Below are 121,015 nucleotides of genomic sequence, written 5' to 3'. Positions count from 1 at the left end.
CTCCCTCGGAAGGTGGTGGCCTCTCCTTCTTGGATGCCTTGAAGCAGAGGCCATCTGTCAGAGATGCTTTAGGGTTGAGCTAGAGAACCTTTGGGGGTCCCTTCCAACTCTACAGTTCTAGGGACCTCTTTCTAAACTGTATTTTAAATTTCCCCCCTCTCTCTTTTCCCCCTATAATTTTTTTACTGTGATTTTATTGGTGTTAGCTGCCCTGAGCCCGACTCTGGCCGGGGAGGGCAGGGTATAAATAAATATTATTATTATTATTATTTTCTCCCCTAAGCCTCAGAAAAGTTGTGGCAGATTAAGCCGCAGCAGCTTCTCATTTCTATCTGCCAGGAGTGCAGGGGATGGGGCGGCCTGGAGAGGACAGAAATTCAAGAAAGCAACAAGGAGGATTGCCAAAGGGCCCTTCAGGTATCACCAATGCACAGGTGCCATCTCCATCTCACAGCCAAGATTGTGGGTAGACCTTCTAATTCTCCTAACACCAGGAATTGACCAGATGGTGCAGAATCCCCCCCCCCCCCAAGTATCTGTTGGAAGCAGATTTAGGAGTGGGGGGTGGAAGCACCTACTGGTGGGGAGCACACTTCTTCTGGGGATGCTTCCTCCTCCTCCTCCTCCTCTTCCCACTTCTCGCTGGGGCCTCAAGATGAGAAGTCAGGCTGGAAGTCTCCTCGGAGAAGACAAAGGAGCAAGCATGGCTGCCTTTCCTCTTCTCCAGACCACTTAGTTGGACTAGAAACCTTTCCCATCCCAGTTCTGCAGTGGTTTTCAAGCAGTGTGCTGTGGCAGCTGGGGTGCCTTGAATGATTTTCAGGGGTGCCGCGGGAGACACTGGCCTCTGTCCCTCTTTCCTTCCCTCCCTCCTCGGATGCCATCTCTGCCTCCCCAAGGCTTGCCCAGCTGTTCTCCCCCAGAGAATGGTGCCTCTGGGGCTGGCCAGGGGGTGTGGGCTGCCAGGAGCTGAGGCGGCCTCAGAGGAAGCAAGCCAACTGGCGAGGGGCCCTTGCTGTTGGGAATGGACAGGCAAGTCCCAGGCCCCTGGGGGGCAGCGGGGGCAGCTCAGAGACCAAGAGGAGGACTCCTAAGGAGAGGGGAGAGGAGAGGAGGCTGAGAGAGCACTCCGCAAGGGAGGCTGTTCAAGAAAGGGGGAGAGGAGGCAAGCAAGGGGGGGGGACCTAACTGGTCTCCTGAGCCCCACAGGGGTGCTGCAGAAAGATGGGAGTTGGTCCAGGGAGCTGTGGACCCAAAAAGGTTGAAAACCTCTGTAACTTTTCTTTCCTCCAGTAAATTACTGTGCTATTATAGCAAGGCCACTGGGCCCAAGAAGCCAGTAGAATATTCATCTTCTCTCTTTGTGTCTCAATCAAAGCTGAGTTTTCCCTTTTCTTGTCAGGGAGAGATCCGTCGCCGCCTGGAGATTCGGAGGAAAGAGAGAGGGGAAATTCTGACCTATCAAGCAGACCTGGACAAGGAAAGCAAAGACCTCCTTGGAAGTGTCCCTATTGTTACTAGTGAGGGAACAAGCACTTCAAGAAGCAAGTCCGGACTGAGGAGGGATGGGGAATTCTGCCCATTTCAACTTCTCCCCATTTCTCCTTTTTCCATATCAGTTTGTTATTTATTTATTATTCTGAAAATGAATCAAATGCTAGGGTGGCTACCTTCTCGTATAAAGATGTTGATACGTGCTTTGCCCTCATAAATACATTTTTTGTGAACATTAGAAGAAGAAGAAGAAGAAGAGTTTGGATTTGATATCCCGCCTTTCACTCCCTTTCAGGAGTCTCAAAGCGGCTAACATTCTCCTTTCCCTTCCTCCCCCACAACAAACACTCTGTGAGGTGAGTGGGGCTGAGAGACTTCAGAGAAGTGTGACTGGCCCAAGGTCACCCAGCAGCTGCATGTGGAGGAGCGGAGACGCGAACCCGGTTTCCCAGATTACAAGACTACCGCTCTTAACCACTACACCACGCTGGCTGGGTCAACCTTGAGAAATTCAGAGGTGTGAATTTCAAAAGATTGCTGTTTTGGTCTCCATATTTTTCCAAGAATTGCAAATTAGGTAAGTTCACCTTTGAATGCAGCTAAATAGAGTTTATTTCTCATTGTTGTTTATTATGTGAAAAGCAGTCAAGGAGAAGCCTGAGGACTTGTGAGCTGAGAGGGTGGAAGCAGTTCAATTCAAATCCTAATTCTCTTGCTGATGTTTTGAAGGCTGACCATCTTCCTCACTCAGACCTCCTCAGAACCGGAGAGGCTGAAGACTGTGGAGAAGTTCAGACAACTGCGCCAGTTCCTGGAAGAAGAAGAAGAAAAGCGCCTGCTGAATCATGTGGAAGAGGTGGAGAAGGAGATTGCAGGGAGAAGGGATGAGCAGCTGGCCAGACTCTGCAGGAAACTCTCCTCTCTTGAGAGGATCATCCAGGTGATGGAGGAAAAGGGTCAGCAGCCAGCGAGTGAACTGCTGCAGGTAAGACGGCTCCAGGAAAAGGCTGCCTCCCATCCTTTCTGTGCCCCTTTCATGTACGCAAGGAGTGTAGGGGCTCAGTTGACGGAGCCTCGAGTCAGCTTTGTAATGGACAGGAACACCCCAGAGACCTGGGATGCTGAACTCACCTGAGTGCCGACTAGAGATTCTTCAGTCTTCTTGAGGGAAGGGGAGGGGATTTCCTGCTCCTTGCTGATGATTTGCCTCCGAATGCCTTCCCGCTGGGCAATGCTGCCTTCCTGCCCTGCCCTGGGCTTCGCCAAGGATGCAGTCAGGCCTCCTTCTGACATGAGCCAGTCTCTTGACCAAGCTTCTCTTCCCGTTCCCTCCACAACTTCTGGGTGGATCCCCTTCCCCATAGATCCTGATAGGCCCCAAATGGTGCTCGGTCACAGTGACCAAAGAGCAAGACAGAGGGACTCATCCAGACTGCGCCACCTTCTCCACTCACAATCCCATATGGCCAGACGTACAAGTGCTTCTGAACGCCCTCTTTAATGAGGCTGAGAAGGCTGACATACTGGCAAAGGCAGGAGAAGCCCTATTACGGAATGATTGCCAGATGTCCCCGTCTCCCGGGGACAGTCCCCGGATTTACAAATCTGTCCCCAACAGATTGTAGATTTGTAGATTTATTAGTAGGGAAGGAATGTTGTGTGATTGGTTCAACGGCACAAGACACATCATTTGGGGACTTCCGGCGAGGCAAAATGGCGGGTGCCACGGCAATGAGCAGCTCCTGAAGCCAGCCAGAGCCAAGTGCACTACCAGGCTGGCTTCAGGCTGCTGAGACTGCCGCCTGCGCTGCCACTGCCGAGGGGGAGCCAGGGATGCCCGGCGCGTCAACTGGGGGAACCGCTGACACCCCCCCCCAGGACCCAAATCGAGGTGGGAGCAAGAGCGCCCGGCCACGTGGCCGACTGCCCAGCGGCGCTCCAGGGGCAGTAAAAACCCCGGAGCCAACCCAGGGAGAAGGAGGAAAGGAGAAGGAGAAGGAAGAGAGAGAAAGAGGAAGGAGAAAAAAGAGGGGAGCCCCGACCTTGCGGCCGCTGAGGAAGAGAGGTAGAATCATAGAATCATAGAGTTGGAAGAGACCACAAGGGCCATCGAGTCCAACCCCCTGCCAAGCAGGAAACACCATCAGAGCACTCCTGACATATGGTTGTCAAGCCTCTGCTTAAAGACCTCCAAAGAAGGAGACTCCACCACACTCCTTGGCAGCAAATTCCACTGTCGAACAGCTCTTCCTAAGTTCTTCCTAATGTTTAGATGGAATCTTCTTTCTTGTAGTCTGGATCCATTGCTCCGTGTCCGCTTCTCTGGAGCAGCAGAAAACAACCTTTCTCCCTCCTCCATGTGACATCCTTTTATATATTTGAACATGGCTATCATATCACCCCTTAACCTTCTCTTCTCCAGGCTAAACATGCCCAGCTCCCTTAGCCGTTCCTCATAAGGCATCGTTTCCAGGCCTTTGACCATTTTGGTTGCCCTCCTCTGGACACGTTCCAGTTTGTCAGTGTCCTTCTTGAGCTGTGGTGCCCAAACTGGACACAGTACTCCAGGTCAGGTCTGACCAGAGCAGAATACAGTGGCACTATTACTTCCCTTGATCTAGATGCTATACTCCAATTGATGCAGCCCAGAATTGCATTGGCTTTTTTAGCTGCCGCGTCACACTGTTGGCTCATGTCAAGTTTGTGGTCAACCAAGACTCCTAGATCCTTTTCACATGTACTGCTCTCAAGCCAGGTGTCCCCCATCTTGTATTTGTGCCTCTCATTTTTTTTGCCCAAGTGCAATACTTTACATTTCTCCCTGTTAAAATTCATCTGGTTTGTTTTGGCCCAGTTCTCTAATCTGTCAAGGTCGTTTTGAAGTGTGATCCTGTCCTCTGGGGTGTTAGCCACCCCTCCCAGTTTGGTGTCATCTGCAAATTTGATCAGGATGCCCTTGAGTCCATCATCCAAGTCGTTGATAAAGATGTTGAATAAGACCGGGCCCAAGACAGAACCCTGTGGCACCCCACTAGTCACTCTTCTCCAGGATGAAGAGGAACCATTGATGAGCACCCTTTGGGTTCGGTCAGTCAGCCAGTTAGAAATCCACTGAGTGGTAGCATAGTCAAGACCACATTTTACCAGCTTCTTTACAAGAATATCATGGGGCACCTTGTCAAATGCCTTGCTGAAATTAAAGTAGGCTACATCCACTGCGTTCCCTTCATCTACCAGGCTTGTAATTCTGTCAAAAAATGAGATCAGGTTAGTCTGACATGACTTATTTTTCAGAAATCCATGCTGACTATTGGTGATCACAGCATTCCTTTCTAGGTGCTCACAGACTGTTTGCTTAATGATCTGCTCCAGAATCTTCCCTGGTATTGATGTCAGACTGACTGGGCGGTAATTATTTGGGTCCTCTCTTTCCCCCTTTTTGAAAATAGGGACAACATTTGCCCTCCTCCAGTCTGCCGGGACTTCGCCTGTTCTCCAGGAATTCTCAAAGATGACTGCCAGTGGTTCTGAGATCACATCTGCCAGTTCTTTTAATACTCTTGGATGCAGTTCATCTGGCCCTGGAGACTTGAATACATCTAGGCTAGCCAAGTATTCTTGTACTATCTCCTTAGTTATTCTGGGCTGTGTTTCCTCTGCTGAATCATTTGCTCCAAATTCTTCAGGTCGGGCATTGTTTTCTTTATCGGAGAAGACTGAGGCAAAGAAGGCATTGAGGAGTTCAGCCCTTTCTGTGTCCCCTGTTTGCATTTCACCATCTTCTCCTCTGAGTGACCCCACTGTTTCTTTGTTCTTCCTTTTGCTACGAACATACCCATAAAAGCCTTTTTTGTTGCTTTTAACCTCTCTAGCAAGCCTGAGTTCATTCTGTGCTTTAGCTTTTCTGACTTTGTGTCTACACGTGCTGGCTATTTGTTTGAATTCCTCTTTGGTGGTTTCCCCCCCTTTTCCATTTTTTGTACACATCCTTTTTTAATCTTAACTCAGTTAAAAGTTCTTTAGATAGCCACCCTGGCTTCTTTCGGCACCTTCCATGTTTCCTTTTTTTTTTTTTAAATGATATTTATTGAAGTTTCACATGAAAAGAGACGTCTTAATAAAAAAAAAAGAAATTTAAAAATAGAAAGAAAAATACACCATACAAAATACAAAAAGAAAAAAGAAAAAACAGTTTAAAAACAATTCCATCTTTTCGTCACAACTTTTACATTTACTTATTTCCCGGACCTCCTCATACCTCCCTCTTTTGTATTCCAATTCAATTTGTTTGTCCAGCAATTCCTTTCCCTCCTTTTTAATCCCAATCATTAATCTAAATATAATATAACATTAAATTTTAACCTATATATAACTTTAAAGCCTGTACAGCTAGAAGCCACTTAATTTCAATCCAACATCACTCTAACATTCTTTAATTTTGCAATATTTCTGTAAGTAATCTTTGAATTTCTTCCAATCTTCTTCCACCGACTCTTCTCCCTGGTCACGGATTCTGCCAGTCATTTCCGCCAATTCCATATAGTCCATCAATTTCATCTGCCATTCCTCCAGTGTGGGTAGCTCTTGTGTCTTCCAATACTTTGCGATAAGTATTCTTGCTGCTGTTGTAGCATACATAAAGAAAGTTCTATCCTTTTTTAACACCAATTGGCCGACTATGCCCAGGAGAAAAGCCTCTGGTTTCTTCAAGAAGGTATACTTAAATGCCTTTTTTAATTCATTATATATCATTTCCCAGAAAGCCTTAATCTTTGGGCACGTCCACCAAAGGTGAAAGAAAGTACCTTCATTTTCTTTACATTTCCAACATTTATTATCGGGCGCATGATAAATTTTTGCAAGTTTGACTGGTTTCCGTCTCATTGGTATTGCCTGAAGTTGTGCTTTTACTATCTCCCTCTTAACAAACTCCCAGCCATCATGAACTCCCTTTCCTTTTAGTATTACTGTCCATGGGATCTCACCCAGCACTTCCCTAAGTTTTATGAAGTCGGCTTTCTTAAAGTCAAGAAATTGAGTCCTAGTATGCTTGGCTGCTCCTTTCTGCTCTATAGTAAACTTCAGAAGAGCATGATCACTCGCGCCTAATGATCCTTCCACTTCTACCCCACTAACCAGGTCATCAACATTGGTTAGGACCAGATCTAAAATGGCTGTTTCTCTTGTTGCTTCTCCCACTTTCTGGACAATGAAGTTGTCTGCAAGGCCAGTGAGGAATCTGTTTGACCTTATGCTCTTGGCTGAGTTTGACATCCAACAAATATCCGGGTAGTTGAAGTCCCCCATTACTACTATCTCCCTTCCTTTTGCATGCTTGGCCATCTGTTCCAGGAAGGCATCATCTATGTCCTCCGTTTGGCTTGGGGATCTATAGTAAACTCCCACAATGAGGTCACTGTTATTCTTCTCTCCCTTAATTTTGACCCAAATGCTCTCACTTTGGCTTTGAGATTCTAAATCTTGGATCTCTTCACAGGTATACACATCCCTGACATATAACGCCACTCCTCCTCCTTTCTTGTCTGGTCTGTTTCTCTGAAATAGATTGTATCCCTCCATTATTACATTCCAATCGTGGGACTTATCCCACCAGGTTTCAGTGATGCTTATTATGTCATATTTAGTTTGCTGTACCAAGAGCTCAAGCTCATCTTGTTTATTTCCCATGCTTTGCGCATTAGTGTACAGACATTGAAGTCCATTAATCATTCCCCTGTGACTCTTATTTAAGGATTTTTTCCTCCCACCACTAGGTCTGTGTGCTGTTTGCTCCATTTGGTCTATGACATTTGGATGATCATCTTCATCAATTGATAGACTCCTACCTTCAGGAGCACTGTCTCCCTCCCCCACATTAGTCAGTTTAAAGCCCTCCTGATGAGGTTTCTGAGATTTTTGGCAAAAACATTCCTCCCAACCGTTGTGAGGTGCAGCCCATCGCTTGCCAGAAGTCCATCTTCAAGAAACTGCAGTCCGTGATCTAAGAATCCAAACCGTTCCTGTTTACACCATTTGCGAAGCCAGCTGTTCACTTCCACTATTTTTCCCTCTCTCCCTGGGCCACGTCGTTCAACTGGGAGGACAGATGAGATGACAATTTGTGCATTTAATTGCTTCAATTTCCTGCCCAGAGCCTCGTAGTCTCTTTTGATCTTCTGGAGGCTATTGCTTGCAGTGTCATTGGTTCCCACATGAACCAAGAGGAAGGGGTATTTGTCAGTGGGTTTTATGATTCCTTGCAGTCGTTCAGTTACATCTTGGATCTTAGCCCCGGGGAGACAGCACACTTCCCGAGACATCTTGTCAGGCCCACAGATCACTGCTTCTGTTCCCCTCAGTAGGGAATCCCCTATCACCACTACACGCCTCCTCTTAGGTTTGGTCGGGGTTCTTCCGTGAGCTGTCCATTCCAAGGTCGCCTGCACATTCCCTGAGGGCTGACTTTGCTGCTCGTCTTCATATACCTGATCGACTGTAATGAGGGAGAGATCCTCAAATGGAATCTGCTCTTCGTCTTTTTTTTTTTTTTTTTTTTTTTATAAGAATTTTTATTGGTTTTACAGAATAATTTTAAACAATACAAACAAATAAAAAAAGACATACAAACATGTAAAATTTCATAACCTTTTTTTCATGTCCCTCTCTTCTCGGACTCCCCCAAACCTCCCCTTCCTACATCCCAATTTCCAAAATTTATTTCAGCAAATTCTAATTAATTTTATCAAATATATTTTTTCTTATTCTTTTCTTCAACTTAATCTTATGTCACTGTAATCTCCTTTTCTTTCTCCAAACCTCGACATTTTAACATTCCTCAATTTTATAATAGTTCTTAAGGTAAATTTTAAATTTCTTCCAATCTTCTTCCGCCGTCTCTTTCCCCTGCTCACGGATTCTGCCAGTCATCTCAGCCAGTGTCATATAGTCTATTACCTTCATCTGCCACTCTTCCAAGGTGGGTAATTCTTCTGTCTTCCAATACTTTGCGATGAGTATTCTTGCTGCTGTCGTAGCATACATAAAGAAATTTCTATCTTTCTTTGACACCAATTGGCCGACAATGCCCAAGAGAAAGGCCTCTGGTTTCTTAGGAAAAGTACATTTAAGTACCTTTTTCATTTCATTATATATCATTTCCCAGAAAGCCTTAATCTTCGGGCACGTCCACCAAAGATGATAAAAAGTACCTTCCGTTTCTTTACACTTCCAACACTTATTATCAGGCAAATGATAAATTTTTGCTAGCTTGACTGGGGTCATGTACCACCTATAGATCATTTTCATAATATTTTCCTTTAAGGCATTACATGCCGTAAATTTTATACCAGTGTTCCACAACCATTCCCAGTCAGCAAACATAATGTTATGACCAACGTCCTGTGCCCACTTAATCATAGCTGATTTAACTATTTCATCTTGTGTATTCCATTTCAGCAGCAGATTATACATTTTTGACAAATTCTTAGTATTGGATTCTAACAGTTCAATTTCTAATTTTGATTTCTCCACCTGGAATCCAATTTTCCTGTCTTGTTTATGTACCTCCATTATTTGATAATAATGGAGCCAATCTCGAACCTTGGGTTTCAATTTCTCATAGCTCTGTAACTTCAATTTATCTCCATCTTGTTCCAAAATTTCCCAATACTTTAGCCATTCAGCTTCCATATTAAGCTTTTTCAGCGCTGTAGCCTCTAAAGGTGACAACCATCTAGGGGTTTTACTTTCCAACAAATCTTTATATCTTATCCAAACGTTATATAATGCTTTCCTGACAATATGGTTTTTAAAGGCCCTATGCACCTTAATTTTATCATACCATAGATATGCATGCCAACCAAATGTATTATTAAAACCTTCTAAGTCCAAGATATCTGTATTCTCGAGGAGCATCCATTCTTTCAGCCAGCAAAATGCTGCTGCTTCATAATACAGTTTTAAGTCCGGCAGGGCAAACCCCCCTCTTTCTTTTGCATCCGTCAGTATTTTAAATTTTATTCTGGGCTTTTTGCCCTGCCAGACAAATTTCGAGATATCCTTCTGCCACCTCTTGAAACAATCTATCTTGTCCAGAATTTGTAATGTTTGGAACAAAAATAACATTCTAGGCAATACATTCATCTTAATAGCTGCAATTCGGCCTAACATTGACAATCTCAAATTTGACCATATTTCTAGATCTTTTTTAATTTCCGACCAACATTTTTCATAATTGTCTTTATACAAGTTCGAATTCTTAGATGTCAAATAGACCCCTAGGTATTTCACCTTCTTTACCACTGTCAAACCTGTTTCATTCTGAAACTTCTCCCTTTCCATGACTGTCAAATTTTTTTCCAAAACTTTAGTCTTTTGTTTATTCAATTTAAATCCGGCCACCTGACCAAATTCTTGAATTAGCTCCAACACCCTTTTTGTACTAGTGTCTGGCTCTTGTAAAGTAAGTACTAAATCATCTGCAAAGGCCCTTAACTTGTAATGTTTGGCTCCGACCTGTACACCTTTAACCTGCTGGTCATCTCTATGGAATCTGCTCTTCGTCTTCCATGCTAGCGGAGAGGACCTCAAAGCGATTGTGTATTTCTAAACAATCAGAGCGAACCCTGGGTCTCCTACTTCTTTGAGTCACGTTTCTCCATATATCTGGCTCCTGTGTTGGTGAACTAGCCTCCTTCTCAGGGGAGTCCCCTGTCTCCTCCTTGGTGGAGACGGTGTGCTCTGCTGCTTCCAAGAAGAGCTCCAGCTCTCTAATTCTTTGGAGCGTAGCTACACGTTCCTCCAGTTGCTGGACTTTGTCTTCTAAGAGGGCAATCAACATGCAATTGCTGCAGGTAAAGCTGCCTGCAACCTTTGGCAAGATGGCAAACATTGCGCAGGAACCGCAGGCGACTGCAGCTGTTTCCTCCCCCTCCATCTTGAGAACGTGTCTTGGGGGTGGCTACAGCGGTCCTCCATCATAAAAAGCGTGAAGACAGGACAAATAACTCCCCCCCAAAAAAAACCTAGGTCTCCCCCAACAAACATTTGAGACTAGCTACCCTAAATCTAAAAGATGGATCAAACTGCGCGCGCCGCTAGGGAGAGCAGCTAATCAGCCACAAAGAAACACACACACAAGAAAACCCTTTTTGCACCTTCTTCAGCTGCTGCCCTGCAAGCTCTGATAAGCTCCTCCCACAGCTAATCACCTGCCTCAACAGAAACCCTGCCCTCTCTGACCTTTGCGCAGGGAGAGCAGCTAATCAGCCACAAAGAAACACACACACAAGAAAACCCTTTTTGCTCCTTCTTCAGCTGCTGCCCTGCAAGCTCTGATGGTAGGAGAGCACCAGGAGGGCAAGGACACGGGGCCGAGCCCAGGCCCGACCCGAGCCTACTCCACGGCAGATAGCACTCCAAGAGATCAGGCTGGGGCCCAGAGGAAGGCCAGGCAACAGAGGAGACCCAGAAGAGAAGGTATTACTTCTTATTTTTTTAAAAAAAAGATTTAAAAATACTAACATTTTTTTCTCTTTTGAAAAAAAAAAGTGTCCCCAGACTGTTTGAAAAAAATCTGGTAACCTTACCTTAAATCCTAACCTTCTGATTCCAAGTCTCTTCTTTCTCAATATCGCCATTCCGTTAACCGCACCAAGCAACAAGCTGTAAAATACAAGTTTAAAAAGCAAGCTTTCCTTTGCATCTCACAGAACTTTAAATGTAATTCGTGGTTTTTTTCACCTGTCCTCCAAACTTAGGTCGTTTTCCCTTCCTTTAAATGGGAAATCAGTAGTCAAGCCATACTTTTTGGTAAAACGTTCGTCTGGATCCCGGAAGTCCTACCTGAGAAGAACAATGGGAGTTTCCGCTAGCGCCAGCCGCTTCTCCTTCTGCAAGCAGCGCCACCCGAATTCCCACCTGGGATGAGCCGCTTGGCGCACTAAACTGAGCCGCCGGAGAAAGACTGGGGCGGGCGGCAAGTGGGAAGTCGTGCACTTCTGTCCCGTCAGAAAAGTGCTGGGCTCTGTCTCTCCAGTTGCGCTTCTTCGGTTCAGAGGTGGACTATAGCAGCTGGGCTGGGCTGCCACAAAGCCCATCAAGGCCACAGGCTGCTAGCATGACTCATCCCGGCTTTCTCATCTGAGGATGTGCGGTCTTAAATGCTGGCCTTGGCAACTTGGCTGAGCTACCTTGGGCCAGTCCTTCGGCCAGCTTAGCCTCCTTCAAAGAGGGTTGTTCTGAAGATACACTCAGGAAAACACCCGAGGCATGAAGAAGAAGAACGAGGAGAGTGGGGTCTGGAAAGGGGGATGGGGAGCGCTCCCACCCCAGCCGCTCCAGGATGGGAAGTGAGTCCCAGGGGAAGCGGGATTCAGGCGGAGGAGGACATCGGGTTGGGTGGGGGTTGCCAGGAGCAGCACGATGTCCCTCCAACCCCCGGCTTCCACTCTCCAGGCAGGCACCCAACGTGCCAGCACGCAAGGGCTCTTTCTTACTCCAGCCTTGGCGTGCAGATCCCGGGTTCAGCCCCAGATCTCTGGAGCGGAAAGGCTCTTGGGCGTTTGGCGTGAATATGAAAGGCAGCATCTGTAAGAATAGGTCATACAGAACCAGTACAGATGAACGTGACTATTGGTTCGCTTCCTCGGCATCCCAGAACTGTGAAGATTGCCTCAAATGTTGAGCAGCACAGCTAAGGAAGAAGGAGTGGAGTGTCTCTGGGGGGAGCATAGCTCCCATTCCCTTCCAAACACACAGACAGGACAGTGTGGTGGCACCCAGGGAATAGTTGCAGCAGCCGGCTGGCTGGCTGAAACACACACCATTGCACTCTTTTTGAATGGGATTCACTCTGAATCAGCCAGTTAGTGAACTTGGTGCTCCTGTGCAACAAAGCCACTACAAAATTGCTCTTCCCCGCACACTTCCAGGTCCCTCCAGCTGGGCTTTTTGAGTGTGATGGGTTTTTCTCACTCCAGAGCAGTTTGTGTTTAAGCTGAAGGTCAGCAGGAAAGCAAGGGAGACTAAAAAAATTGCATTTGTTAATATAGTAAGGTTTTAATAACTCTAATAATGACTAACTGTGTGGAAATGATTGGAAAAAGGGAAAAAAGGAAAATCAAGGTTTGTGACTCTTGGTTTCCTGGAAGATGATCAAAAGACTCCCCTGGACTAGAAGAGACATCTCATTAACAACTGGAGAAATGCCAAAGAACTTTGGATATCTGCTTGGGAGGTTTCTGATGCAGTATTAATTTAACAAGGAGCCAGGAGTGAAACCGAAAGTAGACTGACCGGCTAGCTGAATCAAATTATATTGCTATGGGGTGGGGGGAAACCTCTAACATTTTACTTTTTGATACTTGTACTTCCAGGGTGAATTGAATGGTGGGGGGGGGGGTGGAGGAGAGGCAGAAAGAAGAGCTAACTTGTCCGTGGCTAAGGGGCGCAATCTGGATGGTTCTGCCGGGGCGCAAGATCACCTAACTACTGCTCTGCGCCTCTGGACCAGGGGTGGATGGTGCTCATTGGGACTGGGAGGGTGGAAGGCAAGGAGGCCAACAGTAGCTGGTGCCCGAGCCAAGGAGTGGCAGAGCAAATGCGTTCTGTATCTGAGATGGAGTGGGAAGGGGCTGGCGGCCACCGCAGCCATCCCCTGTCTGCCCTCATGGAGCGGCCAGAATCCACTGGGCAAATGCTCATCTTGCCAGAGTCTGGGTCTTCTGCTGTTGCTCTCTCAGAAACCGTGCCCAGGTGGGATGTTTCGTTTTTCGTAGCTGCTTCATCCCTGAGGAAGTTGGAGGTGACGCAACTCCTGCATCTCTGACCTGGGAAGGTTTGGGGGTATAACAAATTCCAACCTCCTTCCTTGGCTCCCTGGAAAGAAGGCATCTTGACATTTTGAGCGCATTTCACAGGCCAGGAGCCAAGCACCCCTTCCTGAGGGGGAGAAGAGGCCCAGAAAAGATGAGCCCTTCCCAGCCCAAAGGCGTTCTCCTGAGATTCAGCTTCCGGGCTATGGCTAACCAGGTTAGGAGCAGGAATACTGGGAGCGGGAAGGAACTGATGTCATCTGCCAGAGCAGCTGGCTAATTGAAGGGAATGAGGTGATAACAAGGCTTTCAAATCTGAACTCTTGTTTGTGGCTGGTTAGGATAGAAGGAGGTGTAGAACAAGGGCAATCGGAAGCAGACTCTGGGTAGTTGGTTCCTTTTCTTTGTTCGGGTTCCTACGTCATACCAGCAGTTTAAATGGCAACACTCCTTTGCAAGATTGGCCGCCTTTTTAATTGTTATGGAAAATCAATCAAATGATAAGTTGCCCCTGCCAAAGGGTTGCATGACATCTGGCTGAAGACTTTTTCTGCTAAACGTTGAAGCTATGCTGGTGTGTGTGTGTGTGTGTGTGTGTGTGTGTGTGTGTGTGTTGCAGAATGGTTCAATTAGCTCATTCTCCTCCTAGCACATCGTCTTCATTCAACTCTGGCTGTTGAATGAATGCTTTCTTATAATCATTCTTATGTTTAAGTGGGCTTTGGCCTCCTTCCAGACAGCAGCTTGAAAGGGAAGCAGAGGAAAGCTCAAATGATGACAGAAGGCAGGGGCATCCAACAACCCAGAGTTTTGGTTTGGATGTGACACTTTTAGACTTCCCCAAGCCATCCCGAAGCCCCCATTTCACTCTGGTCCATCTGAGTATCTCCTTTCCACCCATGCCTCCCCTCCCCCCCCAAATATTCACAATTAAGAAATCAGAAAACAACCCCCACCTCTCTTTCGACAGAACTAGATGGAATGATCAGGCATAGCAACTCCTGCAGAGAGGATAAAACCAAAATGTTTCCAAGGGACACATTTATCAAACAAGATATCTGCCCATAGCTCAGTCAGTAGAGTGTGAGACTCTGCATCTCAGGGTCGTGGGTTCGAGCCCCACGTTGGGCAAAATATTCCCTGCATTGCAGGGGGGTGGACTAGATGACTCTTGTGGTCCCTTCCAACTCTACAATTCCATGATATCCTGTGAGGAGTAGTCAACTGAGTTTTACTCAGAAGAGATTCGTCAAAATCAACACAGCCACGTAATTTGTGCCCATCAATTTAAATAGGTCTGCTGTGGAAAGGACTGATGTTGACGACAACCCTGATGTTTTCTGATTATTTTATAGAGTGTTTCCCTCAATACCAAAAAATGGAGGCAGAGACAATTTACTGAATTTCAAAACCACCGAAGCTTTATTGAATGAACGAATCAATTTATTACAGTCACAAACCAGAATATGGACTTCTACAGAGATAGAGAACATGTAGAAGAAGAAGAAGAAGAGTTTGGATTTGATATCCCGCTTTATCACTACCCTAAGGAGTCTCAAAGCGGCTAACATGAATGAACTTTATTACGGTCACAGACCAGGATTAAGAAAAGCATATAGATAAAGTAGCAGTTGGGATTTTTGACCGATAATTGTTAGGGCAAATGAGGACAAGGAAACAGGCATAAAACATCCGAATAAAATACAAGATTAAACACAGATAATGGATAAATAAAAAGCTAATAATTAAAACCAATAAGAGCTAAAAACCAACAAAGACACCCAGTTAAAACAGCTGTAAGAGCATAAAAACTAAAAAACTCGCAGATAAAACAACTATAAGAGGCTGCAGAGTAGAAGCCTCTTAAATAGAGGACACTCACAACATTAAAAACTGCTGTACAAATATGGTTAAGACAGACAATTAAAACAATATACAACACTAAATTTAGAAAACCATGTGCAACAATAAACTGTCTCAGAATCACCCATATAGCCGTGTTTGGGGCTTTTCATGCCGGACTATTTTGGGTTGGGCGATGGTCTGCGCCTACAGATCTGTAGACAGAATCTGGCGACCATCCAGGTCATCTTCTGATCTTTGCCCAACAACAAAAGGTCAAATTTTTGCTTTTGCGGGAGATCGGCGAGCCTCACCAGTAGGGGATCCATGATCTTACTACGTACCTCTTTATCAAAGGGACAGCTAAAGAACAAGTGTTCTGGGCTTCCTATCTCTCCCAATGGACAGGTGCAAAGTCTCTGAGCATACGGGACCCTTCTGAGGGCTCCATCCAGGACCGGCGAGGGAAGAGCCGAGCTTCTGGCGAGTGTAAAGGCACTTCTTGCATCCCTAAGGAATCTCAAAGCGGCTAACATTCTCCTTTTTCTCCCCCCCCCCCCAACAAACACTCTGTGAGGTGAGTGGGGCTGAGAGACTTCAGAGAAGTCACCCAGCAGCTGCATGTGGAGGAGCGGAGACGCGAACCCAGTTCCCCAGATTACGAGACTACCGCTCTTAACCACTACACCACACTGGCTCTCATATATATGTAGGTGAAATATACTCAGAGTCGCAAAGTGATTTCATGCTCTTTATTCAGCTCATAGTGGTGAGGAGGAATGAATAAATGTCCCCTCACAGTATCTGCTTTATATACATTATTTACACAATGGGCTGCACATGATTGGCTAATTCTGGAATTCTACTGTAAGCCAATCAGGTTGTGGATTCACTTCTATCTGGAGCAGGATTGGGTGGTTCCTGCCAACCAATCATACTGCTGCATTGTTCTAGGACCAATCAGACTGCTGCATTCTGAATCCTATTGTTCTAGGACCAATCAGACTGCTGCCTTTTGGATCCTATTGTTCTAGGACCAATCAGACTGCTACAGTTTGGATCCTATTCAACTCAGTACATAACACCCCTCCCCTCTAAGTTCCAGTCCTGCCCGGGAGGTCGCATTCATAGTCCTCAAGGTATGCCGGCGGCCTACGTGTGCGTTGTGGCCTGGGGTGTTCCCTGGTCCGGGCTCCGGGTTCTGGCTCGTGTTCCAAGGATGCTGGCTGTGATGCGGCTGTTTGGTCTGGTGCAACCGGCTCGCTCAGTCGTGGTTCTGGTTCCGGTGTCCTTTCGGCCTCACGGGTCCTCTCTGTATTTACTGATTCTGCCTCTCCTGCTGGCCCCTCCTGCTCTATGGGCCTCACTGCCCCGCTGTTCCCTTGGGACTCCTCTGACCTGTCCTCCTCCTGGTTTTCTCCCGGGAATCGTCGCCGTATCTGGTCGCAGTGGCGGCGCCAGCATTGCCCCCCATCCGTTAGCACCTCGTACGACACGGGGCCAGTGACCCTGGTGATTGTGGCGGGTACCCATGCTGGGCCTGCCCCAAAATTCTTTGCGTACACTGGGTCCTGGGCCTCGAAGGTCCGGGGGTTCCTGCCTTCCCCCACCACTACCTCATCCTGAGCTCTATCGGGGTGAAGGCGGTCCAATCTGATTGCAAGGCGCCGACCCATTAGTAGTTCAGCGGGGCTCCGGCCAGTCGTTGAGCTGGGGGTGCTGTGCTGTGCTAGAAGGAATGTGGCAAGGCGGTACTCCCAGTCCCCTTGCGTCATGCGGCGAAGGGTGTCCTTGGTGGTCCGCACCATGCGTTCTGCTTGGCCATTGGTGGCAGGGTGGAACGGCGCCGAACGGATGTGGCGGATGGCGTTCTGCGCTGTGAAGGTTTGGAATTCTCCTGACGTAAATGCAGTCCCGTTGTCTGAGACGAGAGTGTCAGGGAGCCCGTGGGTTGCAAACAGCCTGCGTAGTACCCGGATGGCTGCGGACGTGGAAGTGGACGGTACCAGTGCGACTTCCAGCCATTTGGTGTAGGAGTCCACCACTATGAAGAATGTTTTCCCCTGAAAGGGGCCAGCGAAATCCACATGCAGGCGTGACCATGGTGCTCGGGCGGACTCCCAGGACTGGACTGGGGCCCTTGGGGGATCTGGGCGGGATTCTTGGCAGGCCTGGCAGTGTTTGACCCAGGCCTCTATCTCTCCATCGATCCCCGGCCACCACACATAACTCCTGGCAAGGGCCTTCATTCTTACTACCCCTGGATGTGTCTCGTGTAGGGCTGTGAGGACCCTTTTGCAGAGGGGCTGGGGAACAACGACTCTGCTTCCCCATAACAGGCACCCCTTGTGGGCCGACAGTTCATGTTTGCGGGTTGTGTAGCCGGCGAATTCTGGCCCGGGGCTGCTGCTGGGCCATCCCCTCCACACCCAGTCCAGGACCCGGGAGATGACCCTATCTTTCTTGGAATGGTGTGCAACTTCTTGTGCCTGAATGGGGCGGTCGGGAAGCAGCTCCAGGCTCATAACCTCTTGTGCAGGTGCTGGGTCAGGGCCTGTTTCCGGTAGTGGTAGCCTGCTGAGGGCGTCCGCATGGCCCATCGCCTTCCCAGGTCGGTGAATCAGTGCATACTGGTAGCTGGCAAGGAAAATTGACCACCTGAGGACGCGAGGAGACAGCACTTGGGGGGTCTGCTTTTCGGGGGCAAACAAGCCAAGCAACGGCTTGTGGTCAGTCACCACGGTGAAGGGCCGCCCGTACAAGAAATCATGGAATTTTTTTACTCCCTTTACGATTGCCAGACCCTCCTTGTCGATTTGCGAGTAGTTCCGCTCGGTTGTGTTGAGTGTCTGGGAAAAGTACGCCACCGGTACCTCTCTTCCATCCGGGAGTTGGTGCCCCAGGACAGCTCCAATGCCATAGGGTGAGGCGTCGCATGCTAGCACCACCGGCAGCCTCTCGTCGAAGTGTGCCAAGACCGAGTTTGAGACAAGCAAGTCCTTGACTGCCTGGAATGCGGCCTCCTGGCGCTGGCCCCACACCCAAGGGGCCCGCTTGTCCAGGAGTCTGTGTAGGGGCTCCGCTACCGCCGCCTTGTGGGGAAGGAAGGAATGGTAAAAGTTCAATAGTCCCAAGAAGGCCTGAAGTTCAGTCTTGCTCTTGGGCGCTGGGGCATCACAAATGGCCCGTACCTTGTCCCCAGTCGGGTGGACCCCTTCTGCGTCCACCATAAATCCCAGAAAGTCCACCTGAGGCACTCCTAGTAGACATTTTTCCCGCTTCACCTTGAGACCCGCCGTCTGGAAACGGTGCAGAACGGTGCGGAGGCGGTCCTCAAACTCCTCTGGTGTGGGGCCGGCAATCAACACATCATCGAAGAAGGGGGTGACGCCAGGAATCCCTTTAAGGAGAGAGTCCATTATATTCTGGAATATGCCTGGTGCCACGCTGACACCGAATTGCAGCCGCTTTACCCTGAACGCTCCTCTGTGCGTCACAATCGTCTGTGCCTCTGCTGTGGCCTCATCTACTGGCAGCTGTTGATATGCTTGGGCCAAGTCCAGCTTGCCAAAAATTTTCGACCCAGCCAGGGTGGCAAGGACATGGCTGACCACTGGCACTGGGTATGCGTGGGCCGTGAGGGCCTTGTTTATGGTACATTTGTAGTCTGCGCAGATGCGGACCGAACCATTAGGCTTGACGGGTGTGACGATTGGGGTTTCCCAGGGAGCATTAGGCACCGGCTCCAGCACTCCTTGCTCTACGAGTCGGTCCAATTCCTCGTCTATACGGGGTTTCAAGGCGAACGGGACCCGGCGGGCCTTGAGCCTGACCGGTCGTACTGCGGGGTCAAGCTGTAGCGCAATGGGGGGGCCCGTATACTGTCCCAATTTCCCATCGAAAACCCCTGGAAATTCCTTGCATATGGCGTCCACGTCCACTTGTAAGCTAGTGTGGTTCACCCCGGTGACAGCTAGCCCCAGTGGTCCAAACCATGCCAATCCCAGTAAGCTAATGTAGGGGCCCTTGACCACAAGCAAGTCCAGTTGCCGCGTCCGCCCTCGGTATTGCACCCTGAAGGTCCCCACCCCCATTGTGGGGACCTTACGTTTCTGGAAGTCCCGGAGGGTGAATGGGGCCGGCCTGAGTTTGGGACCCCCAGTGGGACACAGTTTCCTTAAGGTCCTTGCCGAGATTATGGATAGAGTTGAACCCGTGTCAAGCTCCATGCGGCATGGGGCCCCCTCTATCTGTACCTCTACATAAATTTTCTCTACGTTGGGGTGGGGCAACTGGTATACCTGGAAGTCCGTGAGCTCCGTCGAGTTGCCTTGGTGCGTTGGGCCCCGGGACCTGGGGCTCTTGGATTGGTCATCTGATGCCTGGTGTCGGGTGGGCCGAGCCCGACACACCCGGGCGATGTGTCCCGATTTTCTGCACTGCCTGCACTCTGCGTTGCGGAAACGGCAGGTCCTCCTCTCGTGACTCTCCCCGCAGCTTGCGCAGTTCCCTCCTTCTCGTCGAGGCAGCTGTGGTCTGTGCGCTGCTTGAGTGCGCTGCTGTACTCGGTGCACCTCCTCCCTGTCGGATCCTGAGTCGTCGGTGAGGTCTTCATGGTGGACCCTCGGTTGGGATGGCAGGCTCGGCCGTGCCTCTTGGGTCGACCTCTCGGCAGCTTCTGTTGCCAGGGCCTCCTCCAGAGCGACCTGGAACGTTAGGTCCTTCTTAGCGTAGAGGCGTCGTTGCAGCTTCTCATCCTTCAGGCCACCGACGAGGCGGTCACGAAGCATGTTCTCCAGCTCTGAGAAGTTGCAGAACCGGGCGGCTTGGCGGAGAGAGGTCACAAACCCAGTTATGGTTTCCCCAGGGGCTTGCCGCTTTGCGTAGAAGGCATTTCGACGAGCCACCACTGAGGGCTGCGGCGAAAAGTGCCCCTTCAGCTGTTCCATTATTGTTTTGTATGGAACAGTAGCGACGTCTTCAGGCGCAAGGAGAGCCCGGGCGATTTCAAACGTCTCCTCTCCGCAGACGCTGAAGAATATCGCCCTCTTCTTGGCGTCTTCTTCGTCGGTGACCCCTTTGGCTTCTAGGAGAAAGGTGAAACGGGAGGCGTACGCTTCCCAGTCTCCAGATGCTGGGTTGAATGGCGAGAAGCTGCTGTTGGCTGCCATTCTGAGTTCCTTGTGCCCCGGAGCTGAAGCCTGGATACACGGTGCGAGGCAGCGGTGCGGCAGTTGACGGTGCTGCGGTGCTGAGTGTGGCAGTCAGCTCAGCGGGATCCCATCCTCGTCGCCAGTGAAATATACTCAGAGTCGCAAAGTGATTTCATGCTCTTTATTCAGCTCATAGTGGTGAGGAGGAATGAATAAATGTCCCCTCACAGTATATGCTTTATATACATTATTTACACAATGGGCTGCACATGATTGGCTAATTCTGGAATTCTACTGTAAGCCAATCAGGTTGTGGATTCACTTCTATCTGGAGCAGGATTGGGTGGTTCCTGCCAACCAATCATACTGCTGCATTGTTCTAGGACCAATCAGACTGCTGCATTCTGAATCCTATTGTTCTAGGACCAATCAGACTGCTGCCTTTTGGATCCTATTGTTCTAGGACCAATCAGACTGCTACAGTTTGGATCCTATTCAACTCAGTACATAACAGTAGGTTAAAATCAAAATCTATAAGCTAGAACACAGTAAAGAATACAGATGTGAACTAATTAAAATGTGTAGTTTAAGACCTTAACCACTAATTTAAAATATGCATGTCAATGCTTTATTATAATTAAGGCAGGTAAAATAATTATTACTCTTAATAGTATTCATTGCTATGAGGCTTCTTGAAGCAATTCAGAATACAATCAACATTAGCAGAACACTTTCCTTTACAAGGACAATTTAAAAAGCAACAATTTAAAAGCAATAAAAAAGTAATATTGCATAGGAAAGAATTCTAAAACAACAGCAATGATCACAATTAGCAACAAGACACAATGAAACAGCAAGCAAAAATTTGCCACTCCATCATCGCTGAGCCTTGAAACTTGTGTCTTATCCCCATAATCGAAACTGACATCAAGTCTTACGTCATCTGGAAGAGAATGAAGGAGAAGAGAGATGAATTTCTGCCACATTTACTGATTCACCAAATTGACCTGGCCCCCATTCCACCCTATTTACAAGGAGGCTTTATGGATCCTGTCTTTGGTGGCAACGACTCCTTCCGAGCCTGGAGTTTGGCCATCTTTGTGCTGCGGCAGGATTTCACAGCCACATGACCCAGGAGGTCTGCATCAAGCAAGGATGCTGCAGCTACTGAGTGGGCTCTCCTTAGTCTGGAAAGTGTGTCCCATGTCCCCAGGCTGTGGGTGTTACCTTCTTTGGGGCAGAAGTGAGCCAGCTCCAGAGGGACGAGAGCATGCTGTAGGGAAAAGAAAAGACCGTACTGGATCAGATGACTGATCTGATCCTCAACCCTCCCCCCCAAAAAAATAATGGGTGCAAGAGAACATGGAAGCAGACCCAAGCCAGGGAAGACTTGCTTCCATCATGGGATGAGTGAGTTCTATTGCCTGGCCCCAAGGTGGAAGTGTAAGATCAAGGAAGAGGGCAGGAAATGTCTCCAGCCTGGTCCAGCATCCCAGGGACACACATTGTGTTGTGTGCCTGATACCAGACTGTGATTCCTCCTGTGGGAATCCTTTCACAAGCCACTCTGGGAGCCTCTTGGGGCTGTGAAGGTGCCAAAGGTGAGAGACTTACCTTCAGGCAACTGAGCCTTCTTGCACAGGACATCAGCCAGCTAATGCCACTGGCTGCCAGTTGCCTCTCCGCTGCAATCGCACTTGTTGTGTAACCTCTCAGTTCCTGTGGGAGGAAAGGGGACCTCAGAATCAGGAGGCTGCTCTGGGGGAGAGAGGCAGACCACTGTGAAGCCCTTTACACTCTCAGAGAGAGATCCGTTTCTGTTCTAAAATGGCAATGTCCTCCAGCCCCAAATTGTAGCTCTGCATCCAAGGCCCTCCTTTGGCTGTCTGGGCAAGTGGGCCTTTGCTGGCTCGTCCATGTGGCCAGCTTGCCTTACAAGAGGGGAAGGGCCCAAGAGGTGCACTGCTAGGTGGCGGCTTCTCCATGAAAGCTTTCTAGGTCAAACAGCCACTGAGGCCATCAAGATACTTACATTCATCAGCAAGTTCAGGATCTTAGTGCTTGGGGCCTCCCAGAGGAGGCCTCCCAGCATCAGAGTATAACGTTCCTCTAACTCCTGCAGGCAACGTCAATGAGGGAGAGGATGCGCCAAGCAGGGGAAAGAGAGATCAGATGTTGAGCAATGGGAGCAATGCTTAAAGCGTGTGAAGAAGAAACAACAACTATAGACGTCAAATTTCAAGGCTAACAACTTACCTGCTTGTCGGGCTCAGTTTTGACCTCAATGACCGCCACAAAGGCTGCATGCACAATCAGGCTGTGGAGCTTCAGTGGTAATTTGGGCTTCATGAGGCTGGGGAGAAGGAGGGAAAAGTTTTTAGGCTCTGTCTCATATTGGGGGGGGGGAGCATCAAATACATTTCATTCTCTTGAAGTTCTAGTGAATGCATGTGTTAGCTTAAACCACTTTTGACAATCAAGCAGCGTATAGATTTTACAGGGTAAAAATGAATAAAGGTAAAATTAAAATAAACACACGAGGGCACTGTTTATATGGCAGTCTACCTGGCACTTTGTTGCAAGCCTCTAGGTCTTAGTTAATCCCACCCCTAAAAGCTGAGCCATTTCGCAGTCATCTCTAAACAATATATCTCCTATTTTCTCTCTCACATCTCCACTCATCCTGTAAATAGTTGCTGCATAAAGAAAGCTTTTTGAACTCAAGAAACCCAATAAATTGTAAGCAATTCTTCCAATCAAATTCACTGAAGTGGCAAGGTCTGGTAACACCTTTCCACATTCTGTTCCCCTCCCCCGCCAGCTCCTCGTCAAGCTCAAAAAACCCAGTATACCTCAGTTGGTAAAGGGCTTCCAGTGCCATAGCAAGGGCCAATTCAGGCTGCGTAAAGCACGCAATCCGTCCCATGAGATCCTGATAGAGAACAGAGGGCGGAGGGGGAAAACGTCAATTCCCTACGGACATCAGGTGGATTCCTCCAACCCCAAACTCAGTGCAGGAATTGGCAATTTCATGCCAAATGCCTGCACAACCCTTCTCTTGGCCAGACCCCTCCAGGCCTTCCTTCTGCCCAGCATCCCCCCAATCCCAGCCCCAGCTCTCCTGCCCACCTCACCCCTGGATACCTCATGCAACCTCTCACTCACCGCAATTGCCTTGACGGCCATCTTTTTGGAGTACCTCAACCTGTCCTTTTCTCTCGCGCGGGCCTCCGAGCAAGTGGCCAGCACGCAGCAGAGCAACATCTCATCCTTCTCCAGTTGCTGAAATGGCAAGAGTCAGGCTGTCAGTTCATGGCAGGAGGGCTTCTCTGCATCTGAGACCGCCAAAATGGGGGTACAAACAGCACTGGTGGGTGGGGGGGGGGTGAGGGATTTCGTATGTACTGTGCTGTTTTCTCAAATACTAACCACAGGCGATGCCCAGACCCTGCCAGTCTCTGAACCATCTGCAACAAGAGAAGAAGGAAAGGACATGGGGGCAGGTTAGTTCATTTCTACTTATTTTCCACAGTTGAGTATTAGAGCATTAAGGCCACCCCTCCTTATGCTCCAAAATGAAAAGGAAGCATTTGCTCACGTGGGCCCACAGCAACCCTGGGCTTCTTGGGGACTTTGTGGGTCCCCTTCTTCTTGCGGGCTGCCATGTCCCTCAGTCGCCTAAACCTAGAAGAGAAGGAGAGGGGCAGACCTTGTTGTTGTTGTTGTTGTTGTTGTTGTTGTTGTTGTTGTTGTTGTTGTTGTTGTTGTTATACCGCCCTATACCCACAGGTCTCAGTTACAACCAGTGCTTTTTTCTGGGGGGATGCAGGGGTACGCACACCCCAAAACATTTTGTGAATCTTTGCACTTTTGTCCATTTACTGTACTGCATTTATTTTCCCCGATTTGAATTATAAAATGCTGATTTTCTTTAGTCAAAATGAGAGTACCCCAAACCTTTTTTTTTAATAGAAAAAAGCACTGGTTACAACATAAAAATTGCAATATAAAAACACAAAATGCATAATAAAGGTGAAAAACAACCCAGTAAAGCCCCCTCCCCAACACATTTCAAAACCTGAGACAGAAGCCTACAACCAAAATGGTGTGCGTGTGTGTAAGAGAAGGCAGGGAGTCTTTGCAGCATAGCCATAACACAAATACGGGTGGCCTAACAGTTGCAGGCAGACCCGTATCATTTCACACACTACTTCGGCTGCGGGACATCATATCAACAAGGAAAGGAGCATTTGGTTTTGTTGCATCTCCTCGGGTATTTGTTGATTTGTCACCACGAGGGGTTGTAGTTGTGGAGGTATAGTTTGAGGAGGTTTCTTGTTATTTCTACCCTAGGAGCCCACTCACACACAAAAACAAGGAAATGCAACAAGGGAATAGTAAGTGAACCCACACAAGTGATGCTAACACAAAACCCCACACATACAGGGGAAACTCGGGAAATTAGAATATCGTGGAAAAGTTCATTTATTTCAGTAATTCAACTTAAAAGGTGAAACGTCTACTTCTCAGAGGTCAATCTCTATTCTCTATTTGCAATCCTTGTTTTGCTGATTTCATTTCATATTCTAATTTTCTGAGATTGTTAATTTGGGGTTTTCATCAGCTGTACGCCATAATATCACAATCATAACAAATAAAGGCTTGACATATCTTGCTTTGCATGTCATGAGTCTATCTCATATATTAGTTTCACCTTTTAAGTTGAATTACTGAAATAAATGAACTTTTCCACAGTATTCTAATTTTCCGAGTTTCCCCTGTACACTAAGTAGAAGAGAAGCATTGCCACCCGACCCCACCCTCCCCCTCTTCCCCCCTCTGTTCTTCCTAACCCAACACTGCATGCAACACTAATGCCTCACAACAAATGAAACTGATCTGTAGAAAACACAACTGGAAAAAAGAGACAAGGCACTTTTTTTTGTAAACTAAGAAATCTTCAATCATTTCTTTATTTCTTTATTTATTATTTAAAACACCAACAAAGGAAAGGAGCAGGAAGGAGTTATCCAAGATGATCGTGGCCTTGGAGAGAAAGCAGATGGAGGGAGAGCTTTGAATCAACTCATTTGAGAATGCTGGTGGGACCTTCTTCACTTCATGTTTACTCCGTTGCTGAAATTTGCAGGCAGCCGATGCTACAAGGACAAGTAGCCTGCAGGGCTGGGAAGCAGATTACACCAATTGTTGGAGGAGAACAACAGCATCTCTTACTATTACTCAGCATAGCAATATAGAGCTTCCAGGAACAGAGGCACTCTACCTCTGAAGCCAACAGCTAGAGGAGAAGCAGCAGGAGTGGGCTACTGCTTGTGAGTTTGGACTAGACGGGCTTTTCCTCTGATCCAGCAAAGCCACTTCCGCCTACAAAAGAGGTGGAGTTGCAGGCGACTGAGGGAATCCCCGGCCGCGTCAGCCCCTGGACGTGGCCCTGTCCGAAGCCTATGGAGGTGAGGGCCTAAGGCACGCCCCTGAGCGATGACCCCCGGGGGGGGGGGGTTCCGAGTTGATGTGCATCAGCAGGACTCCCCCTTCTAGTGGTTAACCCTTCCCGGACTTCAAGCGGAGGGGCTGAAGCCGGATAGTCGGTTAGGACCAATGCCTAAGCCAATACCACTCATCACCTGTAACCAATAAAGTTGTGGCCATATTTAGCCCATTAACCTTAAATAATTATGTCATGTGTCTTTATTTCCACTTGGGGGGGGCGGGAACTTGCCACGCAATAGGGCTCTTTTTGTTTTTTTATGCACCCGCAGACCCCAAACAGCTCTCCACAGGAACACAGTGGTGCATCTCATGTATGTGGGGGGGGGGGGGCGGGATTCCAACACTCCCCCCACCCCCACCCCCAGCAAAGGAAAGATAAGGGAAGCATTTCCAGCATTTAAAAGAGCCCTCAGCATAATGCTGTTAGGACAGCAGCCCTGCCTGGAGAGCGAAGGGGGCTGCTAGGAAGGTCATCAAAGCATCAAGGCATAGATGAGCCGCAGAATGCAATGAAAACTCTCTTAGAGCCAGAGTGACTGACAGGAAGACTGACAGAACGCCTGTCTGTTGCAGTTGATGGCTGAAGAGTTGAGAAACGGAGAAGGGGTAGAGAGAGGGGGGTGTATAGTGGCTAGAATTCTGGACTAGGAGGACCTGGGAGATCCGAGTGCAAATCCCCACTCAGTCATGAAGTGCACTGTTTGATGTTGGGTCCAGTCACTCTCACCCTAGCCTGCCTAACAGGTTTGTTGTGAGGGGAAAAACAGGGGGAAAGGCAAGCCATCAATGCCACCTTGAACTGCTTGGATGAAAAGTGGGCTATGAATGTAATAAAAAGCATCCCCAAATAATGCTCATGGAAGGTACCCTGGGGATCATCTAATCCAATCCCCTGCAATGCAGGAATATGCAGCTGTACCTTATGGGAATCAGACCTGCAACCTTGGTGCTATCTGCAGCTCCCTCTAACCAGCTGAGCTGCAATGAGATTTGAGGGAGAATGGGAAGGCGGGGAAAGGGAGGGGGTGGGGGTGGGAAGAGAAGTTAAGCTGTTCAGGAAGGGGTTAAATTCCATGGGGATGCTGGCCGTGTGGGGGACCCCAAGCCAGAAGATTAAAAAAAAGAAGCAGAAGAAATCCTACTTACAGATTCACGATGATGGCCATCTCTTCAGGAGAAATCCGCTCCTGTTTAAACTCAACTGCTTTAAAATGCTCACACAACACTAACTCTGAACCTTGCCTCTAAACCTAGTGCTACTCCTCTCTGTCTAAAATAGACAGGAAAATATGTGCACAAAATATACAAATGAAAATGAAATGATAAAGTGAAAGCAAAGCAAAGCAAAGCAAAGTCTACACCTATCTCCCCTGTTGGTCCCTCGCTTGCTTGCTTGCTTCTCCGTCCCAGTTCTGTCTCAGCCAACTCCTCCCAACTATCCCACGACGGGGATGTGTAGCTTCTGTCTTTTCTACAAGCAGCACGAGATGTCACAAAGATAGGCAGGACACTGTTTCCTTGACAACCCATCCAGCTTGACCCTGAACTAATCCCCCCCCTCTTTCGTTGCCATGTTTTCTCCCTAACCTTGGGACACCTGCTGTTTGCAGCGTTACGAATCACTTTTTATCACAAACAGGTTCGTCCATTTTCTGGCAACGTTTCTCAAGAGAGGCCACCCAAGCAATTCACCACCCACAATTTGCGGACACCGCTATGCCATCATATTGGCATCAGGTGTTTTCCAGGCCAGTGAATGTCAGCAACCCCTTCTTCTAAAGCTGCTTCCCCAGTTTCATCCAAAATAGAAAGAAATGCCATTTGGTAGCCCATTGAGAAGCTTTGGGAAGTAATGAAATACATTTCTGAAAGTTTTTTATGGATGCACAAGGTCACCACATCTTTGCTTAAGGTGAATGGAAAGGAACATTTCCCCAGGCGGCACACCACTGTCCCCGAATCTCGTCCGCTGCTTGGTCATTTCAACAGATTGTCTTAGTAAGAGTTTGTACATTTCAGAAAGCTTTCCCTTGCCTACAAATGAAGTGCATGATTTTTCAAAAACTTTTACTTCTGGTGTGGTAAAAAATTGCAGAATCTGGCTATCATTTAAAGCAGTGTAAGATGCTGGTTTACGTTTCCCCTCACATTTGGTGACTAGGTAGGGATATGCAGTTTTGTGTTTTGTTTTTTGAAGAGTTCCTAAGGAGTCCTGCTGCTTCCGAGTTTTATTTTGGGGGTTGTTGTTGTTTTTGTTTACAAAAAGGTAATCCAGTTGTAACCTTTTTCTAGGTACAATTCTGTACATTCTGGTACTACCTGTTCACTCATGGTCCCTCCAAATCCCTTTGTTTCTTTTAGCAATGTGTCCTTGTGTATCTGCATAAGCTTTTCAAAGCCTGCTACCTTTGCTTACAGAATTTCTCCTTGGTCTGACTCTGTGGAAGGCACCATGCTATTCCCCTTTAAATTAGCCATTTCGACAGAAAACATGAGAACTGGAATTTTGCTCTTGAATGGATTTTTGGATCGCCTGCACGCCAATCACATACTTCTCCCACTGAGCCAGCACCCTTCCTCAGTGACTGAGCTCTCATTGCACACAGCCATCCAGCAAGCAAAAAAATGTTCTTGTTAGAAGGGCAGAGTGGGGAGCAAGAGATTCAGGGGCTGGTTTTAGACCCACAGTGCTCGGGTTTATTCTGTTGCCTGCTTGACATTGTGCCTCCTTCCCCCCCTACCTTTTATTCCTATGAATGTTTCACAATGTCGCTGCTTGGGATTCTGGATAATCTATGTGTTTTTCTTTTCAGTTTTTTAAATTAATTTTCCAAAAAAAAATTAAGACATACAAACAAACAAACATACATCCTAATTGCAATTAAACCAATCTTGATAACATTGTTAAGTGACTTCCTCAAATCCCCCTGGTTGAATTGCATTGTATTTAAAAAACAAACAAACAAACAAACAAACTTGATCACTTCACATCTTTCATTCTTTCTAATCTAGCTTGAAACATCTTAATTCCTATCCTTACATATTTAAATCCTAAGCCTATCTCGTATTTGCAAGCTTTTCCAATTAGGTTATCTTGACATATTTAGCTAAATAATCTTTGAATTTTGTCCATTCTTCCTGGTACTCCTCCTCCTTCTGGTCGCGGACTCTTCTCGTCAGGTCGGCTAGCCCCGGGATGTGACTAGATGCTTGTAATGTATGCCAGGCAATCTGGCACAAGTGGGTAGGGTTGCCATCCGCCCGGAATTGCCGGGATTTGGCCGTTGGAAACAAGTGTCCATGCGGGAAACGCTTGAATGTCCAGGAAAATCCAAACGTATAGCAATTCTACACGTGGGGAGTAGGGACGCAAGCGCAAATCAGAATAAAGCAAAGGCTACCACATTCAAGAGAAAGAGAAAGAGAGGAGGGGGGAGCAAGAGAGCTTTAGGAGCAAAGCAATGGCAAGCAGCCCATCACTAAAAGGAGTTGGCAAGGATGGAGAATTTGATCCCCTCATCCCCAGGGCAGCTGTTGATTAGGACCCAGTTCATCCTCCCTCCCCCCCCCCCCCGCCGCCAATACTCCCCCGCCCCTGTCTTGAGAGAGAGAGAGAGAGTGAGAGAGTGTGTGTGTATTGGTGTGGGGAATGACACATACTGTATGAGAGTCTTAGTGCAAGAGTAGCTGGTGCATGCTAAAGAACACAGGAGCCTTGCTGGGTTAGATCAGCATTTTGTTCCCACAATGGCCAACCACATGCCCTTGGGAGTCCATAGGGACACGGGGACAAGAGCACTCTGTCCATCATGTTCCCCAGAAACTGGTAATCAAAAGCATGTGGTTTGTGATAATAGTGGCAAGAAATAGCCCTGACCCGTAGCCACTGATAAACATATCCTCCATAGTTCTAAATGTCTATAGCTGTCCAAATTGACAGTCACCACTGTCTCCTTGTGGCTATGATAATACACCCAAGTAGATATGATTTCGAGAGGAGTGACATTTCCCCAAGCCACCGCAAAGCAGCCACTACTGCTTCCCAAATGCCAGTGCTCAGGTGGTAAGAGTAAGCCAGAGTGGTATAGCCTGTGCAGCAGTTGCTGAGCACAGAGACAAGGAGAAAACTGGCTCTTGGGGCCAGAGGGGGCTGGCGCCTGCATCATGAGACTGGGCTTTCTGCCTCCCGTGCTGCCAATCGCAAGCGGACCCAGAGTCAAGCAGCGCAAAATCAGTGACAAGCAGTGATGGCAAATTCTGGTTTCGTCTCCATTCTCCTCTGCCGAGTTCTACAAGGGCCACGTTGAGACTAGGGAAGAGACCAAAGCAGAGAGCTAGAGCCACCACCTGGACTGGATTTGAGTCAGAAGGCAGGCAGGTGCGGGTTGCCTGAGAGGAAAGTCAGGTTGGTGGGGTAGTGCCTGGTTTGCCGTAAGGGACCAGCTGCCACTGCATGGAGCAGCTGCTGATCGTTGACAAGGGCAACTCCATTTATGTGCCTTCGAGGCACATGCACACTGGAAGGGGCACTTGAAGGGGCAAAAATGTCCCCCCCCCAAGAGCACAAAAGCGGCAAAGCGGCATGGAAACAGCATCTCGACTCCCTCCCAGGAGCTTTGGCACCGACCTTTCAGGCCTGTGGAGAGTTGGAGCAAGGAGTTTTGCAGGGAGGCTGGCAAGTGCTGCTGGTTTTCAAAAGGCCTTTCTAAAGGGTTTCCGGAAGTTTAGAGGGTGTTTGCAGGCTTTTCCAATGCTGTCCCCAATATACGCAATTTCATTTAAACGCACGGTACCTCGGAACGCAACCCCCGTGTAAACGGGGCGTTGCCTGTACCTGATTTGAGCCCGCTACAAGAACATCTAGAGGATAGCAAACCAACTGTTACCTTTTCTAGGAAGCTGTCTTCTCCCCGAGATCAGAGGAGGAAGGCAAGAGCAAAAGACAACCAAGGGTGTTAATGGCACAGGCCCTGAGAAGAGAAAGAAACAGCCCGTTGGCTGAACAGTATCTGGGCAGATGGCAGGGAAATGCACACGGTTCAGTGGCCCTGCGAAAGGGCAGGTGGGAGGACCAGAACCTGGGATGACTCAGTCAAGGCAAACAAAGGGCATGAACAGCACACAGGAAGCGGGTGCACAGCTACAGAAGCTGAAGCTGAATGCAGCGGAGGACCCCCCAGCCCCCACATTGCTGAGTGGAAGAGCAGCTGTTTTTCAAGCAGGCAAGCAGAGTAGGAAGGGTAGACATCCAGCACATGAACCTGCCAGGTAAATCAACCCCTTTCCCTACCAGGTCAATAAGTCTGGTGACGGGAACTTTGCCAATCGGCTGCCTCATCCAGCACAAGGCTTCCAAGGAGGTCCCGAAGCAGCTTGGTAGGTAGCTCCCACTGATGGTGAGGAAATAGTCCTTGCCACGGTCAAGGTGAAGGACAAAGATAGCCTCAATCTTCTCTTCCTTGCTGACGTACACATCCAGGGAAATGTCCACCGTCTCACCTAAAACGGGAGGAGGTCAGGTAGATACACTCTTTGGCACGGCCAAGTTGGCTTGTCTGTAAATTAAAAGTTAAGACGGTGAATAATTGAACAGAAGGACACAATAGGAGCCTGCTGGATCAGGCCAATGGCCCATCTAGTACAGCCTCCTGTTCTCACAGGTGTATGGGGGAAACCTTAACTTCAAGAATTAGGAAAAGAAGCGACTCAGTTCCCACCCCCACCCCACTTTCCTCTCTAGTCCTCCAAAGCAGCAGCTGCACAGAAGATGGTGACAGGATACTGGGGGGTGAGAGAAAGTGACCCTAACAAAAGAATATAAAAAGGGAAAGCATTTATTTGTCTCCTAAAGGATTTTTGCTCCCCAATGTAACTTTCTTTTTTAGTTTACATTTCATTGAGTTTTTAAAAGTTTGGCTAGTTCTATATGTTCCCCAAGATATTTTTGTGCCTCCACAACATAAAAATACGCATTTTTTTTTTAAAGAAAAAAATGGACCCACTGCTCTCACTGGTTCCCTGCGATGCCAAAAGGTTTTTTGGGACCCTCCAGCATTGTTTTGCTTCAATTCATTTGTGTGTGTGTGTGTTTAAAGCTGGTCACACACACTTTTACACTTTGGGCTCAGCTGCTTTGACGTGTGGCCCTTGGAGGCTTGAGCATGGGGCAATGCAGCCCACAAATGTTTTTTTAAAAATAAGATATTTATTGAGATTTTCAAAATATTACAAAATAAAAATAAAAAAGAAGAAAATACAAAATAAAAATGGTTAAAAACAACTCAATCTTTCCATTACTTATTTTTCATTAGCTTGTTTCCCGGACCTCCTCACGCCTCCCTTTTTTGTATTCCAGTTCGGTTCGTTGGTTCAGCAAATCCTTACCCTCTTTGTTTATCCTAGTCTTTAATCTTAAAATATTGTAACATTCAATTTTTACCTATTAATAATCCATTTTTCATACTCCCTTATAGTATTACAGCTGAAAACCACTTAATTTCTATCCAACATCATTCTAACATTCATTAATTTTACAATATTTCTGTAGATAGTCTTTGAATTTCTTCCAATCTTCTTCCACCGACTCTTCTCCCTGGTCTCGGATTCTGCCAGTCATTTCCGCCAGTTCCATATAGTCCATCACCTTCATCTGCCATTCTTCCAGAGTGGGTAGATCTTGTGTCTTCCAATACTTTGCAATGAGTATTCTTGCTGCTGTTGTGGCATACATAAAAAAAGTTCTATCCTTCTTTGGCACCAATTGGCCGACTATGCCCAGGAGAAAGGCCTCTGGTTTCTCCAAGAAGGTATATTTAAATACCTTTTTCTTTTTCTTTTCTTTTTTTTTTTTAATGATATTTATTCAAAGTTTCATCAATACATAAAAAATCCCCAACCCTAACCCAAAAAAGAAAAAATAAAAAATAAGAAAATAAGAAAAAAAGAGAAGAAAAAATACAAATCTCAAATTTCGACTTTTCATTTACTTGATTCTTGAACCTCCTCACACCTCCCTTTTTGTATTCTAGTTTAATTCGTTATTTCAGCAAATTCTTCCCATATTTCTCAATTTTAATTTATAATTAATCTTCACAATCTATCTTATTTGTTAATCGACATAACCTTTCCCTCTTTTAATATAATCTGTTATTCAATTTACCTTAATCTTTAACCTTATCTTATCTTAAAAATCTTAAAATTTCGAAATCTCATCACATTCATACATTTCTCCTTAAAATCATTTCTACTAAAGCCAATTTGGTTCCTTTCCAGCATATTCCCTCAAATTTCATTGATATTAGACAAATTTCATTAATGTTAGACTAATTCCAAAATTATCATAAAAATTTCTATGATTTTCATCCAACGTCCCATCTTCCTGGTTTCAGTCATATCAGTCCTTTCTGTCCGTTACATAGTCCATCAATCTGGTGTTCTGATGTCCGAGGCCCTTAAATCACTTCTAGGCCCCTTCTGCAAATTTTTTTGTTCTTGTTTGTGTTTACGCAGTTCTTTGTCTATTGTTGGTTTCTGGGGGAGTGGGTCTCCGGAGGGTTCCATCCAGTGATAATTTCCATTTTCCTTCATTATATTGTCCCCTTCCCCCCAGTCCCACTCCCAATCTTCGTCTTTGTAGTCCAAAAAGTATGTATCCAGAAGATAGTTATTCACCTGTTTCACAGTCACACTGGAGTTAAAAGCTTCCTTAACTTCAAATGCTTCCCAGCACTCTCCAAAGTCCATCTTCCAACGCAGTAGCTTTTGTTCCTGGAAAACTTTGGGTCTTTCCATTTGTGTTGTGTAATAGATAGCTACTGCCTCTTCTTCCTCCATCTGCCCTTGGACTTGCTTTATCAAGCCAGGTTCATCCTTATTCCCTGTTAAATCATATTGGCTGGCCACAGCACTCATAAAATCCAGTTTTTCATTCATCAGACTCACTTTCTCGTGCAGCTGCTCCAGCAAAACATTAGTCCTACCAAGGGCAGACACCAAACCTTCCTGCCAATACATTTCTATTCGAAAACAAGGTCAAACGGCTGTTCCCACGATCCAAATCTCACAAATGCAAGCTGCGACTGCAAACTGACAGGCTCCCTCTAGGGGACACAATTTCTGTTTGTATCCATTATTATTATTATTATTTTTTAAAAGAAAGTATCCAACAAAGAAAGTTACTTTCAATTTCAGGTCCTTTCAATTTCAAATACTTTGTTTCTTTAAAGAGCAAAAATGCAGAAGGTAGCGTTGAAGTTAATTTGTTTCTTCTTCTTTTTTTTTTTTTTAAACTATCTGTCAAAAGTACTCCACTTTCAATCAATGGACGTCTCAAGCGATTTCTGTCCCGACACCCCGTCCCCAGGTTTGGGACGGTGGAAATTTAGATTCCTTTTCTCACTTCCTGCAGGATTAAGCTGTCAAATCCCCCCCCCCTTCTCCTGCTTCCAAGGGGGTTTTGTTGGTTATGGGTGCCGGAAATTTCCAACTTTAAAAGAACTTTTCAGGCTATTAGGTTGCAAGATCTTTGCTTCAAGCTGTATACAAGGACGGGAGGCGGACTTCCTGTTTACACCTTCCCGCTTCGTGCCTAATTTCATAAATTTAAACGTTCCTTAGTCCAATTCTCCGTTTTTACTCACGGGTACTTGGTTTAGAGTCCAAATGTCATCAGGAAAAAGTCAGCGCTCTCCGGCGATGGCTGCGCGGCTTCCCTCCATGGAAATAGCAATCAGTTCGCAGCACCGCGCTGCTCCACCCGCTTCACTCCGGAGCCCCGAAAATGGGTTTCCTCGTGAGTAGGGGAGGCGCTTTGGTGCTCTGCCGAACCCCACGTTCCCAGGCTTCTCCCGCCTGGGATTTCTAGTGGGCCCCCGCCTTCACCGCGGCGGGAAGCCCCAGTTTCCACAGAGACCGTTCCTCCAGTCGGAGGAACTCCGCCATTCACCGATGGCGCTGACCCGGAAGTCCTTATTTAAATACCTTTTTCAATTCATTATAGATCATCTCCCAGAAAGCCTTAATCCTTGGGCACGTCCACCAAAGGTGAAAGAATGTACCTTCAGTTTCTTTACATTTCCAACATTTATTATCGGGCAAATGACAGATTTTTGCAAGCTTGACTGGGGTCATGTACCACCTGCATATCATTTTCATAATATTCTCTCTTAAGGCATTGCATGCCGTAAACTTCATACCTGTGGTCCATAACTGTTCCCAGTCAGCCATCATTATGTTATGTCCAACATCTTGTGCCCATTTAATCATAGCAGATTTCACCGTTTCATCCTGAGTATTCCATTTCAACAGCAAGTTATACATCTTTGACAAAATCTTAGTTTTGGGTTCTAACAGTTCTGTTTCTAATTTTGATTTTTCCACCTGGAAACCAATTTTCTTGTCCGAATTATATGCCTCCATTATCCGATAATAATGAAGCCAATCTCGCACTTTGCTTTTTAGTTTCTCAAAACTCTGCAATTTCAGTCTATCTCCCTCTTGTTCCAGAATTTCCCAATATTTCGGCCACTTGGCCTCCATATTGAGCTTTTTCTGTGCTTTTGCTTCCATCGGTGACAACCACCTTGGGGTTTTGTTTTCCAATAAATCATTATATCTTATCCAGACATTAAACAATGCTTTCCTGACAATATGATTCTTAAATGCTTTATGTGCTTTGACCTTATCATACCACAGATATGCATGCCATCCAAATACGTTGTTAAAACCTTCTAAATCCAAAATGTCTGTATTTTCAAGAAGCAGCCATTCTTTCAACCAGCAGAAAGTTGCTGATTCATAATAAAGTTTAAAGTCTGGCAGGGCAAATCCACCCCTTTCCTTTGCATCAGTTAATATCTTAAATTTTATTCTGGGCTTCTTGCCCTGCCAGACAAATCTAGAAATGTCTCTCTGCCACTTCTTGAAGCAATCCATTTTGTCCACAATTTGCAATGTTTGAAACAAAAACAAAATTCTAGGCAATACATTCATTTTTATCGCAGCAATACGACCCAGCAGTGAAAGCTTCAAATTTGACCAAATTTCTAAATCTTTTTTCACTTCAGCCCAGCATTTTTCATAGTTGTCTTTAAATAGATTCCCATTTTTAGCTGTCATGTTAATCCCCAGGTATTTCACTTTCTTAACCACTGTTAAACCTGTCTCATTCTGAAACCTCTCTCTCTCAATCGGTGTTAAATTTTTCTCTAAAACCTTGGTTTTTAACTTATCCAGTTTAAATCCTGCAACCTGACCAAATTCTTGAATCAGTTCTAAAACCCTTTTGGTACTAGATTCTGGCTCCTGTAACGTCAATACTAAGTCATCTGCAAATGCTCTCAATTTGTACTGTTTGGCTCCGACTTGTATACCTTTAACTAACTGGTCCCGTCTAATCATATTCAGCAAAACCTCCAGGACCGATATAAAAAGCAATGGGGAAATTGGGCAACCTTGTCGTGTCCTTTTTTCTATCTTAAATTCTTCCGTCACCACATTATTTACAATTAGTTTAGCCTTTTGTTCTGAATAAATTGCACTTGTACCGTTTTCTAAGCCTTGGCCTACCCCCATCCCCTGTAGGTTCTTCTTCATAAAACTCCAAGAGATATTATCAAAAGCTTTCTCCGTGTCCACAAATATCAAAACTGCTTTAGTATTTACGTTCACTTCTAGTTTTTCCAAAATATCAATTATATTCCTCAAATTGTCAGACAAGTGTCTTCCCGGGAGAAAGCCCGCTTGGTCTTTATGAATCTCTTCCATCAACACTTTTTTCAATCTCTTGGCCAAAATGTCTGCAAAAATTTTGTAATCCACATTAAGTAATGATATGGGGCGGTAGTTCTTAAGCTGAGTCTTTTCAGTCTCTGTTTTCGGTATAAGTGTAATATACGCTTCTTTCCACGACTCTGGTGCCCTTTTCCCTTCCAATATTTCATTGCAGACTTCCTTTAAAGGTTGTACTAACCACTCTTTCAAGGATCTATAGTATCTAGAAGTCAGCCCATCCGGTCCTGGAGATTTGCCCAATTGCATATTTTGAATGGCACCTTCTACTTCCTGTTCAGATATTTTATATTTCAACATTAATTTACTTTCTTGAGAGATTTTTTGTAATCCATTTATCTTCAGAAATTGATCTATGTCCATTTCTTTCTGTGGCCCTTGTGTGTATAATTGTTTAAAGTACCTCTGGAAACAGTTTCTAGTCTCATTTGGGTTGTGTATGTTCTTTCCTTCCACTTCTAAATTTGTAATAATATTTAATTTTTGTCTTTTTTTCATTTGGCAAGCCAGCAATTTCCCACATTTATTAGCTGATTCAAATGTTTTTTGTCTCATTTGTTTAATTTTCCATTCTATTTCCTGATTCATCATTTCCATATATTGTACTTGATATAACTTTATTTCTCTCAAAATCTCCTGCGACTTTGGTTTTGCTCTCAATTTCTTCTCACTTTCTTTTATTTTCTCCAAAATTTTATCTTTCTTCTCATTTTGGCTTCTCTTCTTTATTGCATTCTGTTGTATCAGGAACCCTCTCATGACCGCTTTGCTTGCATCCCAGATTACTCTTTTTTCAACATTAGTGTTCATATTTATTTCAAAATAGTCTCTCAAGGTTTTTTGGGCCTTTTTATACACTTCTTCATCTCTGAATAAGGTGTCATTCATCCTCCATCTGAAGGAGCCAGTTGATATTAGTTTCATCTCCATCCTTACAGCATTGTGGTCGGAGCAGGTTTTTGGACAAATTTCCACTTTCTTTATCTTTGGTGCCATTCCTCTAGTTACCCATATTTGGTCAATTCTAGTCCATGTCATCTTGGCTTCAGAAAAGAAGGTTCCCTCTCTTCCCAACGGATTCTTTGTTCTCCAAGTATCGACTAAGTCCAAGTTGTCTGTCATCTCGAAAAATGTTTTCGGTAGTCTACCATCCTTGGTGACTACCTGTCTTTGTGCCTTATCCATATTTGTAGATACTACTCCATTCATATCCCCCATCAAGATCAGATTGTAATCCAAATAGTCCATTAAGGTCTCATGCAACTTTTGAAAGAATTCAGATTTCCCCTCATTCGGTGCATAAATTCCTACTATCAAAAATTTCTCTCCTTGAATTTGAATTTCAATTGCCACAAATCTTCCTTGATCGTCTTTAAAAATGAATTTCGGTGATAGTCTCTCCTTTGCATAAATCACTACTCCTCTTTTTTTAACTTTGTCAGATGAAATAAACTCCTGTCCCAATCTCTTGTTGATCAATACTTTCCTATGTAGCCTTATCACGTGTGTTTCCTGTAGGCAAATCAAGTCCAATTGTTCCTTTTTTAGTAAATGAAAAACACTTTTCCTTTTCCGAGGAGAGTTGAGGCCATTACAATTCCAACTTAATAGTTGCAGAGCCATGATGGGGTTACTTCTCTTTACCTCCAACTGCGCCAAGTGTTTGTTCTTGTTCTGTCGGTGGTGTCACTTTCTCTGAACCATGCAATCCAAAAGATAAGTTTGCTATATCTAGTATTCCTCTTTCCAGTGCTTTTGGCTCTTCTCCAGATTCCACTTCTTTCTGTAGGTCTTCTCCGTGGTCTTTCAAGAATCTATCTTTGTCATTGACTGATCTTATTTTTATCTTTCTTCCTTTATATTTAAAGGACAGGCCTTGAGGGAATTCCCACCTAAAGATGATTCTCTTACTTCTCAGCAGGGCAACCAGATCTCCGTAATTAAGCCTGAAGTCCAAAAGATGTTTTGGAATGTCCTTAAATATCTCCACACTTGACTCATATATTTCCAGAGTCTTTTGGTAATGCAGATTCAAGATTTTGTCTCTCTCCTCTTTTGTTCGAAGGGTAATCAAACAGTCTCTCACCTTGTTCTTCCTTCCTCCTCTTCCAAGTCTAAATGCGCTCACTATCTTAAATTCTTCCTTCCCCAAATCCTGTTGCCAGAAGTCTGCAAATTCCTGCGTAAGAAAGTCAGTCAAGTTATCTTTCTCAAGTTCTGGTACAGCCCTGATTCTCAAATTTCTTTGTTTCTCCTTCAATTCAATCATAGACAACGTCAAACCGTGGTCCTCGAGTTGCCTATATATCGGTGGTATCTTCTCTTGAGTAGCAGTTGCTATGTCTTTTGCTTCTTCGGCTGTCTTTTGGGTCAAAGCAGATTCCTGTAACAATTTCTCAATAGTCTCTGTATTGGTATTCACCTTCTGTCCCAAATTATTAATACTTGTAGTATTTTGGTCAATTTTAACTGATGCTTCGGCTACTTGTTTATTTGTTTCAGCTACTTGTTTAGTTAAATTTTCCAAAGATTCATTAATTTTTCCTAGTGCCAGGGCCAAAATGTCTTCAGACAACATTACTTTTGGTTTAACTTCTGGGGGTGCAGCCCCTGATAATCCAGATGGTCCAGAAGGACCAGATGTTGAAGCTCTTCGCTGCGACGCAGTATCTGTCCGATAGGGTCTGCCAGACCTAGTAGTTTCTTCCTGAATCAACTCTAACTTTCCTCTTCCATCTGCCATAACACTCTCATAGAAGTCCAAGGTCAATCCCACGGCTAGAATTTGTTTTGAAATGGAAAATTCCCCTAGCCCAGTTGTTATTGTAGCAATGTCAAACCTCCTCTAGGGGGACACAGTAACAGTCAAAGCTTGCAACTTTTTTTAAAAAAGTAGTCCTTATAAATCCCCCAATTCACAAGAAAACAACAGTTTCAATTGCACTTAATCAGTTACTTTAAAGCCAGGAGAAGTCCAGAAACACTGTATCTCTCTTGCAGAGTTAGCTGTCAAAAGTACTCTGTTTACCGATAGTGCTTTTCACAGAGCGGCATTCCTTGTCTCAGGGCAGTCCGTTCCCAGGTTCTAAGCGGTGGATTTTAGCTTCCTTTCCCTCTTTTTTTTTTTGCAGATAAATACAGTTCAAACCTTTCCCCCCTCCTCTCCTGCAATCCGGAGGGGAGATCGCTTTTCTGATGTTAGGATTTAAGTCTTTTTTCAAACGTCTTTCAAAGTTTCCGCTTACAGTCTCTTTGCTTTGATCTGTTTACAAGAAAGGAAGGCGGACTTCCTGTTTATACCTTCCCGCTTCGGTGCCGAATTAAGTTATTTTTCCCTTTAAATCCAATTTTATCCTACTCACGGGTAGTTGCTTTCGAAGTCAAATTGTCCCAGGAAAAAGTCAGCGCTCTCCGATAACGGCTGTGCGGCTTCACTCCGCGGAAGAAGCAGTCGACTCTCAGCACCGCGCCGCTCACCCCGTCTCGCTCCGGAGCCCATAAAAGGGTCCCTTCGCAGTTTGGGGGGGCGCAAAAGGTGCCCGCCAAGTCCCCACGTTCACAGGCTTCACCCGCCTGTGATTTTTGAAGGGTCCCCACTTCGCCGCAGCGGTCAGACCCGATCCCACCGAGCTGGTCCCTCAGAAACTCAGAGGGAATCCGCCATTACCGATGGCACCAACCCGGAAGTCTCTGCAGCCCACAAATGTTAAGCCTCCCCTGCTCTACCAAACTCCCAAGGTTTGAGGGAGGAGGGTTGGGAAGAGGAGGGGAAAAGGGGGGATGAAAAGGAAACCAAGGCCTTCCCTAGATGACCCTTGGGGTCCCTTTCCAACTCTACAGTTCTCTGATTCCAGAGAGAGACGCGCTGGGCTCCAAGTTTCCCTCGCAGGGCTCAGCGCGAAGCCATGGCTTACAATACTGTCTGTCACTGAGCTTGGGGATAAAGGAGAAGTGGAGGGTGACCTGCCCGTTGTTTGTGATCTGGAACTTCTCCTTCTGCAGCTGCCAGAACGTCACATTCTCAAACGGAAACTGCAGAGCAAAAAGGGGGGGGGGGGGAGGAAAGAGAGTGCTTGCCTTCAGCAGAGGCAAGGAAACGTGCTCCAGGGGGAAGTTTGTCCTTGGCCCCGGGCTCTCATTTAGGGGACTGCACATGCAACAGGTCCACGTGGGGCTCTCCAGATCTTGCTGCACTTGCCACTGGCCATGTTGGCTGGGGATGATGGGAGTTGTAGTCCAGCATCTGGAGGGCAACACGCTGGCTACCCCTGGAGTCTTTGCCTGCGAGGAAGAGGAAGAGGCTGCCGCTCAGTGGAAGGGCATCTGCCTTGCATGCAAAGGTCCCAGGTTCTATCCCCAGCATCTCCAGGTAGGGCTGGGAGAGATCCCCCGGAAATCCTGGGGAACCGCTCAAGACTGAGCTAGATGGGCCAAGGGCTTCTTTCCCCCCTGGTCTTTTTGCAGCAAACCCTCTTTAAGGGGTTGGAGAGGATCCTATTCGTCTTTACCTCCCTCCAGGGAGGGAAGGAATTCGTTCTCCATCCTGTCCATCAACTGAACAATATCTTCAAACACTTTCTGGTACCGTCGGTCAGCCACAACCTTCACCTATGGGGGGGGGGCAGAGCACATTTGTTGGGGCTATGGACTGAAGGGGGGGGCATGAGTTAAGAGCAGAAAGGCCTGATGCACCCCCCTGTTCCCAGCCCTGAAAGAGGCAAGTACTGTAACTCTGAGAGCTTCCCCAGGATGGCAGCGGCTGTGACTTCCAGACCCAATGGGCTGAAGCCAAATGCTCCAAGCCAAGTACCACAGAAGCTCCATTGCATGAATGGAGCCAATGGTTAAGGTATACAGTTCAGCCCATGTGGTCTGCCATGCCTGCAGGAGCAGCGTGTACTCAGAACAGTGGAGAATGGAAGCCTAGGGATTTAACAGAGCCAAAACCTGCCCACTCCTTGCACCGGAAGTCATTGGCCAAGGAGGAGCTCTGTGGAAAGGGGCCTGGTTGTTGGTCAGGGCCTGCCCAGATTCGAGGAGGTGCCACATAGCAGGCAACTAAAAACCCTGAATAGACGATAGCCCTGGCCAGGGCAGGTGTTACCCCTGTGAGGAAGAGGGAGCTGACGGGCTTGTGGTCGCTCCTTTTCAATTCCATGTGGCTTCGGTAGCTGAGCTGATTCACGCTGCCTCCTCTCCAGAGGATTGGCTCACACCATGCTGGCACACGGCACTTCCCACTGCAAGGAGACAGGAGAGACACCAGGACTGTTGGACTGGCTGAGGCAACACACAAGGCTCACGCAGTCAAACTTTGGCTTCACACACGGCGTGTGATCTTGACCACGGTCAAGAGCTGGAGATGATGGGGCTTGGGAGTCCAACTTCTGAAGGGGCGGACCTTGCAGGTGTGCAGGCATTTTGCCTCATGGAGAGAGTTGTTAGGAAATCAAAAGCTGCCTTCTACCAGGTCAGAATGAATTTCTGACCTCCCCCAGTTTGGATTCCTACATTGCAGGGGGTTGGACTAGATGACCCTCGTGATCCCTTCCAACCCCACAATTAATTAAGTCTACTCTGGCTGGCAGCAGCTCTCTGTGGCCCAATCCTTTTTCAGGTGGCGGTGCCTTTCAACTTGAGACTCTGCATACAAAGCATATGGCACACCACCAAATGATGATCCTTCCCCAAAGCAGGGGGCCCCGTTATTCTTGTTCAGACACTATTTTTTCAGTGATCCAAAAGACCCTTTCTGGCACCTGAAATGCTGCCCAAAGGAGCCTGCCCTTTTCCGGCTTCGTCACTACATGTTCCGCCTGTCCTTTTGATTTCCCCATTACCACAGCAAGAGCAATGAAACTAGCAGGCCTAGGTGGCTTCTGACAGTTGTCCAGAACCACAAGAATATGCCAAATCCTGGATGGTGAGGCTCAATGGCTACTAGCCATAATGGCCACAGAACATACTCCACCAAGAGAAGCAGTATGGCTTGGAGGAGGGGAGCGTGCTGTTGCACTCAGGTCCTGTTTGTGGGCTCCCCAAGAGGCATCTCATTGGCCAATGTGAGAACAGGATGCTGGGCCAGATGGACCAATGGCCTGATCCAGCAGGGCTGCTCTCATGCTCTTATGCCCTGGCAGACTCATCTTGAGAGAGCACCAAGTCTACTTCCCAGACTTCCTTGACACAAACAGGATTCTCTGCTTATACACGCCATGAAACAGAGGATGCTGGTTATCAGGACAAATGTGGGGGAAAGGCTGCTTGTGGAAAAGGAGCCAAAACATTTCCAGAGACTTTGAGCAGGGATGGCTTGAGGAAGACAACATATCACAGCCTTGCATTTCACAACTCGCCTAGCAGCCTTTGGCAACCAGGAATTCCATGCAAGCAAAGTGAGCAGGTGAAGGAGTGTAGCACCCTGCTTGTGGTTAACGCTTAGCTGGAATGAAATACTCAACGCAGCAATAGAGAAATTAAAATAATAATTTATTTGTCAGACAAATAAATGAGAGACAGTGGTATATGAATACCAAAGCTCTGCCCACTCCAGCCCTGATGGCCAGCACTTAAATTTCCTCAGCCCAGCCCCCTTGCTCCTCCTTTGGCTGCCTCTGTCCAATCAGCCTGGTTGAAATTCCTATTGGCTGTTTGCTAGAACCAATCATAAAAGATAGACCCATTTCCTATTACCTTTTATGGGAGACAAAGAGCTATATTTCCTTCTATCCATAAATGGCAGACAAGTAGCCATATATCTTACATTTGCCTCGACCAGGCACCTTAATTACCAGATCATCTTTGCCCTATTGCCCTATTGCCCTTTCACTCCAAAACAGATGGCTAAAACAGATGGCTCATGGTTTTAATTTTTGTCTTAAACAGAGATCTTGGGTTCACCTTCTCACACACCATCAATGAAATAAGAATCTAACATAAGAATCTAACATTTCTTACTTTCTAAATCCTTTGCATAATTACATTTAAGCCAATATATTTCATACATAACATATATAGATTTTTAGAAGAAAAGGCCTTTTCAAAGTAAAAAGGAACTTAGTAAAAACAGTTTCCAAAAGCAACCCCTTAAATTTACACCCCCCTTTCAAGCCAGCTGCTGTTTCTATTAGCTCTTGCCCTTTAACCTTAGGAAGATGTGGCTCGAGTCTGATGGGAGGCCCATGGTATTTTCTGTTAAACAATAAATTTCACTATTTACCAACTCTTAATTAGTGTTTTTGCAGCTTGATTGTATTCTGTAATTTGTATGGTCAATATGACCTTTTGCTCCCAGCCTGTAATTTCCTTTTACAACTATAAGAAACGTGTCTCCTGTTATAAATCGGGGGGGGGGGGCTGTTCAAGGAGATAAACATCTGCCAAAGTACTTAGCCAGCTGCTTTATGCCTGGCATGACAAGCCTTGATCAGATGCCTCAGGAGAGCTGGATCTCTCTCTTCCTCCGTGGCTTGGTGTCCATTCTGGCTGCAGAGGAAAGGAAGTCCATCCAGCCCTCAACTCTAGCCCTCTTCCAACAGCTTGCTTAGCAGAAAACCATTTTTAAAATATATGTTTTACTAGCCTGCTCAGGAGGATGGAAAGGCAGGACACTACTAGCATCTCAGCAGACTAGGAAAAACAAACAAGCCTTGCAGAAGAATGATTGAGAGGACTTACTTACAAAGGCTCAACTATCTTTTTTTTAAAAAAAATAATATTAATTGATTTTCCAACCGTTTACACACAATAAAACAGAAAAAAACAAAAAAGGAAAAGAAAAAGCAAAGAAGAAAAAGAGAAAAAACATTAGATTAACAAAACAAGACACAAACCATTTAAAGCACAAAACAATTTCAATGTCTTAACTTTCATTCCCGTATTTCCACGACCTCCTCACACCTCCCTTTTTGTATTCCACTTCTATTAATTGTTTCAGCAATTCCTTTCCATCTTCCTCTGTTTTCTATCCTGTAATTATCTTAACATATTCTAATCTTATTTTTCCCTTTAATACTCTATTAGCCTATTTATACTTAATTCCTTATAACATTTCTACTAAAACCATATAACTTCATTCCAACATTTTTCTAACATTCATTATTTTTGCAATATTTCTATACATAGTCTTAAACTTTTTCCAGTCTTCTTCCACCGACTCTTCTCCCTGGTCTCGGATTTCTGCCAGTCGTTTCCGCCAATTCCGTATAGTCCATCAACTTCATCTGCCATTCTTCCCGGATAGATAAATCTTGTGTCTTCCAGTACTTCACAATGAGTATTCTTGCTGCTATTGTTGCATACATGTGACAAATTCTATCCTTCTTTAACACCAATTGACCGACCATGCCCAGAAGAAAGGCCTCTGGTTTCTTCAAAAGGGTATATTTAAATACCTTTTTCATTTCGTTATGAATCATCTCCCAGAGTGTCTTAATCCTTGGGCATGTCCACCAAAGATGAACTCTAATCCTCAAATTCGTCTGTTTTTCCTTAAGTTCAGTCATAGCGAGCGTCAACTTATGTTCATCAAATTGCCTCTGTAGGGCTGGGGCTCTCTTTCTCTCCAGTTGTGTTTCTGTACCTTCAACAGCAACAGCTTTTTCCTTGACTTCCTCCACAGCTTGCCATATCAAAATAGGTTCTTGTATCAATTTCTGGGTGGTTTCTGTATTGGTATTATCCATACTCCCTGCATTCAAGTCAACCTCAACAATTGAAACGTCCACTTTCGCATTTATCATGTCCATTTTCCTGTGAAGCTGATCCAATGAATCATTTATCTTATATAATGCAGCCACCAAAGCCTCTTCTGTCGACATTCCTCTTAGTTTCAAATGTACTAGTACAGAGACAGCAACAAAAAGAACAGGAGGGCCTAATATTAGACCTCTCCTGGATTGTTACCAAGTCCTCCCAGACCTTAATGTTTTATCAACAGTTGACTGGTCTGTTTTTCCTCTTCCATTTACCATAACATTTGAAAGATTCAAGGTCAGTCCCAGAGTCTCACAGTTTTTAACTTGCAGCTGGAAATTCCCCTAGTCCAACTCTTGTAAATCAACCAGTTTCAAAGGCTTCCACTAGGGGGAAACAGTTTCTCTTTGTAACAGTCAATAGTATCCTCTTTTAAACAATCCAAAGTTAGTTTCAAATTAGTTTCAACTATCAAGCAGGTGCTTACCTGGAGTCCCAGCGATCTGTTTTAGAGTCGAATTTGTACGTCGGGATGAACTTGATCTCTCCCTCTGTGAAATCAGCAAAAGCTGTCTTTTGGGTACGCTGAATGTTCAGCTAAAGCCAAAAAGAAATCGCTGTCAGTGTTTGTAAAAAGCAAAAAAAAGAAGGAAAGGGTTCTGACCTCCCTTTGTCTCTTCAGCCTGGTCCTCGGACCCTTGTCTGCATAAAAGAGTCCACGAGAATATCCTTGCAGAGTTTTATTCTTAAAAGTCTTTGTGCAAAACACGACGGAAGAACTATACACACCAGCACCAACCAACCCAAACACCAGCCTCAGCACAAACTAACATTTCTCACTTTATATATACAACCTGCTGCAGGCCGCTGAGTCATGCTGACCCAGCTTTATTCGCATTAAAGAAACAGCGGCCATTTTAGCCGTGACACCCCTTCTGTTTCTTAAATGCGAAAAACCCCAACAGAAACAATACATACATACATTATATACATAAACCCAGTTTTGTCATCAATTCATTATGACATGTTGCTGGCAAAGGCTTGGTAAACAAATCAGCAATATTATCTTGTGACTGACAATACTCCAGTTTGATTACCCCATTCTGTACACAATCTCTAACATTCGCATGACGGATAGCAATATGTTTTGGTGCGGATTTCATTATTTCCGAGCCCGCTAATGCAATGCACGATTGGCTATCTTCATACACTTGGATAGGCAAATCTACTTTACAATCTAGATCTTTTAGTATCTGTATAAACCACATGATTTCATTGCATGCTAGCGACAGGCTCCCATATTCTGCCTCACAGGATGAGGTCGCAACAAATCCTTGTTTCTTTGACCTCCATCCAATTATGGAATTGGCAAACATCATAACCATTCCACTTGTAGATTTTCTGGTAGCTACACAGCTTCCCCAGTCCGCATCAACAAATACTTCTAGTTTTTCGTCTTGTGTACTAGATATCTTCAAACATACATTTAATGTCCCCTTTAGATATCTGATAAGCCTTTTCAAAGCACACCAATCAGCAGTACTGGGTTTAGATACACGTTGACTCAGAACATTTGTAGCGCATGCAATGTCTGGCCTTGACCACTGGCTTAAATACAACAGTGATCCTATTTTTGAGTGATACAACTCAGGCTGATCAAATTCATCATCACACACTGTCTTTGGGAAATCTGGTGTCATGGGAGTCTGAACTGGCTTACAGTTTTCCATGCCAAACTGCTCTATCAAATGAAGAATTTTCTCTTTCTGGCTCAATAGGAAGCTTCCATCAGCTTCCTGCCTTACTTCTACTTACAGGCCCTAAGGCTTTAAGCTTAAACCTTTTTCCCAGTTGACTTGTGAGCTTCTGGATCTCATCTGTGGAACTCCCTGCTACAAGCAAATCATCAACAAAGACTAAGAGCATTAGATATTTGTTGCCTGTCCCCTTGGTGTACAGGCATGGATCAGCCACACTCCTTTTAAAACCAATTTTTACAAGGGCTTCATTTAAACACTGGTTCCAACACCTTCCACTTTGTTTGAGACCATAAACAGCTTTTTTCAAACGCCAGACTGCACCATTCCCCTCTTCAAACCCAGGGGGTTGTCTCATTAACACTTCATGGTCTAAATTTGCATGCAGATATGCAGCATCAACATCAAAATGGTGCACTGCTAGTTGTCTTACAGCAGCAATGGAAAGCATTAAACGAAAAGTTTCACTCTTTACAGTGGGAGAAAACACTTCATCATAACTCTCCCCTTTAATTTGAGTGAACCCTCTGGCTACTAATCTGGCTCGAAAACATGGTTCCCCAGATGCAAGGGTTTTTCTTTTGTAAACCCACTTGCATGACACCACTCTGCCACCAGGTGGCGGCATTATAACCTCAAACACTTTGTTACGTTTAAAAGAGTCCATTTCTTCTTTCATGGCTTGTTGCCACAAAGCATGTTCTCCAGGGGGTAAGTCTAAGACTTCATTATAACTTTGTGGTTCCACACAACTCACATTGCATACTCTCACTCCTCCTAGGGCCAAACGCTGAGGAGGTACACCCTTGTTTAAACGCTGGGAGCGCCTAGGCACAAGTACTTCTTCTCCCCCCCTTATCTCTGGCTCTTCTTCCTCTTCCTCTAGAGAAGTATTATCTATTGCCACATCCTTTGGGGAAATCTGTGCCTCCTCCTCATCCTGCTCCTGTGTTGCCAATGGCGTAGAAGAAGCCTCTTCTCTTACCTGCAGGGGCAGTAGGCAATCTGGGTTGGCATGGATCGCAGTCCATCTGTCCTGGTCAGCAAAGTCTGCGCTTCGTGACAGAACCAAGCGTCCTGGGCGTAAATTCAAACGCCACCCTTTGCCATAGGACTGATATCCCACAAACCGCAGTTTCTGCGCTCTAGCGCCCCCTTTCTGGCGCTGAGCTTTGGGGGTATTTACATGTGCCCAAGCACCCCAGTTATGGAGCATTGTCCACTCTGGTTCTTTCCCAAACAACACACGATAAGGAATATCTTTTATAGAGCTAGACCAGGTTCTATTAATCAAAAAGTTCGCTGTCAGAAAAGCCTCCCCCCACAGCATATGGTTGTGACCCAATCCTGCATCCACTAGCAGGCAGTCCTTTCCTGACTGTATTACAGCCCCACGTCTTTCACACAGACCATTTTCAGCAGGGCTATAAGGGTTAGTCAAACGATGAGTGATCCCCTTACATCGCAACCATGCCCCAAACTGTTTGTTCAGAAATTCTCCGCCCCTATCTGTTTGCAGCTGCACAACAGGCCGAGCGAAGAGCTTTTCAGCTTGGGCAACCCATTCTCTGAATGTGGAGAAACACTCAGATTTCTGCTTTAACAAAAACAGCCAACTAAAACGTGATTTATCATCTATTACCAGAAAAGCATATCTGGCGCCCCCTTCAGTCTTCTGTGGAAAAGGGCCTATCACGTCACAATGGACAAGTTCTAAAACCTCTTTAGATACTCTGTCACTTTTAGAAGCCACAGGCTTCCTCTTAGATTTGGCCATTTTACATACATTGCAATCTAGGAAACAGTTACAGCTATTTACTTTTAGGTTCTTGCACACCTTTTGCATCTCTGAAAGCACATGGAAATTGGCGTGACCCAGTTTTCTGTGCAGTTCATGTACACACCCCTTATGAACTGGCAAATTTTCCTGAACCACCTGGGCTGCTTTAACAGGCTTGTCCTGCATTACATATAACCCATTTTCCAACTTTGCATGGCCACATACCCGAGTTCCATTCTTTATCAGACAACCATCCTGTGTGAAGTTAACACTATACCCTGCATTAATCAAACAGCTTACAGACAGCAAACTATAGTCCAAACTGCTGACAAACAGAGTCTCTGGTAGAGTAGTGTTCAAGCACTGCAGGAAACATGTTCCCTGGCCATCAATCTTGCTTCTACGACCATCAGCAAGATAGATTGAGTCTTTTCCATCGGCTGGCTTCTCCAGGGTCTTAAAGTCCTCCCGACTGTTGCAGATAATCCTGCTACTCCCAGAGTCCAGCAACCATGTTCCTCGAGGTATCTTTCTCTCCTCTCGAGAAAATGCAGACACAAACTGAGCAGAACGCGTGTTCTTCTTCCCTGAAGAGAACCCCTTCTGCTTATGTTTCTGCGTCGATTGCTGTCTCTGCTCCACGTCGTCTCCTGGAAGTCTTGCCCTGCATTGACGTTGGAGATGCCCGGCTTGGTTGCATCTATAGCACCTCCTCACCGCCATGGCCAAGTCCAAACCTTGGCGTTGCTCCATTGGCAGATTCTGCTGCTGGCCCCCTCGGCTGTAACTCCTCCGTTCTTGGGGTTCAGCCTGTCTATCTGATCTTCTTTCTGCTTCTTCGGTCAATCTTCCAACCACCTACTCAAGGGTCAGATCTCGGGGAGGCATACTCTCCGTGCTGTTAATCACAGGCAACCAGCTTTCAGGCAAACTTGAAAGGATAATGTAGGTTTGGTCAGTCTCATCATAATGCTTACCTCTCTGCTGTAGTTGAAGAAACAGAGATTTCAGCGTTTGAAGATGAGTTGCCAAACTCTCACCTTCTTTCATAACAGTCCTGAACAGCCTTCTGGTCAGAGAAATTATAGTTCCAGCAGTTTCTCTGACATGCATTGCCCTTAATAAATTCCATCACTCAAACGCTATGCTGGCATTTGCTACATGCAATAACTGAGAGTTGCTCAAACACAGCATAATTGGGGCACGAGCCCTTTCATCTAGCCGTTTTTTCTCAGCAGAGTCAGTCCTCAAAACCTCAGTTTCAACACATTCCCATAGTCCATCTCTTGGGAAGACTGGAAATCTGCCATCTCTGCTGGTGCTTGCTGAGCCCCTTCTGTGGGGTCTCCAGCAAGCTCTCCTGACTCTCTCTTTAGAGTCCGACTGGATGGTCCTGGCTGGCACTCACCGGCTTCTAGCTGCTGCCTCTGTTGACCCTCAGGTCCTGCCTGGCCCTGCAACTGGTGTAGCCGCTCTGTGAGTCGCCTACTGTGGTCCTCCAGTAGTTCAAACTGTTCCAGTAGCTGACGCTGAGTGCTTTCCAGATCCTCAGATCCTAGCCGCTCCAGCGTCGCTGCAGACAGTTACAGCTTGCCACCAACTGCTCCAACGCACAGCCACGGGCTTTGTACACCACCAGGACTCACCAGCTCCCTGCTGAGATGCTGTCAGTCGTTTTGCACTCTGCACATGCTCAGAAACACTGGGCCCATAATCTGTCAGTGTTTGTAAAAAGCAAAAAAAAGAAGGAAAGGGTTCTGACCTCCCTTTGTCTCTTCAGCCTGGTCCTCGGACCCTTGTCTGCATAAGAGAGTCCACGAGAATATGCTTGCAGAGTTTTATTCTTAAAAGTCTTTGTGCAAAACACGACTGAATAACTATACACACCAGCACCAACCAACCCAAACACCAGCCTAAGTCTCAGACTAACATTTCTCACTATATATATACAACCTGCTGCAAGCCGCTGAGTCGTGCTGACCCAGCTTTATTCGCATTAAAGAAACAGCGGCCATTTTAGCCGTGACAGAGAAGCAAAAGACCCCCTGTTGCCTGACAATGGAGTCTATTAACAGCCACTGTTGTGCTGGAAGACCAAGGTGAAGTACTAGTAGGTTAAAGGTAAAGGTAAAGGGACCCCTGGCCATTAGGTCCAGTCGTGACCGACTCTGGGGTTGCGGCGCTCATCTCGCGTTATTGGCTGAGGGAGCTGGCGTACAGCTTCCGGGTCATGTGGCCAGCATGACTAAGTCGTTTCTGGTGAACAAGAACAGCACACAGAAACAGTGTTTACCTTCCCGCCGGAGCGGTACCTATTTATCTACTTGCACTTTGACGTGCTTTCGAACTGCTAGGTTGGCAGGAGCAGGGACAGAGCAAGGGGAGCTCACCCCGTCGCGGGGATTCAAACCGCCGACCTTCTGATCGTCAAGCCCTAGGCTCTGTGGTTTAACCCACAGCGCCACCCGCGTCCCTACTAGTAGGTTAGCCAAGTGCAAAAAAAGGGGTATACCTGCTGAAATCCTATCTTATACACAATTATTAAAGGTACAGGATGCTTGTGCTTTTTTGCCCCATGTCATCTTAAATTACTTTGCTGCATCACACGACAGGAAAATCCTCTAACTCAGGAGCAGCAGACACGTGGCCCTCACAATGCTGCAGAACTACAATTCCCATCATCCCTGATTACTGGCCATGATGGCTGGAGCCAACAGGAACTGCAGCTCAGTAACATCTGGCAGACCACAGGTTAGCTATACCTCCAATAGACAATGTTATATGTACCAATAATCCATACAAACTGTTAACAGCCACCAGAATACACCCCCGACACTATGAGCAACTGCAAAACCATCCTTTTGCAGGTGTGGCAAGGTGTACAAGAATTAACAGGGTATAAATCCAAGGACTCCCTGGCAGACGAGGGAGGGGCATCCCTCGCAGAGGATTTGAATGCCTTTTTTGCCCGTTTTGAAGTAACATCTGCAGCAACACCTGCTGAGGCGTTACCAACACCACCACCACTCCCTGTGAAGGCTTTGCCATCATCACCACCATTACCATCATCAGTACAAAGGAATGTAGTAGTCTCTGTGGAAAAAGAAGAGATGAGGAAGGTGTTGAAGGGAATCAACCCAAGGAAGGCCACAGGGCCAGATGGGGTAGCTGGAAGGGTATTGAGAGACTGTGCAGATCAACTAGCAGGAGTTTTCACTGGGATTTTAAATCGGTCCCTAGCCCAGGCTATTGTTCCATCCTGCCTAAAGTCCTCTATTATCGTTCCAATAGCAAAAAAATCTAACCCGGAAGATCTGAATGATTTTCGTCCAGTAGCACTCACACCTATAATCATGAAGTGCTTTGAAAAGCTGGTCATTGCCTGCCTACCAGAGGGACTGGACACATTCCAATTTGCTTATAAAACGAAAAGATCGACAGAGGACGCTGTTGCGATTGCCCTCCATGCCGTCCTTGCACATTTGGAGCAGCGGGGGGGTTATGCCAGACTGCTTTTTTAAGATTTCAGCTCGGCATTTAATACCATTCTACCACAACGTCTGATGTCTAAACTGGAAGATCTGGGGCTTCCGTTATCACTTTGTGGGTGGATATTGGACTTTTTGTCAGACCGCCCCCAGAGGGTTCGGTTGGGCCCTTATACCTCTAATATGCTTAAGACTAACACAGGAACACCACAGGGATGTGTACTCAGTCCGCTCCTTTATATTCTCTACACGTACGATTGTGTCGCTACTCACCCTAATAACAGGGTTGTTAAATTTGCAGATGACACAACCGTGATTGGGCTCATCCCTGAAAGGGAGGGTGAAACGGATTATAGAGATGAGGTGGAGCGGCTGACAGAGTGGTGCAGAGCTAACAACTTGCTCATAAATACAAGGAAGACAAAGGAGCTTGTGGTGGACTTCAGGAGACAGAAGAGCAACGTCCAGCCACTTTTGATTGATGGGGTCTGTGTGGAGAGGGTAACAACGTTCAGATTTTGGGGCATTGAATTACAAGAGGATCTGTCCTGGAGTGTCAACACAAGGGGGCTTGTGAAGAAGGCGCAGCAGAGACTGTACTTTTTGAGAATACTAAGGAAAAACCATCTTCCGCAGAAACTGCTGCTTGCCTTCTATCACTGTGCCATTGAGAGCGTGCTTACTTATGGCTTATGTGTGTGGTACGGAAGCTGTACTACCCAGGACAGGATGGGGTTGTGCAGGGTTGTTAAGGCAGCAGAGAGCATTGTTGGCTGCCCACTCTCCACCTTAGAGCAGATTTATGCCACAAGGTGCCATAGGAAGGCACTGGACATAGTAAAAGATCCATCGCATCCTGGTCACTGTCTCTTTGAGCTCTTGCCGTCGGGACGGAGATACAGGACGATGAAGACAAGAACGAGCCGTCTTAAGAACAGCTTCTTCTCCAGAGCGATCTCGGCCCTGAATGGGAAGCCCGGACTTTGAAAGTCATCTAATCTCCCTTGCTGTATTATACTGTATTGTTTAATTAGTGTTTTTATGGAGCAGTCAAGTAATTTCGTTGTCCCCGAAGGGGGCAATGACAATAAAGATATTATTATTATTATTATTATTATTATTATTATTATTATTATTATTTTGCATCCTACGTTGGCTCCCAGGACGTTTCTGAGCACAATTCTCGGTGTTGGCGCCAACCTTTAAAGCCCTAATTGGCCTCAGCCCTGAAAGAGTGTCTCCATCCCCATTGTTCAGCCCAGGCATCAGGGTCCAGCACCGAGGGCCTTCTGGCGGTTTCCTCACTGTGAGAAGCGAAGTTACAGGGAACCAGGCAGAGGGCCTTCTGAGTAGTGGCACCTGCCCTGTGGGACACCCTTCCATCAGATGTCAAGGAGATGAGTAACTATACAGCCTTTAGGGAAGTTTTTAATGTTTTATTATGATTTTGCATATGTTGGAAGTCTGAGGCTGCCCCCCTTGCCTTCCTTGCAGCATCCTTTTCAAAGGGCTAAGGCATGACTACACTCACAGAGTTTAAAAACACCATAAGGTGCAGCAATCAGGCCTCTGTTTCAACACAAAATACCAATGATCCTTATGCCAAGTGGGAGAAAGGTCGTCAACATGATGAACACACAAACCTTGGAGAGAAAAATGTAAAACAAAAAGCATCAGCAATTTTATTGGACTTAATGGAAGTCTCTGCTGATAAGAACATGTGAGCAACACAGATTTTCCAGACAGATGCAAAACCTAGAGCAGAAAACCTTAGACCTTTAGATATTGCTGGACAGCAGCTATGCTGGGGCTGATGGGAGTCCAACAACATCTGGAGCGTGTGCTGAGCTAGGAAAGCCCTCTAACTGGGAAATTGCAGAGCAGTCCTACTTATTCCAAAGCAACCCTCCAACTTAATTGGGACTTGCTTCTAATTCAGGTTGCACAAACCTGCAACCTTAAAAAGCATTTGTAGAAGTCGCAGTCATCCTATGTTCTTTGCTCCTAACTGTCTGAAAGTGGTTTCTCTAGCCTAGGCTGGGGTATCCCAGACAAAGGAAATAAACAGGGCAATATCCTAAACCACCACATATAACACAAAGATGTCTCTCACCTGGCCGTAGGTCAGAAGTCTCTGAAGCTCATTTTTAGTGATCAGATGACAATGCTGGAAAAAAGCAAAGAAACCACAGCTACAGGCTAGCTCACGGGGGCGGGGGGCAGCCTGCTGCCACTTCCTGCAATATGTAGTAAGACTGATAACTAGGATTGGGCAGTATGATCCTATTAGGCTAGTGCTCTGTGAACTAGACTGGCTCTTGCACTGCTTCCAGGCCCAATTCAGAGTATCCCATTTGGCCTTTAAAGTGTTTCAAGGTTTGGGAAAAGGGTACCAGAAGAAGGCCCACTTATTTTTGCACTGCCTCTCCACTGACTAGAATCGTTAGCAGGGGCAGCCCTTTCCCAGGGAACTCCTGCTCTTTCAAGTATGGCAGGGCCTTTTCAGTCATGGCACCCGACCTTTCAGAATAATCTCCCAAAGAGGTTCACCTGGCCCCTGCTTTGATGTCCTTTCAGCAAAGACTTTTAGAATTTTCCCTGGTTCTTGAATTCATGGGCAAGGCGCTTGTGGCCCTCCAAACCCTGCTGTACTACACAGGAACATAGGAAGCTACCTTATATTGAGGCAGACCATTGACCCATCAAGCTCAGGACGGACTACATGGACTGGCAGCAGCTTTCAGGCAGAGATCATGCCCAGCCCTATCTGCACAAACTGGTGACTGAGCCGGGAACCTTCTCCATGCAAAATGGCCGCTCTGCTTTTGCATTACTGCCCTTAACAAACTGCAACTCCCACCCCGATCACTGGAGAAGTTGCCCACATTTGCTATAATCTAATCTAGTACATCTCTGCCACTCGGTTTATGTTGCTCTCTACTGGCTGCTCTAGTAGAAACCTTAGTGGTGCAGCTGCAGCAGCAGGGATCGCCGACACTGCACCCTCCTGGTGTTGCTGAAGTGGAACTCTCATGAGCCCCAGTCAGCAAGGCCAGTTCTTAGCAATTATGGGAATTTTGGTCCATCAACATTTGGAGAGCACTATGCTGCCTGCCATAAAGAAGGCTGATCACCGAAGAATGGATGCTTTTGAATTCTGGTGCTGGAGGAGACTCTTGAGAGTCCCATAGACTGCAAGAAGATCAAACCTCTCCATTCTGAAGGAAATCAGCCCTGAGTGCTCACTGGAAGGACAGATCGTGAAGCTGAGGCTCCAAGACTTTGGCCACCTCATGAGAAGAGAAGACTCCCTGGAAAAGACTCTGGTGTTGGGAAAGATGGAGGGCACAAGGAGAAGGGGACGACAGAGGACGAGATGGTGGGACCGTGTTCTCGAAGCTACCAGCATGAGTTTGACCAAACTGCGGGAGGCAGTGGAAGACAGGAGGGCCTGGCGTGCTCTGGTCCAGGGGGTCACGAAGAGGCGGACACGACTAAACGACTAAACAACAACAAATGCTGCCTACCCTGAGCTACACACAGGCAGGAAAGTTACAGAAACATGACTCAATTTCCTTCTCCAGATAGCGGAGACCAGCAAGTTACATCAGCCAAGGCTCTCTCCCTCCAAGCCCTCGAAACGCACTCGTGTTTCATGATTGTCAGCTGCAGCAGACCCTGGTCAGGGGGCAGGAAGCTCATCTGGGCACAGATATCCTTGTAATCCTGGTTTCGGCACTCAAAGTCTTCCACGTGGGCAGCAAGGTGGGAATTGACAACGCAGAAGCTGGTATTGTTGCAGACAAACCTCGCGGCCACACACCCCTTGTTACCCTGCAGGGGCGGAGCAAAGATGGCTGTTAGAGAGCAAGCAGGAAAGAGGGGGGAACTGGTTGGCAGAGATTAGAAAAACAGATAGAGATAGACAGACAGAAAGAAAGATTGACGTAGGGAATTCCGCTGTCAGGGTCTACTCCCCATCTTCCCCATGATGCCTGTGCCCACTGTCTCCCTCATCACTTCCTTGATGCGGCTGAGCTGGTCCTTCCTGACAAAGATGAGCAACATCATTCCGACTAGACGCACCAGCTGCACCTAGAAGATGCAAGGTACTGGGATGTCTACCAGCTCTGTTCAGTGCTTGCTGTCCTGGGCCGGCTGGATGCAGATAGGAGTGGCAGGTGGCACCAACTGGGGATCCCCCAAGGGAAGAAGGCTCAGAGCCAGGGAACTGGTGGGGGGACGTCGACGCTGAGTCGTCCGAGGGAGAAGAGGGAGCAGACTGTGAGCTAGAGGAGGTGTTGGAAACTGAAGAGGCAGGAGGGCAGGAAGATTCTGTGGCAAACAGCAGCCCAGAATCCGAGGCAGAAGTGGAGGCTGGAGGCGGGGGTCAAGAGGCAGAGATCAGGCAGGCTGCTGAAGAAGCCAGGGGGTCTCCCCATCCTGCTGCGATCAGCTCCCCTCCCTGCTGGTCTCCCAGAACACAGAGAAATTAAGAGGAGGGAGCAAAGACAGGCAAGGTGTCAGAGTCTCAGGTTGCTTGGGAAGGACCAGGGGGAGGAGGAGACTTCAGAGAGTGGTGGGAGGGTAGCAACCTTCAGCCTTCACAACTACCTCACTGGGGCAAGACCTGTTGGGAAAGGTTTCTGTGATCACGAGGCCTGCACGGTTTGGGTTTCTTTGAATAAAGAATGTTGGCTTCTTTTGAATAACCCCACTGACACCAGTGGGGTTCTTTTGAATAACCCCACTGACACCAGGTGTTTTTTCTTGCTAACCTCCTCCTCCTCCTCCTCCTCCTCCTCCTCCTCCTCCTCCTCCTCACTCCAGCTACTGACAGCTGTCTGGCTGCTGAAGAAATGGGTGGGGTTGGACTTACTTTCTTGTACTTGGACTTGGAACGCAAAGCCTTTTCCACAGCTGTCAGCCACTCTTGCTCCTTTGTCGAGTCCAAGTAGAAGAAAGCCTCTGTGCTCAGGTCCAGCTCCTGGAACCTAATGCCAAAGTGCCAAAGAGAAGGATGTGGAACTGCAGGAATAGGACTCCAATCGGAACAGATGGGCTGGTTAAATATGCAAAGACAACAGGAGTGTGCAAGGGCAGGCAAGATCAGGACCAAGAACAAACAAGTAATACCAGCCACTTCTTCCTCAGCTTAGCTATTCTGGGCCCCAAAGGAGCTTTGCTAATGGAAGAAAAAAAGCTTTTTCCTTGTATTTTTTAAGATTTGTCAGCCAGCCTGATATCTAAGCACTATCCTAGTAGCCACAGGCAACCAGAAATTCTTTGAAGGCAAGTGAGTTAGTTGATCTCTCCATTCTTCCTTCACCTGGCAACCTGGTTTCCAGGCGGGCTTTCCGGGAGCAGAAAACCACCTCTCAGATCTGCTGTGCCAAGCTGGTTTGCGAGAAGATTACCCCGTAACACCCTTGTCCTCTTTGCAAACCTCCTAAATGGCTAGTCTTCTGTGTTTCCATGCTGGCCATGAAGGAATGGGCATTCCCGACTCTGAAAACAGCACAGAAATACAGCCTGTCTAGTAAAGGGGTAAAAAGAGCAAGCTTAACAGCCTCTGTAAAACAGATTGTTTCTATTCATGACAGTAGGAGGGCAGTTATATGCAAGACTGTATTCAGTACTGTTCGTGCCTGTAAAGGTTTCGGGACAGACATATTCCGACCCTTCCAATCAGTTCCCCCTAACTTCCAGCTGAAACCAGGTACCTTTTTCATACCACAAATGTTCTTCAGTGGTGAACCATGGCATCTCAAATTCCAGGGGAGCCCTGTACAATGCCAAAATTCAGTGCCCCACGCCTCTCAACGTCTATTCAACATCATAGTTGTGGTGTCCCCTGTGGGGCCCGCAAGGCTTCACGCCAGTGTGACCAAACCAGTTGCACTCCCCTAAATCCATCTAAATGTAATTAGGGGGGGGGGGGATTTGTCCCACTTAAGTTGCACTTTATAGCTCAAGAGGGCCCCTCTGGCTGATAATAATATAGTAGCACAGGGGACGCATCACAGAACAACTTGCAAAGCAAAATGACATGTAGTTGGTCCACCACAATTGCAAGATTATTGCATCCTTCAGGAATGGTGTGTCCAGCTCCATCTGAGTCATCATCCAGGCACGCTGTGGAGCTGCCTGGATGAGAGATGGGCATCTTCGGCCAGTCAGGGGTGAAGAGCTGGCAAGATCCCCTGTACTGAGCAGAAAAGCAAACTCTTTGGCCTCCGAGATCTCTCCCAACTCTCAGCAGCCCTCACTATGAGCCATACTAGAGGAATTTTGCCCTGCTTTTGCTGAGCTACAACACAGGAGCGCACCCCCAGGGGGCCATGATGTGGTAACCCTGGCGAAGCATTGCAGAGCAACTGAGAAAGCAGAATGATGTTTGCGTGGACAGTCCATTAGAAAGCTGCACTATTATTGCATCGAGAGCACTTTGCAGAATACGGCCCCCCTCCAGGCAAAAACTTCTGTCTGGAGGCACAGTAGCTTTCATTTCGGAGGTTGTGGTTTTACATCTTCCTATTTATTTATTTATTTATTCAAAATTATTGATTTATTTCATAAAATTTATACACACCAGATGGTAAGAAACATCAAAGCCGTTTACAGAAAGATAAAACCATAAAATCAGGAAAAACCTACAGTACATTAAACGCTGAAGAAGTCAATACCAGAATAGATCAGAACTCACTCCCAAGGTAAGGGGAAGAGACAGCTTACTCTATGATGTTAACCCTTCATGCACTAATTAGACTGAAGCATGTTGGTTATATGAGACTGGTTATCCCGCACAACATGCTCTCACGCAACCCATGCCCTCCAACTGAAAACCCATTTCCTGGACAATATCAACATTGTGTTTTGTGCCTGTGAACTGCACAGTGAATATTTTTATTAGAAAAGAAAACAGCCCCATATTTCAGCTTCTCAAAGTTGTTTTATTTAGTGCGCTGCTACAGCTTGTCACACCCAAATCCTCCAATGAAATCTGCCAAAGTGCTTTTCCAGGCAAAAGGGGGCAAAAACACAACAGTACTAACGGCCATATGGAACCACACCTCAAAGCTGGATCAGACTTCCCAGATCCTGTAGCCTACATCGGGAGGAAGACTGGGGCAGAGGGGCCTAGAGTCGGAGTCAGAGCTGCTCTTAGGGCTGCATGTCTGAAGCATGGGCAGAAATCTTTGGGTGTGAGGTTGCATGGGGCTGTCTCTTTGTGTTTTGGTGGTGCCAAGCCACCAGCCAGCCACAGGCAGGCAACCAACTGGCTTCAGGGGCAAGCTCCTTTGCAAATCCAGTCTGACTTCACCAAATGCAATAGCAGAGTGACCATTCGGCCCGTGTTCTGCTTCGCTGTGAAATGGAGTGTGTTCCTCAACCCAGAGAACCTCTCGTTCAACGTCAAGCTGGTCTAAGGAAGAAAAGCATAAGAGTTAGTCTTGAATCCCCACACACATGTGCTTGGAGATGCCTGCACACTGCACACGTAAAGCACATCTCCTCCCACCCACACCCAAAAAGTCCTTGGAACAATGGTTTGTTAAGGGTGCTGGGAATCGTAGCACTGTGAAAGGAAAACTAAGGTTCTTAGGATTCTTTGGAGGGGGTGGAATGTTGAATACACAGCGGCCACATGGACAGACGGACACACACACCCACACCCACACACCCCAGCATAGCTTCAACTTTTAGCACAAAAAGTCTTCAGCCAGATGTCATGCAACCCTTTGGCAGGGGCAACTTATCATGTTATTGATTTTCCATAACAACAATTAAAAAGGCGGACAATCTTGCAAAGGAGTGTTGCCATTTAAACTGCTGGTGTGACGTAGGAACCCGAACAAAGAGAAGGAACCAACTACGCTGAGTCTGCTTCCGATTGCCCTTATTCTCCACCTCCCTCTATCCTAATCAGCCGCAAACAAGAGTTCAGATTTGAAAGCCTTGTTATCACCTCATTCCCTTCAATTAGCCAGCTGCTCTGGCAGATGACATCAGTTCCTTCCCACTCCCAATATTCCTGCTCCTAACCTGGTTAGCCATAGCCCGGAAGCTGAATCTCAGGGGAACGCCTTTGGGCTGGGAAGGGCTCATCTTTTCTGGGCCTCTTCTCCCCCTCAGGAAGGGGTGCTTGGCTCCTGGCCTGTGAAATGCGCTCAAAATGTCAAGATGCCTTCTTTCCAGGGAGCCAAGGGAGAAGGGGGGAATTTGAAATACCTCCAAACCTTCCCAGGTCAGAGATGCAGGAGTTGCGTCACCTCCAACTTCCTCAGGGATGAAGCAGCTATGAAAAATGAAACATCTGACCTGGGCACGGTTTCTGAGAGAGCAACAGCAGAAGACCCAGACTCTGGCAAGATGAGCATTTGCCCAGTGGATTCTGGCCGCTCCATGAGGGCAGACAAGGGATGGCTGTGGTGGCCGCCAGCCCCTTCCCACTCCATCTCAGATACAGAACGCATTTGCTCTGCCACTCCTTGGCTCTGGCTCCACCTACTGCTGGCCTCCTTGCCTTCCACCCTCCCAGTCCCAATGAGCACCATCCACCCCTGGTCCACAGGCGCAGAGCAGTAGTTAGGTGATCTTGCGCCCCGGCAGAACCGTCCAGATTGCGCCCCCTAGCCACGGACAAGTTAGCTCTTCTTATTGCCTCTCCTCCAACCCCCCCCCCCATTCAATTCACCCTGGAAATACAAGTATCGAAAAGTAAAATGTTAGAGGTTTCCCCCCACCCCATAGCAATATAATTGGATTCAGCTAGCTGGTCAGTCTACTTTTGGTTTCACTCCTGGCTCCTTGTTAAATTAATACTGCATCAGAAACTTCCCAAGCAGATATCCAAAGTTCTTTGGCATTTCTACAGTTGTTAATGAGATGTCTCTTCTAGTCCAGGCGAGTCTTTTGATCTTCTTCTGTTGGGTTGAAATAAGCGACAGACAAATGGCAAGGTGTCATACGGGAGGCATCTCTCGAGCAAGTCTCGGAGAGTCCCTTTTATTGAATATTACAGCATTTGCCACATATGTGCTTATTGCTGATTGGTTAACACAAGTACAAAGCAAAGGTTACATATTACATTAATCACCAATAGATTAAAGGTTGGGAAAGGGAGCACAGAACTAGACAGGCATGAAACCTCCTAATTAAATTATAACTAGTGATTGATTATCAAGACTTAAACTATTACTAATGATTGATTTTGCATGACGTGAAAGAACATAACAATCGCGTTCCGTAGATGTGGTCAACTATGAATTAAGAACAGGTCAGAGTAGAATGTTTTCATGAACTCAGTATGAACTGAACATTCTAGGGTGATGAGGGAATGTCTTAGTATTAGAACGGTTTGTGCAGCATGTGCAGAAGAAAAGCTTAGAAGCAAAACTTCCCATCATGCCACAGTCATGTGCAGAAGCAAAGCTTCCCTTCATTCTTACAGGAAACCAAGAGTCGAAAGCCTTGATTTTCCTTTTTTGCTTTTTCCAGTCATTTCCACACAGTTAGTCATTATTAGAGTTATTAAAACCTTATTATATTAACAAATGCAATTTTTTTAGTCTCCCTTGCTTTCCTGGTGACCTTCAGCTTAAACACAAACTGCTCTGGAGTGAGAACAACCCATCACACTCAAAAAGCCCAGCTGGAGGGACCTGGAAGTGTGAGGGGAAGAGCAATTTTGTAGTGGGTTTGTTGCACAGGAGCACCAAGTTCACTAACTGGCTGATTCAGAGTGAATCCCATTCAAAAAGAGTGCAATGGTGTGTGTTTCAGCCAGCCATCCGGCTGCTGCAACTATTCCCTGGGTGTCACCACACTGTCCTGTCTGTGTGTTTGGAAGGGAATGGGAGCTATGCTCCCCCCGGAGACACTCCACTCCTTCTTCCTTAGCTGTGTTGCTCAACAGTTGAGGCAACCTTCACAGTTCTGGGATGCCGAGGAAGCAAACCAATAGTCACATTCATCTGTACTGGCTCAGTATGACCTATTCTAACAGGTGCTGCCTTTCATATTCACGCCCAAGAGCCTTTCCGCTCCAGAGATCTGGGGCTGAACCAGGGATCTGCACGCCAAGGCTGGAGTAAGAAAGAGACCCAGTTGACGCGCCGGGCATCCCTGGTTCCCCCTCGGCAGTGGCAGCGGTAGCGGCAGTCTCAGCAGCCCGGAGCCAGCCTGGTAGTGCACTTGGCTCTGGCTGGCTTCAGGAGCTGCTCATTGCCGTGGCACCCGCCATTTTGCCTCTCTGGAAGTCCCCATATGATTTGTCTTCTGCCGTTGAACTAATCACGCAACATTCCTTCCCTACTAATAAATCTACAACACTTAAAATATAAATCTGGGAGCCTTATATGAAATCCGGGGACATTCCGGGGACGGATTTTGTTGGGGACAGATTTGTAAATCCGGGGACTGTCCCCCGGAGACAGGGACATCTGGCAATCATTCTGTAATAGGGCTTCTCCTGCCTTTGCCAGTATGTCAGCCTTCCCAGCCTCATTAAAGAGGGCGTTCAGAAGCACTTGTACGTCTGGCCATATGGGATTGTGAGTGGAGAAGGTGGCGCAGTCTGGATGAGTCCCTCTGTCATGCTCTTTGGTCACTGTGACCGAGCACCATTTGGGGCCGATCAGGATCTATGGGGAAGGGGATCCACCCAGAAGTTGTGGAGGGAACGGGAAGAGAAGCTTGGTCAAGAGACTGGCTCATGTCAGAAGGAGGCCTGACTGCATCCTTGGCGAAGCCCAGGGCAGGGCAGGAAGGCAGCATTGCCCAGCGGGAAGGCATTCGGAGGCAAATCATCAGCAAGGAGCAGGAAATCCCCTCCCCTTCCCTCAAGAAGACTGAAGAATCTCTAGTGGGCATTCAGGTGAGTTCAGCATCCCAGGTCTCTGGGGTGTTCCTGTCCATTACAAAGCTGACTCGAGGCTCCGTCAACTGAGCCCCTACACTCCTTGCGTACATGAAAGGGGCACAGAAAGGATGGGAGGCAGCCTTTTCCTGGAGCCGTCTTACCTGCAGCAGTTCACTCGCTGGCTGCTGACCCTTTTCCTCCATCACCTGGATGATCCTCTCAAGAGAGGAGAGTTTCCTGCAGAGTCTGGCCAGCTGCTCATCCCTTCTCCCTGCAATCTCCTTCTCCACCTCTTCCACATGATTCAGCAGGCACTTTTCTTCTTCTTCTTCCAGGAACTGGCGCAGTTGTCTGAACTTCTCCACAGTCTTCAGCCTCTCCGTTTCTGAGGAGGTCTGAGTGAGGAAGATGGTCAGCCTTCAAAACATCAGCAAGAGAATTAGGATTTGAATTGAACTGCTTCCACCCTCTCAGCTTACAAGTCCTCAGGCTTCTCCTTGACTACTTTTCACATAATAAACAACAATGGGAAATAAACTCCATTTAGCTGCATTCAAAGGTGAACTTACCTAATTCGCAATTCTTGGAAAAATATGGAGACCAAAACAGCAATCTTTTGAAATTCACACCTCTGCCTTTTTCAAGGTTGACCCAGCCAGGTAATGTTCACAAAAAATGTATTTATGAGGGTAAAGCACGTATCAACATATTTATACAAGAAGGTAGCCACACTAGCATTTGATTCATTTTCAGAATAATAAATAAATAGCAAACCGATATGGGAAAAGGAGAAATGGGGAGAAGTTGAAATGGGCAGATTTCCCCATCCCTCCTCAGTCCGGACTTGCTTTTTGAAGTGCTTGTTCCCTCACTAGTAACAAGAGTGACACTTCCAAGGAGGTCTTTGCTTTCCTTGTCCAGGTCTGCTTGATAGGCCAGAATTTCCCCTCTCTCTTTCCTCCGAATCTCCAGGTGGCGACAGATCTCTCCCTGACAAGAAAAGGGAAAACTCAGCTTTGACTGAGACACAAAGAGAGGAGATGAATATTATACTGGCTTCTTGGGTCCAGTGGCCTTGCTATAATAGCAAAGTAATTTACTGGAGGGGAAAAAAAGTACAGAACACATACATAAATACTGTAAGTAGTTCTCATCACAAAAGAATATCCAGGTAAACCCATGAACAGCCAGGTAAACCCATCAACAGGTTTCCTGCCAGACAGGAATCTGTTGTAGGCCACCCCTTCTGTGATGTATGTATGATGTATGGAGGGGTGGTCTTGGGCTCCAGGTGGGCAATTTCAAATGTCTATATAAGGACTTGGTTTGGGGTCTCCTCCTCCGTCCTGCGTGTGGTGGGGTGAACACCCTGTTGCAACAGTTAATAAAGATCTGGCTTACTAGCTGCTTTGCTTCTCAATATTCTCTGGTTGGCCTCTGTTATTTTCTCCTACCGATAGAGAAGCTACAAAAGGACTCTATATGGGCTGTGAGGTACCCCAGAAGGGAAAAGGAGCCGTTTTTTCCTTATAACACTGGCCCCCAGTCCCCACCCCCTTGCAGCTGACCCCTTGCTGCTATCTGCTTTGCAGGGTATTGAGGAGGCATCCTGCTAGCCAAAGGAGACATGTGCAATTCACATTTGTAGTGTTCTAAATATGTACAAAGCAACCTTGCTGGGGGATGTGGATGAGGTTAACCTTTTCTCTCCCCGCCATGGTCCCATGAAGCTGCTGTATTTCAAGGGAAGATCCCTTGGCCCCCCTGGTAGAGAGAAAGACTTTGACTCCCTCCTCCCAGGCATCCCAGCAGCCCTCAGGCTTCCCCTTGGCTGCTTCTAAGGTAATAAACAACCACCAATGAATACCATGCCTACTTTGGATCTGAGAATTAAGAAGATCACCTGCCAAGAAGAAAACACAGCTATTTCTCCCCCTCAAGGTATCTTGTATTCCTCGACAGCCTCTTCCAGAGGAATCACCTCGTGGTGTTTGTGCTTCTTGGATCTGCCCCAAACCACACAGATGGGGGCTTCATCCTCCTTGCAAAAGAGTTTCAGGGGCTCCTGGTGCTTCTCACAGACTCCTCCTTTCCCTCTTGAAGACTGAAAGTCTTGGCTACTTTGACAAAGGTAGCCAATTGCCGATTGCGGACGAGGCTCCTTCTCTGGACTCCAACTCAGCCTTGAGGACAGGAAGCCAGCCTCCTTTTTGCCCCGCTGCACTGGATCAGGCCGGACTGGCAGAAGTTGTGCCCACACTCTGGGATGGTCCCTGTGTCGTAAGAGAGTCAGGGTCAGAGAGGGGAATGAAGGAGAAGGACCCTACCAATATCAAATAGATCGTATTCTGCCTTAACACCCTACAAGAAGGTCAACTGTGCCTTGGGGAATGGATCCTTTTTCGTTGTATCGAATTGTATCCTTTTTGCTGTATCTTTCTCATTGACTTTAAGAATGGATATGAATGTATTTTTCCACTCAAATGTATTTTTCCTCAAAATGCTGTACTTTTCTAAATGTATCGAAATGGGTTTTTGTATTTCCCCCCAATCTCATTGCCTAGAGAATGTTCCTTAAATGTAACAATCACTTGTTCCAAATGTATTTGATACAAATGTATTCGAGTGTATACTTTTATGGGAAAACGTAGCTAGGACAATGTGGATATATATCTTGCTTATAGTGCCTTTGAATGGTCAGCGTTTCACGAGCTGCCAAAAACACTCTCCACACCACACTGCCATCTACTGGGTCTACAAATGATACCATGAATACACACAAATACAAGCTCTAAAATAAATTAGTTTTATTTTCCCACAAGTATGCAAACATAAGACTATCACACCCGAATTGATAGCTATGCAGAACAGGATTTCCCCCCCTCCCTCCATCGGATAGCTGCCTGCGCGGCTGTCTTTGAGGGGGGTGGAGGGAGGAACGGGCAGGATCGACATCGGATAGCTGCCTGCCTGCCTGCCTGCCTGCCTGCCTGAACATGCTGTGTCAGAATAAAAGCGAGTTCCTTCAAAATAACACATTCCTTTTTATCTTACCAGTTTCTCATATTGTAAGAAGCGGAAGAAGAAACCATAGAGAGCATGCATATTTTCCTTCTGATCAATGAATTCAAACGTTACAATTATCCATTTTAGAATGAGCACCTATAGGGAGAAGACAGATATCAGTAAGCCAAAGCAAGGCCAAGACAACAAACCCCTTCTGGAATATGGTCAGCGTGTACAACATCTAGCTGAATCATCACCAGGATAACTAAGTCAGACTGGGGGAAATATCATTCTTCAGAACCAAGACATCATTACCATGCTTTCCAAGTTACCTGAAAGTCACTAGAACACTTGCGAGCACAGAGCCAAGACACAGCTGAAAGAAGAGAATCCTCAGTTATTACGGAAATGGGAATCAGAGTCTTCAGTAGCCTAGTGCTTATCACTGTGCCTGCAAGACATTGAAAGACACTGCTTAACATGCTTAAGATCTTCACTCTTGATAATTTCTCACAAGCTCGAAGCAGCCCCGGTTCTTGTTAAGGGAGAAGGCAGGGCAATGCAGCTCCTTTGACATACTTTGCTGCCAAGGGGAAAGAGAAGCCAAAACATGTTTTCTTTACCAAGCTTGGCACTGAGTGTGATGTTCAGCAAGTTCTGAATTTCTTCTGGTGCCAAGCCTCTCTCTTGCGCAATCTTTTCCACAGTCTCCAAAGGACTCTGCAAAGCTCCCTGCTTCCGTGAGGCACTATCTTGAATTAGAAAAAAGTCCAAGTGTGATTCAAATGCATTTGAAAAACCATTCTCATGCATGATGGCCTGTCCAATGGCTTGCTTTACCATCAATTGGCAAGGGAGCCCCATTGAGATGCCATGGCATTTGTGTGGGAATGTTCAGGGGTGCAGGAGAGGATATAGTGTGAGATTATATCCTAATCCAACTTGTGCTAACAAGTTTCCAAAATATCAGCAGAGTTAATAAACATTCCCCCTTTAAGTTCGCAACGGTAACGTGTGCACAGGTTCGCTAGAACCTCTATAATAATTACCCTGGTAATTTCCCCTTTTGTTCCCTCTTAAAATACAAGACACGACACAGTCTTTATAAAAGCATAAAAGAGTTTACTCACGTTCTGTTCACAATATGATCCCAGAAGGCAGACAGGCTTAAAAAGGTTACATACATTCAGAATCTATCTTATAGCAAGATAGTCCTTTCCTCCTCTCTTGGCTGAGAGCCAAGAGAGCATCTTTAGATGCTTCTTCTTCGAAAGAAAAATGGCAGAGAGAGAGAGATGGCTGCCTGCCCTGTGCTTTTATCATTTACCTGCACAGGTGAGGTCACATGCGGAGGAAGTCCGTCCCAGGAAGTTTACCTGCTTGCTGGACAGACATCCCTCCCCATGTTCTAACATGTACACTCTAGGAATGTTGTCATTGACTGCTCCTGTGTTTACATCCCACATACCCCTTCTCAGGCAATACAACATACACAAAACATAAACAACTTTATTCAACCACCCAGAGTCCCAGCTTGACATGTAGATTCTGGAAACTCTCTCTTGGTAGGGGTTTCGTCAGGATGTCAGCAGTCATCTCTTGGGTGCTGCAGTAGGATAGTTCCACAAGTCCATCCTGGATCATCTGGCGTATGTAGTGGTATTTAACCCCAATGTGTTTTGTTTTGGCCAGGAACTTCTCACTCTGCGTCAGCTTCAGGCAACTTTGATTGTCCTCCAGCAAGCTGACAGGCCCTTTTCTCACCAACCCAAAGTCCTTTATGAGTTGATCAAGCCAGGCAATCTCTCTGCAGGCTTCTGTTGCTGCAACGTATTCTGATTCTGTGGAAGATAATGCTACACAGCTCTGTTTATATCTGCCCCATGCGACAGGTCCATCCCCAAACATAAAAACATGACCACTTGTTGATTTATAATCAGCGTTATCCCCAGCCCAATCCGCATCAGTATACCCAACCAATTTAGGGTCTCTGACAGCTGGTAACCTTAATTTACAATTCATGGTACCCTTCAAATATCGCACCACCCTCTTTACACCTGCCCAATCATGCTCAGTGGGAGAATTCACTTTTCTGCTAAGAATCCCCACAGCATTAGCTAAGTCAGGTCTACATGTGGTAACTAAATACAAAAGTTTACCAATCGCTGTAGTCATTGTTGTCTGGCAACTGCTTCGAATCCTGCTGATTCTTCAGGAAGTCAGTGGCCATCGGTGTAGCAACTGGATGTGCGTCTTGCATCTGCATGTGCTCAATCAGCTCGTGGATCTTCTCTCTTTGGCTGAGAAGAAATGAGCCGCCCTCTTCTCTTTCCACCTGGATCCCGAGGTAGTACTGGACATCTCCTAGCTCCTTGACCTCCACCTCTTTGCTAAGGTGCTTTACTATCTGTGTATAGTCTTTCTCACTTGCTGTGGCAATAATCAGGTCATCGACAAAAGCTAACATATATGAGAATTGTCCATTATTTGACTTACTGTACAAGCACTTGTCAGCGTCGCCTTGCTTGTACCCAAGTTGCGTCAGCATTTTATGCAACTTCTGGTTCCAGGCTCTAGCAGCCTGTTTAAGTCCATAAAGTCCTTTCTGGAGTTTGCACACTAAATGTGCTTCATGTGGTTTTACAAAACCCTTGGGCTGTTTCATATAAATTTCCTCAGAAATCTGCCCATGTAGAAAAGCGGTAGCAATGTCTATGTGTTTCACTCTCATTTTCTTGGAGGCTGCAATGCTTAAAAGCATTCTTACGCTGCTGTACCTCGCGGTTGGTGCAAAAACTTCATCATAGTCTTCACCAAAACGGTGTGAAAATCCCTGTGCTACAAGTCTAGCTTTGTAGCGCTGCACTTCTCCTTCTGACTCCTTCTTAACCTTGAAAACCCATTTACTGCCAATGGCCTTCTTACCGGGTGGCAGCTCAGTGAGTGTCCAGGTCTTGTTCTGATGCAGTGCATCCATCTCCTCCTGCGCGGCCTTCCTCCAGAGACTGGCTTCTGCAGCTGGCATCTCCTGTATCTCTTCCCAAGTGGAAGGTTCCTGTGGAAACGCCGACCCTGCAAAGTAGGACAACCATAATGGTGGGACACCTCTGTTGGTTCTGGACGAGCGCGTGACCTCTGGTTCTGTGACCGCATCAGCTTCCTCATCCTCCTCCAACGCAGGCATGTCCCCATCTGAGTCCTCCTCTTCGTCTCTGGTGCCGCCAGGGTTCTGGTCCTCTGCGTCTTCTGGTGCGTCGCATGTAGCGGGCACTGTAACACTCCTAGGCAGATTATTACCTTGTGGGGTCACAAAAGGGAAATATACAAACTCTTGAGTCCTTTCTGACTCATCGGAAGAGTCCACAACAGTGTTCTTAGTGTCTACTTTTCCATATTCATCAACATAAACCGCATGGCGTGCATCTGTCTTACCAGTTTGTAAGTCCATAATTCTGTATCCTTTGCCTCCAGAGGCATATCCTCTGAAGCAGATTGATTTATTGCTCAGATAAGCCTGGCGTCCGGCCCGCTTCGGCTGCACAGCTCTTGCCGGCCAGGCCTCTGCATTCCAAACTCCACATTCCGATGCTCTAAGCAAAAGCAAAGATCAGCAGCGGTAAGAGAAAGCTTCAAAAACTCCAGCGCATGCTTCAGTGTGCTTAAATAAAGTCCACTCAGGATCTTAGCAGCTAAAAGCAGTTTTATTTACAGCAGACTATCCATTATCTATCACAGCGAACAGCATCGTGAAAACACGTCCTCTCTCCTCAAAAGCGAAAGTAGAGAGAGAACAAAGGCTTGAGGCTCTTGGAAATGACACAGAATTTCCCCCCTCCCAACAGTAGGCAGGGCGTACACTCTGAGCTGTTTAACCCTGTAAGCTCAGGTTCTCCTCACACCCCCTCTCGCCCTGCGCTACTGTGGGGAAAGTATGTACAGAACCTACCCCCAACTCCAAACCACCACAAAACTCCCCATGACGCTGGAAGCTTAAAGGTTTGGTAAATCCATTGGCCAAGTTACCGTGACTGGCACAGTACTTCAGCCGTATCAAACCTGACTGAACACTCTGACACACATTTTGGAAACGTATGTCCAGATGCTTGGTTCTGGCCTTAAATTGTGCAGATTCAGCCAATTTCAAACAAGGTTGATTGTCTTCCCAAACCGTGATGGGCAAGCTACAATCCCCACAGATCTCTTGCATCAAGCATCTATAGAACTCTAGTTCCAGGCACAAATCTGACAGTGCACTGAATTCAGCCTCAGTAGAAGACAGCGCAATGAGACTTTGCTTCTGGGACTTCCACCCAACTAGTGACTTCCCAAACTTTACCACCAACCCAGACACAGACTTGTGGTCCTGCGAATTCGCCCAGTCACTGTCCGCATAGCATGTGAGCTTCGCCTCACCTTCAGCTGGCAGCTTAAGACAGAAGTCTTTGGTATGCTGCAGGTAGCGCAGTACCCGCTTGATACCGTGCCAAGCACTCACACTGGGCTTTGACGCTTCCCTACTTAGCAGGTTGGTAGCAAAGGCAATGTCTGGTCTGCTCCATTGGGACAGATACAACAGACTACCTAGAGCTGACTGAAAGAGCTCAGCATTCTCAAACTCAGCACTTTCTGCTTGCTGGCTATCTTTCACGAAGTTCGTCTCCATGGGTGTCCGAACTCCTGCACAATCGGACATTCTGAACTTCTCAAGCAACTGCTCAATCTTGCCTTTCTGACTGAGCAAGAAGCTACCATCCTCAGTTCTCGCTATCTGGATGCCCAAGTAGATCTTTACTGCACCCAGGTTCTTGAGCTGAAACCGTTTCCCAAGCTCTTTGGCAAACTTCTGCACCTGTTTGTCTGCCTTTCCAACATGGATGATGTCATCAACGTAAAATAACACCAGTTCCTGTGAGTCTCCTGATCCTCTAAGGAACAGGCAACTGTCAGCAAGACTCTTCCTGAAACCTAGCTTCATTCAGGCACAAGTTCCAATTCCTGGCCGATTGCTTCAGGCCGTAAATTGACTTGTGAAGTTTCCACACAGTACCTTGCTCATTGCCCTCAAACCCTGGAGGAGGAAGCATGTACAGATCCTCCTGGAGGTCTGAGTTCAAGTAAGCAACGTCCACATCAAAGTGATGCACCAGCAAACCTCTTTGTGCAGCAATGGCCAAGACCAAGCGTAGAGATTCACTCCTAGAGGTGGGAGCATAAACTTCCGTATAATGCAACCCCCTGCGCTGCGTGAATCCTCTCGCCACTAATCTGGCCTTATACTGCGGTTCTCCTGTCGCTGTGGGCTTAAGACAATAAACCCAGCGGCTACCAAAGTCTGTTCACCCACCGACAACTTCGTGAGGGAGAACACACCTAGAGACTCCATTGAGTTCATCTCCTTCTGCATCGCCTCATGCCATTTCCTGGCTTCTTCCTGAGGCAGTTTCTGAACATCCTCAAAACTCTCGGGTTCACACTGTGCCATTCCGACCCACACGCTAGTGACGGCAAACCTTTCAGGAGGTTTCCCCTTGGTCGTCCGAGTTGATCGGCGCAGCACTACTTCAGGAACCCCTTCTGACCCACTGGGGCCAGCCAGAACGTCCTTGGCATCAGAGAGCTCCCCCTCTGACTTACTGCGCCTTCTGGACTTCTCAGCCGAACCTGTGGGGGAAGGTGGAGCACTGCGTTGCTCGATCTTCACAGCCTTGGGAGAAGTTCTCCCCTCTGCCTGCACTGGGTCTGGACTCTGAGCCTCAGTAGCAGGTTCAACCTCTTCCTCTCCTTCATCAGCAGAGTCAAGTAGACTCTCTGACAGGATGTCAGGGTTCCCATGCATCCTTGCCCAGCCACTCTGCTCACAGAATTCAGCACTGTTGCTGAGCAGAATCCTGGACTGATTCCCTGACGGATACGCAAACCTCCACCCCTTGGTCCCTGGCTCATACCCACAAAAAATCATCTTTTGGGACTTGGGTTCACCTTTCTTGCGTTTGGCCTTTGGTATGAGGACCCAAGCCTCACAGCCAAAAACGCGGAAGTAGTGCACTTTCGGTTTCTTTCCGTGCAGCAAAAAGTACGGTGTGTCACCTACCACTGAATTGAACGACCTGTTCAGAATAAAGTTGGCCATTCGCCAAGCCTCCCCCCCCCCAAAGCGCTGTGGGAGCCCGGCATCAAACAAAAGAGCTGCAAATATCTCCCCTAGCGTCCTGTTCCTGCGTTCCGCGATCCCATTCTGTTGGGGACTGTGTGGAGAAGTCAACCTGTGTTGAATCCCCTTTTTGCGGAAGAAACTTTGCAGTGCAGACCCGGTGAACTCCCCACCGCGATCACTCTGAAAGTTTTGCACCCGTGTGGAAAACTGCAGTTCCACAGCCGCAATCCAGTCTTTGATTAGCGGTGCAGCTTCATTTTTGTGTCGGAGCGTGATGGTCCAGGAGTTGCGTGTATGGTCATCAATCAGAACCAGCGCAAAATTGGCTCCGCCCATACTGGTCACAGAAAACGGACCACACAAATCTGCATGAATTAATTGAAAAGCCCTAGTGGTCACCCTCTCAGACCTAGGGTATGTGCACGTTTTCACCTTTGTGGACTTGCACGCTCTGCAATCTAGAAACTTAGCACATGATTTCATTTTGCACCCTTGCGTACACTCTGGGATCTTCTTCACTGACCCCCAGGACACGTGTGCCATGCGTCGGTGCCATAAGTGAGCACACGCATCATGAACTGGAACGTTGGCACACTGTGCTTGAGCCCCCTCCGTGTCATCTGGACCTGCAAAAGAAGCATCTATCACAAACAACCTGTCTTTACATTCAACACTGACTAGGTGCTGTCCATTCTTAGAAATAGAACACTTATTGTTCTCAAAACACACTCTGTAGTTCTCAGCAAGAAGTGCACTGACAGACAGCAACGCGCAGGAGAGTCCTGGAACAACAAAAGCCTGGATTGAATCCTGTAAGAAAGAACAAAACAGTGAGCCAGTCTGCGTGAGTGGGTGTCGAGTCCCATCTGCTAAACAGACAGTTTTCCCAGAATTTACAGAGGTGCAGTTCTCCAGGAATCCACTAGATGGCACGGGATGATGGGAAGCTCCTGAGTCAATGACAAAAGCCAGCACAGCATCCTGTTGACAACTCTTGACTACAGCCATAGAGGCTGCCAAATGTTTATGTTCAGTGTCTCTGCAAGCTGCCTTCGGCTTGCCTTTCCCACGCTTTGAAGAAGAGCCCTTTATCTGGTTGCTACGGGAGACGGCCTTCGGCTGTTCCTGTGCCTCCACTGGACATTCTCTCACCAGATGGGAGGGGGAGCCACAGCGATAACAGCGATGACACGTAGCAACAGCTCTCACAGCTCCCTCTCCAGCCATTCCTTTGTTCCCAACACCCCCACCTATGGGTGCACAGCCTGGGCCTGCACGCTCCCCAGCACTCTGGTTGTAGGCCTCAACATCACGCAGCCCCTCGGAGACAAAGCAGCTACTCCCAGCTGTAACGTCAGGAACATGGCCAGCAGCCCCCACTGGGCTCTCGGCTTCCTCTCTGCTCTCGGCTTTCTCCCGGCCCTGGGCTCCTGCTGAGCTTTCACACAGACTCCTCAGCACCTGCCAGGCGGCCTGAGCCGACTCAACGCCCTCCAGGTGGGGCAACAGCATAGCGTCCACGCTTGCTCTCAACATGCAGAGCTCTCTTTGCATTCTCTGCTCTCTATCTTCCAGCAAAACAGCCTCCAGGTCTGCTCCGCCATCTTCAGCAGCAACTGGCATGGGTGGGGCCGGCTCCTTCTGGGCTATACTCCAGAGCCCTGTGGCCAAAAACCACCCCCTTACTCTTCTAACCCAGATATCCCAGGACTGGGTTGTGAGCTTTTCAAACGGGACATCATAAAAGTCCTGGAGCTCAGCCATCTCCTCCCCCAGTGCTCCCATTGGGGCTTTGAAGTACTCACGCGTACCAGCCAGCTTCAAAGGAGAGGCCTCCAGTGGCTCTTTGCAGCACACAGCATTGCAGCCAGTCTCCCTGCTTTTCTCCCAGGCAAAGCCTCAAAGCAGGACTTTTTTCTTCCGGCAGCAAAAACAGCAGCTTCTCAGTTTTCTCAGCCTTTTTAAGCACACAGCACTTCAAAGCAGGCTTCAAAGCAGCTTCCTCTAATTGCAGTAACTATCACCCATAACCTCTGAAGCAGATTGATTTATTGCTCAGATAAGCCTGGCGTCCGGCCCGCTTCGGCTGCACAGCTCTTGCCGGCCAGGCCTCTGCATTCCAAACTCCACATTCCGATGCTCTAAGCAAAAGCAAAGATCAGCAGCGGTAAGAGAAAGCTTCAAAAACTCCAGCGCATGCTTCAGTGTGCTTAAATAAAGTCCACTCAGGATCTTAGCAGCTAAAAGCAGTTTTATTTACAGCAGACTATCCATTATCTATCACAGCGAACAGCATCGTGAAAACACGTCCTCTCTCCTCAAAAGCGAAAGTAGAGAGAGAACAAAGGCTTGAGGCTCTTGGAAATGACACAGAATTTCCCCCCTCCCAACAGTAGGCAGGGCGTACACTCTGAGCTGTTTAACCCTGTAAGCTCAGGTTCTCCTCACATATCCCACAAGGATACCTGCTTTTGCCCTGGAGTCAAGCTTGTGTCTGCGTTCCTTGGGCACGTGGAAGTAACACGGACTTCCAAACACACGCATGTGCGACAGATTGGGAGCTTTCCCATGCCAAAGTTCAAATGGTGTGCGCTCTGCCCCTTTGGTTGGCAGTCTATTCTGCAAATAGACCGACGTGTACACTCCTTCGGCCCACAGCTTCTGTGGCAAACATGCATCCTTTAGCATGCACCTTGTCATGTCCATAATGGACCTAAACTTTCTCTCAGCTATGGCATTCTGCTGTGGTGTGTAAGGAACTGTGGTTACGTGTGCAATTCCTTCCTTGGCCAGGAGAGCCTGCATGTGCTGGTCCCGGGGGTAAGGTACTGTGAGTGTAGCAGAGTCCACACGAAGAGGGGTGAGGTCCGATGCAGAGAGCCGGGCGGGGAACAGGAACGCTGGAACAGAAGGCCGAGCAGGGAACAGGAGTACCGGATAGTCAGGAACAGGAAGCCGAGCAGGGATCAGGAACACAGGAAGGTCCGAAGCCAACAACGACGTTGCTCCCGCAACCTGGGGCCGGGCTGACTGGGCTTTTATCCTCTTCTAAGGCCAGGGGCGGTCCCGGTCCCCAGGAGCCCCGCCTCCTCTGGCCTTAAGGCGAGCACTCCTCCTGGGGGCAACCAGTTCCCTTCGCCTCTCTGCCCTAAGCCTCTGCAGATCAGGAGAGGCCGAAGGGTTACTGGGCCCTGGAGGAGGCTCACCTGTGGCCACTGAGTCATCAAGCCCCTCTGGGGCCAGAAGGGCTTCACCTGGGGCCAGCTCCTGATGCACTGCCACAGGTGCAGGCTCTTCAGCATCTAGGCCTTGCCCCAGTTCAGCCGGCCCTGGAGGCGGGGACTCCTGTGCAGGCTGGGATTCCTCTGTTTCATCCTCCGAATCGGAATCCCAGGCCATCACACCATCCCCCCTCCCAGGCCCCCCCCTCAACCGAGGGTCCGCACCCGGCTTGCCGGGGTACGTCGCATGGAACTCTCGGAGGCAGGCAGGTGCGTGGACATTGGCCGCTGGTTCCCAGGAACGGTCCTCCGGTCCGTACCCCTTCCAGTCAATGAGATACTGCAGCTTTCCCCTGCGGTATCGGGAGTCCAGGATGCGTTCCACCTCGTACTCAGGCTCTCCCCGAACCAACACTGGCTGCGGTCGGGGACGGTTCGGGTGGAACTCGTCGGGTGGGGCCACCGGACTCAAAAGGGACCTGTGGAAGACCGGGTGAACCTTCAGGGTTGCGGGTAACCGGAGACGGAATGCCACAGGAGAGATTTGGTCTACGATAGGGAACGGGCCGGTGAAGCGGGCGTCCAACTTCCGCGAAGGTCGAGAGGGGTGGAGGTGGCGAGTGGAGAGCCAAACCAGGTCACCGACGCGAAGTTCCGGCCCCACCTGGCGGTGGCGGTCGGCCTGGGCTTTGTACGCTTCCTTGGCCTGGTGCAGTTGCTCCACCAAAAGCTGTTGCTGGGACTGGAGCTCTTGAAGCCACTCCGTCACCGCCGGGACCGCGGATGCCGGCAGCACCTCTGGAAACAGCCGTGGATGATAACCATAACTGGCCTGGAACGGGGTCTGCTGGGTGGACGCATTCACCGCGTTGTTATAGGCGAACTCCGCCAATGCCAGGTGGTCGACCCAGTCATCCTGCTGGTAGCTGCAGTAACACCGGAGGTACTGCTCCAGCAGCGCGTTCGCCCGTTCCGTCTGGCCATCGGTCTGTGGGTGGTAGGCTGACGAGAGGCAGACCTCTGTCCCGAGGGTCTGGTGTAATGCTCGCCAGAACCGGGATGTGAACTGAACGCCCCGGTCGGACACCACGCGCTCAGGTAGTCCATGCAGGCGGAAGACATGCTGAAGGTACAGCTGAGCAGTTTCCTTGGCTGTGGGTACAGATGGACAGGGAGCGCAGTGCACCATCTTGGTGAAATGGTCGGAGAAAACCAGAAGGCAGGTACAGCCATGAGACGAGGGTAAGTCCACTACAAAGTCCAACGAAACTGTGTGCCAAGGGCGCGGTGGAACTGGCAATGGCTGAAGTAGGCCGGGGGGTCGCCCGGTAGGTCCCTTGGCGCGCCGGCAGACATCACAACCAGCAACGTAGCGAGCCACGTCAGCCTTCAGGCGGGGCCACCAAAACTCACGACTGACCAGATGGGTGGTCCGATACCGTCCAAAGTGCCCCGCTGCTGGGGCATCATGGGCCATCCGGAGAACCTCCAGCCGCAGTGGCCCTGGCGGGATGTACAGACGACCGTGGTGCAGCAGGAGGCCCTGATGCAGGACCAGCCCCGGATACTGTGGGCTGGACCCTTCAGCCAGCTCCCGGAGTCGTTCCTGGGCCCAAGCGTCGACCCGCTGCTGTTCCCGCACCCGAACCTGCAGTGGCTGCGCCTCCTGGGTGGCCAGGAATGCGGCCGGAGGTAGGATCGTGGTGGGTTCTGCTTGCTGTACCGTGTCTGCGTTGTCTTCAGGTTTCCGGGACAGGGCATCCGCCTTCAGATTCTGAGAGCTAGGGATGTAGCGGATCCGAAACTGGAACCGGGAAAAGAACAACGCCCACCGGATCTGTCTTTGGTTCAGCTTGCGGGTGGTCTGGAGGTACTCCAGGTTCCGGTGGTCGGTTCTCACCTCCACCGGATGTCGTGCCCCCTCAAGATGGTGGCGCCAGACCTCAAAGGCTACCTTGATGGCCAGTAGTTCCCGCTCCCACACAGTATAGTTACGCTCCGCTGGTAGGAGCTGGCGGGAATAGAAGGCACAGGGTAAGAGTGGTGCTTCAGGACCAATCTGTTGAGACAAGACGGCACCGAGAGCCGTACTGGAGGCGTCGGTCTCCACCACAAAGGGTCGAGAGGGGTCAGGATGTTGTAAGATTGGTGCCCTCTGGAAACAGGCCTTCAACCCCTGAAACGCCTCCTCTGCCTCCTTGTCCCAGGAAAACGGCGTCTTTGGGCGCAGTAGCCGGGTCAACGGGGTGGTGCGATGAGCATAATCAGCGATGAAGGTCCGGTAGTAATTGGCGAACCCCAGGAAACGTTGTAGGTCCTTGCGGTTCCGGGGTGCTGCCCATTCTTGAACCGCTGTCACCTTCCCCGGGTCCATTTGCACCCCATCCGGAGAGAGCCGGTGACCAAGGAAGTCCACAGTCCGCTGATGGAACTCGCACTTGCTGAGCTTTGCGTACAAACGGTGCTCACGCAAGCGCTGCAGCACGGTCCGGACATGTCCCTCATGGCGAGCCGGGTCACGGGAGTAAATCAGTATGTCATCCAAATACACCACCACGTACTTGTCTAACAAGTCCTGAAACACGTGGTTGATGTAGCGTTGGAACACAGCAGGCGCGTTGCACAACCCGAAAGGCATAACCAAATATTCGAACTGCCCGTACCGGGTCCCAAACGCTGTCTTCCACTCATCCCCGGCTCGGATCCGAATCAAGTTGTAGGCCCCCCGGAGGTCCAGCTTGGTGAACACCTGTGCCCCTTGCACCCGCTCCAGCAGCTCCGAGATAAGGGGCAAGGGGTATCGGTCTGGGACGGTAATTTTGTTCAGGGCTCGGTAATCATGGCAAGGGCGGAGTTCCCCACATTTCTTCTTAACGAAAAGCACTGGTGCCGCGGTAGGCGAGGTGGAAGGCCTAATGAACCCACGCTCCAGGTTCTTGCGCAAGAAGTCCTGCAAAGCCTCGCGCTCTGGCTCTGTTAGAGAATATAAGCGACTCACTGGTAAAGGCGCTCCGGGTTGGAGGTCTATGCCGCAGTCAAAAGGCCGATGCGGCGGCAGCTGGTCTGCCCCCCGTTCCTCGAACACGTCCTGGTAGTCCTGATACACGGCTGGGAGCGTGGGTGCTGCCTCCTCTGAGGGTGCGGCCGCCAGCGTCCCGGATTGAGCATGGGAACATGGGTCTGGGAAGTGCACGGTCCGTTTGACCCAGTGAATCTGAACGTTGTGGGCTTCCAGCCAGTCCATCCCGAGCACCAGGGGGAAGCGGGGCATAGAGGCAATGTCCAAAGTTCGCAACTCCCGGTGCTGCTGGAAACACAGGACCAGGGGCTGGGTCTCCTGAGTAACGGCACCTGAACACAGAAGTCGTCCGTCAATCGCTTCCACCTGGACCGGTACTGGCTTGTTCCGAAGTGGCACCTGATGATGGGCGGCAAAAGCAGCGTCCATATAAGAGCGGGTTGCCCCTGAATCTACCAAAGCATGGGTGAGGATCCAGGGCCCACCTGGAGGGTATAAACGTACCGAAACCATAAGATGTTGCAAGTCCATTGATGCAGGCCCATTCTGCGCGGTTTGGGACCCCCGGTAGCTAGGGCCATCAGCTACTGGGGTTGGCGGTTTCCCTGCGGCTGGCGTTTCTCAGGGCAAGACCGAGCGAAGTGTCCACTTCCGCCACAGTAAAGACAGAGATTTCCCTCCCGACGCCGCGCCTTCTCTGCGGGGGAAAGGTGTGGCCGCACTGCCCCGAGCTGCATAGGCTCCTCCGTTAAATCAGTTGTGACCGTGGGGCTGCCGGAAAAAGCTGGTGCCGTGAACTGGAAGTGTCGGCGACCCCGGGCCTGACGACGATCCTCCAACCGGTCGTCTATTTGTAGACTCCGTTGAATGAGAGTGTCTAGCGTGGTGGGGCGTTCCATTGTGGCCAACTGGTCCAGTACCTCGTCCGAAAGCCCTTCGAGATACTGGTCCCGCAGTGCCGAATCATTCCAGGTCAAGTCCTGTGCCAACAGCCGAAACTCCGTGGTATATGCGGCCACCGTGGACTTGCCCTGTTTCAAACGCCGAATCGCCCGGTTGGCTTGACTCCCTTTCTGGGGGTTGCCGAACGCGGCCTCCAAACGATTGCAAAACCCCGTATAGTCTGCCAGCAAGGGGGAGTCTTGCCTGAGTAGCGGCAACGCCCACTTGGCCGCCTGGTCCTTTAACGAACTAATCAAAAAGTGCACCTTGGTGCGGTCGTCAGGAAAGTTCCGGGCTCGCCCCTGAATATACAGCTTGGCCTGGGCCAGGAACATGGGAAAGCTGGCCGGGGCTCCATCAAATTTCTCAGGCAAAGCCACTGGGTACTTGCCAGGAGCCGGGGCGTCGGCCCCAGGAGCCGGTAGGGCTTCCAAGCGTTGCTGAAGTGCCACAACCGCGTCACTGAGCTGCTGCACGGTGTGAGTCAAGGCCTGGTTCTCCTGGGCCAAAGCCACCAGTGTAGCCGCCTGGTCAGCCATGGCCTCTGGCTCTTCCCGAACGCACCCCTACGAAGGGGGAGTGCGGGTGTGGCGGGAGCAAACTGTGCTGGTCCCGGGGGTAAGGTACTGTGAGTGTAGCAGAGTCCACACGAAGAGGGGTGAGGTCCGATGCAGAGAGCCGGGCGGGGAACAGGAACGCTGGAACAGAAGGCCGAGCAGGGAACAGGAGTACCGGATAGTCAGGAACAGGAAGCCGAGCAGGGATCAGGAACACAGGAAGGTCCGAAGCCAACAACGACGTTGCTCCCGCAACCTGGGGCCGGGCTGACTGGGCTTTTATCCTCTTCTAAGGCCAGGGGCGGTCCCGGTCCCCAGGAGCCCCGCCTCCTCTGGCCTTAAGGCGAGCACTCCTCCTGGGGGCAACCAGTTCCCTTCGCCTCTCTGCCCTAAGCCTCTGCAGATCAGGAGAGGCCGAAGGGTTACTGGGCCCTGGAGGAGGCTCACCTGTGGCCACTGAGTCATCAAGCCCCTCTGGGGCCAGAAGGGCTTCACCTGGGGCCAGCTCCTGATGCACTGCCACAGGTGCAGGCTCTTCAGCATCTAGGCCTTGCCCCAGTTCAGCCGGCCCTGGAGGCGGGGACTCCTGTGCAGGCTGGGATTCCTCTGTTTCATCCTCCGAATCGGAATCCCAGGCCATCACACCGCATTTCATTTGAGCAGTACTCACCTCCATTGTCGCTCATTAACACAGCTGGAGCTCTCTGGAATTTATTCTTGACCATGGCAATGTATTCCTGGAGCTTCTCCACTGTTTCACTCTTCTCTTTGAGGAAATATACAACACAAAATCTTGAAAAGTCATCCAGAAATATTAAAATATATCTATTCTTTCCCAGTGAGGGAACATTCATGGGTCCACATATGTCAGTGTGCACTATATCAAGCACTTTGTTGCTTCTTTGCTCTGCACAACGTGGAAATGAAGGTTTTACAGCCTTCTCTGTAATACAGCTTACACACTTTGCTGGAGCTTTCTTGCTCTGCTTTACCTGCAAACTTCTTACAAGATCTCTTTTCTGTAGATCCAGAATGACGTTGGTATCTCTATGTCCAAGCCTTCTGTGCCATAGGTCCAGATCTGCCTCATCCTTCTGGCTGGAATGTGCCACTTTTGCAGACTGGTTCTCTGAAAGATCAAGCTCATATACACCATTTATTAGCTTTGCTTGAGCAACCACTTTGCCATTTTTAGTCACCTTGCCTTCTCCATTTCCAAATGTGATCTGGAAACCTTTCTTGTCCAAAGTGGACACGCTGATTAAATTGCAGCTCAGCTCTGGTACGTATAAAACTCTAGAGATTGTGTTCTCAATGCATTCATTGTTTATATTGCATTTCAGACTCCTGGAACCTGCACCTTTTGCTTTAACAATGTTGCCATCTGCAACCTCAATTTCAGATCCTTCTTCATCATTTATCTCATTTATCTCATTAAAATTGTCCTTTTTATATGAAAAGTGCGAACTGGCACCTGAATCTAAAATCGATTTATTACGTTTATTTTCACGATTCTGGACAGCTAAATTCCTTTCTTGCAGTAACCATGTGCATTCACATTTCCCCTTCTTTTCCCCTTTTGGCTGAAAGGGGTGGGGTTTCTTTGCTTTAGGAGCCCTGCAATTCTTTGCAATGTGTCCTTCTTTGTTACAATTGAAACAACTCACTTTCTTAGGCATCTCTTTCGACTTTGTAAATTGCCTAGATGCATAACCACTGTCCATGCTTCTAGCATTTCTCACTGGAGATTCAGCTCTATCTCTGCATTCTTCTTTTAAATAACCAATCAAGTCTTTAAAAGTCAGACCTTGTCTATGGTCCATCAAACTTTCAAATGCACTAAAGTGTGGTCCAAGTGATGATAACAAAATGCTATCTTTGTATCTTCATCAAAAGCTTTGGGAGTCAGATCAATTCTTTGAATAATCTCAGTAAACTTGTTGATGTGCTCTGTGAATTCCTCTTTTGAATTCATCCTCAATCTGGTTAATTTACACACCACGTTTCTGAAGCAGTTTATGCTAGATTCTCCATACACGTGCTCAATATCTCTTAAGATTTGAGACGCATCATCTGTACTATTTATTAATGATAGCTGCTCATCACGAAGTCCACTCAAAATTATGTGTCTAGCTTCGCTGTTCATGCGTTTCCAAGCACTTATCTTGGCTAAATCTCCCTCAGACGATCCCGTAGGTTGAGGGTCTAAAGCTTCCAAAATGTGCTTATAATCTAAACATGCTATCAAGTGCTGCTTCCAGTGTATGAAATTGTGTTCATTCAGCACAGGCATTCCTAGCTTTGCATCACTATCAAAAGCTGCTCTAGCCATCTTAAAATCCAAAATTTGAAAATTCTTCAAAATTTCAAAATTTCTCAAAGTTTTAAAATCAAAATCTCAAAAATCTCAAAATGCAAAACAATTCTTCACTGCCTTGGGTCACTGTGAACTCTGAGGAAAGGGGGCGGGGGTTGCTTAATCCCCACTGCACAATGGAACAAAGGACCATGTGCTTACCAGGAAGTTAACTCAGAAAAATACTACTCAACTCAAAATCACAATCCAATGCAATCCTTCAAAAATACGCAGAAATATGCAATACTGGGGCCAATAACCCTTTGTGGGAATGTTCAGGGGTGCAGGAGAGGATATATTGTGAGATTATATCCTAATCCAACTTGTGCTAACAAGTTTCCAAAATATCAGCAGAGTTTATAAACATTCCCCCTTTAAGTTCGCAACGGTAACGTGTGCACAGGTTCGCTAGAACCTCTATAATAATTACCCTGGTAATTTCCCCTTTTGTTCCCTCTTAAAATACAAGACACGACACAGTCTTTATAAAAGCATAAAAGAGTTTACTCACGTTCTGTTCACAATATGATCCCAGAAGGCAGACAGGCTTAAAAAGGTTACATACATTCAGAATCTATCTTATAGCAAGATAGTCCTTTCCTCCTCTCTTGGCTGAGAGCCAAGAGAGCATCTTTAGATGCTTCTTCTTCGAAAGAAAAATGGCAGAGAGAGAGAGATGGCTGCCTGCCCTGTGCTTTTATCATTTACCTGCACAGGTGAGGTCACATGCGGAGGAAGTCCGTCCCAGGAAGTTTACCTGCTTGCTGGACAGACATCCCTCCCCATGTTCTAACATGTACACTCTAGGAATGTTGTCATTGACTGCTCCTGTGTTTACATCCCATAATTTGGAAAACTCTGGAATTCTGAACTTGCCTTTTGCTTTCTTGCTCCTTCGTTCAGTGGGAAGGTAGGTGTAGGTAGGGGCAAGTCGAAAGCTTCCTTGAAATTCCTCAGCCCCAGCCAGCATTGCCAATGGGCAGGATGATGAGAATTGTAGTTCAGCAACGTCTGGAGGGCCAGAGGTTACCCTCACCTGTTTCATCGGTTAGTGTGCTAAGATCTGGGCACAAGCCCAATTCAGCTGACGGTACTTAACAAGGGCTTGCTTTACACAAAACATGAGAGCTAATACACTATTCTGCTCCAATATACAAAACAGCCCCTTCTCTAGAGAAAGCTCAAGAAAATACAGTTATTAGAAGATGGCCGCTGAGAGAGAAAAGGCCTGAGACTTCCGGTGAGCCGCAGCCACGAAAAAGGAGCACGAGGCTACCCTCCGGGGGATCCCGAACAACACGGGGGTCCAGAGGCATCACGAAGGCTTCGTGAACCTTGAAACCTCAGGAGGATTATCCTGGGGGACAGAGTACCCGGTGGTGCTGCGTGTGCTCTCCTGTTTTTTAGTTTTTAACAGGATTTGAGCTGCAACACGAGGGGAAGCAACAAACCCCGTGCTGTGAAGCCTCAGGCTCCGAGTGAAAGCGGTGAGCCTCCAACAGCAGTTAAGAAGCTGGATGTAAATAAGGCAACGAAAGCAACAACAAACAGAAATTTGGCCAGGAAAACCAGCGGAATAAGAAGACGTGGGGAGAAAGGAGAAGGAGTCCACTGCAGCGGTAAGAGTAAAATGGAGTATAGCGGAAGGCTGGGAGAGGAGAGAAGGTAAGAAAGTAACAGCTAAGTGGGTGTAGCGGAGAGACCTCGGATACAAAGTATAAGAAATCTGAGGCAACGAAATGACTGAAAATATCTTAATGGACTAGAGAGAAGTGAATGGAAATTCTTTGTTTGTCCAGGTCGGAGTGCGTTATGCCAGCGACTAGTTTGGGACACATAAGTGAGACCCTGCAATCAACCCTCTTGCTTGCCTGTTTAAACAGTGCCTGTTTTAAATAGTGCTTAAACTGTGATTTCTGCCTCCCACGTTTAAACAGTGATTGTTTTATGCTTGAGGAGTCTGAAGGACTAAAAATTGAACTGGAAATAAGAGGAACTGAAACACTGAGAGGCAGCGTCTCTTTAAGGAGGTTTGGGAGGAGAACATGAACTGTATGAGGAGAGTTTGAGAATACAGTGGGACTCTCCGCCGCCATTTCACACTTGTTTCCTCCTCCTTCTTTAAAGTGGTACACAACAACAACCAATTAGGAGAAGATGGACGCTGCACTTTAAGCGATTGAATTACCGCTTTAGTCGGAAGAGACTGGGGACAAACGGATAAGGGGAAAAGAAAGGAAGGCTTAAGTAGGACTTTTCGGCAAGACCTTCCGTTACCCCGGGAAGCTCCTCTCCTCGTGGAGCTCCTTCCACTTGACTCCGCCTCTCTTCCCCGTTTCTGCTCTTGCATTGAGACTCACCTCGTATCCTGTTCCTGTTCCTGAGAACTTTTTGGTTGTGTGTCTTCCCCCTCCCCCTTTTTTTTCTCGGTTTCTTGTTGTTGTTCTCCCCTCTCCTTCCCTCTTCTTCTTTGTATTTTTCGTATTTTAAGAGTTAAGTCTTGGAAAGCAATTAAGGCGCCGCTGTGTGGGGGTAGAGGGGAACTACATGGGAAGAACTACATCGGAAGAATAGAGAAAGTCAATATCTCAGTTTAGCGACCTCTAGGGGTGAAAATTTTTTACTAGTTAATTAATATAAGCTGAAATACAAAATGAAAAAGGGGTGGGAATGCCAGTAGAAAGGAGACCATCCAGATAAAGAAAATGGGAAAGAAGGGAAAGAAATCTAGGACTATGACAGCTTAATGGTGGAAATAAGGAAAGAATTTAAACATAATGAACAATATATCGAGAAAAAGTTATTAGAAGTACAGGATACATTGGATAAGAGATTGGAGGGGGTGGTGGGAGAGCTGACAGGAAAAGTAAAAGATTTGACGGTAAGATCCAACGCTCTTGAGGACTCAATGAAGAGGGTGCAAAAAGATATGAAAGAAAGTAGGAAGGATATGGATAGGCCAGGGGTCGGCAACCCGCGGCTCCGGAGCCACATGCGTCTCTTTAGCACCTTTGCCACGGCTCCGGGGCGGAGGCGAGGGGAGGAGGCGCATTTTCCGGGTGGAAACACGCAAAAAGCCGCTTACGAGTGGATCACTCGCTTATCTACCGGGGGCGCCTTGATCGCGCCGAAAACCTCTCCGTTTGGATTGCTTGCTGCCTAGCCAAGTCGATTTGCCGCTGGGAGCCCAGCGCGCTGCGCAAGCTCATCACCGCATTTTACCTTTCCTGGGGAGGACTCGGCGAGCCTGGCGGATCAGGTTGTGGGGTACTATTATTTCAAGTCGCGGTCGCGTGGAATTTGTGCTTTGTGACCGTTTGAAGCGGGGTTTTTTTCTTGGGAGGCTGGGCGGCGCGAAGAGAGGGAGGCTTGTGGTAGCGTCGGGGCTTGTCTTAGCAACGTAAGTCCTCGCTATTTGGTCACACGCGCAGCATTCTCCTTGTGGGGGTGAGGTGGCTTCGGCGCTCCAACGCTTGCTTTGCGGGCTGCTTTCTTTAACGCGGAAGGTTGAGGCTCTAAAAGCGTCGGAAGCAGCTGTGCTGTTGCTGGGTAACCGGATCGTCCCGGCAGCCATCTTATTTTTCCACGTGGTCTTCTGAGGCGGCCGCCATCCACGTGGGAGTTAGTTGCCTGAAGCCCCTTTTTAGTTGCTTGAAGCCCCTTTTTAAACTTAAGCAGGGGAAAGTTCAGTGAATAGCTAACGCTTTCCTTGGGGAATGTTATGCAACAGCTTCTTGCCGGTCTTTGTCGTCCCGCCTTTGTAAGCAGGCTGCATTGAAAGGGGGCATGTACGCTGGTCACTGTTTTGAAGGGGAGTGAAGAACACACACTCAAAAAAGGTAACTTGTTAATTTAACGTTTATTTCTATGAGGGGGAGTAATTCTGAGGGGTCAAACAAAGAAATAATAAAAAAGTGTCAAAAAAGTTATTTTTATAATGACGAGGATGACATTGGGCCCTCATTATTAATTAATATTTACATCAGGCACTGACTATGATTTATGGTACACTGGGGCCCTGATTAATTTTCTATGGCATTTTGGGGCATTGATTATTGGGCATAGCAAATTTTGCTATGGGGCCCTCTGATTTCTAATTACGTCCCTGTTTTGGACCCCCGGTAGGCCAGCCATGGATAAAGGCAAGAAAAGAAAAATTTCTGAAGAAAACAGAATGTTGAATGATACATGGACAGAATCATTTGCATTCTTTACTGACAAGACTGGTTTACCAGTATGCTTAATAAGTGGTGAGAAATTTGCAAACAACAAAAAGTCAAATATTGCAAGACATTTCCAGAATAAACACACAGCCTTTGCTGAAAAATATCCAGATGGAGATGAGAGACGAAAAGCCGTTGCAGAACTTATGAGGAAGGTTGATAGGAGCAAAAATAATTTCAAGAATTGGGTGAAGTCTGCAAATTCCACAACATATGCTAGTTTTGTAGCCGCTCAGGAAATAGTCAAGCACGGGAAGCCGTTCACAGATCGAGAGTATATAAAACAAGCATTCATTAAGATTTTGGAACATCTATACATGGACTTCAAAAACAAGAATGAAATTGTGCAGAAAATCAAAGACATGCCTCTGTCTGCGAAGACTGTTAAAGACAGAACCCTAAAAATGGCAAATGGCAGAAAACATTAGCAAACAGCAAATTCAAGACATTAATATTTAAATTGGACAGGAAAATTGGCTTCCAGGTGGAAAGATCAAAATTAGAAACAGAACTGTTAGAACCCAAAATTAAGAATTTGTCAAGAATGTATAACTTGCTGCTGAAATGGAATACTCAGGATGAAACGGTAAAATCGGCTATGATTAAATGGGCACAGGACATTGGACATAACATTATGTTTGCTGACTGGGAACAGTTGTGGACCACAGGTATGAAATTTACGGCATGTAATGCCTTAAGAGAGAATATTATGAAAATGATATACAGGTGGTACATAACCCCAGTCAAGCTTGCAAAAATTTATCACTTGCCCGATAACAAATGTTGGAAATGTAAAGAAACTGAAGGTACATTTTTTCACCTTTGGTGGACGTCCCCAAAGATTAAGGTTTTCTGGGAAATGATATATAATGAATTAAAAAAGGTATTTAAGTATACCTTCCCTAAGAAACCAGAGGCCTTTCTCCTGGGCATAGTCGGCCAAATGGTGTTAAAAAAGGATAGAACTTTCTTTATGTATGCAACAACAGCAGCAAGAATACTCATCGCAAAATACTGGAAGACACAAGAACTTCCCACGCTGGAGGAATGGCAGATGAAACTTATGGACTATATGGAACTGGCGGAAATGACTGGTAGAATCCGTGACCAGGGAGAAGAGTCGGTGGCGGAAGATTGGAAGAAATTCAAAGACTATCTTCAGAAACATTGCAAAATTAAAGAATGTTAGAGTGATGTTGGACTGAAAATAAGCGGTTTCCAGCTATACAGGTTAAAGTTAATGATAGACTAAGATTAAGATTAGGATTAAAGATGCTTAAAGAAATGGAAATTTGACAATTAAGAGGGAAAATTTTAATGTTATATTATACTAAGATTAAAGATCAGGTTTAAAGAAATTGAAGTTATATATTACAATATTATATTAAAGTTAAAGATTGGGATTAAAAAAGTTGAAAAGAAATTGCTGGACAAACAATTTGGATTGGAATACAAAAGAGGGAGGTATGAGGAAGTCCAGAAAATAAGTAAACTAAAAAAACGGAAATGGAAAAGAGATATTGTTTTTAATTGTTATGTTTTTTGTTTTTTATTATTGAATTGTGTTCTTTTTTGTGTGTTCTTGTTATCTTTTTTCTTTTTTTTTGAGATATGTATTGTGTATGTTTTTCTTTCCTTTCTTTGTTGTTCAAAATTTAAATAAAAATTATTTATAAAAACAAAAACAAAAAACAAGACATTAATTCAGCTGTGGCGTACTCCATCGCCTGTGATGAGTCCAAAGATAAAGGTGATATTGAACAAATAGCGCTGTTCTGCCGATATGTGAACTCTTTTGGGCCACAGGAAGAACTGATTGAGCTGATACCACTAAAAGACCAAACAAGGGGTGGACTTCCGGGTTAGCGCCATCGGCGAATAGCGGAGTTCCTCCGACCGGAGGAACTGGCTCCGTGGAAACTGGGTCTTCCCGCCGCGGTGAAGGTGGGGACCCGCTAGAAATCCCAGGCGGAGGAAGCCTGGGAACGTGGGGTTCGGCAGGACACCAGGAACGCCCCCTACTCATGGGGAACCCCTTTTCGGGATTCCGGAGTGAAGTGGGGTGAGCGGCGCGGTGCTGCGAACTGACTGCTACTTTCACGGAGTGAAGCCGCACAGCCATCGCCGGAGAGCGCTGACTTTTTCCTGTGGACAATTGGATTTAAAACAAGTACCCGTGAGTAGAAACGGAAAATTGGATCAAGAAATATCTTAATTTGACATCGAAGCGGGAAGGTTCAAAACAGGAAGTCCGCCTTCCACTTTTTGTATATAGACTGAAGCAAAAACCTTGTAAGCTAAAGCCTGGAAAGTCGTTAAAAAAGCCTAAATTTCCTTCATTTATAGCTACTGAGACCCCCTTGGAGGCAGGAGAGAAGGGGGGGGGACTTTGTGTAACGCCTGCAGGAGAGGGAGTGAAGAAGGATAAGTTTCCACCGTCTCTAACCTGGGAACGGGGTGTCAGAGACAGAAATTGTTGGAGAGGTTCATTGACTGTGAATGGAATACTTTGACAGATAGCTAAAGAAGAGAAATAAACTGATTCCAATGTTGCCTTTTGCATTCTAAAGAAACAAAATATCTGAAAAATGAAAGTAATTTTCCTTTGTTGGCCTTGCCTTAAAAAGATGGATACAAATAGAAATTGTCTCCTCTAGAGGGAGCCTGCTAAATTGTTGCTGCAGTCTACTTGAGGACTCCACAGCTGTGAGATTAAGATCGTGGGATTAGTCCTTTTGACCTTGACTAAATATGAGCTGGGAGGAAGTTTTGGTGCTTGCTTTATGCAAGACAAGTGCTTTGTTGGAACAGATGCATGAGAAGATGGATTTGATGAATGAGAAAATGGATTTGATGACTGTTGTGGCCAATAACTGTGGACAAATAGTGAATAGTGATACAGAAACCATCCAGGGACCAACTCAGGAACCTGTATTGATTGGGCAAGTGCAGAAGATAATGGAGGAGGCTGCGGTTGCACCTCAAATAATACAAATGGAGAGACCCAAGGCCCTACAGGAGCATAAGCCACTGTTTTTGAAGATTGAAGTTGGAGTGGGCCAGGGGGAGTCTGGAGCTGAGGAGGCTCTTAACTCTGGAGAGACTTTGAAATATGCTCGTAAATATTTTTTGGATTATATTGATGACTGTGGGGAGTGGGACTGTGGGGAATGGGCTGGTTTGATGAAGGGAGACGGAGATAATTTTGGGTTGGAACCCCCCAGAGACCTACTCCTCAATGAGAAAGGAAAGAAATTGAGAAAGAGACCAACAAAAGACAAGGAAAAGTGCAAGTATAAACAAGAAGAAGAAGAAGATCTGCAGAAGGGACATGGAAGAGACTTAAGGGCCTCGGACATAAGACTTCCAGGTTGATGGACTAGATGGAATAGACAGTAAGGACTGACACGACCCGAGACCAGGAAGAGGAGACGTTGGATGAAGATTGGAAGAAAATTTATAAAGAAAATTTTTATTTAGGGAATTAGCTTAAAATTAATGAATATTAGGGGAAATGTTGGAATGAAACTATATGACTCTAGTAGAAATGATATCAGGAGCTATGTATAACTGAGTATTAAGTTTTAAGCTTTAAGGTATTTTATGGTAAGATAAGGTTAAATAAATTAAGGTAATTTGAATAACAGAATATGGGGAAAGATGGGAAGGATCTATCGAGTTAATTAATAGGTTAAATTGTTAAGATAAATTATGTAATAAAAATTGAGAAAGATGGAAAGAATTTGCTGAAATAACTAACTAAACTAGAATACAAAAAGGGAGGTGTGAGGAGGTCAACGAAACAAGCAAATGGAAGTTAAAGATATGTAATATGGGATTTGTGTCTTTCTTTCCTCTTTTTTATTTTTATTTTTTGCTGTATTGTTGAATTGGTTTTTATGTTTTGCGTTTTTTCTTCTTTTTATGTATTGTAGTGTTGTTTTTTATTTTTTATTTTTTTCTGTAATTCTGAAATTATTAATAAATATTATTTTAAAAAAACAAAAATAAAAGACCAAACAAAAGGTGAGGATATCTGTAAGGCTGTCCTGGACTTTTTAAGTGCTAAAAAAATAAACACCAACCACCTGGTCTCAGTGGCTACTGATGGGGCACCGAGCATGAGAGGAGCACAGAAGGGCTTTGTGGCTCTACTGCAGAAGGCGCTGGGTAGAACGCTGCTGTCATTTCATTGCATCCTGCACCAAGAGGCATTGTGTGCTCAAACATTTCCCCCCGAATGCACAAAAGTGATGGATGGATGTGGTCATTCAGATTGTTAAAAAGATAATGGCAAAGGGTTTAAACCACCGCCAGTTTTGTTTGCTATTGCATGAGGTGGAAAGCACATATTCTGACCTCCTGCTCCACAACAAGGTCCGGTGGTTGTCCAGAGGCGAGGTGCTAAAATGCTTTGTCACATGTTTGGAAGAAGTAAAAACCTTCCTGGCCAGCAAAGAGCTCACCTTTGCTGAGCTGGAACAGCCAGAGTGGCTGGAAAAATTACATTTTATGGTAGACATGACAGCCCATCTAAACACACTAAATACAACCCTTCAGGGGAAAGGAGGCACAGCCCTGCACATGCTGGAGGAGGTTTTGGCATTCGAGCGCAAGTTGACAGTGTTTGTCAAAGATTTCCAGAGAGGTACACTGTCTTACTTTCCCTCTTTGAGAGAGTTCAGACAAAGTCATGATACGATAAATTTGGAATATTTCAAGTCTGCAATCACCGCAATGCAAAGCTCGTTTGGGAAACGATTCTGTGGGTTCAGAGAGGAAAAAAACACATTATCCTTCCCTGTCACTCCCCTGGCGATCGATCCATCCCTATTGAATATGACTGCATTTGCAGGTGTAAGTCAACCTGATCTTGAGCTGGAACTGGCCGATATAGCCGACAAAGATATATGGGTGTCCAAGTTCAAATGCTTGACCGCTACTCTTGAGGATGTTGCCCGTCAGAAGGCCATTCTGGCTCAGAATCATAAATGGAGTGATATTGAAAACCTTCCCAAACAGGACAAGCTTGTATTCGAAACATGGAATGCCATCCCCAACACTTATATAAACATGAAAAAGTATGCATTTGGAGTCCTGTCGATCTTCGGTTCCACATATGTATGTGAGCAGGTCTTCTCCAACATGAACTATATTAAAAACAAACATCGATCACGCCTCACAGATGACAGCTTGCAAGCCTGTGTGAAAATGAAGGTGACGTCTTACAGCCCTGATGTGCAGACACTGAACACTGAGGTTCAGGAGCAAAAGTCCCATTAACCTGGTTACCTGGTTGTAAATTAAATATTTTAATTAGCTATTAATTTGTCCTTTTTTTCTTGAGATTGACAGCTGACTGCACGATCCTGTATATATAGCATTAAGGTAAGAAACAATATATGCAGTGTTATATTTGTTTTAAATGTCACAATGGTTTTGCGGCTCCCAGTTGTTGTTTTTCTTTGGAAACGGGTCCAAGTGGCTCTTTTTGTCTTAAAGGTTGCAGACCCCTGGGATAGGCTTAAAATAGAGGTCAAGGAGATAAATAAAATACGGGAAGAACTGTTGGACAGTATGGCAATGACTCAGATGAGACAGAAACAATCAAATCTGAAATTCAGGGGGATCCCAGAGGACCCAAATGAAAATATAAGATCTAAACTGGTTAAAGAACTGGCAGCTTGGTTAGATATGAAAGAAGAGGATATGGGATATTCAATAGCAAACATCTTTCGGATAAAAGTAAAATCCGCTAAAGCTAGAGGGAAGAAACTGCCAGGAGTTCAACTCTTTGGACATGAGGAATGAAGTACTGAAACAGAACTATAACAAAAAGTTGTGTATTCAGGGAAAACCAATTATTATATTTAAAGAGATTCCTTCAAGATTTCTTCGAAGGAGAGACGGTTATAAAAAAATAACCAACCAGTTGAAGAAAAATGGGATCCAATATAGATGGGAATTCCCGGAAGGGATTTCATTCTATTTTAAGGAAAAAAGATTTAAACTATCCAGTCCTCTGGAGCTGGAAAAATTTGCAAGAAGGTACGAAAAGGAACTGGGAAGGATGGGGGGATGGGAGGAAGGGGGGGAGCAGATGGGGGGAGAGAGGGGTGGAGATGGAGGGAGTGGAGAGGGAAAAGAGGAGGAAAATTCAGGAGAAGAAAAAGAAGAGGAAGAGACAGAAGATAAGGAACAGTAGATCTAACTTAGATTTGATAACCTATTTACTGTATATCAACCATGGCTTTAAAAATACTGTCGTGGAATGTGAACGGGCTTAATAATAAAAATAAAAGGAACCAGATTGCCCACGTATTATTAAAGAGGAACCTTGATTTAATTTGTCTACAAGAGACCCATGTAACAAAGAAGCATAAAAGAATCTTAAGCAATAAGAGATTAGGGTTGGATTTTGTGGCATCAGATAATGTTAAGAAAAGAGGAGTAGTACTATATATAAAAGAAAAGCTCGACCCAAAATTAATTTATAAAGACAAAGAGGGAAGAATGATAGTAGTAGAAATCACTTTTCAAGGAGAAAAGATAATTGTCGCCGGAATATATGCGCCTAACGATAAAAAGTCTGGGTTTTTTTTGGAATTGGGTAATAAGTTAATAGACTGGATGGAACAAAAATTGATATTGATGGGGGATTTCAATGGAGTGGTTCTACCGAACTTAGATAGATCAACAAAAAAGCAAGAAATGAAGGAAGGTAAATTACCTAGAACCTTCTTTGATTTGGTGGATAATATGGGATTAATTGATGCCTGGAGATTTAAAAACCCTACTATAAAACAGTTTACCTTCTTCTCAAACCCAAACCAGAGTTGGGGGAGAATAGATTATATCCGGATCTCGAAGGAACTGACGCAAAGTTTACTTAAATCAGAAATTCTCCCACAAACCATATCAGACCATAATCCAGTATATATGGAGATAAAGGGAAAGGATTCTAGAACATTCAGATGGAGAATGAATGAAAATTTATTTAATGACCAAAAGATAATAAACAAGGCGAAAGAGACAATCAAAGAATATTTCAATTGGAATCTAAACAAAGGAATATCTATAGAAACGGTATGGGATGCAGAAAAGGCCGTTATGAGAGGCTTCCTAATCCAGAAAAATATCCACCTAAAAAAAGAAAAAGAGAAAAAGAAAGAAGAAATTTTATTACATCTTATGGAGAATGAAAGACAGCTAACTATTAAACCAGGAGATGAAATAATAAAACAAAATATAAAGATGCTACAACCTCAATTTTCTATGATAGTGAACCAGGAGATTGAATGGAGGATTAAAATGATGAAACAAAAGAACTTTGAATCAGCGAATAAGATAGGGAAATACTTAGCGTGACAATTAGGAGAAAGGAAAAAACAAAATATGATATGTAAGATAAGGGATGGAGAAAGGACAGTGGAAGATCCAATAGAGATAAAAAAGATATTTCAGAAATACTATAAGGAATTATATAAAAGAGAAAATGAAATAGATAATGAAATAGAAGGTTATTTGGAAAAACATCATTTGCCACAAATAACGACTGAAGAAAGAGAACAATTAAATCAGATAATTACAGAAGAAGAGATCAGGAAAGCAATAAAGAAAATGAAAATAGGAAAAGCACCAGGGCCAGATGGCATATCGGCCAAGTATTACAAAATATTAAGTGACCAACTATCACCAATACTATGTGAAGTTATGAATAACATCTTAAAAGAAGGGAAAATTCCAAATACTTGGAAAGAAGCCTACATTACCTTAATCCCTAAAAAAGATGCGGATGGCCTCAAGGTGAAAAACTACAGGCCGATTTCATTATTAAATAACGATTATAAACTATTTGCCGATGTGCTGGCGGAAAGACTAAAAAAAGTGTTAAATAAAAGAATCCATAAAGACCAAGCGGGTTTCCTACCGGGGAGACAACTAAAAGACAACGTAAGAACCGTGATAGATATTATTGAATACTTGGAAAGTAGAATAGATAAGCAGGCAGCGCTGATATTTATAGATGCCGAAAAGGCATTCGATAATATCTCTTGGCGCTTTATGAAGGAAAATTTGAAAATGATGGGGATTGGAGAAGGATTTAGAAAAGGTATTGAAGCTATTTATCAAGAGCAAAAAGCCAAACTTATAATAAACAATAATATATCAGAATCTTTTGATATTGCTAAAGGGACGAGGCAAGGATGTCCTCTGTCTCCCCTGCTATTTATAACAGTGCTGGAAGTATTTAATAAGAAGTTAAGGGAAACAACGGAGGTCAAAGGAGTGAAGGTAGGAAGTAAAGAATATAAAATGAAAGCTTTCACGGATGACATAGTATTAACATTGGAAGACCCAAAGAATAGTCTGCAAGAAGCATTACAGAAATTAGAAGAGTTCGGCAAAGTGGCAGGTCTTAAACTCAACAAGAACAAGACTAAAATGTTGACAAAAAATATAAGCAAAGAAGATATAGTAGAATTAGAACAAAAAACCGGAATTATGGCAGCAAAGAAGGTGAAATATCTCAGAGTGTGGATTACAGCTAAAAACATAAACTTATATAAAGATAACTATGAAGCTACTTGGAAGAGTATTAAGAAAGATCTAGAAATCTGGGAGAGACTGAAACTTTCTTTTTTGGGGAGGATATCAGTTATCAAAATGAATGTCTTGCCCAGAATGCTATTTTTGTTTCAAACTATTCCAGTAATTAAGGGGCTGAAACAGTGCAAAGAGTGGCAAAGGGCTTTGGCAAGATATATTTGGCAGGGTAGAAGACCGCGAATAAAAATGAAAATATTGGTAGATAAAAAAGAGAGAGGAGGTTTCTCATTACCAGATTTGAGTTTATACTATGAAGCGGCGTGTTTAATGTGGGTGAAAGATTGGATAAAACTGGAAAATACTGATATTTTGGATTTAGAGGGCTTCGATAACAGGTACGGGTGGCACTCGTATCTGTGGTACGAGAAGGTGAAAGTTCATAGAGGCTTTCTAAATCATATAATTAGAGGACCAATATTCCAAGTTTGGGAAAGAAATAAAGATTTGCTGGAAAAGAAAACACCCTGGTGGATTTCACCAATAGAAGTGCTGAGTGTCAAAAAAACGAATATGGAGGGGGGGAAAGCCACTTATGAAGAACTTACCAGGAAAACCGATCAGGGCATAAAACTTAAACCCTATGAAGAGGTAAAGAACTTATTTACAGGGTGGTTGCAATACCACCAGGTAAACGACTTGCTAAAAGAAGACAAAAAGAAATTAGGATTTGAAGATAAAAAATCTAAATTTAATGTGGAAGTTATAGAAGGTAAAAATAAAACTTTGTCTAGGATGTATGATCTCTTATTGGATTGGTACACAAAAGACGAAGAGGTGAAGGAGGCTATGACCAAATGGGCCATGGATATTGGTCACAATATTGATTTTGTAATGTGGCATGAATTGTGGAATGTTAATATGAAGTTCACAGCGTGTAAGGCATTGAGGGAGAACCTTTGGAAAATGATTTATAGGTGGTATCTCACGCCAGATTTATAGATTGTTCCTCTTATTTTTTAATGCCTTCCCCAAAAAGAATACAAAGTCTCTAAAGGTCTTTTTCGTTACTTTTATATTATTTAGTTTCCTTTGCCTAGCTTAAAGGTTGCTGAGGACTTTCACTTTTCTGTTTCTACAGCAGGTGAATAATCACTTCCTTTCTTCACTCTTACGACTATGTATCCTGCGCCTTTTTCACTCCGAAAAGCGGGTCGGGCTCCTCAATTAAATCCTTTTGCATCCAGATCTCACTTAGTGTATAGTCCAGATTTTTTAGCCAAAAATTGCTCCAAAGACACTAAGGGTTCTGTTCTTAAAGTTACGGAGGTTTGTCGCTTTTCCAGTGGGAGCTAGAGGCATCGCAACACGGGGTCCGCAGAGCTTACCATTCGCGTTTCTCAGTCCCGTCGCTCTCGAGTCCCTTGAGAAAAAACCCGAAAAAACATCAGAACCACTCCAACGCTGCTGGATAGCTTATCGCTCAAGGGTGTCCCCCTTGAGATTTTGGGGGTCGCAGTGCCTTTGCGTTGCCCCCAAGCCCGCTTGAGGCTCGGAAAAGCCCTTCAGCTGCTTCTCCGTGCTCCCTGCTGCTTGCGATCCAAACCGGAAGTCGCCACCCGCTTTTGTACATTGCTGTCTTTTATGACATTCTAACAGTTGCATCTTTGTATTCAATCCCTTCAGCACCTTGGACAGCAGTCTCTCAAGGCTCAGCCACAGGTACCTGGTGCCCCATGATTCCTAGGCCCAGGTCCGTGCTTTAAAGGCACTGTGTCCGAGTGTTTTGTTGTCCCAGAGCTTTCTAATTGTGACTCATTTTCTTTTCTTTTTTTTAAATGATATTTATTAAGGTTTCAAAAAAAAGAAATTACATAGATAAGAAGAAAATACAAAAATACAAAAATACAAAATACAAAATACAGAAAAAAGATAAAAAACACTTAAAAAACAAATCAATCTTTCCATGTCTTACATTTCATTTCCTTGTTTCCCTGAACTCCTCTCACCTCCCTTTTTTGTATTCCAGTTCAATTAGTTAATTCAGCAATTCCTTTCCCGCTTTGTTTTTGTCTTAATCCTTTAACTTAATATATTATAACTTTGGATTCTCATCTGTTAACAATCCATTTTTACATACACCTTAACATTGCTGCTAAGACCACTTAATTTCATTCTGACATCATTCTAACATTCATTAATTTTGCAGTATTTCTGTAAATAGTCTTTAAATTTCTTCCAATCTTCTTCCACCGACTCTTCTCCCTGGTCTCGGATTCTGCCAGTCATTTCCGCCAATTCCATGTAGTCCATCACCTTCATCTGCCATTCTTCCAGAGTGGGTAGATCTTGTGTCTTCCAATACTTTGCAATAAGTATTCTTGCTGCTGTTGTGGCATACATAAAGAAAGTTCTGTCCTTCTTTGGCACCAATTGGCCGACCATGCCCAGGAGAAAGGCCTCTGGTTTCTTCAGGAAGGTATATTTATATACCTTTTTCATTTCGTTATAGATCATCTCCCAGAAAGCCTTGATCCTTGGGAATGTCCACCAAAGGTGAAAGAATGTACCTTCAGTCTCTTTACATTTCCAACATTTATTATCGGGCAAATGATAGATTTTTGCAAGCTTGACTGGGGTCATGTCATTTTCGTAATATTCTCTCTTAAGGCATTACATGCCGTAAACTTCATACCTGTGGTCCATAACTGTTCCCAGTCAGCCATCATTATGTTATGTCCAACATCTTGTGCCCATTTAATCATAGCAGATTTCACCGTTTCATCCTGAGTATTCCATTTCAACAGCAAGTTATACATCTTTGACAAAATCTTGGTTTTGGGTTCTAACAGTTCTGTTTCTAATTTTGATTTTTCCACCTGGAAGCCAATTTTCTTGTCCAAATTGTATGCCTCCATTATCTGATAATAATGAAGCCAATCTCGCACTTTGTTTTTTAGTTTCTCAAAACTCTGCAATTTCAATCTATCTCCCTCTTGTTCCAAAATTTCCCAATATTTTGGCCATTTGGCCTCCATATTGAGCTTTTTCTGAGCTTTCGCTTCCATCGGTGACAGCCACCTTGGGTTTTTATTTTCCAGTAGGTCCTTATATCTTATCCAGACATTAAACAATGCTTTCCTGACAATATGGTTTTTAAATGCTTTATGTGCTTTGACCTTATCATACCACAAATATGCATGCCATCCAAATACATTATTAAAACCTTCTGAGTCCAAAATGTCTGTGTTTTCAAGAAGCAGCCATTCTTTCAGCCAGCAAAAAGCTGCTGATTCATAATAAAGTTTAAGGTCTGGCAGGGCAAATCCACCTCTTTCCTTTGCATCCGTTAGTATTTTAAATTTTATTCTAGGCTTCTTGCCCTGCCAGACAAATCTAGAGATATCTCTCTGCCACTTCTTGAAGCAATCCATTTTGTCCAAAATTTGCAATGTTTGAAACAGAAACAAGATTCTAGGCAATGCATTCATTTTTATCGCAGCAATACGGCCTAGCAGTGAAAGCTTCAAATTTGACCAAATTTCTAAATCTTTTTTCACTTCAGTCCAGCATTTTTCATAGTTGTCTTTAAATAGATTCCCATTTTTAGCTGTCATGTTAATCCCCAGGTATTTCACTTTCTTAACCACTGTTAAACCTGTCTCATTCTGAAACCTCTCTCTCTCAATCGCTGTTAAATTTTTCCCTAAGACCTTTGTTTTTAACTTATTCAGTTTAAATCCTGCAACCTGACCAAATTCTTGAATCAGTTCCAAAACCCTTTTAGTGCTAGATTCTGGCTCCTGTAATGTCAATACTAAGTCATCTGTGACTCATTTTCTGCAATACTAAGTCATCTGTGACTCATTTTCAGCATCCCTGTCCAGGGCAGCTTTATTTATTTCATGTCTTTAAGGAGTCCTCTGTGCGTGGCAAAGGCTTGTTGCTGGGACAATAGGAGGCTGCCTTATACTGAGTCCCACTATGGCTCTATCTAGCTCAGTCTTGTCCACAATGGATGGCAAAAACTCTCCAGGGTTTCAGACAGAGGACATTCTAGCTGGAGATACAACAGATGGAACCTGAGAGCTTCTGCATGTAAGCAGCTGCTTTACCACTAAGCTATGGCCCTTCTCCCATTGCTTCTGCCCTGAATGAACTGCAAGCCTGTCCTCCAGTCCTCCCAAAACTCTCTTTTGTGGCTACACTCTGCAGGAGGTCATTGGTTGCAGAAGTTGAGCTGTCTGCACAAGTGACTGAATCCGTGAGAAGGCTGATCTGGAATGAAATGCTGACTTTCAGGCATCTCTTGAAGACCTTTTTTATGCCAACAGCTCTGTGCTATCATTTAAACATTTCTTGAGCACCCAGACATTTGAATTCTTTGGACTGATTTTAATGTCCACCGTCCACCCGCTTTTGTACATTGCTGTCTTTTATGACATGCCCTAGCTTCTGAGAAGCCTTTTGCTCAAACCAGTTAGACATGACATGAATTAGTCGTTTTATCCACCCGGCATGTATGGAACAGACCCTGACGAATCAAATGACAAGGCATAATTAATCCCCCAGCTGAACTGAACAGGGAGCATGCAAACAAGAAATTATTACTTCAAGGTACAGAAGCCCCAGAACACCCCAGCCACATGGAGTTAAGAATAGCAATTCCAGATTAAAGGGCTTGCATCTGAGACATTTGTTCCTTCCTTTTTTCCAAGACAGGTGATGTTCCTACGAATACATGGGAAATTTTGAAAGGACCGTCGGCATTTTCCCTCCGCAGCTGAAGATCCAGAGCTATCTGAAGAGGGGGAAATACCAGGTCTTGCTCAGCTGGAGATGTCTTATTTCCTTTGAAGATATAAGCTGATTAGAATTTTAGGCTGCCGGGGGTGGGGCAAAATCTGAGGATGGGAAAAATGATATCACTGGCAGTCACATGGGAGGCTGCTGAAAATGCACATGGAGAAACAATGGGACCTTGAACTGAGGGGACTGTCTGACCTGCAGGAGGAAGCCAGTTGTTGAAAGGGAACATGGATCTGAGCAGGAGCTTAGAGGGAGATTTCAACATTCAGCTGGAGCTATCAATGGCAGTTTGTCACTAGTTTGGAGTTGGGGACTCTTTTTCAGTCTTAAGGGCCATATTCTGCTCTGGGAAGCCTTCCAGGGGCCGTGTGCCTGTGGTGGGAGGGGCCACAGGTGAAAGTGGGTGGAGTGATGAATGTAAACTTTGTTTTCCTAAGGGAGGCTGGTTTCTACACACATTCAACTCTCCACTCTCTGTCCTTCATGACTCAAGGTTGCGAGGGGAGGGGTAGTACCTCTGGTGGGGGGCACGTTGTGCTCCTTCTGGGGTAGTTTGTCCACCTTTGGTCACTACAGCTCTCACCTGCGGCTCTTAGAAACTGTCAGCCTGCAGCAGCAGCCACACCCTAGGAATGGCTTCAACTGGCGGGCTAACCAGGTGAGGGGATTTGATGGGTCTCAAACCCTCAGTGAGTTAGGGGCTTCCCCTGTACACAAAGCTAATATCGGGTACTGACTAGAGGAGTAGGAATGGCGGGAGGCTACAGCCAGGGAACCCCCCCCCCCCACGGAAGCATCAAAGTGGGAAGGCCCCAAGCCAGGAGACTGCTGGTGGGATGCAGGAGACAGGTCAGAAGAAGAAGAAGGGGGAGCAGATGGGTTGGAGGCTAAACAAGCAACAGGTTTAAGGGAGACTGAGGCAGCTGAGGAGGAGGAGGAGGTGGTGGCGGCTGAGGCTGCAACAGATCCCCAGGCACCTGCCATGTCCACTGTTCCCTTCTCCCCTCCTCCTCTGTCCCCAGGAACAAGGGAGGCATTACATGGAGCAGAACAAAAGGCACAGAGAGCCCCTCCACGACTGTTGGGAAGTCAGCCGACTGGGGTGGAGCCTTAGGCTAGGGATGCCATATTTCTAAAAGTAGAAACCAAGACACCCCGAAAGCTGTGGAGCTATTTTTAGGAAGACCCCCAAATTGTTGAGCTTCTTAAAGGAAGACCCAGAATCTGTTGATGTATGATAGCCCTACCTTAGGAGGAGGCTAAGATCCTCCATTCTGGGAACTGGGGCTAGTCCTGCCTGTGGAGTTTCTCTGTCGGGTTTTGTCTCTCTGAAGAAAGAGTCCACCTTACTGCTCATCTCTGAGTTTTGATGCTGAACTGCAGCTGAATCAGCCGTGACAGCCAGGCTCCGGCCAATTGAGCAGATGAGACCACTAGGGGGTCCAACAGTCAAGAAGGTGGTTTCTGCCCGTGCTTTAGAGGGAAGTGACGAGCAGTGGGGCTCATCCACCTGGGAAGGTAGCTCATTTAAGAGAAGGAAGTCCCTGATCCTAAACCTGATTGATCCATTTAGCCCAGTATTGCCCACTTCCAGCCTGAGTGGCAGAAGCTCTCCAAGGTCTTGGGCAGAGAAAGGCTCCTACCTACATTGAGCTTCTAACTGCAGGTGCTAGGGACTGCACCTGGGACCTTCTGCATGCAATGCAGGTGCTGACACACTGAGGCTATGGCGCCTCCACAAAACCTTCAGTTATGGGCAGGAGGCACTACTCGGCATCCTTATATCCCACCCTTCCTCCCAAAGGAGTCCAGGGCAGCAAAGACACAACAGTTAAAGAACCAAAACATCCAAAAACAGTTCCTACACAGAAGTAGACTAAGAAAAATCTCTCCTTAGAAGGCTTCTTGAAAGAGGAAGAGGAAGTAGGCATTGAAAAGATAGCAGAGAAGGGACCCCCCGATAAGATGGTGTGGGAATGTTCAGGGGTGCAGGAGAGGAGTGCATTGTTCTCAATGGATTCATTGTTTACATTGCATTTCAGACTCATGGAACCTGCACCTTTTGCTTTAGCAATGTTGCCATCTGCAATCTCAATTTCAGATCCTTCTTCATCATTTATCTCATTTATCCATTTATCACGTTTATTTTCACGATTCTGGACAGTTAAATTCCTTTCTTGCAGTAACCATGTGCATTCACATTTCCCCTTCTTTTCCCCTTTTGGCTGAAAGGGGTGGGGTTTCTTTGCTTTAGGAGCCCTGCAATTCTTTGCAATGTGTCCTTCTTTGTTACAATTGAAACAAATCACCTTCTTAGGCATCTCTTTCGACTTTGTAAATTGCCTAGATGCATAACTACTGTCCTTGCTTCTAGTATTTCTCACTGGAGATTCAGCTCTATCTCTGCATTCTTCTTTTAAATAACCAATCAAGTCTTTAAAAGTCAGACCTTGTCTTTTTTTAAAAAAAAAATGATATTTTTTGAAAAATTTTTAGAATTACAAAAGAGAACAAAGCAGAGAAAGAAAAAGAAAAAAACAAAGAAAAAACAAACCACATCAAACAATACAAATTCAAAAAACAAAAATACACCACAAACACACAAAAACAAATCCATCATTCTCGAATCCTCAACTTTCATTACCTTCTTTCTTTGACCTCCTCCTCCTCCCTTTTTTTGTATCCTAGTTGTTAATTGTCGCAGCAAATCCTTTCCATATATCATAATATTCTGTCGTTACATTACCTTAATCTATTTTCATCTTATCTTATAAAGAACCTTAAAACTTAAAACTTAAATCTTATTTTTACCAACTTCTCATAACCATAATATTCTTACCTAATTCTTTAAACATTTTTGCTAAAGCCAAGTAATTTCGTTCCAACATTTTCTAACATTCATCAATTTTATAAAACAATCCTAGTAATAAAAAAAAGAAATAAAAACAATCCAATCTTCATCCAGCGTCCCTTCCTCCTGGTCCCGGGTTTTGTCAGTCCTTTTTATCCCATTGATCTAGCACATTAACCTGGTAACCTTATATCTGAGGCCCTTAAGTCCCTTCCATGTCCCTTCCGCGGCTCTTCTTCATATTCTCCTTTCCCTCGTGGGAACTCCAGCTTGGCAATGTTTTTGACCCTTTTCAGCAAATCAGCCCCTTTTCCATAGTCCAGACTAAACTCCATGTGGTATTTAAAAACATGTTTCAGAATCCCTCCAAAATTAAAAGCCCCCACAGCCCCAAACATCTCACGGCCCATTACCAGACTTGAAAAGTCCAAACTTCCCTGCATAGGGGGGTCTATCCAACCCCCCATTTCCAAACCAGTCCAAACTTTATCTTTCCAAATTTGGCTTTTTCCAAGTTCATTTGTCAAATCCAAAAGCTCATGTTCCTGCAGGGCCACAGCTCCCTCCATCTCTGGCTCCCAAGATTCAGCAACATCCTCTTCTCTCATCTGTTCTGTCGGGGCACACTCCTGATTTAATTCCTGGGTGGGCTCCATATAGTTTCCCACTGCCTGTTCAAAAATTCTGATCGCATCAGTCATCAAATCTGTCTTCTCATTTAATTGTTCCAGTAGGGCATTTGTTTTACAGAGAGCACACAACAGAGCTTCTGAATACATTGTCCTTCAAGGTCAGAAGTCTATTCCCACGATTGTAATCTGTAACAGCTGCAAGCTCCCTGGAATTGGTTACAGTTTCACAGTCTCCCTCTAGGGGGAAAACTTCTATTTGTTCTTTCTTTTAAGGAGAAATCTAGCAACAAAGTTTCCTTTTTCAGATATTTTGTCAATATTTGTTCCTTTAAAATGCGAAGGGGAACAGTGGAATCACTATGTTTCTCTTCTTTTAGCTATCTGTCAAAAACGTTTGTCTCTGGTCAATGAGCTTCAAAAAAAAACCATCAGTCCTGACACCCCGCTCCAGGATCAAGACGGTGGAAAGTTACTTTACTTTAAACTCACTTCTGCAGGTTTAAACAGTCCGAAAAAGATCCCCCTTCTTCTCCTGCTTCCGAAGGGGGTTCAACAATTTTAAATGATGAAAGTTAATCTTTTAGAAGCGATTTTCTGAGCTCTAGTTTACCTTGTCTTTGCTTTAATCTGTCTACAAAGAAACAGAAGGCTGACTTCCTGTTTAGACCTTCCCGTTTCAGTGCCAAATTGAAGTAAATTTTTAAGTCCAATTCCTTTCTGCTCGCAAGTCCTTGTTTAAAGTCCAATTGTCCGAAATTAAATTACTCACGGGTGTATATTTTAGAAGCCAAATTGTCCCAGGAAAAAGGCAGTGCTCTCCGGCAACGGCTATGCAGCTTCACTCCATGGAAGAAGCAGTTGACTCTCAGCACCGCGCCACTTCCCCCTCTTCGCTCCGGAGCCCGTTAGTGGGTTCCTTTGCGGGTTGGGGGGGCGCTAAGGGTGCCCGCCGAGTCCCATGGTCACAGGCTTCATCCGCCTGTGATTTTTGAAAGGGTCCCCGCTTCGCCGCAGCGGAAAAGACCCATTTCGCGTGGAGCTAGTCCCTCCAGATTAGAGGGAGTCCGCCATTGCCGATGGTGCCACCCCGGAAGTCTCAAAAGTCAGACCCTGTCTATGGTCCATCAAACTTTCAAATGCGCTAAAGCGTAATCCAAGTGATGATAACAAAAATGCTATCTTTGTATCTTCATCAAAAGCTTTGGGAGTCAGATCAATTCTTTGAATAATCTCAGTAAACTTGTTGATGTGCTCTGTGAATTCCTCTTTTGAATTCATCCTCAATCTGGTTAATTTACACACCAAGTTTCTGAAGCAGTTTATGCTAGATTCTCCGTACACGCGCTCAATATTTCTTAAGATTTGGGATGCATCATCTGTACTATTTATTAATGATAGCTGCTCATCACGAAGTCCACTCAAAATTATGTGTCTAGCTTCGCTGTTCATGCGTTTCCAAGCACTTATCTTGGCTAAAGCTTCCTCAGATGATCCTGTAGGTTGAGGGTTTAAAGCTTCCAAAATGTGCTTATAATCTAGACTTCCGGAGGTGGCGCCAACGGTAATGGCGGATTCCCTCTGATTCGGAGGGAACCCGCTCCACAGAAATAGGGTCGGATACCGCTTCGGCGCAGCGGGGTCCCCTTAAATCACAGGCGGGTGAAGCCTGTGAACCTGGGACTCGGCGGGCACTGTCTGCGCCCCCCAATCCGTGAAGGAACCCGGCAACGGGCTCCGGAACGGAGCGGGGAAGTGGCGCTGTGCTGTGAGTCGTCTGCTTCTTCTGTGGAGTGGAGCCGCGTAGCTGTTGCCGGAGAGCACTGCCTTTCTTCCTTGACAATTTGGCTTCGAAAATAACGATCCGTGAGTAGGATTACTACGTAATTAAAGGAACTGTACAAAAATTGGAAGTAATTGGCCAAAGCGGAGAGGTATAAAAAGGAAGTCTGCCTCCCGCTCTTGTAGATAGAACAAAGCATTGAACTTGAAAGCGGAAGCTTTAAAAGACGCTGTCAGAGTTGCTTCCAGATCCTAGCTCACAGAGGATCACGCTAGCCAGCGATCATTAAATAAAAGTCTTTATTGAGTTACAGTTTCCATTCTCAAGCTGCTGCGTGCAACCCTACGTCTAATGGTTAGATCGGCGAAGCTCCATCTGAGTCTCCGCCCCTTGTACACCAACTTAATATCCTAGCCTTGCTCCACCTTTTCCGCCTGACTGTTCTTCTCTGGGTCCCTCTGCCCCCCGGGGTCTCTTCCTTCCGGGATTCCGCTGACGCTGACCCCCCTGACTCTTCTCCCTCCTTTCGGCGGGCTTTAGGACCTGGCTCCCTTTCCGGGCTGCCTACTGCGCCACCTTCCTGTGCATTTGAACTTGTCGCGCGCGCCCAACCTTCCACCTTCCGTCTGACCGTTTCTTCGCTCCCCGATGGAGGTGTGGCCACTCCTGACTCGTGCCCTCCCCCCTGTTGTGAGCTGCCAGCGCTTGATCCCTGGCGCCCTTCCTCTTCCCTGCTCTCTGGCGGTGACGCTGGTCCCGATTTCCAACTGCTCCCCTCTGAGTCCCCTCTGGCTCTATCTTCCTGGGGTGTCCCCCTAGGCTCCCCCCTTGCCCTGGCCACTGGTGCTCCTTTCTGTGAATCTTCTGATTCACTGGAAAGACTCGGAGATCTCAGGTCGTCGTCATCACTCATCTTTTCTTCTGCCTCCTCCCCCTCGCTCTCTGTTTCCTCCCTTGCCCTTGCCTCTGCTCCTGAACCCCTGACATCCATCCCCCCCTCGAAGCCCCCTCTTCCCCCCTCCCCTCCTTCCGGTGCGGGATCTGGGTGCTGCTGTGTCAGGGGGACGAATGTCGGATACAGTTCGCTTCCCGTGGCGGGCCGCCATCCGAAGTCTTCCGGTTCTTCCTCCCTGCTCTCGTTGACGACGGTCACCTTCGCTTCCATCTCTGTGCCGCCGTGCTCGAAACCCGGGTCGTCCCCGAAAACGTCCATGTCCGTCTCTCCCTCGTTGCCTTCTGGAGACGGTGCTCGTCCTGGACCCTCCAGCCACCTTCTGCGGAACTGCTCCTCTGGTCGATCATCCCACCAATACGAGGGTTCTGAAGCAGATCCCGAGGGTGACCCCTCCGGGGAACGGGCGTATCGTGTCGGTTCCTCGTCCGAGTCGAACCCCCGGAACGTGCTGGCTGAAAGCGTGGGCGTGAAAAGCCAGTCGTCGAAAAAGTCTGCTGGCATTGGCCTGTGTGGGAAGAGGGCATGAAACTCTTCTTTGAGCAGAGGTTCGTCTAAAGCGTAGCCCGGCACCCAGCTGTTGGCACTGGCCGGGGTGCCCTCCTTGGCGAGAAGGTATTCTACCCCCTCTTCCCCCCATCTGGAGTCCAAAATCTCCGTGACTTCGTTGATGCGCTCCTCCTGTGCCACTCCCCCTTGCCCGGTTCTCTCTCGGAGCGGACCCGGTGCCGTTCCTGGTTCCTGAAACCTGTGAGGTGCCTTGTAGGGAGTGAGCACCGATCTGTGGAACACCGGATGCATTCTGGAACCCTCCGGAAGAGCCAGCCTGAAAGCCACCGGGTTGACCTGTTCTTCGACTTGGTAGGGCCCCAGTTGTTTATGCCCTAGTTTCTTCTTCGCCAACGACCTGGCCGGCACTGCGTGGGCTGCTAACCAGACCCAGTCTCCCACATGGATCTCTTCGCCAACCCTTCTGTGTTTGTCCGCTTGTACCTTGTATGCGTGTTTAGCCAGCTCCAGGTGCCGCCGCAGCTGATCGTGGACCTCCTGCAACTCCGACGCGAACGCATCTGCTGTCTGCGGCTCCCCCTCCCCCATTCTTTCCAGTCCCGGGAAGGTTCTGGGGTGCCTCCCGTTGTTGGCGAAGAACGGCGTGACCCCCGTGGACACGTGCTTCGTGTTGTTGTAGGCGAACTCGGCGAGAGGCAGGTAATCCACCCACGTCGCAGGCTGTTGATTCGCATAACATCTCAGGTACTGCTGCATGATGGCATTGACCCGCTCCGCTTGCCCGTTGGTCTGCGGGTGTCTAGCCGACGCCAGGTTGATCTTGACGTTCAGGAAGCCCATCAGCCTCTGCCAGAAGTTTGAGATGAACTGTCGCCCTCGGTCGGACAGAATAGACCGCGGCAGACCGTGAACCTTGAACACGTGGTCTATGAACAGTTTGGCGGTTTGTTCCGCCGTGGCCACCTTCGCACACGGAATGAAATGTGCCATCTTGGAGAACAAGTCCACCACCACCAGCACAGCCGTCTTTCCCCTCGAGCTGGGCAGATCCGTGACAAAGTCCAGGGCCACTCTCTCCCATGGTTCGAACGGAGTTTGCAGCGGTTCCAGCAGTCCGGCCGGCGGTCTGTGCACTGGTTTGGCCCTCTGGCAGGTGTCACACCTCGCCACGTAGTCCGCGACTTCCCCTCTCATTCCGGGCCACCAGAAGTCTCTGGCTACTAATTCCACCGTCTTCTCCTTGCCAAAGTGCCCGGCAGTGGGCGCGTCGTGCAGCTGCTGCAGTACCTTGGCGCGAAGTTCGTCTCCCGGCACGTAGATGGCCCCTTTACGGATGAGCAAACCATCTCGCAGCTGGAACTCGTCGGTCGCTGCCGTGCCCCTGTGCACCTCTGCCATCTTTGCTTGCGCGAAGGAGTCATCCTGCAACGCTCGTCGCACCGCATCCAGGTCAACTGTTGCCGCCGCGCACGCCCACACTGTCGGTGCGAAGATGTGCATGGCGGCCGCTGGCGTTGCCTCCTCCAGATACTGTGGCTTACGGGAGAGAGCATCCGCCATGATGTTGGTGTCCCCCGGGACATATTCTATTCGGAAGTCGAAATTCGCAAAGAACTCAGCCCAACGTATCTGCCTCTGGTTCAGGAACTGTGCCGTGCGCCAGTGCTCTAGATTCTTGTGGTCCGTGCAGACCTGCACCGTGTGCTTGGCGCCGATCAGGAAGTGCCTCCACGCTTTGAACGCTGCATGAATGGCCAGCAACTCCCTGTCCCAGATGGTGTAGTTCTGTTCGGACTTGCTGAGCTTCCTTGAGTAAAACGCTCCCGGCCTCCAAACCCCCTGCGGGTCTTTCTGCAGCAGGACTGCTCCCACGGCTCTGTCCGAAGCGTCTGTCTCCACCCTCATCGGCCTGCTGGGGTTGACATGAAGCAGCTGCTCTTCCGACGCGAAGAGACGCTTGAGTGCCTGAAAGGACTGCTCCGCCTGCTCTGTCCAGATGAACTTCTTTTTCTTGGAGCTGAGCGTGTCCGTGATGGCCGCTGTCTGCATCGCAAAGCCTTTGATAAACTTGCGATAGAAGTTCGCGAAGCCGACAAACCGTTGGACCTCCTTCCGGTTGCGTGGGCTTTTCCAATCCAACACTGCTCGGACCTTGGCGCTGTCCATGGCGAGCCCTTTATCAGACAACTTGTAGCCCAGGAAATCCACCTCCGTCACGTCGAATTGGCACTTCTCCAGCTTGGCGTAAAGCCTATGTTGCTGTAGCCTGCTCAGCACTTCCTTGACGTGTCTGTCATGCTCCTGCTGCGATTCCGAAAAGATCAGGATGTCATCCAAGAAACAGACGCACGTCTTGTAGAGGAGCCCCGCCAACACGTGATGCATGAAAGCTTGAAAAACGTGGGAGCCATTTTGCAATCCAAAAGGCATAACTCTATATTCGTAGGTGCCCAGGGGCGTGAACATGGCTGTCTTCCACTCATCTCCTTCCCGCATGCGAATGAGGTTGTATGCCCCTCGCAGGTCCAACTTGGTGAACACTCTGCCCTTCCGTACCTTTGCGAGGAGGTCGTCGATTCGGGGCATGGGGAAGTCCGATGGCTTGGTCACACTGTTCAAGATGCGAAAGTCCACTACAAGTCTTTTTTGGGGCGTGTCCCGCTTCTTAACAAAGAATACCGGACTGCCCCCCGCTGCCTTGGACTCTCGGATGAAACCGCGCTCCAAATTATGATCTATGAACTCTTTGAGTTCCTGCAGTTCGTCCTCAGACATGGAATACAGCTTCCCTTTGGGCAGCGCCGCCCCCGGCAGCAGGTCAATTTTGCAGTCATATGGTCTGTGGGGGGGTAGCCTGTCTGCCTCCTTCTCGCAGAAAACCTCCAAAAATTCCGCGTACTTGTGGGGAACCGCTTGCAGCGTGCCTAGCTGCAGCTGTGACTCCTCTTCCCCTCCTTCCTGCCTGGGCACGATGCAGTGTTCAGCGCAAAAGGAAGAGCCGAAGGTCAGCTGCCTCTGGTACCAAGCCAGCGTCGGGCTGTGCTTGTCCAGCCAACTCATGCCCAATACAATGGGCGTGTCCGATAGTTGAGTGACATTGAAGCTGATGATTTCCCTGTGATTCCCAAGTCGCATCACCATTGGTGGCGTCTGCTTCACCACTTGCCCCCCTAGCAGCTCCCTGCCATCCACCGTGACAACCTGCAGGGGCAGCGTGGCAGGCAGCAACTGTATAGCGTGCCGGTCGACAAAGTCCTGCCCTATAAAGTCCGCATTGCTTCCGGAGTCAATGGTGATTGGCACGTCCATGGTGATTCCATTGGGCAGCTGGAGCGACGCGGTGAGCCTCACTACCGGTTTGGGCGGGAGGGGGTCCATGGGCTGTAAAATCTCTGGGGACTGCTTCACTGACACGTCTGGCTGGGCCCCAGTGCCTCTTCCTCCAACCAGACTCCGTCGTTTCCCTGCTGTGGTTGTCCTTGCTGCGTTGCTGCAGTTACCATTGCTGAGGCTGCAGTGTGCTTGTGGAGCCTCTGGGGACACTCTTTCGCCATATGCTGTGGATCATCGCAGATGTAACACTTCCTGTTCCCTCTAGGAGGCTTCGCTTTCACTGCTGCCGGTGCTAGGGCTCTGGCTGCTGACTGAGCCCTTGCACCTCCAACCTCCATAGGTTCCGCTCCTCCTCCTGGCAGAGGCGTGGATTGCGCACGCGCTGCTTCTCTGGGAAGGAAGGAGGAGCCCCTGGCTGGTTCGCGCCCTCCACGCCCTTCGCCACTGCTCCACGGACGTCCTTCCAGCCGCACCCCCACCGCCAGCGCCCTCTGAACGATCTCCTGCGTGGTCCGGGGTCTCTCCCCCCTCGCAATTTCATCTTTAACCGAGCCGTGCAATCCCTCCCAAAACAGGTCTCTTACAGGAGCCGAATCTCTGTCCCATTCCAGAGCACTGACCAAAGCGAAAAAGCGGGCATGGTACTGCCTTACGCTGGCCCTCCCTTGCTTCAGTCCATGTATCTGCTGCCGAGCAAGATCCACGTCAATGCTTGACAAAAAGCACCCATCCATCGCTTTAATAAAGGCATCCGCATTTTGGAGCGCCGGATCCTTATCTCTCCACAAATTGCGCAGCCATGCTTTAGCATCTCCATGCAAATGGGACATGATGAATCCCACCTTCTCTTGCTCATCTCTAAAGTCTTTGTTCAGCAGTTGCAGTGCACACATTACATCTGCTCTAAAGTTGGGGTACTGTTGCAAATTCCCATCGAAGTGAGAGACCAAACCGCCTGTTCGTCTCCCCAACCCAATCCCCTCCGGTCTGGGTGTCAGTTGCCCTTGCTTCGTAAGCACTTCCAACCTGACCTGGAGATCCCTGTAGGCGGCAGCTGCGTCCTCCTCTCTCTTCCTGGATGCAAGAGCCTCGGCATTCAGGCGCGACACTGCTTCTCTGAGTTCCACTATCTGCTGTTCGGCCGTCATGTTGTCTGCCGTTCGTGAGCTCGCTAGTAGGCACCCGCTTTCTCTCCTCTCCGCGAGGCTGTAGATGCCCACAATTTAAGAGATGGAGCTTACTGTCAGAGTTGCTTCCAGATCCTAGCTCACAGAGGATCACGCTAGCCAGCGATCATTAAATAAAAGTCTTTATTGAGTTACAGTTTCCATTCTCAAGCTGCTGCGTGCAACCCTACGTCTAATGGTTAGATCGGCGAAGCTCCATCTGAGTCTCCGCCCCTTGTACACCAACTTAATATCCTAGCCTTGCTCCACCTTTTCCGCCTGACTGTTCTTCTCTGGGTCCCTCTGCCCCCCGGGGTCTCTTCCTTCCGGGATTCCTCTGACGCTGACGCTGACCCCCCTGACTCTTCTCCCTCCTTTCGGCGGGCTTTAGGACCTGGCTCCCTTTCCGGGCTGCCTACTGCGCCACCTTCCTGTGCATTTGAACTTGTCGCGCGCGCCCAACCTTCCACCTTCCGTCTGACCGTTTCTTCGCTCCCCGATGGAGGTGTGGCCACTCCTGACTCGTGCCCTCCCCCCTGTTGTGAGCTGCCAGCGCTTGATCCCTGGCGCCCTTCCTCTTCCCTGCTCTCTGGCGGTGACGCTGGTCCCGATTTCCAACTGCTCCCCTCTGAGTCCCCTCTGGCTCTATCTTCCTGGGGTGTCCCCCTAGGCTCCCCCCTTGCCCTGGCCACTGGTGCTCCTTTCTGTGAATCTTCTGATTCACTGGAAAGACTCGGAGATCTCGGGTCGTCGTCATCACTCATCTTTTCTTCTGCCTCCTCCCCCTCGCTCTCTGTTTCCTCCCTTGCCCTTGCCTCTGCTCCTGAACCCCTGACAGACGCGCAAAAGGATTACAATCCGATCATCTAACTGGGATTTCCCCCCCCCCTCAATTTGGAGGAGGAGGGGGGGGAGTTTTGAACGTTATTTCCCTAAGAAGAAGTGAGAAAGAGGAGATAAAAACCACCGCTCAAAACCCCTGGAACGGGTTCCCAGTGACAATAAAAAGCCTAAGAGAATGTACTGTCTTTGAACGTATTTTGACAGCTAGCTCTGCATCTGAAATACAATTTGGATACAATATTGCTGATAGGTATCTCCTGGTCCTAAAGTAACTGCCTAAGATAGATTGTTATCTTTCTGGTGAATTGGGGGACTAAAGGGAGAAGAAATTACTTTAAGAACTTTATGACTGTTACAGTGTCCCCCTAGTGGAATTTGGAACTAGTTACAACTGCAGCTGGCCTGAGGAAATTTCTCACACTGTTTTCCTGGAACTTTCCATTTCAAAACAACTTTGACTCTGACTGTGTGACTGACCTTGAGTTTTATCTAGAGGGGTATGGCAGATGGGAAAGAGAAGATAGACTTGTTACAGGTAACAAGGTCTGGCAGAGTATATCGCACAGACGGTGGACTGCAAAGGAGAGCTTCGACATCTGGCCCCCCTGGAGTTCCAACAGCAACCTCATCGGCACAACCTAAAACTAAAGGTATGGCAAGTGACGATGCCCTGGCTCAGGCACTGGCTAAAATTAATGAATCTTTGGATAGAATAAGTAAACAAGTAGCAGAGGCATCGGATAAGATTGATCAAAATACGACAAGTATTAACCAAAATACGGCAAGTATCAATAATTTGGGACAGAAGGTAAATACTAATACAGAAACCATTCAGAAATTATTACAGGAATCTGCTTCGACACGTAAGATTGCCGAAGAGGCTAAAGAAATTGCTACAGCTACGGTTGCAGAGGTTCAAGAGAAGATACCACCGCTACATAAACAACTTGAAGACCATAAGTCAATCCTGTCTATGATCGAGTTGAAGGAGAAACAAGTGAACTTAAGGGTCAGAGCCGTACCTGAAGTGGAGAAAGACAACTTAGTTGAATTTCTTACGCAGGAATTTCTAGATTTTTGGAATCCAGATTTGGGGAAAGACAGTTTTAAAATAGTGAATGCTTTTAGACTTGGAAAAGGAGGGGGAAAGAGGGTGAGAGATTGTTTGATCACCCTCCGAACAAAAGAAGAGAGAGACAAGATTTTGAGTTTGCATTTCCAGAAGACACTGGAAATACAACAGTCAAAAGTGGAGATATTTAAGGATATTCCGAAACATCTTCTGGATCTCAGGTTTAACTACAAAGACCTGGTTACCCTGTTGAGAAGTAACGGAATTAACTTTAGGTGGGAATTTCCTCAAGGCCTATCCTTTAGTTACAAAGGAAAGAAGATAAAAATAAGATCGGAAGACGACAAAGACAAATTTTGGAGAGACCACGGAGAAGACCTACAGAAGAAAATTACAGGAGAGTTAAGAGCAATTGTAAGAGAAACTTTAGACACACCAGGACTATCTCTGGAACTAAAAGACCGCCTGAAAAACGTGATACCACCGACGGAACAGGAACAGGCACTGGGTGCCGTTGGAGGAGAACCAAAATAATTACATCATGGCCCTGCAACTATTAAGTTGGAATTGTAATGGTCTCAACTCCCCTCAGAAAAGGAAATCTGTGTTTCATTTACTAAAAAAGGAACAATTGGACTTGATTTGCCTACAAGAAACACATATAACAAGATTACACAGGAAATTACTGATAAATAAAAGACTTGGTCAGGAGTTTATTTCATCGGACAAAGTTAAAAAAAGAGGGGTTGTGATTTATGCAAAGGACAGATTATCACCGAAATTTATTTTTAAAGATGACCAAGGAAGATTTGTGGCAATTGAAATTCAAACACAAGGAGAAAAATTTTTGATAGTAGGAATTTACGCACCAAATGAGGGGAAATCTGATGTTTTTAAGAAGTTGCATGAGACTTTGATGGACTATTTGGATTATAACATGATTTTGATGGGAGACATGAATGGAGTGGTATCTACACATATGGACAAGGCACAAAGACAGGTAGTCACTAAGGATGGTAGACTACCGAAAACCTTTTTTGAGATGACAGACAACTTGGACTTAGTTGATATCTGGAGAACAAGGAACCCCGTGGCTAAAGAGGGAACCTTCTTTTCTGAAGCCAAAATGACATGGACAAGAATTGACCAAATATGGGTAACTAGAGGAATGGCACCAAAGACAAGAAAGGTGGAAATATGCCCAAAAACTTGCTCCGACCATAATGCTGTCAAGATGGAAATGAAACTAATACCAACTGGCTCCTTCAGATGGAGGATGAATGACACCTTATTTAGAGACGAAGAAGTGTTAAAGAAGGCCCAAAAAACCTTGAGAGACTATTTTAAGATAAATATGAATACCAATGTGGAAAAAAGAGTAATCTGGGACGCAAGTAAAGCGGTTATGAGAGGGTATCTGATACAACAGAATGCAGTAAAGAAGAGAATTCAAAATGAGAAGAAGGATAAAATATTGGAGAAAATAAAGGAAAGTGAAAAAAGATTGAGAACAAATCCAAAATCTCAAGAGATTCTGAGAGAATTAAAGCTATACCAAGTACAATATATGAAAATGACGAATCAGGAAATAGAATGGAAAATTAAACAAATGAGACAAAAGACATTCGAGTCGGCTAACAAATGTGGGAAACTGTTGGCTTGGCAAATGAAAAAAAGACAAAAATTAAATACAGTTACGAATTTAGAAGTGGAAGGAAGGAATATACAGAACCCAGCTGAGATTAGAAATTGTTTCCAGAGGTACTTTAAACAACTATATACCCAAGGGCCACTGAAAGAAACTGATCTAGATCAATTTTTGAAAACAAATGGATTATAAAAAATCTCCCAAGAAAATAAATTAATGTTGAACTATAAAATAACTGAACAGGAGATAGAAGGTGCCATTCAAAACATGCAATTGGGTAAGTCTCCAGGACCGGATGGATTGACCTCTAGATATTATAGATCTTTGAAAGAATGGCTAGTACAACCCTTGAAAGAGGTCTGTAATGAAATAATGGAGGGGAAAAGGGCACCAGAGTCGTGGAAAGAAGCTTATATTACACTTGTACCGAAAACAGAGACTGAAAAGACACAGCTTAAGAACTACCGCCCCATATCATTACTTAATGTGGAGTACAAATTTTTTGCAGACATTTTGGCTAAGAGGTTTAAAAAAGTGTTGATGGAAGAGATTCATAAAGATCAAGCGGGCTTTCTCCCGGGAAGACACTTGTCTGACAATTTGAGGAATATAATTGATATCTTGGAAAAGCTAGAAGTGAACATAAATACTAAAGCAGTTTTGATATTTGTGGACGCGGAGAAAGCTTTTGACAACATTTCTTGGAGTTTTATGAAGAAGAACCTACAGGGTATGGGGGTAGGCCAAGGCTTTGAAAACGTGCAATTTATTCAGAACAAAAGGCAAAATTAATTGTAAATAATGTGGTGACGGAAGAACTTAAGATAGAAAAAGAGACACGACAAGGATGCCCAATTTCCCCACTACTTTTTATTTCGGTCCTGGAGGTTTTGCTGAATATGATTAGAAGGGACCAGTTGGTTAAAGGTATACAGGTCGGAACTAAACACAGGAGCCAGAATCTAGTACCAAAAGGGTTTTAGAACTGATTCAAGAATTTGGTCAGGTTGCAGGACTTAAATTGAACAAGTTAAAAACGAAGGTTTTAGAGAAAAATCTAACACCAATGGAGAGAGAGAGGTTTCAGAATGTGACAGGTTTAACAGTGGTTAAGAAAGTTAAATATCTGGGGATTAACATGACAGCAAAAAATGGGAATTTATTTAAAGATAACTATGAAAAATGTTGGGCTGAAGTGAAAAAAGATTTAGAAATTTGGTCAAATTTGAAGCTTTCACTGCTGGGCCGTATTGCTGCGGTAAAAATGAATGTATTGCCTAGAATGTTGTTTTTATTTCAAACACTGCAAATTCTGGACAAAATGGACTGTTTCAAGAGGTGGCAGAGAGATATTTCTAGATTTGTCTGGCAGGGCAAGAAGCCCAGAATAAAATTTAAAATACTAACAGATGCAAAGGAAAGAGGTGGATTTGCCCTGCCAGACCTCAAACTTTATTATGAATCAGCAGCTTTTTGCTGGCTGAAAGAATGGCTGCTTCTTGAAAACACTGACATTTTGGATCTAGAAGGTTTTAACAATGTATTTGGATGGCATGCATATTTGTGGTATGATAAGGTCAAAGCACATAAAGCATTTAAAAATCATATTGTCAGGAAAGCTTTGTTTAATGTTTGGATAAGATATAAGGACTTATTGGAAAATAAAACCCCAAGGTGGCTGTCACCGATGGAAGCGAAAGCCTTGAAAAAGCTCAATATGGAGGTTAAATGGCCGAAATATTGGGAAATTTTGGAACAAGAGGGAGATAGATTGAAATTGCAGAGTTTTGAGAAACTAAAAAACAAAGTGCGAGATTGGCTTCATTATTATCAGATAATGGAGGCATACAATTTGGACAAGAAAATTGGCTTCCAGGTGGAAAAATCAAAATTAGAAACAGAACTCTTAGAACCCAAAACTAAGAATTTGTCAAGAATGTATAACTTGCTGCTGAAATGGAATACTCAGGATGAAACGGTGAAATCTGCTATGATTAAATGGGCACAAGATGTTGGACATAATATTATGTTTGCTGACTGGGAATAGTTATGGACCACAGGTATGAAGTTTACGGCATGTAACGCCCTAAGAGAGAATATTATGAAAATGATATACAGGTGGTACATAACCCCAGTCAAGCTTGCAAAAATCTATCATTTGCCCGATAATAAATGTTGGAAATGTAAAGAAACTGAAGGTACATTCTTTCACCTTTGGTGGACGTGCCCAAGGATTAAGGTTTTCTGGGAGATGATTTATAATGAATTAAAAAAGGTATTTAAATATACCTTCTTGAAGAAACCAGAGGCCTTTCTCCTGGGCATAGTCGACCAATTGGTGTTGAAGAAGGACAGAACTTTCTTTATGTACGCTACAACAGCAGCAAGAATACTCATCGCAAAGTATTGGAAGACACAAGAGCTACCCACACTGGAGGAATGGCAGATGAAAATGATGGACTATATGGAATTGGCGGAAATGACTGGCAGAATCCGTGACCAGGGAGAAGAGTCGGTGGAAGAAGACTGGAAGAAATTTAAAGATTATTTACAGAAATATTGCAAAATTAATGAATGTTAGAGTGATGTTGGATTGAAGTTAAGTGGCTTCTAGCTGCACAGGTTTTAAAGTTATAAATATATTAAGATTAAGGATTAGGATCAAAAAGGTTAAGAGAAATGGAAAAATTGGTTTAAATAGGTAAAAATTTAATGTCATAATATATTAAGATTTAGGATTGGAATTAAAAAGGAGGGAAAGAAATTGCTGGGCTTACAAACTGAATTGGAATACAAAAGAGGGAGGTATGAGGAAGTCCGGGAAACAAGTAAATGTAAAAGAGATTATGAAAGGACGGAACTATTTTTAACTGTTTTTTCTTTTTCTTTTTTTTCTTTTTTCTCTTTTTTACTTTTTTCTATTTTGTATTTTGTATGGTGTATTTTTTTCTGTTTTTGTTAAAAAATTTCTTGTTTATTAATGTGATTTTATTCTTTCTGAAACTTTAATAAATATTAATTAAAAAAAGAAAAACAAAATGTGCTTATAATCTAAACATGCTATCAAGCGCTGCTTCCAATGTATGAAATTGTGTTCATTCAGCACACGCATTCCTAGCTTTGCATCACTATCAAAAGCTGCTCTAGCCATCTCAAAATCCAAAATTTGAAAATTCTTCAAAATTTCAAAATTTCTCTTAATTTTAAAATCAAAATCTCAAAATGCAAAACAATTCTTCACTGCCTTGGGTCACTGTGAACTCTGAGGGAAGGGGGGGGTTGCTTAATCCCCACTGCACAATGGAACAAAGGACCATGTGCTTACCAGGAAGTTAACTCAGAAAAATACTACTCAATTCAAAATCACAATCCAATGCAATCCTTCAAAAATACGCAGAAATATGCAATACTGGGCCCATAACCCTTTTGGGGAATGTTCAGGGGTGCAGGAGAGGATATATTGTGAGATTATATCCTTATCCAACTTGTGCTAACAAGTTCACAAAATATCAGCAGAGTTTATAACATTCCCCTTTAAGTTTGCAACGGTAACGTGTGCACAGGTTCACTAGAACCTCTATAATAATTACTCTGGTAATTTCCCCTTTTGTTCCCTCTTAAAATACAAGACACAACACAGTCTTTATAAAAGTATGAAAGAGTTTACTCACGTTCTGTTCACAATATGATCCCAGAAGGCAGACAGTCTTAAAAAGGTTACATACATTCAGAATCTATCTTATAGCAAGATAGTCCTTTCCTCCTCTCTTGGCTGAGAGCCAAGAGGGCATCCTGCTTCTTCAAAAGATGGAGATGAGAGAGAGAGAATGGCTGCCTGCCCTGTGCTTTTATCATTTACCTGCACAGGTGAGGCCACACCCACCTCTGGTCACATGCGGAGGAAGTCCGTCCCCAGGAAGTTTACCTGCTTGCTGGACAGACATCCCTCCCCATGTTCTAACACGTACACTCTAGGAATGTTGTCATTGACTGCTCCAGTGTTTTACATCCCACAGATGGTACCTGCAGGAAGCCGTCATCTGCAGAGCAGAGCCATGCAATGCAGGTGCTGACACACTGAGGCTATGGCGCCTCCACAAAACCTTCAGTTATGGGCAGGAGGCACTACTCGGCATCATTATATCCCACCCTTCCTCCCAAAGGAGTCCAGGGCAGCAAACACACAACAGTTAAATAACCAAAACATCCAAAAACAGTTCCTACACAGAAGCAGACTAAGAAAAATCTCTACTTAGAAGGTTCCTTGAAAGAGGAAGAGGAAGTAGGCATTGAAAAAATAGCAGAGAAGGGACCCCCGATAAGATGGTACCTGCAGGAAGCCGTCATCTGCAGAGCAGAGCCATCCATTGGGTATACAAGGGGTGATATGATTTTTCAGGTGCTTTAGCCTCAACCAATACCTCAAACTATCAATCAACCTCCTCAGTCTCCTTTATGCTTCTGATGAAATAGGCTATGCCTGCATCAGTTATTGTTATGTTGTCCTAAAATGCCACTACTTTTTTGTCTCTTCCTTCTGAAGGATCCCAGTGAACAAGCAAAAAGCCCTTGGAAAAACACACACACACACACACGCACAAAAGAGGACAAGACAATACAGGGCTGTGCACCACAAACCATCCCAAAATAAGCCTCCATTCCCCATCAATCAATATTGGGCTAAAAGCTAAATGCACCTAAAAACTGGTTTTGAAATAGCCTTGGTCTTGCCTAGTCCCTCAGCCTTGTGAGTTTGGGAGCTAGTCTGCAAGGGTGAAAATCTAATGGAGGATTCCATTGTTGAATTAACCAAGCAAGGGTCATAGTTGCCACCTATGTACCTTGTGGTTGCTCTGTGCCAGAGGGCAAATGAGGGTGGGCCTCCTCCCTCGCCTGGCTGGGAATGAAAAAGGAAAAGGTCAGAGTTGTGTGAGAGAGCTGGGCTGGAAGTTGGCCGAAGTCACAGAGAGAGAGCCATGCCTGATTTCTTCTTGATTCAAAGGCTGTAACTGGAAGAAGCAAGACCTTCTAGGGCGTTGATGCTGTGAGCCTCTCCATCTTCGGCTCAGGTTGTGTATGTGTGTGAATAAACCATATATCATAAAGACACCACAGTCTCCGCTGAGCCTCATTCCAAGGAAACTTGCACTAACAACCTCACTAATGCAGCCCTTTCAGTCCTTTATTCTAGTTCCCCTTTCCATGCCATACCATACAAGGCTTTGCCAATATTTTCAGGGTCATCTTCCACCACAATTTAGGGTTGCCATATGTCTGGGGAAACCTGGACATGTCCTCTTTTGGGGGACCAACATGCCTATCTGGGCGATTTTTTACATTTTAAAGGAAATGTCCAGGTTGAGGGTGAGTTGTTGGGGTCTCGGGCTCAGGTGGCTCGGGATTGGGCTGCTCTGCCCGTCATGGCCCCTGCCAGCCCGAGCTGGGGAAAGGGGCATGGCAGTGGCAACCCCGCCCACCTCTTTTCCCAGCTCGGGCTGGCAGTGCCTCAGGCTGTCCTCTTTTTTTGCTCTTGTACCTTTGTTTTCAAACAGCTTAGTTCTTGAACGTTTTGGCTCCCGGAACTGATTCCATTCAACTTCCAAGGTACGACTGTAATCAAAATCAAAACAACCACCACCCAGTAACCCACAATTGGATGGCCCCATTGGGTTCTGGAATTATGGAGGGATGAAAAACTGATCGCATTCCACTTGCTCTACACTATGCGTGTACCCCTGACCGTGTCCTCCCTTACTCATTTCCCCCCTAAACTAGAAAGCCCCAAATGTTTTAGCTTCTCATCTGGGAGTTGCTCCAGCCCCTTGATAATTTTGGTTGCCCTCTGCTGAACATTCCTGCCCCCCCCCCAAGCTCTGCCTTCAACTGCTAACGTGGCAGACAATGCCTTCCCAAAAAAGTGCAGTTTTACTTTTAAGGACAGGAAATTCTCCTGCAGGCCATCTGTGCTAAAGAGAGGGTGCAGATATAACTCTCCTTGTTTTGGACCACCCAATTTGCATAAAAATAAGACAAGATTAAAAGTGTTGAGTTTTCCCCACCCCATTGGAAAAGGAGCAAATGAAAAATCCTCTCCTGAGCTGTGGCTGCTACTTGCTGAGCATTCAGAGTTTGAGAATCACACTTGGCTCATGACCAAAGGTGTCCAAAAATAGCAAAAGCCAAACTTTTGGCTCAGAGTTGAAATGCTGA

The 121,015-nt window shown here is 46.5% G+C and overlaps 1 protein-coding gene across 1 annotated transcript; it reads right to left on the bottom strand.

Moving 5' to 3' along the window:
• Positions 1–31,103: 31,103 nt before the first annotated feature.
• Positions 31,104–86,013, bottom strand: LOC308469013 (inositol polyphosphate 5-phosphatase OCRL-like; the record flags this gene model as incomplete). Its single annotated transcript, XM_081024332.1, has 12 exons — positions 31,104–31,312; positions 40,468–40,633; positions 41,099–41,209; positions 41,706–41,841; positions 45,783–45,892; positions 54,434–54,487; positions 55,927–56,177; positions 56,295–56,415; positions 57,200–57,314; positions 69,280–69,487; positions 80,754–80,849; positions 85,662–86,013. Coding segments are annotated over 12 exons (1,929 nt in total), but the record flags the coding sequence as incomplete, so codon positions are not given.
• Between the last annotated feature and the right edge of the window lie 35,002 nt (positions 86,014–121,015).

The sequence above is a fragment of the Podarcis pityusensis genome (genome assembly GCF_964106645.2).
Source record: "Podarcis pityusensis genome assembly, contig: HAP1_SCAFFOLD_124, whole genome shotgun sequence".
Lineage (NCBI taxonomy): Eukaryota > Metazoa > Chordata > Lepidosauria > Squamata > Lacertidae > Podarcis > Podarcis pityusensis.
The sequence above is the reverse complement of the archived record's forward strand: the minus strand, read 5'-3'. Positions and strand labels throughout refer to the sequence as shown.